The sequence below is a fragment of the Tachypleus tridentatus genome, chromosome 10, assembly GCF_004210375.1.
Source record: "Tachypleus tridentatus isolate NWPU-2018 chromosome 10, ASM421037v1, whole genome shotgun sequence".
Lineage (NCBI taxonomy): Eukaryota > Metazoa > Arthropoda > Merostomata > Xiphosura > Limulidae > Tachypleus > Tachypleus tridentatus.
This window is the reverse complement of record NC_134834.1, coordinates 188,342,118-188,460,590: the sequence shown is the minus strand read 5'-3', so window position 1 is coordinate 188,460,590 and position 118,473 is coordinate 188,342,118. Positions and strand designations below refer to the sequence as shown.

The window sequence follows — 118,473 nt, the reverse complement described above, 5'->3', positions numbered from 1 at the left end:
ATTTATTTTTACTTTAATTAACTTTACCCATCAAGTTCAAGCTTAGTCGATATGTTTGTTTGTTTGTTTTTTTGCATAAGGTCAAGGAATTTGACACTCCAGGGAAGGCAAGTGTTGTATACTTTTTTAAATTAAGGTATATGTGTTGATGTTGACCAGATGAAGTTTCGAGGTAGCGTGAGACACAGTTTTGATGAGTGGAACCTTTTTCAAAGTTTAGGATACAATTTGGACAGTTTAAAAAAAATGTAAAGTAGAACAAAGTTGATAATCAATTGATTAATTAGTTAGTTGACCAGTTTTTACGTTGAAGTTGGCTTGTCAGTATAGTTAAATTGCGAATACTGGGTCTGTGTTTAGATGAAGTAAGTTTGTTTGTTTGTTTGTTTTTGAATTTCGCACAAAGCTACTCGAGGGCTATCTGCGCTAGCCGTCCCTAATTTAGCAGTGTAAGGCTAGAGAGAAGGCAGCTAGTCATCACCACCCACTGCCAACTCTTGGGCTACTCTTTTATCAACGAATAGTGGGATTGACCGTCACATTATAACGCCCCCACGGCTGAAAGGGCGAGCATGTTTGGTGCGACCGGTATTCGAACCCGCGACCCTCAGATTACGAGTCGACGCATTAACACGGTTGGCCATGCCGGGCCAACTTGCTGAATTTGAAGAAATGAAATGCTTTTTTCATCATTGAGTTGTTGATGTTTATCAATTAAACACAAAGCTACACGATGGGCTATCTGTGCTCTGCCCACCACGGGTAATCGAAACCCAGTTTGTAGCGTTGTAAGTCCGTAGACATTCCGCTGAGCCACTGGGAGGGGCGTATTATGATAAGAGACAAAACTAAAAGCACAGTTTCCTATTCTTTGTTACAAACGAATTATCATTTCACTCATCTAACAGACGGCTACTCCAGTTAGTAACTGAATAATTCTAAACAACATGACCTACAATAGAAATTATTTGAAAAACATATAAGTTGAGGTTTTTGAATAATTCTGAAATTACAGCTGTATTTGTTACAATACTTCCTACACATATTCAATTCTGATTCGGTTATATTTTTCATGTACTAAATTGCATAATATTTAATTTTTAACAATAATATCCTCTTGTTACATATTCCAGAATTTAATAACTCATTTTTAGATACGGTAAAACTATACCTGCATGCTGCCACCTGCAAACTAAAGATCAATATATTATAATCTCAGTTTGAAAATAAATACTTGAAAATATTGTTGCAACCTATATTTTTACTGTTGTAATTTATTTGTTGGCTGGAGGGAGCCACGGGTCATTAAGATATTATTAATACAGGCGAAGTACACCTAGAAAATTCTTAAATATTTCACGTTCGAGTTTATCTAGCAGCTCTGAAGCTATATTATAAATATAAGCGTAGGAAGGAGATAGCTAATTAAGTTATAGTGTAAGTCAGTTAGGGTGTGTGCTCATAGTTTGTTTTCAGTCGTGGTGTACAAGAAGTTAGTGTAGATGGTGCTGTTTGTAAGCTTGTTTAATAATTACCTCGTTGTTCAAAAGTGTAGAAACAATTGGATTTTAAATTGTTTACTAGATATTTTAAAAGAAACATCCCCACAAAAGAACAACTTTACAACAATATATATTATTAAATAAACGGTAGTCTTATAATAGTTAATAATACTGTACAAGGTATTCTATAATATTTCTAAAGAATAACACAGTAAGCCAAAAACTTAATTTATACTTTTGATTTATGCATATACCGACATTAAAATATTGTAATTTTATAAATATAATATATCAGTGTTTTCAATAATGTAACATAAATGATTTTTTGGCGTTATGAAAATGGATAATTTCTGTATGTTCACTCTAGGAACTCTTATTTATTAAACAAAAGTACATATATGGTTATCGTTCTAATGCTTTTTTTAATATAGCATAAGGTCTTGGAACAACATGGGACCTATTGGTCCATCTCAACTATTCCATCCTCTAAACTAAACTAAAATAATTAAAAATAAAGCCAGCCGTTATCATAATTTACCTATTGAAACTTTTTCTTAGCATCACTTACATTTACTGCTTCTGCAACATCTGAAAGCAACCCGTTACAAAGGTCAACCACTCACTAAAAACAATTAAACTGTCTTCGCTGAAAATGACTCCTATCCAGCCAAAAAGTCATATTTGTGTCCCCTACTCCTACTGTTCTCACTGTTAGATATGAAACAAATTGATGCACCAACATTATAAATTCCCTTCACATGAATTTTAAACACCTTAAATAGATTCCCTCTAACTCTTCTTTTTTAAAGAGAAAATAATTTGAGAAATTTCAGCCTCTCCTTGTTTGACAACCCTTCCATCCGTCCATTCATCGTACATTCTTGAAAAGTCTTATAAAAATTTGGTAATTCATATTGGAGGAAGTGTGGGAACTTTCTATAATATTAGGATAAGAGAGTAAAAAGTGTGTGGTACATTTATATGCCACATTATCAATAGAAATGAAGTATTTAACAGATGTTGATTAATGTCATTACTTAAGCTAACAGAAACGCCGCCCTGCTAGGCACAATATTCATACTTCGTTGAAAAAACAGAAAAAGTGAACTTTTTCTAATAATGTTTTTTTTTTTTTTTTCTGGGGAAATGCTGCACGAGTTCGAATCGTTCTCTTTCGTCGCACGTAACTCATTGCATCAAAATAAGTCAGTGTACGGAGCTCAAAACTTTCTGAAGTTTTATAAATCGTGATTTTTATATAATAAAAATGCTATCTTTTATCGAAAAATAAATTATGAACTCCAGTTTCTCAGCACTACATTTAGAAATTACACCAATAAAGATATAATAAAACCCTGACGTACAGTTCTAGTGAAAGTTGTGTTTTTGTTGTGAGAAGAGTGCTTTTACTTAAAGTTGTGTTATAAAAATGATTGGTGTACGTACCACAGTTATTTTTCTAATCGTCTAAATCTTCAATACACAAAGTATGAAATTTTTGTGTATTATCGTTTATCGTGCCGCTCAATAGATGACGCTATATACCATAAACTTCAACTACCACTTCTGTGTGTTATTTAGCAGTAATATGTTTATCAACTATCGTATTATGAATAACAAGAAAACACCAAACAAACAAGTATCGTGCCTAGTGCTAAGCCTTATCGGAACTGTGACTTATCTTTATTTACAGAATTTTTAATGCATTGACATTTAGAAATCAGAGCAATATTTTTAACTTCAACTTTCTGGCAATTTAAAATTACAGTATGTAACATCATTCCTAAGCGGTGGATGTTCAGTCTTAAAATGTTAAAACCCGGGTCTCAATATCCTTCGATGGACAAAGTGCAGATAACTAATTGCTCTAAAAGAAATAAAAAACACTTTAGTTCTGTGCACAAATTCACAGTGGCTCTCTGATGTCGTAACTTGGGTCTAGAGGAGATATCATACCCAAAAATATATTGTTCAGTAATATTTAATTTCTGTACATAGTTGCAATTGCCCTTCGACTCGTAATCCGAGGGTGGCGGGTTCGAATCCCGGTCGCATCAAACATGCTCGCCCTTTCAGCTGTGGGGGCGTTATAATGCAATAGCTCTTGCGTAGCTTTGCGCGAAATTCAAAACAAACTAACAAACAAGCAATAGCCCTCTTGTGCCCTAACTTGGTTCCAGAGAAAATACATATCCATTTTAGCAGGTTTAAAAAATATAATTAAAATACATATCCATTTTAGCAGGTTTAAAAACATAATTAGATATTACTTTATCGAAACAAGTAGCGTACAAGCTGAAATAATTACAACTTTTAATGTTGTAACATTAACAACAAAATAAAAAACGAAATAGCTTAACATTTTTTCGCTGTTGTGATTTTTAGAAATATCGATGAAAGCGGTGAGAAAACACCTGTTAAATAAAATGTATTATTTATATAAACAAATTCTAAAGAACATGAATAATTATTATGACGTAATGGATTTGAATGATGGTTGGTCTATAGTTGTTGGATTTATCGAAAAGCTACACAACGGGCTGGCTATCTGTCCAACAAAACAAACAAACAAAAAAAACCTTTCTGTTAATAGCAGATGTATCACGAAAGAGGTAAAGAACCCCTAACGGGTGAAATTGCTATTATAACAATTTCTGTTTTATTTATAGACGAATTCATACCGCACAACATACATTAATCGCATTCTGATGTTTTAATGCTTTACTTGGAAACTGTGATCATTGTAATAAGCAGGTAAACAGCGATCTACAAACATAATGAAGTGATTTACTAACGGTGGAACATATTACATATTTCGATAAAACATTGGTTTGTTTCCTTTGAAGAGAGGCTAAGGTTCTATATCCTTATAAGTCGATTTTATTAAATTATTAGTATATTAGCATAATACGCTTCCGTATTTACGTACAAGTGATCATAGCATCGCTGTCCTAATGGAACTTTTATTTAGCGTTTATCATAAGCTTGTCAAACTGTTTCGAAAAAATAGCATGTATTTATATACATATATGTACATATAATTATTGTCATATTATACTTTGAAGTTTCTTGTTTTTCCTTACTAGAAACAAAATGTGTCGATATCTTTTGATTACTGTTTCTTTATTAATTAATATTTCTTAACCTTTTGATCTATTTTAATTAAATGAAATTTATTATATTAGAGAAGGCTATACGTAAAGAGAAACGCTTTGTTAAGTAATATGACGTTAAGACGTGTTTGGTTTTTAATTTGGCGCAAAGCTACACGAGGGCTATCTGCGCTAGTCGTCCCTAATTTAGCAGTGTAAGACTAGAGGGAAGGCAGCTAGTCATCACCACCCACCGCCAACTCTTAAGCTACTCTTTCACCAACGAATAGTGGGATTGACCGTCACATTATAACACCACACGGCTGAGAGGGCGAGCATGTTTGGTGCGACGGGGATTCGAATCCGCAACTCTCAGATTATGAGTCGCACGCCTTAACCCACCTGGCCATGCCGGGCCGTTAAGACTTATTAAAGTTTATAATTTGTTTTATTCTTATGACATCTCACATTAACACAATAACCAGTTATGTGAAGAAAGTAAAGTCGAGAACACTATATTGTCGCAATATTATAAAAAATTACCCATAACAATAATAGATTTAATTGCTGCAAGAACTGAGTGGCAAAAATGCTGGTTACTCGTGAGATAACACAGTTACATCCAGTTTCTGAGCTCGTACCAAAATAACTTCCAAGTTGTTGTGTTTTTTTTTCTTTCACTTCAATTTTGTTTGATGTTTCGCCATGATTTATAGATAAAATATCATGGTCAAACTTCAAAGAATAAACGCCATACAAGTAAATGTATATCTTATGATATCATTATACAGTAAATTAGTTTTAACCGAATTTGTAGACTTAGGCTTATAAATAACTGTGTATCAGAAAGTGTATTGTTTCTAATTGATAAGGTATGATATTTAAAAGTTGTAGCTCGTTACTTAATACAGGTCTGATAACGTTTAGGCCTAGCTTTAATTGTCTTTTATCTTTCTTTTTCTAAACCTTTTTTGACGGTTTTGTTACGCATGTGTTTGTGAAGTGTGATACAAAGATCGATCTCCTAGCAACCATAAGATTAAACAACAGCTATGCTCACTCAGCATGTAAAAAATAAAATAAAAAAGTAGAATAATATACGTATAGTGAACCAAACTTAACCCTTGTTGTGGCTGGAACGTAGGTTTCACCAGGATAGCTTGAAAATATGTAGGTACACTAAATTGCACATTGGCTTGCTTTTAATGTCATTATCGCATAATTAAGAAAATAAAAGTTGAAAAACCTACGAAAAATATTTGTTTTCCACTGTCTGGTTTCTTGTTCAACACAAAGCGAACAAAACACGAATTTTATTACCATAAGACTGCTGACTTACCTTTGAACTATTGTAGATGTGTTTTTTTTTTCTCTTTCTCTTACGTAAGGCTTGTTTTTGAATTTCGAGCAAAGCTACTCGAGGGCTATCTGCTCTAGCCGTCCCTAATTTAGCAGTGTAAGACTAGAGGGAAGGCAGCTAGTCATCACCACCCACCGCCAACTCTTAAGCTACTCTTTCACCAACGAATAGTGGGATTGACCGTAACATTATAACGCCCCCACGGCTGAAAGGACTAGCATGTTTGGTGCGACGGGGATTCGAATCCTCAACTCTCAGATTATGAGTCGCACACCTTAACCCACCTGGCCATGCCGGACCTATTCACACATAGAAGGTACAGATAAAACTGTATTGTAACTCAGAGACACCTTTTTGTAACTGGTTACCTCACCACAATGCTCCCCAGTGGCACAGCGGCATATTTGCGAATTCACACCGCCAAAAACTTAGTTTCGATACCTGTGGTGGGCATATAATATTCATATAATAGTTTCAATTAGTTCCCTTTTTTATGATAATTTGTTTTCTTGAATTTCGCGTAAAACTACACAAGGACTATCTGCGCTAGCCGTCTCTAATTTAGCAGAGTAAGACTAAAGGGAAGACACCTAGTCATCACCACCCACCGCCAACTCTTGGGCTACTCTTTTACCAACGAATAGTGGGATTGAACGTCACATTATAACGCCCCCACGGCTGAAAGAGTGAGCATGTTTGGTGCGATGGGGGATTCGAACCCGCGACCTTCAGATTGGGGGTCGACCGCCTTAACCACATGGCCATGCCGGGCCAACACTGAAACTAAGAGTATATATATTTATATGTATTATATATATTTGTATATATATATTCAGTCTGAGGTTAGTTATCGCATTATTTGTTAACAGAAATGGTAGAAAGCAGGCGCTATAATACAAGCTTTACACTTGTCTAGATTGCCCCTTTATTTCACAATGGGACAGCAGTAAGTCTTTGTGCGTTCAACGCTGACATCCGGGGTTCGCTATCAAACGTGACTTACTTATATACCATTAACGTACCGATGGGTCCACGTATTGAGCAATCATGTTAAGTTTTTACTTATTCTAAAGAAATGACCAATGAAATTGGACGAAAACTCTCATTTGCTATGTAAAGTACAAAGAGGACCGCGTTACTAATGAGTGGGATTGATAAAATATTGATGTTATTTTTCTATTTATTTTGGGAGTGACTGATACGTCATACGAACTACGGCGTAGACTCACGAACAATTCAGTGTTTAAAAAGCGATGTGGTCTACGAACCCTATCAGCAGCTCATGAACGGAAATCAAACACTTTGAATTCACAAAAACCAATATTTCTGTTCTCAAATAAACCGGTAACAAACCGTTGTTTCGACCTGGATATAATTACATATAGGTTACCTTAAGGTCGCGGTTAAAACGAGTCTTAACAGTTTCGTTGTACTGCTATCATAATGCTCTTAAACTTTTACATCTTTTCAGCTGTTTACCGGGCAACAATTATCTTTATGATAAGGTATTACTTCTGTTATGGCTTGCTGTCCTTGAAAAGTACTGTGACCGGGCGTCTAGGAATTTATAATAGTTCCCAGGGTATAGGTAGGTATAGATGATAGCTAATAATGGTACTTTTCCGCCAGCTCGTCATCACTACTGCCCTCTCAGTATTAAGGGGGAAAAGAAAAAGAAAGTTATACGTGTACATTAATTTACGCATGTCACCAGTGAAGTCTGCTTCATTTAAATACGATAACAATTTGATATGTTAATAGAAAAGCTTAAATTTAAATTTAAGTTCTAGAAGCCTACTTTTACTTTCTTTCTTCTGTTATCACGTTCTACACATGTAAATATATTTTATATACTGTTAAATGTAAACTTAAACTACAGCACCGAAATCGTCTGCTTTATTGTTGATTAACCCTAAAGCTATATACTGTTAAATGTAAACTTAAATTACAGCACCGAAATCGTCTGCTTTATTGTTGATTATCCCTAAAGTTATATACTGTTAAATGTAAACTTAAATTACAGCACCGAAATCGTCTGCTTTATTGTTGATTAACCCTAAAGTTATATACTGTTAAATGTAAACTTAAATTACAGCACCGAAATCGTCTGCTTTACTGTTGATTAATCCTAAAGTTGTTTTATTTTTTGGCTTTGTTTTTTCTCATACAACTTTGTATGATAATTTATGTTCTCATGCTACTACGGGATATACAGAGATAACATAAAAGACACATGTATCAAACCATCTGCCAAAAATAAGTAATTGTTGTAGCCAAGTGCGAAATTTTTGGTGAGTCTGGACCTATGATGGGTGGGCAAGAAATTTACAAAACCTGGATATATGTAACAAGAAACGTATAACAAAAGCACTGCATACGATATATTTGAACGCGGGAACTGTCTTGTAATCTCTTATTAGATGGACCTGGTGATAAGTGGGCGGGTCTCATTCAGGTCCACTTGTGCCTAAGGCACTGTTTTAGTTACAATGCACAAAGTGGTCGAAAAGATTAAATAACAAACAATATTGCTTATTCTATATACCAGTTTGATATACCTTGGGTGATACTAAAAGAAGGAAAATTACAAATTTCTTGTCATTAGTCAAAGTAACACAAAATTCCATCCCCCAAATCATTCAAAATTTAAATGAGAACATCACACTTTAACAACCAAAGCGTCTTTAATATTTTTATTGGGAGAATGTTTGAGTTTAATAAATCATAAATTTTAACAAGAGATATGGTTACTTAAGAATGAATTGAGGTAACAGATATCGTTTGTCAACAATGAATTGAGGTAACAGATACGGTTTGTCGACAATGAATTGAGGTAAGAGATACGGTTTGTCGACAATGAATTGACGTAATAGATATGATCTGTCAGCAATGAATTGAGACAACAGATATGGTTTTTAACAATGAATTGACGTAATAGATATGGTTTGTCAACAATCAATTGAGATAACAGATATGATTTGTCAACAATGAATTGAGATAACAGATATGGTTTGTCAACAATCAATTGAGGTAACAGATATGATTTGTCAATAATATATTGTTGCAATAAACGTTTTCTCCAATAATGACTTGTGTTAACAAGTATATTGGTTATTTTTTATATAATATTAACAAGGATATTTTTTGTTTTATTCATCGGACAAAACTTTCATAAGTTAGTGTTTAAAAATCTACAAATAACATTTATTTGTTATATAATTTTTTCATAATTAATTATTACATTTATCATATAGTCAGCTTCATGAAGAGGATCCTGGAAAATATTACGTTAGGTTTACTATATTTTCTGGCCCGGCATGGCCAGCTGGTTAGGGCGCTTGACTCATAATTTGAGGGTCGCGGGTTCGAATCCCCGTATCACCAAATATTCTTGCTCCTTCAGCCGTGGGGCGTTATAATGTTACGATCAAAATTCACTATGCGTTGGTAAAAGTGTAGCCCAAGAGTTGGCGATGGTTGGTGACGACTAGCTGCCTTCCCTCTAGTCTTACAGTGCTAAATTACGGACGGCTAGCGCAAATAGTCCTCGTGTAGGTTTACGCGAAATTCAAAGAAAACTGTATTTTCTATATTTGATTTTCTTGAAAGGCCGTGATGGATTTGGTGTAATCACTATTTCTTCTTATTAATTTTCTCCCAACAGAACGATAACGAAGTAAATTAGCTGTTATAACGCCTGGGTAGCAGGCAGCAAAGTTAAATTGTCTCGTCAATATACGCATATTCTCAAAATTCTCTGAAATGAAGCAGAAGAGACCCATCTAGTTAAAATTCTGCATGTCGGTTGACAGATTTCAGTAGTAACTTCTAACTACCTTCACCCACAGTTTCACCTATCTCGCACGCAGTATCTTTCAAGACCCTAGCGCGGCCTAGTGTTGACGTAATAGTCCAGCCTGTTCTTAGGTTGAGAGTAACAGCTCTAGGCGGCGGATGTTGCCGACAGGTTGCCTCTCCCTCTGGTAATTAGAAACTGTGTGTAAAGTGTGTTTTGGGTGGACAAAAAAGTTTATTTTTGAAAAGGCGTGTCTCGAAACGAAGTCGAACAAAAGCGTATTGGAAAAATAAGCCATAGGCTATATTCGCTTGGACCTTAAAACTTAAGGAAAACAAGCGTTGTAAAAACCCTGTTTGAAAATTAACTCTTAGGAAAAATAAGTGCTATATTAACCCATCTGAACTAAGATTTACAGCATCTCAACTATATGTAAGGCCTGGCATGGCTAGGTAGTTAAGGCACTCGACTTGTAATCCAATGGCCGTGGGTTCGAATTCCCGTCACACCAAACATGCTCGCCCTTTCAGTCATCATAATGTGACGGTCAATTCCACTATTCGTTGGTAAAAGAGTAGCTCAAGAGTTGGCGGTGGGTGGTGATGACTAGCTGCCTTCTCTCTAGTCTTACACTGCTAAATTACGGACGGCTAGCGCAGATAGCCCTCGAGTAGCTTTGCGCGAAATTCAAAACAAAACAAACCAAACGTTTATAAACAGTGTCGAAGAAATGCCTGTATTTAAAACATTTGCACGTTACGTACAAACGTAAATATGGGAACATTAAGTGAGAATAGTTTATATTACAGTACATATCCACAATATATATGATATACACCGTAACTCACGTATATATAGTCTGTACTGTAAAACGAATTTTATATGTCTGTCTGTCCATGACGAAAATATTTCAACTTTCACACTTCCGATCATCATGAAACTTTAAGGGGTATTGGTTATGCCCCTGAAGAGTGTTTTATTAATTTTATCAAGTTTGATATTTTTCTTTGAAACTTCTATGTTCCGGATATTCACAGCCTAGAGGAAAGGCAGTTAGTCAACAATGCCCACCGCCAACTTTTGAACTACTATAACTGAATAACTGAATTTACTCACTCAACTTCGTAGTGCACTCATTGCTCCAAATATCGAATTGCAATTACACAACGTGTACTATCGACTCTCAGATTCACCGTCCAACGAGCGAACCACTATGCCACTCCCGGCTTTCTCCTTACTTACTACCTTAGTGATATTTTACCGAAATATAGTCGCCAAGAAGTATTATTATCTCCAGAACACTTTCAGTAATACAAGTTGAATAAAGCAATGAATATATTTACTTTAATATTAAAGAACTGGCCTGTAGGGGGCGAATGTCTAAAAAATATCGAGGCTATATTCAGTAGAACTGAATGGTAAACTAAGTAAAAGCAAGACTTCCTGCCATTAGTATGAATTCATTTGTTTATGAGAGTGCTTTTCTTTCGGAATGAGTCGAACCTCTCACTTTGAAGTTGTAAATCAGTAAGCTTACCGCTGATAAACAAGGGTGGAAATCCCAATGAAACCAACTAAATAACTTACAAGCACGGTCAAGATATCTTTTCCAGAATAAAATAGTGAGGTAAAAATGACTATACTTTTATATTTTCGTATAAAACATGGTTTCTCAAGCGGTAAGTTGCGCCCCCTAAGGATTGCGAACGTTTACGTTGATGCTATAATAATAAGTTAGAAATATAAATTATAAATTTGCACTTTAATTTTTTTCAACCGCACTTTTAGGCAGAGAATCAATCAGGGGCAAATTTGCAATTTTGTTTTCGGGAGAGGGGGATAAAATTAAAAGAATACAAATTAGGACTTTATTTGTATTTTTCAACTGCACTTTTACGTGGTGAGTAAGTCTGGGCAAGGGTCAAGTTTATATTTTTTATGGGAGGAATTTATTTGTTTAGAATTAAGCGCAAAGCTGCACAATGGGTTATTTGTGATCTGCCCACCACAGGCATCGAAACTAAGTTTTTGGCGGTGTGAGTTCGCAGATATGCCGCTGTGCCACTGGGAAGCATTGTGGTGAGGTAACAAGTTAAAAAAAATTAAAGCATCTCTGAGTTACAAAACAGTTTTATCTGTAACTTCTATGTGTGAATAGATCCGGCATGGCCAAGTGTGTTAAGGCGTTCGACTCGTAATCCGAGAGTCGCGGGTTCTAATCCGGGTCGCGCCAAAAATGCTCCTTCTCTCAGCCATGTGGGCGTTATAATGTTACAGCCAATCCTACTATTCGTTGGTAAAAGAGTAGCCCAAGAGTTGGCGGTGGGTGGTGATGACTAGCTGCCTTCCCTCTAGTCTTACACTGTTAAATTAGGAACGGCTAGCGCAGGTAACTCTGTAAAATTAGTTTGTTTTTTCCATAAAGTTAAAAACGACAGTTATTAAAAATTCATTGTAAGATGAGTCGAACCATGATATTTCTTTTATTTACAGTTAGATTTACTTTTCTAATGCTAAGCTGCGTATTGGGACTGGACTGTTGGTGGTATCTAGACAGTAACTCTGTTTAGTGGCAGCGGACTGTTGGTGGTATCTGGACAGTAACGCTGTTTAGTGGCAGCGGACTGTTGGTGGTATCTGGACAGTAACGCTGTTTAGTGGCAGCGGACTGTTGGTGATATCTAGACAGTAACGCTGTTTAGTGGCAGCGGACTGTTGGTGATACCTAGGCAGTAACGCTGTTTAGTGGCAGCGGACTGTTGGTGATATCTGGACAGTAACGCTGTTTAGTGGCAGCGGACTGTTGGTGGTATCTAGACAGTAACGCTGTTTAGTGGCAGCGGACTGTTGGTGGTATCTAGACAGTAACGCTGTTTAATGATGAATAAACCATCTCTTTCAATTTCGGTTTATTTATCTAAAATAAAATGCATGTTTTATTGTTAAGCACAAATGAGCACAATTAATTTGTTCTGTGATCGTTAAGGGTAATGAAATCCGGTTTTTAGAGTTATAAACCTTCAAACATGTCGCTGAGCCACTGAGGGGTAATAATGTTGAGAAGAAATGCTCTGATAAAGACAGAAAGAAAAGTAGGTGGTTTAAAAAAAATTGTTGACCTTAAAATATATCCGACGAAGGCGAGTGAATTTTTCTCGTATAGTGCCTAAGTGGATCTTTATAATTGGTATTAGTTACACTGACCTTTGTTTACTGACCGGAATAAGTTCATACGAAGTCGTTTTATTATCAAAATACCTTCGTACATCCTTGATTTGCGATCGTTTGAAGTAATAAAAAATAAAATAGGCTCTAATGTTGCGTGAGATGAAACGAAGTTTGGTGGAAAGTCGCTAATTGTTTACAATTAAATCACATAATGTGGGGTTACTGGTCATTACGTGCTGCTTCCTAGTGGCAAAGGGGTATGTCTGCGGACTCACGCCGCTAGAAACCAGGTTTCGATACCCGTGGTGGGCAGAGAACAGATAGCTTACGTGTAGCTTTGTTCTTAATTCCAAATAAACAAACATTATATGGTATAATTTAAAAAAAAAATACAAAATTGTTGTTCATTGTTTTTATTTTTTTAAGAGAGGGACACGAGAATTTTATTGTTGGGTACATTTGGTAGCTAAGTTTTCTTCCTAACCTGTTCTATCAATTAGCTACCAACGAAGAGAGAGCATTTTGAATTGTTTGTTTGGTCTTGTATTCTACGTGTACGTATGACCTTGTCTAAAACAGGTATTCCAAACCAACTCTTGCCACGAAGCTGTTTTATTCACTTAGGTGATCTACTTTCAAAAATGCATACGTATTATAGATTGCACGTGCACAGTTGACTGGTCAACAACTGAAGTGGAACAGTCCAGCTACCTTCACTAACAAGCCCCTGCATCTCCTTCATATTCTTTCCTCCAAAACATTTGACTTTTTGATGTCTTTCGCGCGTTCAAAAACCACATTTGTTTCTCTTCTTGCAATATAGGCGTGATTTTGGAATACTGTACTTTACCATCTCGGAGTTTTAATACGTGAATGTTTGTTTCTTGTTTTATCAAATTTCGACTTTTTAGTATAGAAGCGCTGAACAGAGCTGCACGTGTAGTCACGATAGTCTCGAACTAAGCTTCGAATATTCAGTTTTCAAACCAGAATCTTCAACTATCTTCAGGGCATGGGACTTGACCTGGCTTTGTGATGGACCAGAATCGAGTATGCGTGTAATACCGTGCTAATATTGGAAAAGAAAAACGTATACTGAGTTTGTTTTACACTGATGAAGCTCAGACGCTTACTGAGTGAGAAGAAAAGAGCACGATAGAAGATTCCAATTAACAAACTTTGGTAGTGTGACACTAAAATATAAAAAGTCGACAACCGCGAAAAAAACAGGGTTGTTCAGTGTGGGATTTCGTGACACAGTTACTGTAAATTCAATGATGAAGTGTTGAAAACTGATTCGTGTTCGTTTTATTTTTCATTTTTAAAGAAGCTTCACATGTGAGTAAAATATAGCTTTATCAGGATCTCAGTTTGTACATCGAGTGACAGCGACACACATACCTGAGTCTGATCTTTATACGTCACCTTCAGAGAAAGTAAAGAGTGAGTTGCTTTCCTCTGTTTTTTAGTCACATATCATTTCCAGATGAACTTCGATCTTTAATTTACCTCATCTTAAAAACGTGATAACTTTAAACGTAAGCTTTAGTCTTGCAATTAATGTATAAATGGATAAGTTTATTGTTTAAAAGAAGAAATAGTTTGAGTAACATTGAAGTGTACTTAATATCAACTCACGTTACAGAATTAGAGATTTTTAATTCACGCAACAATGTAGTGTATTTAATATCAACTCACGTTACAGAATTAGAGATTTTTAATTCACGTAACAATGTAGTGTATTTGATATCAACTAATGTAATAGAATCAAATATTTTTAGTTCACGTAACAATGCAGTGTATTTAATATCAACTTATATTACAGAAATAGATTTTTTAGGTCACGTAACAATGGAATGTATTTAATGTCAACTCATGTTACACAATTAGAGATTTTTAGTTCACGTAACAATAGAATGTATTTAATGTCAACTTATATTACAGAAATAGAGATTTTTTAGTTCATGTAACAATGGAATGTATTTAATGTCAACTCATGTTACACAATTTGAGATTTTTAGTTCACGTAACAATGGAATGTATCTAATCTCAACTTGTATTACATAATTAGATATTTTCAGTTCACGTAACCATGGAGTTATTGATGTTTTTATTGTTTTTGATAACAGCTTATGTTACAGAATTAGAAATTTTCTTGTGACTCGGGTCTGTCACGGGCCTCAAGTCTGTGATGCTGCTCAGGGTAAAGATGTTATTTAAAAACGACCTTTCTGTTGCTGTTGTGTTATGTTTTAATTTTACCCTTTCTTTTCATGAGTTCTTACTTCAAATTGTGTGCTAAGTGCAATGACCTTTCTATGTAATTTAGCCAACTTTGCAGCTACTTTCCTGAGGTTACGTACTGATAATAAAATACGTATTTACTTTAATGAAATCACGTAATGTTGTTTTGTAGTTTTCCAGTTTCTGTAATTCTTGGTATTTGCTTTTGTTGTAAATAAATCCTCTTATAAAAAAAAAAAGTTGATAAACATGTAAAGGCACTTTGTACTATTATTTGATATTAACTGAGATATCTGACATACTATTAAAATAAAAAAAAACAACAACAGGGGTGAACATAAAAGGAAAGGTTGAGATAACTGACACTTAGTGGAAACCCCTAAAACTGAAATTAAAATTACTTTGATTAAACACACTGTGTGATGAGCAGAAATTCAACAAAGCCAAAGCACAACTAGCATTTTCATCATTAACTCTATCTTTACGGACTAGAAAACTTTTAAAACGCCTTAAAATTCCTATAAACTAAAAGTTCAAACACATTTTCCCTTGGAATTCGGAGAACCTTCTAACTTGCACTGATTTGTTTAACAGTTACGTATTGTGATTAATAACTTGGAACAGTGTTAGTCTTACTGATGTGTTTAACAGTTACGTATTGTGATTAATAACTTGGAACAGTGTTAGTCTTACTGATTTGTTTAACAGTTACGTAAAAGGTAGATGTGTATTAAGTGCCAAAATTAACATTTCAAGTAAAGAGTTTGGTCACGCCATCGTGTTATTTTTTGTAACAAATACTTTATAAGATATTTAAGTCTTGTTATAAATGTGGTTTATAAGATATTTAAGTTTTGTTATAAATGTGGTTTATAAAATATTTAAGTCTTGTTATAAATGTGGTTTATAAGATATTTAAGTCTTGTTATAAATGTGGTTTATAAGATATTTAAGTTTTGTTATAAATGTGGTTTATAAGATATTTAAGTTTTGTTATAAATGTGGCTTATAAAATATTTAAGTCTTGTTATAAATGTGGTTTATAAAATATTTAAGTCTTGTTATAAATGTGGCTTATAAGATATTTAAGTCTTGTTATAAATGTGGTTTATAAGATATTTAAGTCTTGTTATAAATGTGGTTTATAAGATATTTAAGTCTTGTTATAAATGTGGTTTATAAGATATTTAAGTTTTGTTATAAATGTGGTTTATAAGATATTTAAGTTTTGTTATAAATGTGGCTTATAAAATATTTAAGTCTTGTTATAAATGTGGTTTATAAAATATTTAAGTCTTGTTATAAATGTGGCTTATAAGATATTTAAGTCTTGTTATAAATGTGGTTTATAAGATATTTAAGTTTTGTTATAAATGTGGCTTGTAAAATATTTAAGTCTTGTTATAAATGTGGTTTATAAAATATTTAAGTCTTGTTATAAATGTGGCTTATAAGATATTTAAATCTTGTTATAAATGTGGTTTATAAAATATTTAAGTCTTGTTATAAATGTGGTTTATAAGATATTTAAGTCTTGTTATAAATGTAGTTTATAAGATATTTAAGTCTTGTTATAAATGTGGTTTATAAGATATTTAAGTTTTGTTATAAATGTGGTTTATAAGATATTTAAGTTTTGTTATAAATGTGGTTTATAAGATATTTAAGTCTTGTTATAAATGTGGTTTATAAAATATTTAAGTCTTGTTATAAATGTGGTTTATAAGATATTTAAGTCTTGTTATAAATGTGGTTTATAAGATATTTAAGTTTTGTTATAAATGTGGTTTATAAGATATTTAAGTTTTGTTATAAATGTGGCTTATAAAATATTTAAGTCTTGTTATAAATGTGGTTTTATAAAATATTTAAGTCTTGTTATAAATGTGGTTTATAAGATATTTAAATCTTGTTATAAATGTGGTTTTATAAAATATTTAAGTCTTGTTATAAATGTGGTTTATAAGATATTTAAGTCTTGTTATAAATGTAGTTTATAAGATATTTAAGTTTTGTTATAAATGTGGCTTATAAGATATTTAAGTCTTGTTATAAATGTGGTTTATAAGATATTTAAGTTTTGTTATAAATGTGGTTTATAAGATATTTAAGTCTTGTTATAAATGTGGTTTATAAAATATTTAAGTCTTGTTATAAATGTGGTTTATAAAATATTTAAGTCTTGTTATAAATGTGGCTTATAAGATATTTAAATCTTGTTATAAATGTGGTTTATAAAATATTTAAGTCTTGTTATAAATGTGGTTTATAAGATATTTAAGTCTTGTTATAAATGTAGTTTATAAGATATTTAAGTTTTGTTATAAATGTGGCTTATAAGATATTTAAGTCTTGTTATAAATGTGGTTTTATAAGATATTTAAGTTTTTGTTATAAATGTGGTTTATAAGATATTTAAGTCTTGTTATAAATGTGGTTTATAAGATATTTAAGTCTTGTTATAAATGTGGTTTATAAGATACTTAAGTTTTGTTATAAATGTGGTTTATAAAATATTTAAGTCTTGTTATAAATGTGGTTTATAAAATATTTAAGTCTTGTTATAAATGTGGCTTATAAGATATTTAAATCTTGTTATAAATGTGGTTTATAAAATATTTAAGTCTTGTTATAAATGTGGTTTATAAGATATTTAAGTCTTGTTATAAATGTAGTTTATAAGATATTTAAGTTTTGTTATAAATGTGGCTTATAAGATATTTAAGTCTTGTTATAAATGTGGTTTATAAGATATTTAAGTTTTGTTATAAATGTGGTTTATAAGATATTTAAGTCTTGTTATAAATGTGGTTTATAAGATATTTAAGTCTTGTTATAAATGTGGTTTATAAGATACTTAAGTTTTGTTATAAATGTGGTTTATAAGATATTTAAGTCTTGTTATAAATGTGGTTTATAAGATATTTAAGTTTTGTTATAAATGTGGTTTATAAGATATTTAAGTCTTGTTATAAATGTGGTTTATAAGATATTTAAGTCTTGTTATAAATGTGGTTTATAAGATATTTAAGTCTTGTTATAAATGTGGTTTATAAAATATTTAAGTCTTGTTATAAATGTGGTTTATAAGATATTTAAGTCTTGTTATAAATGTAGTTTATAAGATATTTAAGTTTTGTTATAAATGTGGCTTATAAGATATTTAAGTCTTGTTATAAATGTGGTTTATAAGATATTTAAGTTTTGTTATAAATGTGGTTTATAAGATATTTAAGTCTTGTTATAAATGTGGTTTATAAGATATTTAAGTCTTGTTATAAATGTGGTTTATAAGATACTTAAGTTTTGTTATAAATGTGGTTTATAAAATATTTAAGTCTTGTTATAAATGTGGCTTATAAGATATTTAAATCTTGTTATAAATGTGGTTTATAAAATATTTAAGTCTTGTTATAAATGTGGTTTATAAGATATTTAAGTCTTGTTATAAATGTAGTTTATAAGATATTTAAGTTTTGTTATAAATGTGGTTTATAAGATATTTAAGTCTTGTTATAAATGTGGTTTATAAGATATTTAAGTCTTGTTATAAATGTGGTTTATAAGATACTTAAGTTTTGTTATAAATGTGGTTTATAAGATATTTAAGTCTTGTTATAAATGTGGTTTATAAGATATTTAAGTTTTGTTATAAATGTGGTTTATAAGATATTTAAGTCTTGTTATAAATGTGGTTTATAAGATATTTAAGTCTTGTTATAAATGTGGTTTATAAGATACTTAAGTTTTGTTATAAATGTGGTTTATAAAATATTTAAGTCTTGTTATAAATGTGGCTTATAAGATATTTAAATCTTGTTATAAATGTGGTTTATAAAATATTTAAGTCTTGTTATAAATGTGGTTTATAAGATATTTAAGTCTTGTTATAAATGTAGTTTATAAGATATTTAAGTTTTGTTATAAATGTGGCTTATAAGATATTTAAGTCTTGTTATAAATGTGGTTTATAAGATATTTAAGTCTTGTTATAAATGTGGTTTATAAGATACTTAAGTTTTGTTATAAATGTGGTTTATAAGATATTTAAGTCTTGTTATAAATGTGGTTTATAAGATATTTAAGTTTTGTTATAAATGTGGTTTATAAGATATTTAAGTCTTGTTATAAATGTGGTTTATAAGATATTTAAGTCTTGTTATAAATGTGGTTTATAAGATATTTAAGTCTTGTTATAAATGTGGTTTATAAAATATTTAAGTCTTGTTATAAATGTGGTTTATAAGATATTTAAGTCTTGTTATAAATGTAGTTTATAAGATATTTAAGTTTTGTTATAAATGTGGCTTATAAGATATTTAAGTCTTGTTATAAATGTGGTTTATAAGATATTTAAGTTTTGTTATAAATGTGGTTTATAAGATATTTAAGTCTTGTTATAAATGTGGTTTATAAGATATTTAAGTCTTGTTATAAATGTGGTTTATAAGATACTTAAGTTTTGTTATAAATGTGGTTTATAAAATATTTAAGTCTTGTTATAAATGTGGTTTATATAATATTTAAGTCTTGTTATAAATGTGGCTTATAAGATATTTAAATCTTGTTATAAATGTGGTTTATAAAATATTTAAGTCTTGTTATAAATGTGGTTTATAAGATATTTAAGTCTTGTTATAAATGTAGTTTATAAGATATTTAAGTTTTGTTATAAATGTGGCTTATAAGATATTTAAGTCTTGTTATAAATGTGGTTTATAAGATATTTAAGTTTTGTTATAAATGTGGTTTATAAGATATTTAAGTCTTGTTATAAATGTGGTTTATAAGATATTTAAGTCTTGTTATAAATGTGGTTTATAAGATACTTAAGTTTTGTTATAAATGTGGTTTATAAGATATTTAAGTCTTGTTATAAATGTGGTTTATAAGATATTTAAGTTTTGTTATAAATGTGGTTTATAAGATATTTAAGTCTTGTTATAAATGTGGTTTATAAGATATTTAAGTCTTGTTATAAATGTGGTTTATAAGATATTTAAGTCTTGTTATAAATGTGGTTTATAAGACACTTTTATTTCCATTTTCTTAATAATAGTTTACAAGATATTAATTTGCTTTTTATCATAAAGACGTTTCTTATAAAACACTAATCTAACATTTGTCATATGTTTCTATAAGATACTATTATATCACTTTTGTCAAAATTATTTTTAAGTAAGCTTATTAATTGTTATTATAAATATGTTTTATGATATATTGTTGTTTTATTTTTGTTGTGAAGGTATCCATCGAATAGATTTACGAAAAGTTCAACAAACATTTTTGACACTTTATGATGGCCAGAGTGCATATAACATTGTGTAACTTTGCGCTAAGACAAACATTTTTGACACCTTGTAGTGGGTAGAGAGTAGATAACCTACTGTGTAACTTCGCGCTAAAAAGAAACATTTTTGACACCTTGTGACTGGCAGAGTGAAGGGAGACTCGCACCTCACGTAGCAAAGTATAGAATGGTCACAAAGAACGATTCACGTTAAAATGACCACATCTTAAAATTTATTTATCGTAGAATAGAGTAATCTGTACAGAAGCACATTAAGACTGTTACGTTTCATCAGGGCAAGTTTGGACAACGTTCGCAAAGTTTAAAACCAAACTCTCATTGTACAATTTATCAATCTTTAAGTCATTCTTGCCTATCTTACTAAGACTACCCTGTATGAAGCTACTGGAGGCACAATCATTCTTTGACAGTGTTCGTTGATTCTCGTGAAATCCTACACGTGGAGATGAATATTATTCTAGCAACGAACTTGGAAGTATTGAAGAAAAACACAACTAAAATCAATTCTAGTTTAGGAGAAAGACAGTTCAGGAATATTGTGTGATATGGTTCTGAGTCACGCTGCACCGTTTTCAAATTAACAGGAATACAATTTGAGATTCTCAGTAAACCGCTTATGGAATTTTGTTTTCCAATAGTTTTTAACACGAAATTATCCTACTTATGGTGTTTTGTGTTATTTATCACCCTCTACAATTCAGAGCCCAGTGTTAATATTGTTCTGTTAGTCATCACCCTCTACAATTCAGAGCCCAGTGTTAATATTGTTCTGTTAGTCATCACCCTCTACAATTCAGAGCCCAGTGTTAATATTGTTCTGTTAGTCATCACCCTCTACAATTCAGAGTCCAGTGTTAATATTGTTCTGTTTGTCATCACCTTCTACAATTCAGAGCCCAGTGTTAATACTGGTCTGTTAGTCATCACCCTCTACAATTCAGAGCCCAGTGTTAATATTGTTCTGTTAGTCATCACCTTCTACAATTCAGAGCCCAGTGTTAATATTGTTCTGTTAGTCATCACCCTCCACAATTCAGAGCCCAGTGTTAATACTGGTCTGTTAGTCATCACCTTCTACAATTCAGAGCCCAGTGTTAATATTGTTCTGTTAGTCATCACCTTCTACAATTCAGAGCCCAGTGTTAATATTGTTCTGTTAGTCATCACCTTCTACAATTCAGAGCCCAGTGTTAATATTGTTCTGTTAGTCATCACACTCTACAATTATAATGAATCATTGTGCTTACAGGCCCTGGACAGTGGTTGATACGGCTCTGAATATACAGCAATAACTGTAAGCAGTCAGTTCTGTCCTGGTAAGTAAGGAAGAAGAAACAACAAACAGTACGATATTGCTTTGAGCAATAACTGTAAGCAGTCAGTTCTGTCCTGGTAAGTAAGGAAGAAGAAACAACAAACAGTACGATATTGCTTTGAGCAATAACTGTAAGCAGTCAGTTCTGTCCTGGTAAGTAAGGAAGAAGAAAGAACAAACAGTACGATATTGCTTTGAACAATAACTGTAAGCAGTCAGTTCTGTCCTGGTAAGTAAGGAAGAAGAAACAACAAACAGTACGATATTGCTGTACAATTAGCTACAACAGAGTTTACCAACATTTCGTACATTGTAAGAGAAGAAAAACCTCACACAATTAGAATTTCTTTTAATGAGATGGCATTCCTGTCATGGTTTGTTTCAGCACAGTTAATTAATTAAAGAAGGAATTTTGTGTCATAAAACATAATACGCATATCATAGTTTAGTATGTTTAGGCCTGTAGTGGAGCCGTAGCGGGGGGGGGGAGCGGCTAATAATTAGAAATAGTGTTACAACAACATAGTGCAAACAATAATTAATATTGAAAGCGCATTAATGCTGAGTGGTGTATAACTTAAATGAATGTATTACAAAGAACACTTCTGTCAAACAATATGTGTTTGTGTTTCAGTAGATACGCCTTCTTTTTAATTTGTTTAAAATATCCTATTAAGTATTAAATAAATGTTAGAACTTTCAGCCAATCATAATTCAGCACAGCTTTTATCACAACAATGCTTTGATAATTGTATTCCTCGAAAAACTGGAATAAAAAGCCTTAACAGTCCTACGAAAAGTGGGGCCTAATAGGCCCCAGAGCAACTTAAAAGGTTATTAATATTAGGCTAATAATTTTGTATTTAAATGAAATTGCCATTTAAATCCATTAATGAATGGATTAACGAGATTCCCACTGTCCCTATCTACTATCTAGCGAAACCACAGCCAGGGGAACGGGCTTGGAGAAATCAGGACTAGAAACGTCTTTTCGTAGAAGTGTTAAGTCATGGTAGAGCTTTAACGTGTAGATTGCTATGAAATGTGACTTTAACTGTAAGAAATAATACTGATCATTGATTATTACAACAATATTAATTATTATCTATTAATTTTACTGACACCTTTATTCAAGGCGACTTACAAGGGGGCCTGGCATGGCCAAGTGTGTTAAGGTGTGCGACGTGTAATCTGAGGGTCGCGGGTTCGCATCCCCGTCGCGCCAAACATGCTCGCCCTTCCAGCCGTGGGGGCGACATAATGTGACGGTCAATCCCATTATTCGTTGGTAAAGAGTAGCCCAAGAGTTGACGGTGGGTGGTGATGACTAGCTGTCTTCCCTCTAGTCTTACACTGCTAAATTAGGGACGGCTAGCACAGATAACCCTCGAGTAGCTTTGTGCGAAATTCAAAAAACAAACAGACTTACAAGGGGTTTAAAACACTAAAATATAATATATACCACGTCAGACATCGTGATTAGTTTCACAGCTCCGGTACTTTGGTTAAACGATACTACTGAGCATATTACTTTACACACGTGTCCACATCTTTCTTTCCAGATGTGAAGCAAATACACCTTTCCAGCTATCTTCCGGTCCGTGAAATGTTTTCATCCCCTGGGGTACCGGAAGTCGAATTAAATCATGCATTAGTAGCGGGATTGTACGAATAAAAAACAAATAAATACAATAATGCCAGCCATGATGAATAATGATAACGTTATTCTACGACAAACTAAATAACATTTTTTGCATATTTCCAAATAATAAATAATCCTCATTCCAACAGTTACTACATTTAGTCGCTTGGTGTCTCCAATGATTCTACAATAATATATATATATAACTAAAGATATACTGTTTTCTTGTCTTTATGTATTTATTTTCTGGAGACTCACTAGAGCCCTAATATCCGTGGGAAGTTTATCCGTGATTGAAGTTCTATCATTTCGAATTATTTGTTTCATATCTTGCCACAAGAGCAGATGTACTCGGTGAGAAACGTTACGATATTCTTTGAAAAGGTAAAAGTACTTTGATAGTGATACTCTATTAGGAGGTTATTGTAAATCAACTTCTTGTTGCTTTAGATGTTTGCTGCCTTTAAAAATTAATCGTTTTTTTAAACAGTGAACTATGTATGATCAGCATCACGTGGTTGGGGTCGTTCATTTACACGCTATAAAATATTCTGTTTGCTTTTGAAACCAGTACTGTGTTGTTTGTAGGTTACACTTTTACCTTGTCTTTACAAACATTGCTTGCCAGATCTAACTTATCCTGATATTTGGATGGCTCTTTATGTGCGTAAGTCTCTAAAAGGTGACGTCACAAAACTTCCTGTTCCGTTCAACACAGCCACGTTGTACGTTAATCGTTTCCTACTACTAGTCAACAGTAATCCATATTAGTACAAGATTAGATAAAGCTCTAGATACTGCCATGTGGTTTAACCTTTCTTTTGACAAGAGATATACTGATCCGAAACTCTAGGATACTTAGTTCGATATATCTTTACTTATACACATCGCAGGTATGACTGACAGAATCAGGTGCTCACCCCCCCTCAAGTGCACAACGTAGGTCTGTAGATTTACAACGTTAGAAAGCGGGTTTCGATACCCATGGTGGGCAGAGCACAGATAGTCCAATGTGTATCTTTGTGATTAACTACAAACAGACAAACGATATATTTTAATTTATCAACTGAAACGAATATAAGCACTTGACACTTAATATGGCGGAGTAAACCATAGACGACTTGTTTGACATCTGCATTACGTCACTAGTGCTTTGCCCAGACCGTTGAACCGAATAATGTTATTTATATTGTCCACAGCAAGAAATACGGAATGTGTGTGTGTTCAACGGTATTACGTCTCGAACCCCGGACCTTTTGATTTGCAGCTCAAAACTATGACCGTTCGCACTCGGCTTACTGTTTTATTTGAAATTGCTCAATTCAGTTATATGTTAAAGACATGTGTTTTTGTTTGTTTTTGAATTTCGCACAAAGCTACTCGAGGGCTATCTGTGCTAGCCGTCCCTAATTTAGTAGTGTAAGACTAGAGGGAAGGCAGCTAGTCATCACCACCCACCGCCAACTCTTGGGCTACTCTTTTACCAACGAATAGTGGGATTGACCGTAACATTATAACGCCCCTACGGCTGAAAGGGCGAGCATGTTTGGCGCGACGGGGATGCGAACCCGCGACCCTCAGATTACGAGTCGCACGCCTTTACACGCTTGGCCATGCCGGGCCCGAAGACATGTGTATCAGTTAATTAGTATTTGTATAATTTAACGATTTTTTATCTATCAACCGTCACAAACAAGACATGTTATAAAATACTGTTTTAAAAAATGATTGAAGAATCTCATCTTCAATAGTTTTAATCATTACTGACGCAAGATTATTCGTGATGATCTATGAAATTCCTTTATAGTTCATATTAACAGTTTTTGACACATACATTGATAATGACATACACGCTACGTTGATTATACAAGATATGCAGGCAAAGAAGAGCATGTAATAGTGTGAGCTGATGTAAAAACGTAGTTTTTTTCAATGACAACAATTCCTGTTATCCATTTTCAAAACTGCATAAACCACTGCATAACGGAGAGAAAATATATCTAAATGCAAATTAATGGACAATGTTGGCTTTGACACGTGCATCTCTACTATATTATATCACTTCGAAGAAAAAAAAACAACGAAAGACATAACACGTGGGGTAATTTTTATTTTTCATGCTCTGATGTGAAGATTAGAAAAATCTAATTAAACCGTTAATTAGGTGGTGGACTGCCGTAACGTCATAGCGTTGTCGTGACGTATTTGTGACGTCATACATAGCACTGCCACACAAGTTTGTTTGCTTGTTTGTTTGTTTTTTGCATTTCGCGCAAAGCTACACGAGGGCTATCTGCGCTAGCCGTCCCTAATTTAGCAGTGTCAGACAAGAGGGAAGGCAGCTAGTCATCACCACTCACCGCCAACTCTTGGGCTAGTCTTTTAGCAACGAATAGTGGGATTGACCGTAACATTATACGCTCCCACTGCTGAAAGGGCGATCATGTTTGGTACGACCGGGATTCGAACCCGCGATCATCAGACTACGAGTCGAACGCCTTAACCAACCGGGCCATGCGGGGCCTTACCAAACAAATCGCTGTATTTAGCACGCTATTAAATTAAGTTTGAAGAGATTTAGTGAGGAAATCGTGATTACGTGTTTTTAAATGAGTAAAATAAATTGAATGCTGTTCTTCACAACTTATTTTAAATCTAAGTATTTAAAAAACAACGTGTCGCTTCTAAAAATTGTTTTCTAAGGGTCTAGGTTTTAACCTCGTATGTTTTACTACATGTTTTGGATGTTTCATTTCCAATTAAAAAGTCGTTCAAGTGTACTACGAGTTAACACATACACATGTTAGCAGAATATTTTAAGGAGTTCGTCAACCGTTATTAAATAATATCGCCAATGCGAGCTCTCATTCAAGATGACTTGTATTAACTTCGTACCGCGGCTTAAACTCTGTCTAAAGAAATTCATTGTGATGACAAACATTTTATTATTTGAACTTACATATAAATAGGCTTATGGTTATTCTAAATACAAGTTTATGTGAACATGAAAAAAAACACACACAAAGAGAGTAGATTTTATGACACAAAAATAGGGACTTTTATCAGCAGAACGAGTAGGCGGAAATAAAAAGTCAGTTGGCACGCTGCGAAGACAGAAAGTTACAACATTCGCGTCAGTTTCACTGCATTTACGTAGCCATATTCGCCTTTTGTGAATTAAATGGCAGATCTCGCGTTTATCTAACTTGCACGTTGAGACAATGAAATCATTTGTCACAGACAACTGGTTCTTCTGCTTTGTCTTATGGCCTCCACCACCAACCAATTGGCAGAGAATTTGGGCAACTTTGTTTTTTAAGTTTCATTCACTAAGTTTTATTTAAGACGAATTTAGAATATTTCGAATGTCTGAATGACGGTATAGTTTTTAATGGATTGGATTGATCTGAATTACGGTATAGTTTTTAATGGATTGGATTGATCTGAATTATTTGTAAAGCTACACGAGAGCTACGTCTCTAATATAGCAGTGAATGACTAGAGGAAAGGAAGCTAGTCATCATAACCCACCGCCAACTCTTGAGCCACTATTTTACCAACGAAAAGTGGGATTGACTGTAACGTTATACTCCCCCGCACGGCTGAAAGGACGAGCATATTTGGTGTGACGAGGAGTCGAACCCGCGATCCTCAGATTGCGAAACGTGCGTCCTAGCCAAGAGTTGGCGGTGGGTGGTGATGATTAGCTGCATTCCATCTGGTCTTACACTGCTAAAGTATGGACGGATAGCGCAGGTAGTTCTCGGTTAGCACTGGGCGAAATTAAAAAAATAAACAAACAGTCGAATGTTACGTCATTTCCGTTGTGTAACGTACTTGCGCAGACATAAAACGTCAAATGTTGAACTAAGTTTTACTGTGTGACGTACATCTGCAGATTCCAAATGGCATATATAACGTCATTTCTCTCGAGGAATCCGCTCGAGCAGACGCCATACGTGATATCTGTGCCAGGTCACATGAGAATGTTTCAGCTGTCCTAAATGTACTAACTGATTTTCTTTCAGATGATTTACTATGTTATAAATCGTATAATCATTTCGAGAACAAATCGTGCCATACAAACATAATTGTTGTAGTTGTCCTGAAAATCCATGGAAACACGTGTAAAACACAAAAATAGAAGGAAGAAACTGATATGAGTAATAGAGAGTTCTACATATAATTGTACAAACAAGTTTTTAACGATCTATTTGTTAATAACATTTCACCATTCCTTATATGTGTGCTACGATTTCAAGTTTCTTTTACTATTTTTTATTATTATTCTTGTATTTTAGTTTGAGGAATTAATGTTGTTGTTTTTTGTTATTTCTTACAAGTAAATGTAAAATAAGTTGTTCAAAAACGGACGTGGTTTGTAAGCTGAAAAATTAGAAATAACTAGAATGGAAAAAAAAATTACGTCCGGGACTCCAGGCAGGCCGTAATCGTGTTGGTCTGCGGATCGAGACGTTCCGAACTATAAGCTGTGGATGCGTTATTAAAGTAACAGTTAATTCCATTATTTGATTCAAACAATAGGACAAAGCCTCTATTACAGCTTATTAGAGAGGATCAAATATGAATTCTAGGGGTCTTTCACCTGGTCGTTTCACCACTTTGTGCCTAATTTACTGTTTACATTAAAAGTTCCAATGCCGAACATACCAGGAGTAGGTTTTCTACTCACTCTTACTACAAGCCAATTGACCAATAAAGACAGGGACGGCCTATCGTGAAATGAATCATGCATACGTCATGATTAATTTATTAACCGTTTGCTTTTTGACCTACGTTTCTTTTTGCCAATCCTAGACACCAGTTTTTATGTCAGCAGCGTAATCTGGTACGAAATTTTGGGTGGACCTATAATTAAGTAGGATGGGTAGGAGGTGTGTGTACATAATCTTGGACACCAGTTACATTGACCTAAAAATCAAAACTCTATGTATGACGTATACGCAGGCTGAAAGCATCATGAAAACTATGACTAAATGAGAGTGATTGCTAAGCAGAAGAACCATCACCCAGGTCCATCCGTGGCTACGTTATCAGTATCAATGAAATAAATAATTCTAAACATAACCTCATCAATAAATCATAACGTATTGGTTTAATACAATTAGCTGTTACATGACATGATCTGATTCTTTGGGAATAAATTAAGAAAAAACTATATTTCTCTCTAACTAATAATAAAACTTTTAATTTCACCCAACGTTTCGCCCTTGCGGTTTCGATGGAGCTTAAATTACAAGAATTATTTGATGAGTAAGTTGATGCTTGTCTCACGTTCTGACTGACGAAGTTGACTTGACGAAGTAAAATATTACCTTCTTTAAATGCTTTTAGCTCTTTCAGTTTTTCCGAAAGCAAAATGATCAACTATTATCTGCTTACGAATCAGTATCCAGATTGGTAAGTACGTTACGTCTATTATGAACTGAAACAATAAATTTTGTTAAAGTTTCATACATGACAGTTTTTATCAAGTGTGCATAAGCCTATTTTTTCCAACAGCGGAAAGATGGCATGGTTTTGAATTTCGCGCGAAGCAAAACGAGGGCTACCTGCTCTAGTCGTTTTTAATTTAGCAGTGAAAGACTACAGGGAAGGTTGGTAGTCATGACTACCCACCGTCAACTTTTGGGCTACTCCTTCACCAAAGAATAGTGGGATTGACCGTTACATTATAACGCCCTCACGGCTGAAAGGGCGAACATGTTTGGAGTGATGGGGATTCGAACCCGCGACCCCCGAGCCTCACAAAGATGAATAAAGTTATTTTATAAACAATGATTCTAGCCTCTTTATATGTACATGGCGTCAAGAAGGCTTAAAAACTGAAAAATTTTTCTAGAACTGTGGGATTTTGAAAGATATGACTTAATATGATTACTGATTACTGTGTCTGTTTAGTCCTACCAGCTTGATAATTCTTGATGAGAGACATGCAGAAATAGAGGGTGATCTAGCAAAGATATGGGCTTCCCAAATAACCCCATGCTGACGGATTCGGTCATTTTGCATGTGTAATTAATCCTATTTGTGTCTGTATATATAATGTATGTGCGTGTATTGCTATGCTTTATGTAGATATCACGTGCGTTTTCAACATGCCCCCAGTAACGACCAAATTTAAATTCCAGAGCACGACCGTGATATTGTGCGAATAAACCTCTTCGGAATCGGATATGGAAGATATAGCGTGATTGTTATGTTGTTACTTTCACTCTTGAGTTCTTAGAATTGTATGCTAAACCAAATGGGATATAAAAGTGTAATGTGCTGCAAAGTGCTGGAAGGCCTCTAGGTCGAGGCTTAAACACGTTAGAAGGTGGTGCAATTAGTTCAGCATGCTCCAGTGCCGAAAATGATCTTTACAATAATTTAATTTTAATTAACATATTGCGTTAGCCTTAGCAACTGAACCATGTCTTTCTAAGAGCTTGTATTCTCCAGTTGATTATCTTAAGTAAAGGCTCGGCATGGCCAGGTGGTTAGGGCGCTCGACTCGTAATCCGAGGGTCGCGTGGTTCGAATCGCACTCGCACCAAATATGCTCGTCCTTTCAGCCCTGGGGCGTCATAATGTGACTATCAATCCCACTATTCGTTGGTAAAACAGTATCCCAAGAGTTTGCGGTGGGCGGTGATGACTAGCTGCTTCTCTCTAGTGTTACACTCCTAAATTAGGGACTGCTAGCAGAGATAGCCCTCGTGTATATTTGCGCGAATTTCAGAAACAAACAAACAAACTCTTAAGTAAGGAATTTGTTTCAGAAGTTGTTTCGTTTATGTCTTGCTATACATAGAAACTGAATGAAACATCCACGAACCATGTGTTGTTTTGTAACAGTCAATATTATAAAGCGATCCTGTAAATGAATCTAATTAATAAACGTTTCTTGAGTTGTTTTAATTCAGACAATTTTCTAGTTTAAATAGCAGTTATATTTGTGTCAGTATTTGGTTTTGTTCGACATAAATAAAAATAATAAACAATGAGTACTATAGTAAACTACTGTACTGCGTAATTCAAAGCTTATATTCCAATGAACTGTAACTTCTTTCGTAAAATGGAACTACTTCCAGTAATTAAGTTGTTGGTGTAATATGACGTCAGCCAGTCGTCTACTGGTTCATATAACATAACAACGTTAGCCACTCATCTAATGGTTGGTATAGTATAAACAACGTTAACAATGTCAGCCAGTCATCTCGTGATTGATATAATATAACGTCAGCCAGTCATCTAGTGGTGGTATAATATCACGGCAGTCAGTTACCTAGTGGTGGTATAATATAACATCAGCTAGTCACCTAATGGTGGTATAATATGACGTCAGCCAGTCGTCTATTGGTAGTATAATATAACGTCAGCCAGTTGTCGAGTGATAGTATAATATAACGTCAGCCAGTCTTCTAGTGGTTGGTATAATATAACGTCAGCCAGTCTTCTAGTGGTTGGTATAATATAATGTCATATTAAGAATGTATATAATATAATTACAAGTGCAAATTTTGTGAATAAGAGGATGGACATTTTCCATTTTGATTGAGGAATGCAAAGTAAGTTAGATAATTTAGTTTGCATTCTTAGCTTTTTTTATATATTTGTAAAATTTGTCTGTAGTGGTACTACTATAGGCTGAGCGTAGTCATGTGGTTAGCGTGCTAGTCTGTGATTCGCTTCCTTTTAACATTGACAAAAAATCGCGTTCCGTACATTGTGGCCGTAGGTATATTATAAGACTGATGACCAAATCACACTCTTCGATTAAAAAAATGGCCCACGAGTTAGTGGTGAGTGATATTGACTAGCTGGCTTCCCTCTAATCTAACACTTGTAAATTAGGAACAGCTGGAATAGATAGCCCTCGAGAAGTTTTGCGCAAAATTCAGCAAACAAGTCCATTAGGTACAAGTACTTCGCCAAGATGTATACACGTTTAACAACAATGCAACAAAATACCAATAATATTTCTCTCTACCTTAGTTGAAATTACGTTAAAAGAGACATTCTGAGTGCTATCATCGTTTGTCTTTTTGAGACGAGGTTAATCAGTCGACATTTTGTTTAGAAAAATCATTCATGAGGAACCAGTGCAATTGCACGCATGCTCATGGGCACGTGAATTTGAAAAGTTTGCTCGGCTTTAGTAGGGAACACATTCCTAACGAAAGGAAGCTCGCGTGGTACTCAGACCTTTTGGAAAACGAACACCTGTTTGGCGCGTAGCAAACGAAGAGATGTAATCGCCACTAGAGGGCTTTATCCGGTGACACGTAAAACTGACAAAGTCCATAGTTCGTTTGACTCGTGATATGAAAAAAAACAACAAAAAACTTGACACTAATGCGTTATTAACAAATGCGGCTGACAACTTCATCTGGTAAGTAGGTGCTATAATTAGTTTGTTACGTCTGAGACAGCATAAAGTCGATGTGAATGACAACCTCACGCGCCTACGTCTCTCTTCCCTGCTATTTCAAACTCCGCTTCTGCACAAAGTATCAATGACAACGGTTTGTTCGTCGAGTGTATACGTACAATTTTTGCGTTCGAAGCACTCGCCTGTACAGTAGAGTCGTTTCTCCTAAGCGGTTTAAGCGTTCCTGTATTGTTTTAGTTTTTTAACTCTAAGGGAAAAAAACAACAGAGAGATTCGTGAAAGAAACTTTGATCAACTCGTTTGAATGAATGGGAACTCAAAAATTGAGTTTAAATCAAACAGTTATGGAAACAATAAATACTGGCTACTGAAACATAAGAAAGCGAATAGAATATCTCCAACTTAAAAACAGCAACAACAACAAATTTACTAGAACTACAAACAAACTCGCTATTTGCTTTACTACAAACACAAACAAAAGAACGACCACGATTCGTGTCGACCTACAGATGGTAAGTACAGTTTTACTTCATGAAAGCCAACGTTGTAATGAAGCTATAGTCTTCCATAATCTCATTTTGTTGTCAGTAAGACTTACTAGAAATATAACTAAATCTAACCAGATTTTTTCGTTATCTTATTCACTTTAAATATCTGATTATTTTAAAGTTTTACGACCTTTCAATCAAACGTTCTCTTGCACATTTTCGTTATCCGATTTTATAAATTCACGTTTAACTGTTTTTAAAATATACTTTGTTTCACACTATATATAGTTGACAAAATATACTTTGTTTCACACTATATAGTTGACAAAATATACTTTTACACACTATATATAGTTGACAAAATATACTTTTTTTCACACTATATATAGTTGACAAAATATACTTTTTTCACACTATATATAGTTGACAAAATATACTTTTTTCACACTATATATAGTTGACAAAATATACTTTTTTCACACTATATATAGTTGACAAAATATACTTTTTTACACACTATATATAGTTGACAAAATATACTTTTTTCACACTATATATAGTTGACAAAATATACTTTTACACACTATATATAGTTGACAAAATATACTTTTTCACACTATATATAGTTGACAAAATATACTTTTTACACACTATATATAGTTGACAAAATATACTTTTTTCACACTATATATAGTTGACAAAATATACTTTTTTACACACTATATATAGTTGACAAAATATAGTTGTTTTTTCTCATTGTCTTTCGTCGTCAATTCTCTTCCATACTTTGATTTCTAAATTTGTAGTTTTCAACTTACTTGAACTTGTAATTACAGTAATGGTGTAAGGTTAATCTATGGTTTTGTACCTAATAAGGAAAGAAATAAGTTTGTAATTATTTGATTAATAAGACAGCTATAATCATTTTGTAAAGATATATAATTTCACCCAAGTGCTCTAACTTCCTCTACTGAACAAGGGTTATTTAGTGATAGAATTTCCACTCAAAGATAATCAATTTTCCTAATAATTAGACTAGTTTTATCTTTTCTAACTACCCAATGAGAGAGATCAGAAATAAAAAGTGTCATATTTTTGTATGCCGTTCAACATCATTGTTGACAGTTGTTTCTCTCGTTTGAGTGAATGAATTTTTATACCCGACTTCACTACCATGAAGATGAATATTTATACCCTACTCCACCATCAGAAATAAGAATATTTATGCCCTACTTCACTACCATGAAGATGAATATTTATGCTCTACTTCACTACCATGAAGATGAATCTTTATACCCATAAAGATGAATACTTCACTATTAGAAATAAGAATATTTATACCCTACTTCATTACCATGAAGATGAATCTTTATACCCTACTTCACTACCATAAAGATGAAATACCCTACTTCACTATTAGAAATAAGAATATTTATGCTCTACTTCACTACCATGAAGATGAATATTTATGCTCTACTTCACTACCATGAAGATGAATCTTTATACCCTACTTCACTACCATAAAGATGAATCTTTATACCCTACTTCACTATTAGAAATAAGAATATTTATACCCTACTTCATTACCATGAAGATGAATATTTATACCCTACTTCATTACCATGAAGATGAATATTTATATCCTACTTCAGCATCAGAAATAAGAATATTTATGCCCTGCTTCACTACCATGAAGATGAATATTTATGCTCTACTTCACTACCATGAAGATGAATCTTTATACCCTACTTCACTACCATAAAGATGAATCTTTATACCCTACTTCACCGCCAGAAATAAGAATATTTATGCTCTACTTCACTACCATAAAGATGAATCTTTATATCCTACTTCACTACCATAAAGATGAATCTTTATACCCTACTTCACTATTAGAAATAAGATTTATATTACCATGAAGATGAATCTTTATATCCTACTTCACTACCATGAAGATGAATCTTTATACCCTACTTCACTACCATAAAGATACTTTATCACTTCACTACCATAAAGATGAATCTTTATACCCTACTTCACTACCATGAAGATGAATCTTTATATCCTACTTCACTACCATGAAGATGAATCTTTATACCCTACTTCACTACCATAAAGATGAATCTTTATACCCTACTTCACTACTATAAAGATGAATCATTATACCCTACTTCACTACCAGAAAGAGAAAAAGAAACAAACAAACAATATTTTAGCACGCCATATTGTATCTGATAAATTAGTACAGATCCCACGTGTTGTCAGTCGACACACCAAAACCACACCATTTTAACGCACCACACGGTGTATGATAATATAATACAATATATTACAGACAAGTGTTGTTGACAATAGTTTAAACTTGTAACCGAATTAATGGGAAAAAAAACTGTTGATAGTTTTCCATTTTTATAATCCAAATGTTGGAGAGAAATTTTGTGGATAATTGTTTATTTTTATAATCTAAATACTGGAAAAAACACTGTTGGTAGTTGTTTATTTTTATAATCTAAATCCTAGAGAAAACACTATTAGTAGTTATTCATGTTGATGATCCAAGTACTGGAGAGAAACCTTGTGATGTACGTTTAATTTTATATTTGAAATACAGACACTGAAATATTGTATTTATGAAAAGTAATTTGTTTTGGAAATTTAAATTAGAGAATAGAAAAGCTGTTTAATTTATTGTCTATATAAAGTTGGTGGATTTAATATCGTCCTATTAATTCTCAAGCCAAATATGTGAGGATAGGAAATTTGTAAGTTTGTGTCAAAAGGTGGCGTAATCTCACTTGGATTTCAACAAGTGATGTCTTTTGTCGTTGGCCCGGCATGGCCTAGCGCGTTAAGGCGTGCGCTTCGTAATCTGAGGGTCGCGAGTTCGCGCCCGAGTCGCGCCAAACATGCTCGCCCTCCCAGCCGTGGGGCGTTATAATGTGACGGTCAATCCCACTATTCGTTGGTAAAAGAGTAGCCCAAGAGTTGGCGGTGGGTGGTGATGACTAGCTGCCTTCCCTCTAGTCTTACACTGCTAAATTAGGGACGGCTAGCACAGATAGTCCTCGAGTAGCTTTGTGCGAAATTCCAAAACAAAAAAAAACTTTTGTCGTTCTAACAGTATAGAACAGCGTCACACAGTACAAGCTGCTGTCAAACGAATGATGTACAAAGTTGACACAAGAAGTGGTAGGTTTTGTTTACATGTATTCACTGATCGTTGCTATAAAAACGAAGATAATTTTAATAATTTACACACGAACGATATGAACAAGAGCTATGTGAAAACTAATTATTTTGTTACTGATTCAGAACTGGTGTTATTAGGTGAATGGGAAAGGAAACGACAGTTGGCAAGCATGAGTCATGATAATTAGGCTACAAGGAGGCGGAAAGATTTCGTGAACTTGAAATCGTCAAGATGTTTGTGAGTCTATAAGACAACTATTCTGGAGTAAACAGAAATGTCTTGAAAGTGATAGATAGGTCCTGAGCGTTTGATGTTTGATGAAGTATATGAAACGTATTTATGAAGACGAGGTTTTTGTCATTAATATAGAATTAAAATAGTTAGTTGGTAACTTTCTAGTTTACGCACATTTTATGTGGGGGGGGGGGGTGTTATTTGGGCATTTTAACACTTTAGAACACGAATTTTCTTCCGTGATCAGTAGGGAGGAAGTAGCACGTGCCCCAATAAACCTTGAAGGAATGAAAAAATAATTATAAGTCGACTGCATAAAAATATTATAGTAGCTAGTTACCCTTCTATGGGTCAGCTGTAAGTTTATAATGGTAGAATTTAGGGTTGCAATACTTTACAATTTGCTTGTTTAAAATTTCGCGCAAAGCTACATGAGGGCTATCTGCGCTAATCTTCTCTAATTTAGAAATGAAAGTCTAGATGGAAGAATTAGTCATCACCACCCGCCGCCAACTCTTGGGCTACTCTTTTACCAATGAGTAGTGTGATTGACCATACATTATGACGCTCACATAACTCAAAGGGCGATCATGTTTGGTGGGAAGGGGATTCAAACCTGCGCCCCTCAGATTGTCAGATAAGAGCACTAACCACTTGGTTGTATTCTGTTATAAAAATGCTTTCTCTTCCCTTCGGTGAACTCAGCAGATAACCTGATGTGACTTTGCAAAAAGAAAACACACACACACAAACACAGACGGGTATTAAAACTTTAATTAACATAAAGTACAGAACAACGTTTCGACTTTCTTAGGTCACCTTCAGGTTAACAAAGAGAGTTTGCGAGTCACGAATTCCATTGTAGAGTTTTGCGCTTATCAAAGTATGTGATTGTGTTCGTACAATATACTATAAAATATTCATAAGTTAAACATTCGCTTTCAGTTGTTACTTGTAGAAGACTTGAAATATCTAGCTGTTAATATGATTATTATAGAAGCATGTTTGTTGACTCCCCAAGGCTGGATTTTAATAATAGAATTTTGCTAAACAAATTAAAGTATAACAGTAAAGATTTTATTTCATTTTAGCTTAAACAGGCACAAAGGGGTATCTCAGCTGCACCAATCGCAGGGAATGTTTGTTTTTGAATTTCAGGCAAAGCTATACGAGGACTATCTGCGCTAACCGTCCCTAATTTAGCAGACTAGAAGGAAGGCAGCTAGTCATCACTCCCCCCCCACCAACTCTTGCGTTACTCTTTTACCAACGAATAGTGCGATTGACCGTCACATTATAATGCCCCTACGGCTGAAAGAGCGAGCATGTTTGATGCTTCGAGGATTCGAACCTTCGACCCTCAGATTACGAGTCGAGTGTCTTAACCACCTAGCCATGCGGGACGCGCAGGGATTGAATCTCAGTCTCCGTGTTATGAGCACCCCAGCTTACCGTTAAGTTACCAAAGAATCTCACTGCATTGCAACTTCGTTTCAGTACATTAATATATCTCCAACTTTCGCGACAAACATGCTCGCCCTTTCAGCCGTGGGTGCGTAATAAAGTTACGGTCAATCCCACTATTCGTTGGTGAAAGAGTAGCCCACGAGTAAGCGGGGAATGGTGATGATTAGCTGCCTTCCCTCTAATCTTACACTGCTAAATTAGGGACGGCTAGCGCAGATAGCCCTCGAGTAGCTTTGTGTGAAATTAAAACAAACAAACAATATCTCCAACCAGTGGTATTGAAGTTAAATATAGTAGCGCTAAATATTTGTTATTTAAAAATATACACGTGTTCGTAAAAAAATAAACCCTTTTTTCTCAATAATAAGAAAAAAAAAACATGTCAAACTTCCATTTTTAGTTAAAACTATTACCTAACAGGTACGTGTGCTAATGTTAAGTAGATTACAAATTATCTTCACTTTTACCTGTTCACATTAATCCTAAAAACAACTTAGTCCAGTATATGTTGTACAATTTGCACGTTGTATAAAAGAGCGCCTTCTATCGCAACTGGTAATTTATATTTTTAAACGAATAACTTGTGTATTTTTTGTTTGTACTTTACCTAATTTCCCACAGATATGTTTCCACCGTATCCAAAACTGCTATAGCGGTTTCCAACAAATTATTTATATTTATATTATTATTGTTTATTTAATAAATGTGATTTTTAGACTTTTTTGAATATCAATGAATGGTGGCTTTGGTAAGTTAAAGTCCAGTAAAACTGATGGTTTTATTAAAATAATTCAATCTGACATACAAGCTATACTGAGAAAAATAAAACGACACGTGCATGATATCAAGATAACGGGCTTGGCATGGCCTGGTGGTTTGGACGTTTGACTCGTAACCTGAAGGTTGCGGGTTCAAATTCGCATCCCACCGAACATGCTCGCCCTTTTAGCTAGCGCATGCGAGCGTTATAATATGACGGTAAATCCCACTATTCGTTGGTAAAAGCGTAGTCCAAGAGCTGGCAGTGGGTTGTGATTATTTAGCTTTCCATCTAGTTTTTCACTACTAAATTAGGGAAGGTTAGCGCAAATAGCTTCCGTGTAGCTGTGAGCAAAATTCAAGTCCAAAACGATTAATAGAATGTAATACCCATAGTTGCCTGGCATGGCTAAGCGCGAAAGGCGTGCGACTCGTAATCCGCGGGTCGCAGGTTCACCACCCACCGCCAACTCTTGGGCTACTCTTTTACCAACGAATAGTGGGATTGACCGTCACATTATAACGCCCCCACGGCTGTGAGGGCGAGCATGTTTGGCACGACTCAGGCGCGAACCCGCGACCCTCAGATTACGAAGCGCACGCCTTAACGCGCTAGGCCATGCCACGCCCCAAACAAAAGTAACGTTTGGTTTGTTTTCAACTTCGTGCAGTATCAGCGCACATGGTTTTAGTGCGGTGATCAGCCGTCGTCAAGGTTAAGTCAATCTGTTAAATAGCTTATTTAGCCATAGAAACAATATCAACCTGCTAAGTAGATTATGTAGCCATAGAAACAATATCAACCTGTTAAGTAGATTATGTAGCCATAGAAACAATATCAACCTTTTAAGTAGATTATGTAGCCATAGAAACAATATCAACCTGTTAAGTAGATTATGTAGCCATAGAAACAATATCAACCTTTTAAGTAGATTATGCAGCCAATAGAAACAATATCAACCTGTTAAGTAGATTATGTAGCCATAGAAACAATATCAACCTGTTAAGTAGATTATGTAGCCATAGAAACAATATCAACCTTTTAAGTAGATTATGTAGCCATAGAAACAATATCAACCTGTTAAGTAGATTATGTAGCCATAGAAACAATATCAACCTTTTAAGTAGATTATGCAGCCAAAGAAACAATATCAACCTGTTAAGTAGATTATGTAGCCATAGAAACAATATCAACCTGTTAAGTAGATTATGTAGCCATAGAAACAATATTTTGAGAGGGAAGCTTTAGTTTATAATCCCTGTATAAAGAACACGACAAACCAAATTATTTGAAAACTGTTTTTCTATAATTCAAGGCTATGTTAGGAACATACACACACACATATATATATAGTTTGCTAATATTTTAACTTCCATTTACTTTCAGTTCACCTAGTTAACAAGAAACGTAGAACAGTGTTTACTGCTGGCTAGATGTACACAGTGAACCGATAAGATAAATGTAATTACTAGAGATTACTCATAAGTTCCAGCTGTTACGTAAATTACTCCGGAAACCATAAATCTAGTAACTTTCTCAAGTATTAGATAATTAAGTTTGAGTGTGTGTGTGGTTTTCTTATAGCAAAGTCACACTGGGCTATTTGCTGTGTCCACTGAGGAGAAATTAACTCCTGAGTTTAGTGTAGCTGGCGTGTTATTTTAACAAAGAATGAAAGTATTCTGTGTTATGGTTTAAAAACAGTCTTTACGTCTTTTATAAATTTCGGAGTGAACCTGTTTTTTCTTTTTATTGTTATTTCTGAACTACGTCCGTAAACGTAAAGGTGAAACTTTTTACGCAACTAAACTCGGCTCTCATTGTCTATTATCCATCTGGCTTTCAGAAGCTAATCAGAGTTTACCTTCAGACAAAGTTAAGGGCATTTGGTTTTGGTGCGGTGATCAGCCGTGGTCAAGGTTAAGTCAATTCGTCGCGCTCTCACGTGGTATAATGACTTTCAACCTCGCTGGTGTCGCAGAAAAAAAAAAAAACAAGAACAAAAAAAACGTGTTCGGCACTCCTTACAGACTAACCTATAGGGTAATAATAATATGGCTGAGGGGAGGACAATAGGGTAGAATCTTCCCAGTAGGTTGGGCAAGATTTTATTTTAAAAATATTTTTTTTGGCATAATTTCAGTAAAAATGCCACCAGAGTGCTACGGTATTATACTTCTGTTTTGTTAGGCCTATGTCGTTTCTCTAATATTACTTGTACGAAGTTCCTGTGGGAAAGCAGTATATTTAAAGAGTTATGAAGTTAAAATTCGGGGCTCGTTTTCCCGCGGTGAACACAGCAAATAGCTGAATATAACTTTGCTCTTGAAAAACAAAGACATATTTTTAAAGAAAAAATTCCGCTATTTTGTGTTTTTTTTCTTCTGGATCCGTTTGGCACATGGTGGAAATGAGGGTAAGATATATAATTAGTTGTCTTTGTTATCTTTCTCTTTTAATAAGTTATCACAGAATAACGATTTTTCTTGTAAATGGAGGCTACTTGAAGGTTTGTACACTAAATAACTTTAAAAAATTTAAAATCAAAACTGTTAAGTTAATTGTTTTAAATAGACACCTCAGACTGCTCAAGTACAACTGTGAAATATAGCTGTTCCTAAGCCTAACCGTACGAACTAATAATGTTTGTCGTAAATATTTAATTTCTTATTTCCTATGTAAAAACAAGTGAAGCATTTTAAAAAGGGAACGTACCTTTCCATAACACTTTTACTTGGAGATTTGGAAAACGCACATAACCAAAACAAACAAAAGTAACGTTTGGCTTCTTTTGAACTTTGTGCAAAACTACACGAGGGCTATCTGAGCTAGCAATCCCTAATTTAGCAGCGTAAGACTAGAGGGAAGGCAACTAGTCAAACACCACCTGTCGACAACTCATTTACCAACGAATAGTGGGATTGACCATAACATTATAACATTCACAAGACCAAAAGAACAATCACATTTAGTGTGATAGGGATTCGAACTCGCGACCCGTAAGTTGCGAGTTGAGCGTCTCCTAACCAGCAGGCCACGAAAAATCAAAAGTTAGAAGGAAGTTTATAACACCTATATAAGGAACACGAAAAAACAAATAATTTTAAAAGTATTGTTTTTCTATAATTTAAGTTATGTTAGGAACACGCACGCACATTTTTATATTCATAAAAGAAAACTAATTTGTAATAAAACAATTTAAATTTCGGCCACTATGGGATAGAACCAGTAAAACATAAAAAAACAACAACTAATGTAGGACCTATCCTGCCTCTCCTCTCAGTATTAAGACGACATTTCGAACACACTGTTGAGCTCTTCTGCATGTAATAAAGTCTGAAAGTACAGATTAGGATCTCTCAAAAGTCGGTTGAAGAGAAAGAAGTCCACAAAAACAAAGTCAACCCGTTAAAGAGGCTGCGTAGTCCGTAAAAACAATATCAGTTTTGTAAGTAGGTTGTTTGTAATCCAAAAAATCTATCAGCCTGTGAGATAGATAGTGTAGCCATAGAAACAGTATCAACCTAATAAATAAATTATGTAGCCTCGGAAACAATATCAGCCTGTTGTCTTAAGTCTACGTACGAAACAGTATACAAATGTGCCTGATTTATTGTCTAAACTGGTTTGAAAGACAAACTGCCTCACCTCCCTCTAAATACAGATTATTATATTTTACGTCATCAAACCTTCAGGGCCCGGCATGGCAAGGTGGTTAAAGCTCCCGACTTGTAATCTGAGGAATGATGGTTCAAATCCCCGTCGCATCAAATATCCTCGCACTTTCAACCTTGGGAGCGTTATAATGTCACGATCAATCCAACTATTCGTTGGTAAAAGAGTAACCCAAGAGTTGGCGATGGGTGGTGATGACTAGTTGCCTTCCCTCTAGTCTTACACTGCTAAATGAGGAACAACAAGAGCAGATAGCCCTCTTGTATCTTTGCGCGAAATTCACAAACAAACAAACAATCCTTGAGGTAAAAACACAAAAATCGTACCATTTTACTGCTCACAACCTAACGTTTATTTCTTGAGTCTGAAGTGGTCTAATTAAACATCCTGGTACTTTTGTCCAAAACCAGTAACGTGGCTCCTTCAGGTCTGATCACGAAGAGTTAACTTTTCCAAAAGCTGTTTGACTTCTCACCACAGAATGACCCAATTTTTTTTTTCCTTGATTAGACATTCGTGAATAAATCAAACACTAACTTTACAGTTAATGTTCCGTTATCTCGTTTTATTAACTCTTCCGCAATCTAGGAATAAAGATGTTTACTTTTTTAAGGTTCGTGACATAAACACCCGAAAACTTCCTGTTCAACTAGTTTTACTGCCTTTTACTTGTCGCAAAAACTAACTTAAATTTACCTTTGTGTCAGATAAACAACATAGATCCTAAGTTTTGTAATACGTTATAAGATGGTTGAAAAGACACTTCATTATTTTCGCACGCACATTCCCTTCAAAGGTTTTGTGACCTGCCAGCTTCTGTCAGGTCTTTGATTTTTTTAAAGCAAAATTGCAGTAAGTGGCGTTGTGTTGTAATCTAGGTTTACGTACTAAAAGCATAACACTTGTGTTGTTATAACAGGTTCTTCTAATTTCCTTGAAGGAAAGGTGAGTCCCCCTCCCCTGTTTTCCTCACAAACAGTTGCTGTTCCAATTTTTGGGACACAGTAATTATTTCAACGAACCCAAATTTGGAGTTTTCGAACAATGGACACACCCAGATTTTGCGATTGATCTTTCAGGGACTGTGTGCAAGCCACAACAACATACTTCGGTGTTAGGGTGAGGTTTTGAACAGCTATCTGGAAGATCATAGCTGATGATGTACAAATGGATGATCACTGCTGTTCCCTACATCACATTTCTAGAGCAAGGCCACCTATGACAATTACCAACTTACCAGACAAAAGGCAGTGTTTTCATGCAAGACTGAGATATCGCTCATACAACCCGAGCCACAAAACAATGGTTTCGAGGTCAGGACACTACCGCCCTCTTGCGGCCAGGCCAATCAAATCATCTGAAAAAGGCGTTATAGTAACTTCAAACTGTTAACAAGTCTGAACTGTGTGTATAAAGTAATGGTGAGAGACTCACCAAGTTGAAATAACTTTATAAAGACTATATACTACTGACATTTCTTCTTTATATTTTTACCACCACAGTATCACGTGTTTTTTTTTTTGTTTTTTTTTAATGAAGTGGTTAATATATTGAGATAAAAGAACTGTTTTGGGCGGGTTTTATCACTAGCAGTATCGTAATTAATTAATTACTATAAATGAAATAAACTTAAACAGGAACTAAGAGATATCATGTGACGTAATGTTCTACATCAGTGTCGAAGGAACTTTTTCTAAAGACACCTGGAACATGGCTTCTTTCTGGACACCAACATGTGACGTAGTGGGATAAGAGCAAGCAGTAAATTATCAGTATTGTCACTCTTTCGAAATGTTTCTGAAGAAGTGAAAGCTGAGACCAGGCTGGATTCGAACGCGAGATTCTACATGGAAGACATATGATTCAGCGAGCTGAGTTGCAGTGTATCAGATTACATAACTCCAAATTTACATTTCATTGACAATTGAGTACAAAATATGACAGGGCTTTGCTGTATTTTTGTTTTTAATTTCACGCAAAGCTACTTGAGTGCTATCTGCGCTAGCCGTCCCTAATTTAGAAGTATAAGACTAGAGGGAAGGCAGCTAGTCATCACCACTCACCGCCAACTTTTGGGGTACTCTTTTATTAACGAATAGTGGGATTGACCATAACATTATAACGCCCCCACGGCTGAAAGGGCAAGTATGTTTGGTGTGACGGGGATCCGAACCCGCGACCCTCGGATTACGAGTCGAGTGTTTTAACCACCTGGCCATGCCGGGGCCTGACAGGGCTCTTGGACTATCTATCTATCTATCTCTGTATATAGACATATATTAGCGTATACATATTTTTATCCATTACTTTCTACATTATTATTTGAAAAAGCCAATTTTTAAGCATTTTTAGCTGTGTAACTTTTAAACGCGATACTTTGTCTCACATCTTTTGTCCAACTAATACCATTCACACCAGTTTTTAAAACAGAATGACATTTTTATTCTTGTACCTAGTTTGACAACATTCTTAAAATAGAATATATGATTGTTTTTAATTTACATTATTTCATACCATTCTCACCAATTCTTGAACTAGAATAATTTTTATTCTTGTACACTGTTTTCTTTCCGATGTTTTTTTTTTTTAATTATTGTGTCCTTTTTCAGTCTTTGTCACTGAATGCTGGATGGTCAGTTTTAAGTTGATTCGTCTTGCTGGTTAGGTTAATTTCGCTCTCTGTTGTTGACTCTGTTCAAGGTCGGCGAGAAAGGGAGATGCTCCAGGCACGTACTCAGGTAAAAGCTTGCAATTAAGCTAAACCGGACGTTATTGAGATAACAATCCAGTATTTATTACGACCGTTACCACCCGTTCGCGGCTCAGTAACCCTTCGATTTCGACGTTTAATTAACCATGGTATGCTAAACGTGCAACTCTCACTTTCACAACGACTCTTTTCATTAATTGTCAAATTCCCAGAGCAACCTAGATGCTCTCTAACTGCAAACAATGTGTAAGGAATCACTCGACCATTAACTGTTCCAACTATTAAATAACGCTCAATAGGCTAAAAAAAGTTTCGAAAAGTGACTTTTTTGGTTTCATTTTCTGTATAACAAAAAATAAATAAATCTATTGAAACTCCTGATAAGTAAACAAGTTGCTTGTTTAATATCCCGTAGCCAGCTACCGCCTGTAATAAAAACCGGTCTTTGAACAGCTGAAGTAAGTCTTACTAAACATAACGCATTTCTGCTTGTTTGTTTTTAAAGAAATAGTTCATAACACAGAATGTTGTTTTCCCAATATTGTAGTGTTATACTTACTGTCGTAGTAAACGAGTGTTCTGCACTATGTGTTTAACACCTTTGTAGACGTCAACTGTCATTGCATTTATTTTTTAAGATTGCGAAATAAATTTAATTCGGTAACGAAAAAATACACTACCGTATTTCTCTTCATCACTGATTAACTTACACTACCGTATTTCTATTCATCACTGATTAACTTACACTACCGTATTTCTCTTCATCACTGATTAACTTACACTACCGTATTTCTCTTCATAACTGATTAACTTACACTACCATATTTCTCTTCATCACTGATTAACTTACACTCGTATTTTTTATGTTGTGAGGCCTGCAGCAATTAAAATAAACTCTCTACTATTTATTTCAAATCTTTATTAATACGACCAGGTGGCTACAGTGCTTCATTCGCTATCTGAGGATCAAAGGTTCGAATCCCCGCCTCACCAAACGAACTCACTCTTTCAGCCGAGGGAGTTTAGTAATGTTATGGCCAATTCCCTTGTCAGTTAGTAAAATAGTTTTCCAAGAGTTGGCGGTGGGTGGTGACTACTAGCTGCCTTTTCACTGTTAAACTGGGGACGGCTATTGCAGATAGCCCTCGTGCAGCTTTGCGCGAAATTTAAAACAAACCTTTATTAGTACTTTCTCTGAGGCTCTTCCAATCGTATTGCCGCTTTACAATAAACGAAACATAGAACGATCGATTAACAAATACAAGCATTTCTTTTGTTTTGTTTGTGTTATTGTTTAGAACAGGCAGTCTAAGAATTCGTTTCCTACCGAGTTTGCGTAAATCAGAATACACTAGACTTTTGACAGGGTATAAAAAATGTATTTCAGAACAAATGGCAGTTAGGCATCATCTATTTGTTGTTAAACGCAAAGCTACGTAATGAACTATTTTTACTGTGATCCCCACAGGGATCGAAACCTGGATCTTAGTGTCATAAGTTTTCAGGCTTATCGCTCAACCACTAGTGGCCATTACGCTTCAAAAGTACATTTTGTGAAGCAGTTCAAAAGAATCACTTCATGAGCATATCTTTGTCCATGATCTTGAATCAAGCAGTGGTTAATACTCCCAATGATAAAAGAATCAAAAGTAATTTAAAAAAATCATGATGGGTCAACGAAACCATCACAAAATGTTTTATCCTAACTTCCATATTTTAAATTGAATTATTAAGATATACGTATCTGCTTTGAGTATTTTGCTAAACGACAAAATTTGTTCTTTGATGAAATATTTAAAAGACTGAAGAACATCCAGTTCGTACCAATTATTATACACATCAAACTCTCATTCTCATCTATAATGTGTCTCCTCTCACTTTGAAACCCTTGTTCCCACCTTCTTTTGTGTATATGGTGTTACTTTCACACCCTAATCACTTCTTCTATCGTCCACATCTCAGCCATCATGTTTTCACTTTCACATTGCAACTACCGCTCGCTATTGTGTGTCCATTCTCACCTTAATGCACCACCCCTCTTCTCTTCTCTTGTCTGCTTCCACCTTCGTATTCAGATTTTTCCTTGTTTTGTTTTCTGCTTTATCACTCGGTCTGCTTATCTGCTCTAATCTACTTTTTTTATCTCCCTCTTTATCTTTATACCTCTGCCTTTATACTCCAGTCTACTTCTCTTCTATCTGTCCCTACCGGTTGGCTTTATACTCCTTTCTATCTCTTTCTTCTTATCTTATCTGTTATCTTACTCCAATCCACTATCTCTTCTATTTGCTCCGGTCTATCCTTTTTATCCAGTCTCTTATTGCGTCTGTTCATTTTTGCGCTGCTCCGGTCTTCTCTTCTATCTTGTTCTGTCTCTATCGTCTTCTCTGATCTCAAGCTGCTCGTCTGTCTGTACTTTCTAATTCCACTTTGTCTTCCACTGCGGCCTTGTGCTCCAGTCTACTTTAAATCTGTCTGTACTTCTGCTCTATCTGTCTGTCTATCTATCTTTTTTACTCGGTTACCTAATCTTCTATCTGTCTTACTTTAATATATTCTGACTGCGGCGCTCGGTCTTTATTCGTCTTATCACATCTAGGCTTTATTCATCTATTCTTATTCTATCTACTTTTTATCACTCTGTCTTTTATGTCTTGTTCATCTTATCGGTCTGGCTCACGTCTATCGTCATTCATTTTATTCGGTCTTTATCTATTTTACACTGTCAATCCATGGCTATTTCATCTTAGTTTTGTTATCTCCATTTTATCGTCCTCTAATTCTGTTCATTTTATCGCATTCTTATCTGGCTGCTCGTCTATCTGTGCGCCTTATTTTATGCGGCTCAGTTTCATTCACTTTCATCTGTTCCTATTTTATACTGCTTGTTTGCTGTTACTTTTTCTATTTTAGTCTCCTACCTTACATCTTTTATTCTGTTCTTATTTTACACTCCTTTGCTCGTCTATCTTGTTTTGCGCTTTCTTTCTATCTGTCTTACTTTATGACTTTGTCTCCTAATTCTAGGCGTCTGTCTAATTTTATCTCCACTTATCTTTCTTAGACGCTGTTGTCTCTATCTTTACACTCTCATCTTTGCGCTCATTCATTTGCGCTTCTATATTTCTGTCATTTTGCCTGCTACGCACTCATCTGGCTATCTTCTCTCTATCTTTATTGCTCGTCTTCATTTATTTCTTTCTATGGTTCTTTATTGTTATCTATCTATTTATCTGTCTCTTGCAATCTTATCGGTTCTATCGTCTGTCTTTATTCTCATCTATTTTCAGTCTAGCTACTATTTATCTGTCCTTACTTCTTTATACATTCTTTACGTGGCCGGTCTGGCATCTTTCTGTCTGTTTATTTGTCTCTTATACTCAGTCTTTATCTGTTCCTTTTCGTAATAGGTCTGGCTCTTTGCCGCCTTCCGCTCCATTTCTTTATCTGTCTGTGCCTCAGCTGCTGCTCGTCCATCTATGTACTTTACTCTCGACATCGGATCTTGGCTTATCGTCTGTCTGTGCCTACGCGCTGCATTCTGGCTATTTTCGTCTATCTTGATTTTGCCTGCGGCTGTGCTCGGTTTTATATCTTGTTCTGCGGAGGGCATCCATTTTGACCAGTCTGGCGCCTTTTTTCTAATTTTACTCTTTCTCGGCATTCATGGTCTACACTAATCGTCTGTCTATGTATCGGTTCTAATTTGTCCTGCGGCTTATTTTCGCGTATCTGGTCGCTCTCGTCTGTCTCCATTTTCTGCGGCTGCTCTGTCTGTCTTTTATCTGTCATCTTCACTTTTACTGCGCTTATATCTGCATCTTAGCTGCTCGTGCTCTGGCTTTAGTTTTATTCTGCGCTTATCTTCTTGCGCTGCGGCAAGTCTTATATTTACTTTGCTTTTTTTATTCTGCGCTCTTTCGTTCGTCTTGGCTATTTTGTCCTGTCTTGCGCTTTATCTGGCTGCTCGTCTATCTATTGCCTGCTGTTGCCTCGCCAGTCTCGCAGATTACACCTATCTTTGCACTCTATTCGGTCGTTTTGCTCTTGCCTTTTTCGCTGCGCACTATTATTTATTGTTCCTTTTTAACATTTTCTCTGCTCGTCATCTGTCTTTTCTTCTATCTGCTATGTCTCGTTTGTCTTGGCTACTCGTCTTTACTTTTGCTGGCTCTTATTGTTATTCTCCGGCTATCTCATCTATCTTTCTATTATTTTTCTTCGCTATCTTATTTTTCTGTATTCTAATTTCATATTCCACTCTTACTTTCATTTCTTTTGCTTCTGCTTTTGCTATATTTCATTTTTTCTATTCTTTGCACTCCAGTTCTACTTTTCTTCTACATTTAGTTTTATTTTATTTATTTGTAATTCTACTTTTTTACCTTCATCTACTTCTTTTATTTATACTGCGTATTTGCACTTTTATTTATGATCTGCGCGTCATTTCTTTTATCTTTTGCTTGCCTGTTCTAATTTATTTCTTATTCGTCTGTCTTATTTGCTTTACGTTCCTCTTTTATGCTCGGTCTGGCTATCGTCTGTCTTGTTGCCTACGGCACGCATTCTGGCTTCGTCTGTCTTTGCCTGCCTGGCTTTCGTCTTAATTCCATTTCTGGCTGCTGTTTTACTCTTGTTACGCCTGCGGCTGCTACTTTCATCTTCTGTCTTAATTTTGCTTTTTCCGGTCTAGCTTATTTCTGTTTGTGCCTGCGGCTTTTATCGGTCTGGCTATCCTTATCTTTGCATCAGTCTAATGCTCGTCTGTCTGCCAGTCTATTTATCTTATCTGTCTTTTTCATCTGGCTGTCGTCTGTCTTTTGCGGTCACTCACATCTTTACTCTTATTTCCACTTATTTTTCGCTCAGTCTGTCTCTTACTTTATCGGCTACTTTTCTATCATAATTCTGGCTCTGTTTTTTTCGCTTTCGCCTGCGGCTAGTTTTTGCTTTTATCTAGTCTGGCTCGTCGTCTTCTTATTTTCATTTACACGTCTTTACGCATCATCTTATCTATCTGTCCTTATCATGGCTTTATTTATCTTGTACTCTACACTTTATATTCGGTTCTTACATGTCTTTACTTCAGTCTGGCTTTCTTTGTCATTTCTCCTTTATTCCTGATTGGCTATGGCTTTTCTCTAATTTGCATTTTATTTGTGCTCCGGTCTGGCTATATTCTGTCTGTCTTACTGTCCTTTTTACACTCCTTCGGCTATGTTTCCTACTACACTTTTATCTGTCTCCGGCATCTTTTACACTCCTTTTATTTTATATCTCCAATCTCTTCTATCTGCACCTACCCCTTCATCTTACTTTTTACACTCCCATCTACACTTCTTTTCTTTATTGCCCCTATCGTTACACTCCAATCCACTTCTCTTCTATCTGTTCTTACCTTCACACTCCAGCCTACTATTCATATATTTGTTCTTACTTTTACATTGTTACCTACTTTGTCTGGTCTTATTTTCATAATCCAAAGTGTTCCTCTTCTGTCGTGTGTCTGCTTTCATCTTAACGTCCTATAAACTGTAATGTTATTTTAATATGGTTATTTTTGATATATGCTCCCAAAATAAATTTTGTGAACTGAAAAAAAAAATCACCACTATACATGATAAAAATAGTTCTACGTCAGTGAGCTCCAATTAAGATAAAATTATATTTTTTTATGGTCGTGTATGACGTATTTACCAATCACAAATCAAGTTACACGCAGGAGTACACTCTACCAAACAACTAATAAAATGTTGCCACGTAGTTTGTGTGGATTTGTTAGTTTCTAGCAAAATTGTCCATAATATTTGTTGTACATATTTCCAGTGCGTCTTATTTTTGTGTAAAAACAAAAACGTGATCGACGAAACTTCTGACCTTTATCTGCTATAACACATAACGTGTTGACCTCATTCGCACCAAAGGAACAAATTATTTAAGATTTTCCTCATCCTGGCTAATTGCCACTACACAGAAACACGTTTCACGCTGTCTTTACGTCGTAACTGGAATACCCAGTAATTCAAAAATGTTTACTGAACTTCCTATCTGTCTGAATCTAATAAGGTTTGGTAACCATAGAAGCTTTTAAGTCTTGGGGGCTATTTGAAAACTAGTTTAGTGTCTACAGTAAACCACTAGGGGTACTGATACGCCTGTAGGAAACATTATTTCAAGTGGTATTCCTTGAACGTGCTATATATTGGGTCAAACCAATTACGGACGAGTGATCGCTCTGTTTGCAGGTTTGTCTGTTTTTTTTCTTATTATCTAAAACATCGTTTGGACACCAGACGTTCGACCTTAACTGAAACACTTAGCAGAAGGTAGAAGGAGCACGTGGCTTCTTAACGTCCTATAGAACACAAATGAAGTTCCCAGAAGAAAGAACATTTATGCTGAATTAACATAAAACACGAAGTATTTTAACAAACATTTTAACACTATTTGCTTCACCAGCTTGCTTGAAAGCCCACTTCCATCTCTCCTCGAACTTACATGAAGGAAAACTGAATTTTCTACACTCAGAAGTACACATTTGGTTGCTATTTATAAGCTTATGTTACTGTTATTTTTTTCAGGCCCGGCATGGCCAAGCGCGTAAGGCGTGCGACTCGTAATTCGCGGGTTCGCGCCCGCGTCGCGCTAAACATACTCGCCCTCCCAGCCGTGGGGGCGTTATAATATGACGGTCAATCCCACTATTCGTTGGTAAAAGAGTAGCCCAAGAGTTGGCGGTGGTTGGTGATGACTAGCTGCTTTCCCTCTAGTCTTACACTGCTAAATTAGGGACGGCTAGCACAGATAGCCCTCGAGTAGCTTTGTGCGAAATTCCAAAAACAAACAAACAAACGATACTGTTATTTTCACTGTTAGAAAAAACATTTAGGATCAATAAGTCTTGACAAAAATGAATAAAAACCCTATAATCCGAGCGCTTTCTAAAGGTAGGTTTTTCTTTCTCGGGGGTAAACTGAGAATGTGTGAGGTCCAACTTTCGAAAGCGCTTGTGTTATAGGGCTTTTATTAATTTATTTTACTGCTATGGTGACATAAAGCCCCCTCCCTCTCCCATAGTGCATTGCCATGGAAGTTTTAAATGTACCATTATAAAGAAACGGTGCTTCACTTTAAAAACTTTCCATAGTTTCAGGTAAGGATTTAAATATTAAATCTGTCTTCTTTTGTACCGAAGGCTCAAAATCTGGCACCGTGAAAGTTGTGTTTGATACCCATGGTGGGCAGAGCACAGGTAGCTCGTTGTGTAGTTTTGTACTTAACTACAAACAAAGAAAATTATAGGTCTAAGAGCAAAAAGTGCTGAACAAAGCAGTAGAACCTCACACCAAACTGAACTTATTGCACATGATGCGAGTAATTTGGTTTTAAAAGCCTGGTGGGTCAGCGGTAAACTTTCAAAATTACAAGACCGCCGATGTATATGGCACAAATATTTTACATATATGCGGACTTACAAAACTAGAAACTGGGTTTTGATACCCGTGGTGGGCAGAGCACAGATAGCCCATTGTGTAGCTTTGTGCTTAATAAAAAAAATAATTAACTAAGAGTGTATGTATGCTTTCATATGCAACACTGTTTACAGTGCTACATACCAGTAAGATTCTTTTTACATATCAAAACAAAGCAATTCATAATCATTCCCAAAACAAAGACAAAAATTTTCTAATAATTCCCTTTGCAAACCAAAACAATTCCTAATTACCAGGTCTGGAGGTTAGGGCGCTTGATTCGTACTCTACGAGTCGCAGGTTTGAATCCCATCATTGAGAATGCTTGTTTTTCTCAGCCGTGGGGTAGTTATAATATACAGTTAATCTTACTATTCGTTATTGATGGGTAGCCTAAGAGTTGGCGGTGGGTGATGTTAGGTAGTTGCCTTCCCTCCGGTCCATCACTTCGAAATTTGGGACGATTAGCGCATATAGCTTTCGAGTAGCCTGGTGAAATTCAACAAACAAATTCTAATTATTGAATAGTACCATTCAGCCTGAGGGGGGGGCGTAGCCCAGTGATTAATGCGCTCAATGTCAATCCGAGGGTTTATGGTTCAGAGCTAGTTGCCGCAAAAACGTGCTACGCAATTTGATGACACGAGCACGCTATAGTTGTGACGATCAAACCTCACTATTCGGTCCATATATAAGTTTAGATTTCAGAACGGCCATGCTCAGCTAGCACTTGTGTTGGTTTGTGCGCAAATTCCGAAACGAACAAACATTCAGTCACGCTGTAGTCCTTATTCTCTATTTATTTATTTATCTCAAATTATTAAAAACACGCAAATGTGTGGGAAACATGCAATAACGTTTTAAAGTAAGAACTGTCCATGAGATTAAATTGAACCGGATCTAATTTGCCTCAAAGGAATGTTTGTTTGTAAGGATCCAAGCCACTTGAAGGAACACAAACACACGCATGTGATTCGTCCAGAATCTTTCTAGTAACCCAGTGAAAGCAGATATTCGAGTTTTCTGTTTACAGAATGTTGATGGACGTTCACGTAATGCAACCAGACGTTAAGTTGCCGCTTTCACTCTCGGATTTTTAAACGGAAGAAAAAAGAATTCATGCGTTTCCAACATCCGGAATTTTAGGAGAGAAAGTCGATTCCCAGCGATGAACTCGTGAGAAAAAGGGCCTACTGACCTCTGTTATCCGCGTAACAAACTGTTTCTATCCAATTCGATAAATAAACAACTTGATAACTATGTAATGGAGCACACGGTTTTGTTGGATGTTTTTCTGGCTCTAAAGGACACCCATGACTGAGCTGTAACATATGATTTACAGTGGGAATTGTGGTTAAAGCGGAAATCAGCCCCACCACGACAGGAGTGGTTATACAAAATACAACAACACTGGAGAATAAGAAATAATCTGTCTATAGAACGATGTAGACATAAAAGCGGCAAATAATTCGCGAAAGAAATGAAAGAAAATGTAATAAGTAGAATTTAAATACTGAATTTTCATCCATCTCTCTCTCTCTTTTGGGCTTTACAAGTATAAATACGATGTTACTCGGTTTAATTAGTTCAATGTCCCAGCATAGCCAGGCGGTTAAGGTACTCGACTCGTAATCCGAGGGTGGCGGGTTCGACTCCCTGCCGCACTAGATATGATTTCTCTTTCAGCCGTCAGGGCGTTATAATGTGATGGTCAATCTCACGATTCGTCGGTAAAAGAGTAGCCCAAAAGTTGGCGGTGGGTGGTGATGATTAGCTGCCTTCCCTGGCTGTCTTACACTGCTAAATTAGGAACGATTAGCGCAGATAACCCTCGTGTAGCTTTGTAACTTAGTTAGTTTGTCTGTTTTTGAAATTCGCACAAAGATACGATTCGAGTGTCTTAGCCATGCGTTGCAGGTTCCAGTGAGAGGTTCGCGCCCGAGTCGCGCCAAACATGCTCGCCCTCCCAGTCGTGGGAGCGTTATAATGTGACGGTCAATCCCACTATTCGTTGGTAAAGAGTAGCCCAAGAGTTGGCGGTGGGTGGTGATGACTAGCTGCCTTCCCTCTAGTCTTACACTGCTAAATTAGGGACGGGTAGCATAGATAGCCCTCGAGTAGCTTTGTGCGAAATTCCAAAAAAAACAAACAAACAATAGTGAGAGAGAAATGGTTGCTGGAGAAACTTGGTTATTACATTCAACTTTAGAATACTGATTTGTCTGAAAGTTATTCTAATACTTATCGCCATTCCCGATTATCAAAATTTCATATTTTATTTTGAAAGGTGTGATATGAATATGAATAATTGGTAATAAGTGAAACAGTTCAATGCCTTTCAGATAGTAACTTAAATTAGTTCAGCGTGAAAAAGATATTCATGTTAATAATAAGAATTATCGCACTGTATATCCTACTATTCAATTACTTGGTGATTCACGTGTTTATTTATCTATCATACTAATTAAGATTGGCGTACAAGGCTATTTGTTTCGGAATTTCAGTTAAAACATTGTTTGTGAACACAGGCCTAACAAATTGTACCAAAATGAACGTAGCCTTTAGCAGACGCTATTGAATAAATAAATTAATTAATTATTGTTACATGGACTGTACTTAGCGTTACTATTTTATCAAAGAACTATCCCAACGATCGGATATTTCAACATATAATTATTTCGCTAGACAACGACGCAATTCACAAAGTCCGCGGGACAAAGGATGTTTTCATAACGAATAACGTGATTCTTTTGGACCATCCAGCGTGTTCGCCCGAACTGAACCCCATTGTAAATGTTTGGGGGTGGATGGCAAGGGAAGTCTATAGAAATGGACCTCAATTCCAAACAGTGAATGATCTTCGTGAAGCCATCTTCACCACTTAGAATAACATTCCAGCCAGCCTTCTGCAAACGCTTATATCGACCATGCCAAAGCGAATGTTTGCAGTTATTAGCAATGACGGTTGTGCAACTCACTAGTGAGACCTCTTTCTGGGCATTTTCTACCCTGTTTAGGACTTCTTTTTGGTATGGTCTTAAACTTTTGACCAGCTAGTATTTAGGCTAATTTCATAGTGTTCACATTTTCACTATTAAATGCTAAAAGTTTTTTTATTTTTATTTTCCCTTTTCTTATTTTCATCTTTCGAAGCTCTACTCAAATGAGCGGTTGAGTCTAACAACGCAAAATACATATTTTTTCTTTATGTCCATTGGCCTTAAGATTTTGGCCAGCAGTGTATATCATCTTGTCAGTTAAGAAATTACGTCACTCCTTTCACCTTTTCTTTAATGGAACTTCGTTCCTCGAAATAACCACTGCTCCTTCGCTTAAAACACACGTGTGTGAACAAGAAAAATACCTGAAATTTAACTTTATTATTTGTTACTGAAGGTTGGATGGAAATTTATGTACATTTGTCGGCTCCAACATTTGAAAGTCCTTAAAGAAAGCGTGTGTATGTTTTTCTCATAACAAAGCCACATCGGGCTATCTGTTGAGTACATCGAGGGGAATTGTATCCCTGATTTTAGCGTTGTAAATCCGTAGATTTACCCGCTGTACTAGCGAGGGACAAATGAAGGCGAAAACAATTATAATTTCTTCTAGATATAAAGCAACTGACTAACGATTAGTTTAATCATATATTAAAGATACGACTCGAAATTGTGAGTACGTTTAATCCACTCTCTGCGAATGCTTGTCCGAAGTTCTTAAATTTTTTTTAAATAAAGAAAGGTTCGTCAGGTGTAATGGTATGGATAGTAACAATAACGTTGTCTTCCGTCAGTGGACATCTTCTCTTCAAACGATAATTATTTTTAAACATCAAGCTTTAATTAAACTTAGAAGGCTACTTCTATTATAGATAGGAAGGAACGCTATTGATTTTTTGGGGTTAAAGGTCAAAGGTAAAAAGAAAACGTATTATAAAATAAATATTTAGAATCCGTGCGAAATCAAACAAACACTAACTACATGCGCTGTGTTTATTAACACATGACAATCAAAGTAAGTCTATTCTATTGATAATTCTATAGGTTTTCCCAAAGAAGTTGATTTGCACGTGTTAATTACTTCTCATAAAAATAAGTGAGTGGTTTATTGAAGTTATAAAATCTACTTTATGAGATACTCTCTACGTAAAGCATGCTGTTTTATGTTCTAGTATTTTATATATTTTACACAAATATAGAAAAACAATGCATTTTGAAGTTACAATGCTTTAATGTTACAATCATTTTTATTTTGTCTACTTCCTAATAATGCTTACGTACTGGTGCAGTTATTTGTTAGTTACATATATTGGCAATAGATGGCACGGCTTCATAATATCACTAATGTCTTTTTCGTTTTCCTTTGCTACATCATTCTTTGAATATTTACAATTTTCCATTTCATTGGTTCATATAGTATTAATTTTAATACTATCTCAGTATTCATCTGTTTTAGAAGTGACAAAGTTTTTAAAGTGTTCCTGATCAACAGACTAAACTTAAACAAGAAAAGTAATTAAATTCGAATTATTATTATTTTTTTTTGCTATTGTTTTGTGTTTGATGGAAAGGAAAATATATAGAATCTACAAAAGTATACATGTAATATATCACATCTGATAATGGCTGGACGTTGAAGGTAATGACGGTCGATCATTTATAACATTGTTTCTGAAGGAAACACTGGTACGCTAACGCCAACATTTGGGGCGTTACTGTGATAAACATTTACAGATATCTGACTGGTTTCGTTATAATAAAATGGTTTGATTAAATCGAGGTATCTTACACATACGACTAAGAATCTAGCTCCCCCTGGTACTATGTATATGAATTAAATTAATACAGTGTTATTTATACAAATTTAACAAAGGTAGAATTACAAATACATTAAAGCTAAAATGATTTCCCACAGTAATTGGAAAAATACAATCTAACAGATAAAAGAAAAATCGTAATATACGAATAAATACAGCATTACTATAGCACCCCCTATACTTTTATTTAATGTAATGTGAAATGAAACGGAAACTGTTAATGCCACAAAAATTAAATTTTATGAGAGTGGGGTTGTAGATGGTATAATATATTCCTCTAAAAGTTTATGTATTTCAAAGCCCGTTGGCTCCTGGCTACGTCTGTGGTACCTTGTAACTCTCTTTGATATACACGCCTGACATGATCAGGTATTTAAGGTACTCGACTCCTTACCTAAGGGTCTCCAGGTAGTTAAGGTACTCGACTCCTTACTTAAGGGTCGCGGGTTAGAATCCTTGTTAAACCAAACATACTCGCCCTTTCAGCCAGTTTTATCCAAACTTCTTGTTTCTAATATATTTATGTTTAGAAAACTTCTCTTATAAGGCATTCATTCTTTCAAACTGTTTCGTTCCCCGGGATTTTTATGTGATAACATTCATCCAGCTTACCCTCATTTCGTCTACTCTAGTGCAACCTTACACTAAAATAAATCTTTTTATATTTTTCTGTAAACTTGTTATGCTACCTTATTGTAAATGGAAAACTTTAAAGCAGTGTTATAATTACTCGAGAACAAGTTTTGTTTTTAATGTGATACATTTGGACATGTACATGAAGAAATATCGATTTTAAAAGTATTGTATTGTAAACAGTTGAAGTACAAAATTGCTTTGTTTCTAAAACTGTGTCAAGGTGATTTTTGTATCTTAGCAATATTTTATATTTGACAACCTGGTGACAGTTTATGTGGTTTGTGCTAAAACAATAAAAAATTACTTAGATAATTGCAACATGTCAATAGCGTTTACTTACCCACTCCTTTAGTTTGTTTTGATCTATGAAAGGTAAGAAAAACGTAAATATGAACTCTACCTTTTATCTCAGATATCAGTGCAAACTTTTTGTATTATTTTAATTGTCTTGTTAAATTGGTACGTTCCTAGAAAGTAACAAATTTATGATAATATATTACAGTAAAACTGAAGGATAAGAAAATTAGAGACACCTAAACATGGCACCGGAAATGCCTTTTTTACACCGTGCTCTGGTGGCAGCTAAAGAAGGGGACTTACAAAAGCTTCAAATCCTTCGAAAAAATCACGAGTTGGCGCCACATATTCAAGATGACTTTGGTGCAACGTGTGTTCATTTCGCTGCTCGTGGAGGTCATCTCAAAGCAGTGGAGTTTCTTGTGAAAAAGTGCGGTATGAGAGCAAACGCTCGGTCATTTGTTGGTGCTACGGCCGCACACGACGCGGCAGCTATGGGTAGACTAAATGTTCTTGCGTGGTTATTAAAAAATACAGACTGTACCTTGTGGGACCGGGACAAAGATGGCGCCACTGTGCTACACATCGCTGCAAGGTAAGTTGAGAACATATTTCGTAAATTATGTATTGGTGATCTTCTAAAACTGTTTAAACAAATAATTTCGAATACGAATAAACAATAGTTGTTTTTTTAGTAAACAATATTAATTGTATATTAAATGTTGTCATGGTTGATATTTTTTTTCTTAATGGGTACCTAATTTAAATTGAATTATTGCTTTAGGCTTAATAATTTGCGCGGGAAATTTCGTGAATGAATCAAAAATTAAACGCAAGAATGTTCTACAAATAGTTGCCCATTTTAAAATAATGTCGCTACCTACAAAGCACACGTTACGAAATTGGGTTGTTTGTGTGTGTGTGTGTGTGTGTGTGGAGGGGAGGGGGAGGGAAGGGCTGATATATCACTTTGTATCTCAGAACGGCTGGTATGGGTATTAACACTTCTATTTATAAGGAGAGAACAACGTTCCGACCTTCCTAGGTCATCTTCAGGTTAGGAAAGAGAGTTTGAATGTGACCGTTGACGGACACATGTCTTAGGGACGAGAGTATAAACGTGTAAGGGATTGTAGGGGGCGTTGCACGTGAATGTTTAGTTACACTGCACAACGAAGTTTTTGCTTCTTGAACACTGTTGGGTGTTCCTCATAGATTTTTGGCTGCTGATCGCGAAAATCACATCCAAATTTGCCCATCACGTACCGTTTCATCGAAATCTTCAGTTTCACCAGGACATTGCTACAATGGAGAAACGATATCAGGGCAAATGGAATCCGTCAATGCTTGCTGACTACTGTTGGACAGTGCAACGTGATGCACCGGACATTGAATACAAACGAAAATCAGGAGCAAAACACTTTTAATTATGTTTAACTTAATATCGTATTAGAAACATAAACACAATTAAATACGTTATTGCCGGTAAACAGTTAACTGTCTATTTCTCAGAGTTCCTACGTGATTAAACAAAACCGAAACTATATTTGTGCATAACCACCAGGTACCTGTCACAATCAGCAAAAACTTTTGAGGAAGCAAAACTTTTCAAAAAATTGTTGTGCAGTGTTATTAATTAGTATAGGTATAAATGTGTTCCTTTATATTGGTTTAATTTTGGTTTTAGTTGCTGTATAAGTAGGGCTTTTTTGATTTTGCGTGTGTTTATATTTGTTTCCCTACTGAATATCTTGGTGTTTTCTATGGTTATGTTGTGTTTGTTTGATTTGCAGTGTTCAGAAACGTGTGAAGGTGTTTTTTGTGTTCTTTGAATCTAGTTTCCATTTTTCTGCTTGTTTCTCCAATATAGAAGTTGTGGCAGTTGTTGCATTGTATTTTATAAATAATGTTGTTGTGTTTGTCAGTGTAGTTTTTACATAGCATGGACTTTAGTTTAGTACCTGGTTTTTGAATAAATTTGGTGTTTACTGGAATGTTGTGTTTTATTATAAGTTGTTTTTTTTCCAAATGTTGGTTATTTTCTCGCTGATGTCAGGAACATATGGTATGTAGCAGTATAAGGTTTTGTAGTTGTATCTTGGAATTTATTGTCGTTTGTCTGTTGTTTGTCTAGGTGTGTGCGTATAATTATTTCCTCGATATTTTGAGGAAATTTGTTGATGTTGATGAAGTGTTGTTTTATTTTGTTGGTTTCATCGTTAGTTTTATCAGGTGAACATAGTTTTGTGGCTGTGTTTATTTGGTTTCTTAATATGTTGAGTTTTTGTTTTGTTTCATGTGCTGAGTCCCAGGGAACGTATAATTCAGTATGGGTGATTTTCCTGTGGATTTCTGTTTTGAAGTATGTATCAGTTCTAGTGATCTCGAAATTAAGAAATACTAGTTGGTTAGTTTCTTCCTGTTCACAGATGTACATGTATAAAGTTAACGTGATTGAAAAAACTAAGTGTGTGTTCTGTAGATGTGAATCCAGCAATTGTATCATCAACATAACTGTACCAGTATCGTGGTGGGTGTAAGGCTGAATTGATCGCTTGTGATTCAATCTGTGTCAGAAAAATGTTGGCTACAACTGGTGACATGGGATATATCACTTTGTCAGCACAATAACAGCTAAGCCACTAACAACTAGACTAAAAGTTAATTAATAGCTCTTAAGAGTTCTATCCTAAAAACTCCTTCCTAAGCGTCCCTACGTGTCACCAATATGTACAATTACTAAAAAGTGGGCTACTCTCACATTTAATTACTGCTCTGGTTGCTTGTCATGTGTCCCTACGTGTCACCAATATGTACAATTACTAAAAAGTGGGTTACTCTCACATTTAATTACTGCTCTGGTTGCTTGTCATGTAAAAATCGAAAGTTTATTTTTATTTTCTTTATATATTTTTTTAGTTCGTTATTTTCCTTATATATATATTTTTAGGTTACTATTTCAAATTTATACAGTAATTCCTTTTCATTTATTTTGTCAAGCACAAAATAATTTCACATTGTTTTTACTGTTTTGTATGTGTTTTTATTTGTATATATTTTCTTGCACTGTCTTTTGATTTAATAAATTCAAAAAGAATTCCTTTCTGTGCTAAGAAAAATGTCCTAATTAACCAACATTTTCACTTAATTAGGGTAATTTGACTTTTTGTTAGCAACGTCTTCTGGAATATTTTAATTTCGTGTAATCATTCCTGTCGCTGTTTATTGACGAAAACAAAGAGTTTGACCTTTTTTTCTAAATTTCCAGAAAGCTATAAAGATGCCCAATTGTGTGTTTAGAATTAAAGCAACGAACTAGAACGCTGGCGTTTACTTTATCGTTTTGTTCGTATAGCCACATTCACTAGTTTTTGAGGACAGTGGAACCATGCGAATGTTAAAACTGATCTTTCACGAATTCATATTTCAAAGGATCTCACACGTTTGCTTATTTGAAATAAACTATGTATGAAAATTCGGTTTAATGTTTTTGCAGAAATCCTACACACATTCGTCAGATTTCGATGAATGTCATAAATTTGAATATCAAACAGTCTAAAACTGTCGTTTTTTCATAGTGAAAGATTATACAATGAACTATCTGCATTCTATCCACTACCTGGTATTTCAGCTTTACAAGTCCTTTAAATTTCCGATGACCCCATGGGTGACCACAACGAAGCTATGCTACATGGGAACTGAACTTTAATGAATATTTTGTTTTTCTTGGTTTCTTTTATATTATTATTTACGTGACGTTCATGCGTGATAAGCTTTACTAATGAAATTTAAGCTTTGAATCTGAATGTAGATGCTATTTCCCACTGACTGAATAAAGAGACCATTAAACTTTAGAACAGAGGTAGATCAATTTTGTGTTTTTCTGCTACAATAAGCACCGTTACTTTTGGTGAAGCAAATCTGTGAGATGTCCCAAGTTTAATGGGTCATCTTGTGTCTATGTAACCACCTACTTCTCTTTAACCCAAATTTCTACACTATTTGTTCACAATTTTCTCACCGTATAGAAGCGTATATGTGTGTTTTCTTATAGCAAAGCCTCATCGGGCTATCTGCTGAGCACCCCGAGGGGAATCGAACCCCTGATTTTAGCGTTATAAATCCGAAGTCATACCGATGCACTGGGGGGGGGGCTATATAGAAGCCAATTTGTACTCATCCAACTTCTACATTATTGTTTTACATATGCTCACTGGATGGAAGGTTTTTATTGTGTGGATTTTGAATTATTGTTTATAATATTTTCACTAGATGGCAGCAGTAACTAATCTCAACTGTGAAGTATTTGTTGTTTTGAAGTAAGCACAAAGCAACACAATGGGCTATCTGTGCTCTGCCAACCACGTGTATCGAAACCCGGTTTTTAGCGTTGTAAGTCCGCAGACATACCGCTGAGCCGCTGGGGGGCACTGTGAAGTATGAACAATAGTTCTCATTGTTTTCGAAGCGTTTTTTAAATATAGATATATTTAATTTTCCACACACCAAAATGATCAATAATATCTATTTCGTAATATTTCAAGAACCACTTATTAACAAGTTTTTTATTATTATTCTTGTCGTTCTGTTTAAAGCTTTATTAACTTTGCATTAAATAGGTCGCATGCTTGCATATCAACATAAAATAACCCAGTGAACAAAACACCGTTTGAATAAAGTGTGAAACCAGTGTTAACAAGTTTGACTACTGATGCGAAAATCTATCGGCTTGAAATTCTAAAAACCAAAATATGTTTTAACTGTTACCGATTTGTGCAACACGTAAATCCGACAGTTTCTCTGTCTCTTCTTTCTAGTTACGGTTTAAACGAGAAATTCTACCACGTAATAAATGTATTGATAGTATTGAAAATGGTTTCTGGCCCAGTTTTGAAAAATCATTAGTGATCGCGTGTGACATGTTTCGTTTTGAATCAAAACGAAAATACAAACAAACGTAAGGCCTACATAAAACTGAAATTATTTTAAAGGCTTAGTAGACTTTTGAATTAGATATGAATCAACAAGGACGATCAGCAAATTGAAAACCAGGACCATTAGCTGCATGTTTAGGATAGATCTAAACATAGACAGTGGTAGAACGAAAGAAATAACCTATTACCGCTTACGGTAATTGGATGAAATCAAACGGTTCCTACAGACAATAGATATGAATTAAAACGCAATCACACTTGAACGCTAAAGAGAAAAGCAGCTTAATAACAATTTATATAAATGTCATTTAACATTTTTGACGATTCGAGGAACCTCCATCCCCAGTGGCTCGCCGGAAAACTGAAGACTTCTAGCGATAAACACGAGGTTTCTGTACCTGGGCACAGCACAGATAGCCCATTGTATAAATATGTATATTTTAATTCATAAAAACAAATGATTGAAAGTTCGATTTTTGTTAGCATTGCCTAGGTACTTTGTGAATATAAGGAGATCCAGATATGGCATGTTACAAATACGGGTATGAACGTAACGTGCTAACTGCTAGCTTTGCCGGTTGACACGTATGTATAAACAAACCCTGAAATTGTTTACTGAGGTTTTTGATATACAGACAGTTAATACCGGATATATGATTCTTTACTGACAAGGTTTCTTGTCATTCCGATGTCTCACTTATTGGAAGAACGCGCCGATTTAATCTGTGTTGCACTCGTGGGTGGATGTCGTCCATCCATTATTTTTCAGTAAGTGCCATTTTTCTCACTCCTGTCTGTACTGTTATCTGTCATAAAACACTAGTTTTGGACAGTTTGAGTTTTGTTATTCTTATCTTCGTGTTGGGTAAACCTTAGACTATCCATTCACTGTTTTCGGTAGGAATCTAACCTGGGAATACAACAAAACTAGGTATAGTTTGTTCAGAATCATCGGCGAAGGCATCGATTGAAAATTTCTTTGCAGCTGTTGAATGTAATTTGTGTATCCATCGCTTGTTACCTAAACTACATCTTGTGAAAACTACTGTCTTGACATCAACGTTAAGAATCATGATTCTAATCGGAATTGTTCTGATCTTACTGTTGAAGAAATACGAAGTAAGAGAGTATGTACTAGATTGTGGGACGCACAGGCTTCACTTGCCTGGCTTGACCTTTTGCTCATTTTCGGCCTGTTACTTTCCATCCTCGAATTGACACTGATTTATCTGCTCTTTCAGTTAGTTTAACCTCCACGTCCTCTGACCTACATTGAACTTTGCTCGTTGAAGTACCTTTAGCTCTAATTACCTTTACTCTTCCTTTGTTTGTTCTCAGTCCACCCTTTGACCTGTCTGCCCTATTGATTCATCTTCACACTTTAATTCTAATTGCCTCAGTTGTCCATTTAAATACTCAAATTAACATGTTTTCCTTATTAGTTTATTGTCTGTGTTATAACTCACATAGGCGTGGCATGGCCTAGCGCGTTAAGGCGTGCACTTCGTAATCTGAGGGTCGCGGGTTCGCGCCCGAGTCGCGCCAAAACATGCTCGCCCTCCCAGCCGTGGGGGTGTTAGAATGTGACGGTCAATCCCACTTTTCGTTGGTAAAAGAGTAGCCCAAGAGTTGGCGGTGGGTGGTGATGACTAGCTGCCTTCCCTCTAGTCTTACACTGCTAAATTAGGGACGGCTAGCACAGATAGCCCTCGAGTAGCTTTGTGCGAAATTCCAAACCAAACCTATAACTCACATTCATGTGTGTGTGTTTTTAGTTACTTCTACTATCATCTCTCACCTTCCTATGTGCTCTAACACTCGCATCCGGCTAGAAAGTGTACGGTGCTGGTCTAAAGTATCCACACAATACGTTATAGTAGTTGCCAACTCAATAGGGTCGCGATAGCGCGTGAATGTCGTCACACTGTGCATTTTGTGAATCTTTGTAAAATACCTGAAAGCGGTTTTAGACGAAGTTTCAATTCCCAGACTTACATTAGTCATTGTCGATCCGGGCACTGTCATCTGTTTCGTAATTAAAATAAACAGTGGATTAATCTCTGGAACTTGTAGTCTCATTAAAAGGGATCTGATTGGTTCATCAAGGGAGATAGTTTTATTGTGATTGTCGTGGTGACAATAGAAACGAAACTGAAGGATAATGTTAAAAAAACACGTCATACTGAGAGAAGCTAATACGTGATAAAACAGAACTGCCGTGTTGCCACTCGCAGAAATTGTGCATTTCCTTAAACAAAGCAACAAAAAATCTAAGGAACTTGATTTTAATTGAAGTGAGGGAGGCCTTCTTTCTAGCACCCTAAGGTAAGCTGTTTGATTTTAATTGAAGTGAGGGAGGCCTTCTTTCTAGCACCCTAAGGTAAGCTGTTTGATTTTAATTGAAGTGAGGGAGGCCTTCTTTCTAGCACCCCAAGGTAAGCTGTTTGATTTTAATTGAAGTGAGGGAGGCCTTTTTTCTAACACCCCAAGGTAAGCTGTTTGATTTTAATTGAAGTGAGGGAGGCCTTCTTTCTAGCACCCCAAGGTAAGCTGTTTTGTGTACATTGTATAACTAAGATGTACATAAAACTTGTTCATAAATTATGTTAATCATGTTAAAGTTTAGGTTGATTGAGACTTCAGTACACCTGTAAAAATGACTTCATATTTTCGTATCGTTTAGATCCGAGTTTCAAGCTGCTTATACTATATTTTTACTCTGCTTAGATAAGCGTGCCATGTTGCTCGAAGCAGTGTTTCACGCCGTTTAGCCTATAATATTGCCTTGTTTAGATCAGTGTTCTATGTTGCTCTATTTGTTTGTTCAACGATTTAGATTAATTCTGATCTTTGTATGACGAATCATCTTGAATCACTGAGAACTCGGGTTTCGATTTGTATTTCTTGTTACTTCATTTCATATCATTGTCTTACTAGTTACTTATTACTTGGTTCATTGTAACTCGGGTTTCGATTTGTATTTCTTGTTACTTCATTTCATATCATTGTCTTACTAGTTACTTATTGCTTGGTTCATTGTAACTCGGGTTTCGATTTGTATTTCTTGTTACTTCATTTCATATCATTGTCTTACTAGTTACTTATTACTTGGTTCATTGTAACTTGGGTTTCGATTTGTATTTCTTGTCACTTCATTTCATATCATTGTCTTACTAGTTACTTATTACTTGGTTCATTGTAACTCGGGTTTCGATTTGTATTTCTTGTTACTTCATTTCATATCATTGTCTTACTAGGTACTTATTGCTTGGTTCATTGTAACTCGGGTTTCGATTTGTATTTCTTGTTACTTCATTTCATATCGTTGTCTTATTAGTTACTTATTACTTGGTTCATTGTAACTCGGGTCTTGATTTGTATTTCTTGTTACTTCATTTCATATCATTGTCTTACTAGTTACTTATTACTTGGTCATTGTTTGATAGCTTAGATAATAGCATTCAAAACAGGAAAAATAAATATATCTCTGACTAAAACCAACAAATTAGTTGTGGTTATTAAAAGAAAGTCACCTAAAACGGGACACAGTCTCCAAGGCTGCTTTATAAAAAATATAAAAAGTTAAATCTATTGTTTATATATTATTTTTTAATTGTTTTTAGCAACCACTTTTAGAGCATTATACAGCTGTTCAGTTTAAATCAGTGTATTACATGTGAGCATTATTGTATAGTTCCTCAGTTGAAATCATTGTTTCACTAGACAACATTATTGTATAGTTCCTCGGTTTAAGTCAGAGTTTCACTAGACACCATTATTGTGCAGTTCCTCAGTTTAAGTCAGACAACTAGACAAAACATTTTTCTTCGATAACGAAGCTTACGTTACTGCATGATTATTCAACTATTAGTATACTGTAGTTTCTTAATCAGATGTTTTATCTTCATTTTTTTATATTAATTATAATTCTGTCAACTGAAAAAGGAAATATACAAGTAAGAAAACAATCTCCATGAAAGAAGCCTCGCAGTTGTTCATTATGGGTTTCGATACCCGTGATGTGCAGAGCACAGATAACACTTTGTGTAGATTTGTGCTTAATTACAAAGAACAACATTTAAAACAAAGGACGTCACATGGAAGAAGGGTTAAACAAGTCGAGAAAGAAAACGTAATTAAGGATTATTTAAAGTTCTACACTCTTTGTTATAAAAAAAAGGCCCGGCATGGCCAGGTGAGTTAAGGCGTTCGACTCGTAATCTGAGAGTCGCGGGTTCGAATCCCCGTCACACCAAACATTCTCTCCCTATCAACCGTGGGGACGTTATAATGTAACGGTCAATCCCACTATTCGTTGGCAAAAGAGAAAGAGTAGCCCAAGAGTTGGCGGTGGGTGGTAATGACTAGCTGCCTTCCCTCTAGTCTTACACTGTTAAATTAGGGACGGCTAGCACAGATAGTCCTTGTGTACTTTTACGCGAAATTCAAGAAAACAAACTATCATAAAAAAAGGGAACTAATTGAAACTATTCTATGAATATTATATCAATAATTAGGTATTTGTGTTTTTGGTCAGTTGAACTAAGTTACGGTTGGTGTAGATAGGATACTCTTACCATGGTAAAATGTGATGGAAAGTGTACATCAGAATTATGTGGTACGTGGTTATTGGTTGTAAGTAAACTGCTGCACAATGGGCTATCTGTGTCATGCCCACAAGGGTTTTTAACGTTTGAAGCTTTGAGACTGAGCTACATTTTTTTTTGGTCTTTGAAGCTTCATGTCTGAGAATCACTTACAAAAATTATCTATGCAGCCTCACTCCCTGTTTCCCATAGCAAGGGGCTCTTAGTCAATTTTCTTGGTTTAATACTTCATCTGTTTGCAAGATGAAATATTTGTCCATTCTAATATCCGAGGTTTGATACTTTCTTAAGGTCACACTGTTTAGGCCTACTTCGCCAGACGTTGGACGTCGGAGTTCACAGACTTTTCATGCACACGTTAGAAACCCATTAATGTTTTGTGGTTTTTACGAAACTAAAATGTTTTGTTAAATTATTTAGTAAAAGCGGAAGTAATTTTGTTGACTCAGGTGGAAAGAATTTGTAATCGAAATTCCAAAAGACCAAAAACGAACGTTTACGTTTGGGATAAATCCAATACCGTTATCAATTGACAAAAACAAAAATTAAATAGTAGATGGCGTATCTATCAACTGATTTTAGGTAGTATTAAAAAACAAGACGTATTCGTCTCTTCACATTTCAAGTCTTATGACCATAATGGTATGTGTATTCGTGCGCGAGTGTTTGCTTTTAGGGAAAAGCCAGAACGGGCATTGGCTGTGATGTTAATGCAAATAATGTAGTTTTACAAAAGAAGTGTTTGGTAAAACGTGGACTATATTTTTTACTTATTCTGTTCTCTTTTTAAGGTCACTAGTTCCAACTGCAACACCATTCAGCATAAGTAAAACTTCAATCGGCCTCTGAGGTGTGACGAAACACATGTTAAACAAAGCTATCATTTGTTTTAAAAATAATTTGTCTTTATAACAAGAGGTTATATAATTCTTCAAAGCTGTCTTCATGCACCCACTTTCCAGAAAAGTAAAATATTTGCACCCACCTTTTATCTTTTCAGGAAATATCATCCCCCTCCTTTTATCCTATTCTAACGTTTCGGTCTTTTTTACTGCAGATGGCAACTTATTCCATAAGGTAACCATCCTCTTATTGAAAAAATGAAACTGTCTCAACTGGAACCTAATCTGTCTTCTTAAATTTTGATGTGCCCTCTAATCTTATATTTAGAACACACAGCACAAATAAATTGGAAGACTAGAAGCTTTCTCATATCTTGTTTTTAAAGTAGAATAAACCTAACAGTTGTAGGCAGTAATTGTACTTCTTATGTTTAGAATACTGACTGTAGTCCGAGGGCTGGGTTATCTTGGGTTCGAATCAGGGCCGAGAGAGACGAACAAACCATTGGATTTGTTTTTTTTATTTTGAATTTCACGCAAAGTTACTCAAGGGCTATCTGCGCTAGCCGTTCCTAATTATCAGTGTAAGACTAGAGGTAAGGCAGCCAGTCATCACCAACCACCGCCAACTCTTGGACTACTCTTTTACTAACGAATAGTGGGATTGACCGTCACATTATAACGCCCCCACGGCTGCAAAGGCGAGCATGTTTGATGCGACTGGCAATCTAACCCTCGACCGTCAGATTACGAGTCGAACTCCTTAATCCACCTGAAAACCATTGGATAGCTTTACGACATTTCTTATTTTACGCGTATTCTTACTCTAAGCAACAACTAAATATACAGTTATGAATTACGCGGCTTTACAGCCGTAATTCTATTTTAGAAATATGTATTTCAAACAATTCTTTAAGATACAGTATAATATTTTCAAGTGACGTGAGACATATCAGATGTTTTCTGCGAGCGAAACACGTCGCTAGATTACAAATATTAAGCACAGGTGTGTGTTGTAAGCTTTAATGGTGTCGTAATACTCTCGACACAAGGTTACATTCCACCACCACCGCTATATATTCCGTCTTTACGTCGCTACAATTCACTGGATTCTATTGGAGTGTTTCAGAATGAATAATAGTGAATATCCTTTGTGAAGTAACCTGTACACCACAGTAAAACATTACAACCGCTCGTGTGTGTACGCTTATTGTAAAAGAACAAAGAGACTGTGAAACCACCAGGTGGCCGACTTAAAAAACAAACAAACATTCTTTGGTCTTGGAAGCAAGTCGATGTCGTTCCTCTTTGTTTAATAACCGTTTATCAACGACAGGTTGTGTTTAGCTGTGCAATAATTGCACATGTATCGAACATCTATGAACATCAGTCATATTGCCAAAGAGAAAATAGAAACACTAGGAACACTGAAAACCACTACGGGAAGGTATGTGAGGGAGACTTTTTTATTATTAAATAAATAAACTTGGCTAGAAAGAAGTTTGTTTGTTTTTTTCCACTGCGATGAACTTTGTCCGTTAGGCCATTCGCTTCTGTTGTTATTATATTATATACGTTAAATAGGGAAATCGTAGAAGAAAGTAGAGTGCATTTTAAATTAGTTTCGACAGATGTTATGTTTGTGGATTGAAAAGGAAACTCGTATTGTTTAGATTCGGTGTAATAACTTTATTCAGTTATGTATCTTGTGGAACACTATTGTTTAGATTCGGTGTAATAACTTTATTCAGTTATGTATCTTGTGGAACACTACTGTTTAGATTCGGTGTAATAACTTTATTCAGTTATGTATCTTGTGGAACACTACTGTTTAGATTCGGTGTAATAACTTTATTCAGTTATGTATCTTGTGGAACACTACTGTTTAGATTCGGTGTAATAACTTTATTCAGTTATGTATCTTGTGGAACAGAACTGTTTAGATTCGGTGTAATAACTTTATTCAGTTATGTATCTTGTGGAATAGAACTGTTAAGATTCGGTGTAATAACTTTATTCAGTTACGTATCTTGTGGAACAGAACTGTTTAGATTCGGTGTAATAACTTTATTCAGTTATGTATCTTGTGGAACACTACTGTTTAGATTCAATGTAATAACTTTATTCAGTTATGTATCTTGTGGAACAGAACTGTTTAGATTCGGTGTAATAACTTTATTCAGTTATGTATCTTGTGGAACAGAACTGTTTAGATTCGGTGTAATAACTTTATTCAGTTATGTATCTTGTGGAACAGAACTGTTTAGATTCGGTGTAATAACTTTATTCAGTTATGTATCTTGTGGAACAGAACTGTTTAGATTCGGTGTAATAACTTTATTCAGTTATGTATCTTGTGGAACAGAACTGTTTAGATTCAATGTAATAACTTTATTCAGTTATGTATCTTGTGGAACAGAACTGTTTAGATTCGGTGTAATAACTTTATTCAGTTATGTATCTTGTAGAACACTACTGTTTAGATTCAATGTAATAACTTTATTCAGTTATGTATCTTGTGGAATAGAACTATTTAGATTCAATGTAATAACTTTATTCAGTTATGTATCTTGTAGAACACTACTGTTTAGATTCAATGTAATAACTTTATTCAGTTATGTATCTTGTGGAACAGTATTGTTTAGATTCGGTGTAATAACTTTATTCAGTTATGTATCTTGTAGAACACTACTGTTTAGATTCAATGTAATAACTTTATTCAGTTATGTATCTTGTGGAATAGAACTGTTTAGATTCAATGTAATAACTTTATTCAGTTATGCATCTTGTAGAACACTACTGTTTAGATTCGGTGTAATAACTTTATTCAGTTATGTATCTTGTGGAACACTACTGTTTAGATTCGGTGTAATAACTTTATTCAGTTATGTATCTTGTGGAACAGAACTGTTTAGATTCGGTGTAATAACTTTATTCAGTTATGTATCTTGTGGAACAGAACTGTTTAGATTCGGTGTAATAACTTTATTCAGTTATGTATCTTGTGGAACAGAACTGTTTAGATTCGGTGTAATAACTTTATTCAGTTATGTATCTTGTGGAACAGAACTGTTTAGATTCGGTGTAATAACTTTATTCAGTTATGTATCTTGTGGAACAGAACTGTTTAGATTCGGTGTAATAACTTTATTCAGTTATGTATCTTGTGGAACAGAACTGTTTAGATTCAATGTAATAACTTTATTCAGTTATGTATCTTGTGGAACAGAACTGTTTAGATTCGGTGTAATAACTTTATTCAGTTATGTATCTTGTAGAACACTACTGTTTAGATTCAATGTAATAACTTTATTCAGTTATGTATCTTGTAGAACACTACTGTTTAGATTCAATGTAATAACTTTATTCAGTTATGTATCTTGTGGAATAGAACTGTTTAGATTCAATGTAATAACTTTATTCAGTTATGTATCTTGTAGAACACTACTGTTTAGATTCAATGTAATAACTTTATTCAGTTATGTATCTTGTGGAATAGAACTGTTTAGATTCAATGTAATAACTTTATTCAGTTATGTATCTTGTAGAACACTACTGTTTAGATTCAATGTAATAACCTTATTCAGTTATGTATCTTGTGGAACAGAACTGTTAAGATTCGGTGTAATAACTTTATTCAGTTATGTATCTTGTAGAACACTACTGTTTAGATTCAATGTAATAACTTTATTCAGTTATGTATCTTGTGGAATAGAACTGTTTAGATTCAATGTAATAACTTTATTCAGTTATGTATCTTGTAGAACACTACTGTTTAGATTCAATGTAATAACCTTATTCAGTTATGTATCTTGTGGAACAGAACTGTTAAGATTCGGTGTAATAACTTTATTCAGTTATGTATCTTGTAGAACACTACTGTTTAGATTCGGTGTAATAACTTTATTCAGTTATGTATCTTGTAGAACAGTATTGTTTAAATTCTGTGTAATAACTTCGTAAGGTTTATGTCTCTTCTAAAACAATGTTGTTTAGATTTATGTAATAACTTCGTGAAGTTATGTTTCTTCTAAAACAATGTTGTTTAGATTTATGTAATAACTTCGTGAAGTTATGTTTCTTCTAAAACAATGTTGTTTAGATTTGTGTAATAACTTAGTGAGGTTATGTTTCTTCTAAAACAATGTTGTTTAGGTTTGTGTAATAACTTAGTGAGGTTATGTTTCTTCTAAAACAATGTTGTTTAGATTTGTGTAATAACTTAGTGAGGTTATGTTTCTTCTAAAACAATGTTGTTTAGGTTTGTGTAATAACTTCGTGAGGTTATGTTTCTTCTAAAACAATGTTGTTTATATTTGTGTAATAACTTCGTGAGGTTATGTTTCTTCTAAAACAATGTTCTTTAGATTTGTGTAATAACTTCGTGAAGTTATGTTTCTTCTAAAACAATGTTGTTTGGATTTGTGTGATAACTTCGTGAGGTTATGTTTTTTCTAAAACAATGTGGTTTAGATTCGGTTTAGTAGTTACATTATATAGTTTGGTCTAAGGAAAGATACTGTTTGTGGTGCTTCATTTCGAGTGTTATCTTACTTTGCTGATTAGGCCTCATAGAATTTTTTAAAGTAACTATATGAAACATTATAAAATTCACCTTTATTTCCAAGTGAATGTATTCTTGGTGAGAAACAGTTGATGGAATTAAAGCACTTGGTGTGTTGTTTTAAGAAAATACTTTCAACATCTCGTCTTTAAAATAACAATTATATTTCAAGTTAACGACCACTTCAATGGCTAATGTTAAAAACAAGAAAAAAACGATTTTCATAGAAGTTACGAATTCTTTTAAAATGGCTGACATTGAGTGAAAAAAAACAAACTATTTAACGATACCTAAGGAAAGCTGTTATTGTTTGAATGTACTTTTAAAGTTTATTATTCCAAGTCAATAAAAAAGTGAAACAGTTGTTGGGCTGTACTAACCTTTTCTCTTAAGGGTGCTTGTTCAGTTTAGGTTTCGAAAACCAGTGGTGTAACAGTTTACATTCAAAACAAAAACCTTCACACGATTTAGCCGGTTTAAATATAGCTGATTTTTTTCAAGTTACACACACTTTAAACATACTGGTGTTGTAACGTAAAGCAGGTTAGAGCTCGCTACACTTTAAAACATATTGGTGTTGTAACATAAAGCAGGTTAGAGCTTGCTACACTTTAAAACATATTGGTGTTGTAACGTAAAGCAGGTTAGAGCTTGCTACACTTTAAAACATATTGGTGTTGTAACATAAAGCAGGTTAGAGCTTGCTACACTTTAAACATACTGGTGTTGTAACATAAAGCAGGTTAGAGCTTGCTACACTTTAAAACATACTGGTGTTGTAACATAAAGCAGGTTAGAGCTTGCTACACTTTAAAACATATTGGTGTTGTAACGTAAAGCAGGTTAGAGCTCGTTACACTTTAAACATACTGGTGTTGTAACGTAAAAGCAGGTTAGAGCTCGCTACACTTTAAACATACTGGTGTTGTAACGTAAAGCAGGTTAGAGCTCGTTACACTTTAAACATACTGGTGTTGTAACATAAAGCAGGTTAGAGCTCGCTACACTTTAAACATACTAGTGTTGTAACGTAAAGCAGGTTAGAGCTCGTTACACTTTAAACATACTGGTGTTGTAACATAAAGCAGGTTAGAGCTCGCTACACTTTAAACATACTGGTGTTGTAACATAAAGCAGGTTAGAGCTCGCTACACTTTAAACATACTGGTGTTGTAACATAAAGCAGGTTAGAGCTCGCTACACTTTAAACATACTGGTGTTGTAACATAAAGCAGGTTAGAGCTCGCTACACTTTAAATATACTGGTGTTGTAACATAAAGCAGGTTAGAGCTCGCTACACTTTAAACATACTGGTGTTGTAACATAAAACAGGTTAGAGCTCGCTACACTTTAAACATACTGGTGTTGTAACATAAAAGCAGGTTAGAGCTCGCTACACTTTAAACATACTGGTGTTGTAACATAAAGCAGGTTAGAGCTCGCTACACTTTAAACATACTAGTGTTGTAACATAAAGCAGGTTAGAGCTCGCTACACTTTAAACATACTTGTGTTGTAACATAAAAGCAGGTTAGAGCTCGCTACACTTTAAACATACTGGTGTTGTAAGGTAAAGCAGGTTAGAGCTCGCTACACTTTAAACATACTAGTGTTGTAACATAAAGCAGGTTAGAGCTCGCTACACTTTAAACATACTGGTGTTGTAACGTAAAGCAGGTTAGAGCTCGCTACACTTTAAACATACTGGTGTTGTAACATAAAGCAGGTTAGAGCTCGCTACACTTTAAACATACTGGTGTTGTAACATAAAGCAGGTTAGAGCTCGCTACACTTTAAACATACTGGTGTTGTAATGTAAAGCAGGTTAGAGCTCGCTACACTTTAAACATACTGGTGTTGTAACATAAAGCAGGTTAGAGCTCGCTACACTTTAAACATACTGGTGTTGTAACATAAAGCAGGTTAGAGCTCGCTACACTTTAAAACATATTGGTGTTGTAACGTAAAGCAGGTTAGAGCTCGTTACACTTTAAACATACTGGTGTTGTAACGTAAAGCAGGTTAGAGCTCGCTACACTTTAAACATACTGGTGTTGTAACGTAAAGCAGGTTAGAGCTCGTTACACTTTAAACATACTGGTGTTGTAACATAAAGCAGGTTAGAGCTCGCTACACTTTAAACATACTAGTGTTGTAACGTAAAAGCAGGTTAGAGCTCGTTACACTTTAAACATACTGGTGTTGTAACATAAAGCAGGTTAGAGCTCGCTACACTTTAAACATACTGGTGTTGTAACATAAAGCAGGTTAGAGCTCGTTACACTTTAAATATACTGGTGTTGTAACATAAAGCAGGTTAGAGCTCGCTACACTTTAAACATACTGGTGTTGTAACGTAAAGCAGGTTAGAGCTCGTTACACTTTAAACATACTGGTGTTGTAACATAAAGCAGGTTAGAGCTCGCTACACTTTAAACATACTAGTGTTGTAACGTAAAGCAGGTTAGAGCTCGTTACACTTTAAACATACTGGTGTTGTAACATAAAGCAGGTTAGAGCTCCTTACACTTTAAACATACTGGTGTTGTAACATAAAGCAGGTTAGAGCTCGTTACACTTTAAATATACTGGTGTTGTAACATAAAGCAGGTTAGAGCTCGCTACACTTTAAACATACTGGTGTTGTAACATAAAGCAGGTTAGAGCTCGCTACACTTTAAACATACTGGTGTTGTAACATAAAGCAGGTTAGAGCTCGCTACACTTTAAATATACTGGTGTTGTAACATAAAGCAGGTTAGAGCTCGCTACACTTTAAACATACTGGTGTTGTAACATAAAGCAGGTTAGAGCTCGCTACACTTTAAACATACTGGTGTTGTAACATAAAGCAGGTTAGAGCTCGCTACACTTTAAACATACTAGTGTTGTAACATAAAGCAGGTTAGAGCTCGCTACACTTTAAACATACTTGTGTTGTAACATAAAGCAGGTTAGAGCTCGCTACACTTTAAACATACTGGTGTTGTAAGGTAAAGCAGGTTAGAGCTCGCTACACTTTAAACATACTAGTGTTGTAACATAAAGCAGGTTAGAGCTCGCTACACTTTAAACATACTGGTGTTGTAACGTAAAGCAGGTTAGAGCTCGCTACACTTTAAACATACTGGTGTTGTAACATAAAGCAGGTTAGAGCTCGCTACACTTTAAACATACTGGTGTTGTAACATAAAGCAGGTTAGAGCTCGCTACACTTTAAACATACTGGTGTTGTAATGTAAAGCAGGTTAGAGCTCGCTACACTTTAAACATACTGGTGTTGTAACATAAAAGCAGGTTAGAGCTCGCTACACTTTAAACATACTGGTGTTGTAACATAAAGCAGGTTAGAGCTCGCTACACTTTAAACATACTGGTGTTGTAACGTAAAGCAGGTTAGAGCTCGCTACACTTTAAACATACTGGTGTTGTAACATAAAGCAGGTTAGAGCTCGCTACACTTTAAACATACTGGTGTTGTAACGTAAAGCAGGTTAGAGCTCGCTACACTTTAAACATACTGGTGTTGTAACATAAAGCAGGAAAGAGATTGCTACACTAAATGCTTGAAGATAAAATATTTTTTCCTTGTGTTCAGTAATATTTAACTCGCACAGTAATCCTTATGCAGCGCAGTGTAGTAAGTCTTGAAATTACGTATATTTAAAATCACTCCAATGTAAACGAACAAACAAAGCAAAGAGTGAGAGCAAACACTATTTTGTTTCGTCCATGGTGTACAGGTGATAAAGTTCTCCCTGTTAACCTTTTCGCTATGTGATAATGACGCTGAAATAATGCTAAGAATACTTTTATATCTTGTGTTTGCCATTCACAACCTGGTGGCCTCTCGTACTCTAGTGAGTGTTTGTAGAACTGGTCAGTAAGTGAGAAACGTAAATAAATGAAGAATGCGAGTTATTTAAGTTGTCTAAGAAACCATTTTCTGTAGTTCCTGATTTCATCAAGAAAATAATGATGGCTTTGTTTTTTATTTGCACATTTTCTGTAGCTTTGATAGGATGTAAGAGTAGATAAACTTGTTGTTAAAGCACTAAGTTTCAGCACACAAATATTGTAAATTGTAGCGAATACCACAGGTCAAGTTAGTTTGGTTTGCTTTGAATTTCGCGCAAAGCTATACGAGGGCTATCTACTCTAGCCGTCCCTCATATAGCAGTGTAAGACTAGAGGGAAGGCAGCTAGTCATCAACACCCACCGCCAACTCTTGAGCTACTCTTTTACCAACGAATAGTGGGATTGACCGTCACATTACAACGCCCCCACGGCTGAAAGGGCGAGCATGTTTGATGAGACGGGGATTCGAACCCGCGACCCTTAGATTACGAGTCGAACGCCTTAATCCACCTGGCCATGGCGGGCCCTGCCAAGTTAGAATAATATAATCTGTATAAATTAACGTTAATGTGTGTGTGTGTGTATCTATTCATTTGTATGTTTCCACATTTTTTTATTTACCAATCACCACCAAACTTGACACAGGTCATAAGGGGGATTTGGACCTCCATCCTATTTTCATTTTGATAGAATTCTTAAACCAAATACGTCTTACTTTCAGTGTTATTACTTTCATTTAGTTTTACTGCACGTTTAATGTTTATTTTGATAACATAAAGAAAAATATAAGCAGTTTCCCATCCTTTGTTACAAACGAGTTTTTATTTAACCAGTCAAACGGGTGGCTGTTCAAGTTAGTATTGTCATAAAGGTAAATCATTTCAGTAATAAGTCCGGCTTTCTAAAGAAAAATTATCACAGACGTCATTAGAGAATACCAAGCATCATCTGTCACGTGCATCGACCAGCTCATAGTTGCCCCTCGGTGGGCTCAGCTGATTACCTGATGTAGCTTTGCTATAAGAAAAACATACACACACTCTCCAGGTTGATGTTTGTAAGGCTTCAGAATGTATATGGTTTGTATATTTGTCTTAATATTTCTCTGTTTAGATAATGTACTTGTTTTCACTACAACCTACACTACATGGAATTTTTGATTTGTTTTCAGTTTCGCGCAAAGCTACTCGAGGGCTATCCGCGCTAGCCGTCCCTAATTTAGCAATGTAAGACTAGAGAGAAGGCAGCTAGTCATCACCACCCACCGTCAACGCTTGGGCTACTCTTTTACCAACGAAAAGTGGGATTGACCGTAACAATATAACGCCCCCACGGCTGGGAGGGCGAGCATGTTTGGTGCGACGGGGATTCGAATTCGCGACCCTCAGATTACGAATCGAGTGTCTTAACCATCTGACCATGCCGGGCACGCTACATGTGAACCCTTAGTATTCTGTTGTGTATTTGGTTTGGTAACTGGTGCGTATTTGTGTTTGTTATGGTAAGTAGTGTGTGTATATGTTTGTTACAGTAATTAGGTGTGTATGTTGTCCTCATGGTAACTAGGTGTGTTTCTTACGGTTACATGAATGTTCACGGTCTATCCAGTTCCGTAATTTTACAGTTGGATATCACATATACTGAGAGACATGTACAAGTAACCAACCAATAATAAAATAGTATTTTTTATTAATTTTATTACAATAACTTATACATAATTATTGCTGTTATTTCGAAGCTGTTTTTTATAAATCACAAATCATAACTTCTTTACCGTCCGAACACTCTTAAAATATTTATAGACGTCATCTCTTAATCGTGTTTTGGTCGGATGTGACCTAGTGGTTGGTGAATCGGGCTGTGTATCGCAGGGGCCGGATTTCGCACTTTTAGCTATGATCTGGTTATTTAGAACATGTGAACATGAAATACTGAACCCTTCACATACAAAATTTCATGTGCATTCCCTTAGCCATGCTGCAAGAACAAATGTTAGTGCACAAGCAATATATTATATTACAGGCACGAGTTAGTATTTGAAAAGAAGTCATGTGATGCCTAGCTATTCCAAGATGTCAGTTCAAACATCTAGATGGGAGCTGTTTGAGAAACAGTTATATTTTACCATAATTATCAGTGAATGAATAATTAGATATAATGTTATTTGCTTGTTTGTTTTTCACTATTTTTAGTAAGAAAATAAAAAATAGAAATCTGTATTCTGCACATCATGGAGGATTGAACCTCGTATTTTAGCGTTGTAAATCCGTAAATCTATCACTTAGTCACCGGGAGACACAGTCTATGAAGAAGACATTTTTATTAACTTAGTGAATGTCGACTGTGAATAACTCAACATGTCCTTATTTCAAGTTTTATCGTGCACCTGTCTTTTACCTCCGACCCTCAATCTGAGGGTCGCGGGTTCGAATTCTCGTCGCACCAAACATGCTCTCCCTTTCACCCGTGGGGGCGTTATAACGTGACGGTCAATCCAATTATTCGAAGGTAAAAGAATAGCCTAAGAGTTGGCGGTGAGTGGTGATGACTAGCTGCTTTCCCTCTAGTCTTACACTGCTAAATTAGGGACGGCTAACGCAGATAGACCTCGTGTAGCTTTGCGCGAAATTCAAAAAACAAACAATCCTTTACCTTCGTACTTTATATATTTCCACTTCATGTTCCTCCCCGGTGTGTAAGCAACAACTTTCTATACTTACAGAACTAAAAATCCGGGATTCAATTCCCGTAGGTGCACAGAACGCAGTTAGGTCATTATGTAGCTTTAAGCTTAACAAGAGGGAATCCTCAACAGCCGCAGCTCTTGGCAGTAAATTAATCTTTAAGACCTTGGTGTAATTAGTTCTCAGATTAGCGAAGAGATGGTGGAGCTATGAGGTAAAAGTTTGTACATATAAAAAACAAACAAACTGAGCCATTCTATGAGCCGCTATACCGTGGCTAACCTTCCCTCGTATCCATTTCTTGATAGTCGTCCAAATAGGACGTGCTTTGCATTTCTGTCACACATTCTTATTGTTGCTCTAATTTCAGTTTCTTCAATCATCATTTTTCTCAAGAAAACAGCTGTTGATTTCAAGGCGTGGCTGGAAGCTTTAAGTCTTTGTAAACTTCAAATCATTGTGTTTTATTTCTATTAACAATACTAGGGAATATGCCCATTTCTCTTGGGTAAGATGTTTCCTTTTCATAAATATAAGCTTGATTTATGTATGGAAAGAGATGTGACATATAATCGACCAACTTTAATTTATATGGATTGGCGCTGTACTGTCCAAGTGTGAAGAATTCGCCATGATGAACCATTAATATGCATGTCGCCCTCAGCGCTATGATCATATGTGATGATACGCCATTGTATTAGCGTTTTTATAAAGTGCCAGTAACTATGTGCGTATCACCAAAGATAAATTTACGCAAGTATATATAATACGATTCATCGCTAGATTTTTTTTTTTTTTTTTTTAATTTCGCACTAGCCGTTACTAATTTTGTAGTGTAAGACTAGAGGGAAGGCAACTAGTCATCACCAACTACCGCCAACTCTTGGGCTACTTTTTTACCAATGAATAGTGGGATTGACCGCCACATTATAACGCCCCCACACGGCTGAAAGGGCAAGCATGTTTCGTGTGACGGGGGTTCGAACCTGTGACCCTCAGACCGCCCGGCCATGCCGGGCCTCATCGTTAGAAAAAAGAACTTATTTCAGTGATAATTACACTAAAATTGTCACTACCGTTAACACTTCCTAGTTTTATTGTAGTTTTAACAAACAAACAAAGTTCAAGCGAAACATTATAAACGTGTGCATTTCCGGATTATTTATGCAGTCTTACTTCCTGTTAGGTTAACGTTATGAGTCAGGAGTAAAAATATGTTTCAGTTGTGAAACTAGTACATATTTTCCTGTCGTAGAAACCGAGCTTATAATGATTTAGAGATAAAAAAACCCAAAACAGCGAAACATGATGGATTGCCTCACACTTCTTTGAATGATACAGATAATAACAGGATTTCAAAATTAAATATTATCACACTTATTGATTCTCCATATTTTATAAATCATACTAAACCTATCAGAGAGATAACATCACTGTCGATAACACAAAAAACTACAACAAAAACGATCTTAAATTTTTTGTTTTGTATGAGTTTTGCGCAAAGATTCGCAATGGTCTATCTGGGTATGGCTGTTCCTTTTTATAAATTGATAGAGCAGAGGGGGCCTGCAGCTAATCGACAACATCACCGCCAATTTCTGAACTAGTTTTTTTCTGTTCCAGTAGTAGAAACTAACCGTAATTCTTCTCCAGAGGATGGGGACGTTATAATGCTACGAGCAATCCCATTATTTGTTGGTAAAAAGTAGCCTAAGCGTTTGTCGTGAATGGTGTTCATTCACTGTCTTCTCTCAAGCTAACATTGCTAAACTAGGGGCGGCTAGGTCGATAGTTCTCGTGAAGCTTTGTGCAAAATTCTAAAGAATCCAAAATGTCATTCTTATATTGAACCCATGGCCCACTACGGTAGCGAGCTACAAAGAACCTTCGAATTCACCCGAGAACGCAAAATTAATAGGCCGCGCCTGGCTCTCCAGATGAAGACAAATGTTATTGTCTGTAAGACTAATAATTTCTACGTCGTCTTATGTGCATGTGGCTAAACGGTCAGGTCAGAGATCCCCCTCTCAAGGATTAGGTTTAGCCATCCACAATTTTGAAACAGCAACCAGAAGGAAGGCAACCATCTAGGAATTCTCATCAGCACTAGGGTTTTCTTCGATTCATTGAACTGAATTACGGAATGGGCTGTCACTTCTGTACATTTCGCCCACAACCGAAAATGTGGAGCGTATTCAGGAGCAATACATTACGAACCTCGGACTCTCAAAAACGCGCCCGACACGTTAAACGCCGGGCCACGTCACGCCCACTTTGACAAAGGAATCCGCTTGGTAGTCGATTAAGTTATTTGTGCTCATGCGTGTTTCTCAGTCATGTAAAAAGTAAGGTTTCTAAGCAAACTAGAAATACCAAAAAAAGTTACTTTGGGATCCAATTAGCAATTAACAATTAATGTCACGTAAAATAATTTAATTTCGATATCCTTGTGCGGAAAACCTGTATGAACCAAAGTAGTTGGTGTTCGTGTCAGTTGCCACAAAAATCCCGTGAGAGGAAAACGTAATAATGTTATTAAGAATTCTGTAGTGTTATGTAAGTGTCATCTTGACCTTAACAGAGTGTTCAGGACTGATATGTGAACAAGTTCTTTGCTCCTTCAAAGCAATGACAGGGGAATGGTTTTCAAGTACTCGAACAAAAGAACGTTAATAACATTGATTTGAGATTCCTTTCAACCACGCTAATGAATTCCATGTTGCCACATTTTTTCTTGTTCCACCCCTTTTTATTTGCTCACATCAACTCCACCACATTCTTATTAGTGCACTTTCTCCGAAGCAATGAACCTTGGTTCTACAGGTAGGTGAGTTTCAAGGCTAAAGAAGGCGGTTAGCGACCGTTAGAGGTCACACCTGGTATCACAGTAAATAAAATCCCAAGTTACTGTCTGTTAGAGTGTCGTAAAGTTGTATAAATGTGTTATTACTAATAAACATCTGGATCATAGTAAATAAAATTACAAGTTACTGTCTGTTAGAGTGTCGTAAAGTTGTATAAATGTGTTATTACTAATAAACACCTGGATCATAGTAAATAAAATTACAAGTTACTGTTTGTTATAGTGTCGTAAAGTTGTATAAATGTGTTATTACTAATAAACATCTGGATCATAGTAAATAAAATTACAAGTTACTGTCTGTTAGAGTGTCGTAAAGTTGTATAAATGTGTTATTACTAATAAACACCTGGATCATAGTAAATAAAATTACAAGTTACTGTTTGTTATAGTGTCGTAAAGTTGTATAAATGTGTTATTACTAATAAACACCTGGATCATAGTAAATAAAATTACAAGTTACTGTCTGTTAGAGTGTCGTAAAGTTGTATAAATGTGTTATTACTAATAAACACCTGGATCATAGTAAATAAAATTACAAGTTACTGTCTGTTAGAGTGTCGTAAAGTTGTATAAATGTGTTATTACTAATAAACACCTGGATCGTAAAGTTGTATAGTAAATAAAATTACAAGTTACTGTCTGTTAGAGTGTCGTAAAGTTGTATAAATGTGTTATTACTAATAAACACCTGGATCATAGTAAATAAAATTACAAGTTACTGTTTGTTATAGTGTCGTAAAGTTGTATAAATGTGTTATTACTAATAAACACCTGGATCATAGTAAATAAAATTACAAGTTACTGTCTGTTAGAGTGTCGTAAAGTTGTATAAATGTGTTATTACTAATAAACACCTGGATCATAGTAAATAAAATTACAAGTTACTGTTTGTTAGAGTGTCGTAAAGTTGTATAAATGTGTTATTACTAATAAACACCTGGATCGTAGTAAATAAAATTACAAGTTACTGTCTGTTAGAGTGTCGTAAAGTTGTATAAATATGTTATTGCTAATAAACACCTGGATCATAGTAAATAAAATTATAAGTTACTGTCTGTTAGAGTGTCGTAAAGTTGTATAAATATGTTATTACTAATAAACACCTGGATCATAGTAAATAAAATTATAAGTTACTGTCTGTTAGAGTGAGTTTTCTTTGTTTCCTCGTTTTTCTTTTTTGCTAATTTTATACGATTTTATTTTTTACTGTTTACTCAAATATAATAATGTTTTAGCGTGTTTTAGTGATTGGCATGCCTGGATTACATGGCAATTCAAGGATTCGTGATTCTTTTGCCACGAAGACGCTCTTCGCACATTGTAGTCGTGTGTGTACTGCAGGAGTGACCCAATACAAAGTATTCAGACTAGAATAGCCCAATGGTTGGCTTTGAGTGCGCATGACTAGGCGTCTCTTCTGTAGTTATCAGTTGAGAATTAGGGACCGGTAATGCAGATTGTCACCACAAAACTTGGCGCGAACTTCTCAAATAAGCAAACTAACCTTTCAGCGTAAGTACATGGAGCCAACTGTACCATGGAAGAAAACCTTCCAAACTTAGGAGTAGCCAATGTTAACAACAGTATATTTCTATTAAACAGAAACAATCACCTATAGAGACACTCGTAACTAAGGAAACATAACACGCACAACATCCAGTTTACACTTCATCACTTTCTTCACATACAATCGTATAATACTTGCATTAAAACATATCTTACAGTTATACGTACATACTAGGAAAACTAGAGCTAAGTGACATTTTAGACAAATCAATTTTTGCACTACGTTCTCCTGGACTGTTATAGCCCGCATCTATTGTGTAAGCAGGTCTAGCACTACGTTCTTCTCGGTTGTTGTTGTCACACCTATTCTGTAAGCAGGTGTGGTACTACGTTCTCCTGAGTTGTTGTTGTCGCACTTGTTGTGTAAACCGGTCTATTACTACGTTCTTTTGGGTTGTTATAGTTACACCTATTTTGTAAGCAAGTCTAGTACTACGTTCTTCTCGGTTGTTGTTGTCACACCTATTCTGTAAGCAGGTGTAATACCACGTTCTCCTGAGTTGTTGTTGTCGCATTTGTTGTGTAAACCGGTCTATTACTACGTTCTTTTGCGTTGTTATAGTCACACCTATTTTGTAAGCAAGTCTAGTACTACGTTCTTTTGAGTTGTTGTTGTCACACCTGTTCTGTAAACCGGTCTATTACTACGTTCTTCTGGGTTGTTGTAGTCACACTTATTGTGTAAGTCAGTCTGGTACTAGGTTCAAATTTTAGAAGTGTGTTCTTTCTCACTGGCGTCTGGTGACAGATCTTTTGTTCTCTAACTGTTCTTTTGTCTCCTGCTCATTTGTTGTTTGGTTTAGAATTAGTTATTATTAAGTTTTTTATTTTCTCCTAGATACGGCCGTCGAAGCGTTGTCAAGTGGCTGCTCCGTGAGGCCAAGATGCCGGTTCTGGAGAAAACCAGCACTGGTGCTTTAGCTCTGCACTACGCAGCGGCGAAAGGATGTCTGGACTGCGTGAAGCTGTTACTGGAGTCTTGCCCCAAGCTCAGGTAAGTCATTAGCTATAGTCTAATTAGTTAATTAGATTCCTTCTTATTTCATTGGTTAATTTATTCCAAAACAAAGTTCTTTCGAGTAATATGATTACAACTCTCACCAAAATTTTCCTTTTCGCAGCTAGGTTTAAAGTTGGATGATTGTTGCTTCTGAACCAGTTTCAATTATGCATTACTCAAATATGGGGACTAATCTCACCACTAGATAAACTGCACTACACTCTACAGGAAGAAGACATTTCCGAACTGGATGGTGAGGGGGGGAAAGTATTGCACTTAACATTTTCTGTTAACTCGACCTTCATGCATATGACACAGGCTTTTCTTTAAATTTCAAAATCAGCGCATTTTTTCTTTGATGCTGAATTTTCCTCCATGCTAAGTTTGACAACTTTCTGTGCTCAAACTGTTTGTATTTATGTATCAGCGAACCAGTATTGATATTTTAACTCTGAACTACTTTCTGTGCGCACGTGCACTAAATGACCATATCAGAGACCCCTAGGATTGAAGTACAACTTTCCCTTATTTTGAGGTACTGACAAAAAGGGAAGACAGTCAGTCAACATCATTCCGTCTCTACAAGTCCTCCCTTATTTTGAAATACTGACAAAAGGGGAAGAAAGTCAGTTAACATCACCCTGTCTCTACAAGTCTTCCCTCATTTTGAGATACAGACAAAAAGGAAAGACAGTCAGTCAACTACCAAGACTTTATCTCACTTTCAACCAAGTAACAGAACTGTGAAGACGTAGGCAAAAATATATAAAGAGAGGTGTTTCTTTTGGAATTTGAGTTCTGAAGTAGTGAAACATTAATTGTAATATATGTTTCATAGTGCAACAGAGAATGTAACCACACCCCCTCCCTGTCTACGTGCATGAAGAGAGGACTATATTAACTAGAGAAACAAAATCACACAGCCCCGAACACTTTCTCTGGGGCGAACTGCTGTCCTGGGAATTATATAGATATGTACATACTTTTAGTCTTATATTATGTTACAGGTGTTTTCAGTTATTTTTAGGTCCGGCATGGCTAGGTGGTTAAGACACTGGACTCGTAATCCGAGGGTGGCGGGTTCGAATGCCTGTCCTATCAAACACGCTCGCCCTTTCAGCTGTGGGGGCGTTATAATATGACGATCAATCCCACTATTCGTTAGTAAAAAAGTAGACCAAGAATTGGCGGTGGGTGTTGATGGCTAGTTGTCTTCCCTCTAGTCTTACACTACTAAATTAGGAACGGATAGCCCTTGTGTAGCTTTGTGCGAAATTCAAAACAAACCAAAATCATCTGCTCGTGGCTTAGCGGTAAGTTTGAAGGCCTGTATCACTGGAAATTTGGTTTCTGATTTTTTTTTACTGAGATACTAGCAGGTTCTTTTCGATACACCGCTCGATGAGGACTGAAATTATGGGAAACCTAAATTTGGGCTAAAAAGTCTAACACTCGTGATTTTTTGTGCATCATGAGAAGTAAATAGTAAAAAGCTTTAAAGTGTTGTGTTAACTAAATCTCCACTGTTCAAGGTGCTTTCTGCTGGAACGTCCTCTTAGGGTTTGGTGCATTTCCTTGCGATCTCTATTATGAACTACTATTCGATATAACAACGACAGTTTTGCTGTCGGCTTTACTTAGATTGAGCACCATCAGATGGCGCTGGTTGTTTTCCTGCGTCTATAGCTGAAGGCTATATTTTATGCATATTGTTGAGATATAAAACTTTATGTAATGTGTTTTTTTTATATCTACCGTACGTTCTAAGCGTGACAGAAAGGTATGTCAGCATTTATCAACTTATTGTAATTTGCTTTGTTAATTTAACGACACATCTTGAAGCTTTGTTTCAAATATATGGAAATCATAAGGTGAAATTGAAAGAACTGGTGCCTAATTTGTGCTACCAACGAATTACCTCATGATGGACTCAAGTATGTGTTAAAAATTATATCTGTCGGTTTTCAATGAAATGTAGGTATTTCCGAATGTAGGTAGGTACCGAAAGAGAGCGCAATCTGTCTAAAGAGTCATGTTTTGTGTAAGTTACTGTTTTAACGTCAAATTATTAACGGAGATCTTTGTAAGTCATAGCAACTTTTATACTGAATATACATAAAATACATTGTCCTACTCCCTGTCATGCCAAACAAGGCAGGTGAAAGTCAATAGACCATTAGCCTACGTAAGGCCTCCCTGCTTTTAACCAGTAACCAGGCATCCTGTTGCTTCCATACTAGGTCCGGCATGGCCAGGTGACTCAAGGCGTTCGACTCATAATCTGAGGCTCGCGAGCTCGAATCCTCGTTGTACCAAAAATGCTTGCCCTTTCAGCCGTAGGGCGTTATAATGTGACGGTCAATCCCCTTATTCGTTGGTAAAAGAGTAGCCCAAGAGTTGGCCGTGGGTGGTGATGATTAGCTGCCTTCCCTCTCGTCTTACACTGCTAAATTAGGGACGGCTAGCGCAGATAGCCTTCGTATAGCTTTGCGCGAATTAAAAAATCACACAAAAAACAAGCTTCCGTACTCTAGATTATCTGTTCAACATCCCAGGATAAGTGGCACTATCTGACACAGCTTACGAGTCTGAGTGGTGTTGGTCATTGATCCGATATTCTAGAGATTCATCCGCCCTAACACTACACCTTACTATAATCCAGGTGGTTGAACACTGTGACAGGTCTCACCAAGAGATTAGTTCATGTCTCAGAATCGATGTCTTGTACCTGTACTAAAGTTAACTGCAACTAACCCTAACATTGCATCAAGTGTTATTTTCGTACGTGTTCGCCCTCTCAGCCATAGAGGCGTTAGAAAGTTAGGGTCAATCCCACTATTCGTTGGTAAAAGAGTAGTCCAAGAGTTGGCAGTGGGTGATGATGACTAGCTGTCTTCCCTCTGGTCTTACACTGTTAAATTAGGGACGGCTAGCGCAGATAGCCCTCGTGTAGCTTTGAGCAAAAGTCAAAACAAACAAACAGACTCACCCAATTTCACGTTATGATAGGTGTCAAAGGATCAGTGAAAGCAGATACTGTCTTGGGATGCTTTCATAATTTTATTAGATTCTATACATTCAATACTGTAACTATGAAGAGTTCACTGTCACTGGCCTTAACTTCTTACCACATGGTGACCTAAAGACTGGTATAACCATGGCAGCTCAATATTCGTAATACACATTACGACAACTTACAGTGGAACAATCACTACCGCAAGTTACAAGCCATTCTGTTAGCTTACCTGAAATCACCCACACAAATTCGAACATGTGAATGAGAGGGAACAGAGCACGTGACGTTGACTTGTCTGACAACACTCAGACATCTCTAGCAATAGGATACTTCACTGCCAGACACGCTACCTGTAATGTAGGGGGAAACCCGAGTGCCAATAGTTTAAATCCTGCTATCCACGGTGTAGTCACCAACTGCTGAATTCGAGTGAACTGACAGGAATTACTGAGTGACAAAATAACGGATATTTTTGCATTGGCCTCGTGCTTATTAATTCCCTCTTTAGTATCATGTCAACCTGGCACTGGGGCATAATATCTGCAGTCATTATCTCGTGTGTGAGAAAACTGGAGTCAAAGCTTATGACTTACTCACTCTGTCCTAACCGTATATACGTTCAGACTGTTCTCCAAACAGTATAGACAGTTCCTGAGACAATATATGGCCACGCCCATCACATTACTTTTCACAACGAAACATTTGTAACTTAACAATATAGGATACAACCATATCAAACATATGTTTGATATCAAACCATATGTCTTATTTATTACAATCATGTACCGCGTTATGAGTCAATTTAGTTAGTCAGCTAGCTAGTTCAGTGTTGTTGGTTTTTGTTTCCATAGTAGTGTCAGTTATCATTCATGACGTAACAATGTTGATTGAATAGCGTTATTCATAATTGATGTCACAACAGTGTTGATACAATAGTATTATGCATAATTCATAATGGATCATGTTGACACGTGATTTTGTAATGTTTCCCACATTTATCAGTGATCCACATTCCAAGGTTTGATACACGTGCACACATATTTTTTGATTTATGCTAGTATTAAATCTCGACATGTATTTTTGAAGCTTTGTTTGTTAAACTACCGACGACAAATCTTATTAGGTGAGACCAGCAAACTGTATCCTGGTGGAGATAAAGTTATTAATTCAGATACTCTGATGTAATGAGGCCTAAAATTTAGATGTTGGGGCCGGGTGTTCGGCCCGGCATGGCCAGGTGGGTTAAGGCGTTCGACTCGTAATCCGAGGTTCGCGGGTTCGAACCACGTTATATCAAACATGCTCGCCCTTTCAGCCCTGGGAGTGTTACAATGTTACGGTCAATCCTACTATTCGTTGGTAAAAGAGTAGCCCAATAGTTTGCGGTGGGTGGTGATGACTAGCTGCCTTCTCTCTAGTCTTACACTGCTAAATTAGGGACGGTTAGCGCAGATAGCCCTCGTGTAGCTTTGTGCGAAATTCAAAACAAAATCAAAATCAGACTCCTGACGTTCATAATTATCATTTCAGTCCTCTTTAGAAATCTTTAACAGTTATTTCTTACATTAGAGGCATAGAAAAAAACCCAACAACCTCAGATCTATATTATGTAAACCACAAAGCACTACTAGGTGGTGCTTCGTTCAGTATCACAACTCGTCCGTTTCGTTACACCAACAACTTACAACGCGGCTAGTCTATCGCACGCACACAGTAATATTAACAACCCCAAGTTTAACGTCATCGCGAATTTCGTGTGATATAGTGCATGACTTTGTTCGTGGTTCTTCGACAGGTCGTTCACTTTAACCATAATGTTTACATATCTTATCCTAAGGCAGCTATTTTTCCACATTGAACTGTAATTTAATTTTCAAAAAAAATAGATCAAGAAAACAGTTTGATGGGTTATGAAAAATATAATCGTCCAATATTAGCAATTTTGTTGTACTGCTTTCCAACGTTTAGTGATTTCTATATTGCTGAAAATAGGCTGAATTTATACTTGTATAATTAATCTATAAAGAGAGTTTGGTGACACATTCTCGTTACAAAAAAGCACACGTGTAACAACAACAACTTTAAATTTGGTCTTGTATGAAGTTACAATAACAAATGTATATACGCGCATACACAAGTGCGCGCACCTTATTTTTATTTATTCTTTTGGTTTGTTTTAAATTTCGCGCTAAGCTAGCCATCCCTCATTTAGCAGTGTAAGACTAGAGGGAAGGCAGCTTAGTCATCACCACCCACCACCAACTCTTTGGCTACTCTTTTACCAACTAATAGTGGGATTGACTGACACTTTATAACACCCCACGGCTGAAAGGGGGAGAATTTTTGATGTGACGGGGATTTGAATCTGCGACTCTCAGATTACGTTATTTTTATTTTCTTCACGAAAAGTTCAAATTAAGTTGTCACCGACTGCATGCAATAGGTTGAAGGCCAAGCTAGAAATAGTAGGCCTTATAATCTGCATTTTGGTAAGAATTCTTTAATATATCTTAAGACTTTATAACAGTGTTAAATTTGAACTTCGAAAAAGAAACCAGAGAGTGGACCGAGGGCTCATGGCTCACAGCCCATTTGTGTAAAAACGCGTCCCCCACTTTGATTTTACATGTGCGCTATAAAAGTGACAGTCATACATCACGATTTCGTCAGACAACAGCATTAAATGATTTGGCGACGGATGCGGTTGATCAGCTGAATTTCCTCTAGTCTATAATTTCACAATTAAGGATGATTATGCCCAGATAATCATTTTATAAATTTGCGCGAACATTTTGTCAAAAATAAACAAATGAATAATTTAGACACTTTTAACGCTTACTCATTTATTAATTCTTGTTGGTTTTAACCTTACGTAAGTTTTTGTTGTTATCAAGCAAATGTTTATATCAAGATAATCTTCACCGGTTGTGAATACTAATGGGTGAATGGATTTCTTGAGAAAAAGATATATAAATATCGTCCACCTGTTACTTTACATTTGGGGCGTGGCTGGGCCAGGGCGTTAAGGCACTCAACTCCGGGTTCGAATCTCCGTCATACCAAATATGCTCGCCCTTTCAGCCGTGGGGACGTTATAAAGTGAAGATCAATCCCACTATTCGATGGTAAAAGATTAACCCAAGAGTTGGCGGTGGGTGGTGATGACTAGCTGCCTTCCCTCTAGTCTTACACTGCTAAATTAGGGACGACTAGCGCAGATAGCCATCGTGTAGCTTTGTGCGAAATTAAAAAACAAACAAACTAAACAAAGTATAATAATTCTGTAAAGTGCACTGACTGGGGTTTTCTATAAACTAATTGTCAAAATGAACATTAGTTGTTTGAATGTCACACTGAATATTATCACATATAATAATTTAGAAATATTTTAAGTGTCTTTAATTTCAAAAAGTGCCCTTATACACGTCATGTCTTCAATAGTGTGGTTTCCACCTGTTCTGGATAATATAGTCAATCAAACACTTGTTACACAATCAGGGGTAAGCTTCGCCACAAACATCATGCAGTACTAGGAAATAATTTTGGAGGCGGTACCCGCACACAGTTTTTGTAACAACTTATAAGTATGAAATATATAGAAAAATCTTGCAAAGCTGTACATTAACAGAAAATTTTAATAGTTCCTTCACGAGCCAGAAGGTGGACATTTTTGTTGAAAAAAACCCAAACAAAATACTATCTAATCTTGCGTTTCTTAATTTTAACTGAATTTTTTTTTATATTTTTGGGTAGAAAGAATGCATTTTCTGCTCATTTTTAGCATTTGGGCTGCGGAAAGTGACATGACTTAAATTAGTCAACACATCACAAGTTTAACAGCCAAGTCTCCAAATAATACTCAGTGATATTCAGGAACCGTTTAGAAGCACTTTGTTTGATATTGTACAGCAAACCGAGTACAATATCATGCTTGTAACTGCTTTCATAGTGTTCCTGTCTACTCATCCCACTGCTGACTATCGTGATGCTTCGAACTTCCCTCACCAAACAGCAGATGAAATCGTTCGTATCTCAGTTGAAAGTTAAACACAACAATGTGATAACAGAAGCGTAAAAGATTAACAGTTGCTTAATTAATGATGATAAGAATGTGGCTTTATTGATATATACTGCGTTTACTATCAGTGGGTAGGCCTTAGTACTATATAGCATGGATATTGATATACACTGAGTTTACTATCAGTGGGAAGGCCTTAGTACTATATAGTATGGATATTGACATATACTGAGTTTACTATCAGTGGGTAGGCCTTAGTACTATATAGTATGGATATTGATATATCTTGAGCTTACTATCAGTAGGTAGGCCTTAATAATATATAGCATGGATATTGATATATCCTGAGCTTACTATCAGTAGGTAGGCTTTAATAATATATAGCATGGATATTGGTATATACTCTGTTTACTATCAGTAGGTAGGCCTTAGTACTATATAGTATAGATATTGATATATACTGAGTTTACTATCGGTGGGTAGGCCTTAGTACTATATAGTATGGATATTGATATATACTGAGTTTACTATCGGTGGGTAGGCCTTAGTACTATATAGTATGGATATTGATATATCTTGAGCTTACTATCAGTAGGTAGGCCTTAATAATATATAGCATGGATATTGATATATCCTGAGTTTACTATCAGTGGGTAGGCCTTAGTACTATATAGTATGGATATTGATATATATTGGGTTTACTATCAGTAGGTAGGCTTTAATAATATATAGCATGGATATTGATATATCCTGAGCTTACTATCAGTAGGTAGGCTTTAATAATATATAGCATGGATATTGGTATATACTCTGTTTACTATCAGTAGGTAGGCCTTAGTACTATATAGTATGGATATTGATATATATTGGGTTTACTATCAGTGGGTAGGCCTTAGTACTATATAGTATGGATATTGATGTATACTGAGTTTATTATCAGTGGGTAGGCCTTAATACTATATAGTATGGATATTGATGTATACTGAGTTTATTATCAGTCGGTAGGCCTTAATACTATATAGTATGGATATTGATATATCTTGAGCTTACTATCAGTAGGTAGGCTTTAATAATATATAGCATGGATATTGATATATCCTGAGCTTACTATCAGTAGGTAGGCTTTAATAATATATAGCATGGATATTGGTATATACTCTGTTTACTATCAGTAGGTAGGCCTTAGTACTATATAGTATAGATATTGATATATACTGAGTTTACTATCAGTGGGTAGGCCTTAGTACTGTATAGCATGGATATTGATACATACAGAGTTTACTGTCAGTGGGTAGGCCTTACTACTGTATAGCATGGATATTGATATATACTGAGTTTACTATCAGTGGGTAGGCCTTAGTACTATATAGTATGGATATTGATATATATTGGGTTTACTATTAGTGGGTAGGCCTTAGTACTATATAGTATGGATATTGATGTATACTGAGTTTATTATCAGTGGGTAGGCCTTAATACTATATAGTATGGATATTGATGTATACTGAGTTTATTATCAGTCGGTAAGCCTTAATACTATATAGTATGGATATTGATATATCTTGAGCTTACTATCAGTAGGTAGGCTTTAATAATATATAGCATGGATATTGATATATCCTGAGCTTACTATCAGTAGGTAGGCTTTAATAATATATAGCATGGATATTGGTATATACTCTGTTTACTATCAGTAGGTAGGCCTTAGTACTATATAGTATGGATATTGATATATACTGAGTTTACTATCGGTGGGTAGGCCTTAGTACTATATAGTATGGATATTGATATATACTGAGTTTACTATCGGTGGGTAGGCCTTAGTACTATATAGTATGGATATTGATATATACTGAGTTTACTATCAGTGGGTAGGCCTTAATACTATATAGCATGTAGACTTGACAATGCTGTATTTCACTCACAAACTTATCAATTAAGAAAACAAAATTTGCCTTGAAAAAAATACGTCAAAGCTACAAGATTGTTTCCGGATTGAACTTTTAATATTTAATGAACTGTAGTGTAGGGACTCCCCTTGGTTCCTAAGGGACATGTTAAAAATCATGGAACGGTAGTAGGGGTGGGGACTAGGGGTATATATTAGCATGGCCAGTCAGCAGGCCTTTTGAGTACTGCAGTCAAGATTATTGTGAAATAAGCAGCCAGCCGATATTTTATAGAGAACTCAATTCACAGAAGAAGAATTGTCTCAAAGCAATCACGTCTTTTCAGTTCTCGAAGAGAGAATTGCCGCATATTGGAAAATAGTATTGGCGATTTCATCATCTATTGACTAATGTATAAACTGGTTTTCAAGTAAACGAGATACAGTTGTAATAATTACTCACACACACACGCTCACGTACACACAAATAAACATAGGGGGCGAGTTAGCTGAGGATTTCAGAGCTGGCGAATCGGGTTTAAATCCATACGCTACATCATAATGTTCCACTTACTTTAAACTGTCGATGCGTTATAAGAGCGACAGTGAATCCCTTAGCGTCTATGGCGGATGGTAGATTGCTGTTGGTTGGTAGACTTCCCTCTGATGAATGGCTCAAAACTAGATACGAACAGCAAACAGCCTTAACAGCTTTGCCATAGATACAAATATAGTATATAATGTACAAGTTTTAAGTATTTTTTCTTACGTAGTAAAAACGACATGATATTATACAATGATATTTTATTTATTTTACTGGCGATTGTTATGAAATAAGATTGGGTTCTGCGATTGTTGTTTATCACTGTATAAATTATATTGTGTTCCCACAACACTACATGTTATTTTGTATTGCAAGCCTTGTTTACGAAGCGTCAACATGGTAGAGAAAAGAACAGTTTGCTTTATTGCCTTATAATACTGTCACGTTTTTATTTAAATAGCGCCAATGCACAGATGGAGAATAATGTGACCCCTGTCTATCTGGCGGCCCAAGAAGGACACTTGGATGTTCTCAAGTATTTGGTGACGGCCGCTGGTGGCTCGCTTTCCCTGCGAGCAGTAGATGGAATGTCTCCAATCCACGCTGCTGCCCAGATGGGAGCACTGAAATGCGTGAAGTGGATGGTATTTATGTTTTCAGCATCAGTTTGTTGGTTGAGAAAGAATTATTTGTTGTTGTTGTTGTTAATGCAGATCTTTAGAGTATTGTAATACTTTTATTTTACTGACAACTGCAATTTATTTTATCGCTTTATTAATAATATTGTATTTGTACAATATTATATATCGTATAAAACTGAAAATTCTAGAGAATGTTATACATCAAAACAGGTTGTACTTGTAATAACAGAAGATGTTATAGTTTATATTGATAGATACAGCATTCGTGTTCAGTTTGTAATGGATTTGTTTATTTTGTTTTTGAATTTCGCGCAAAGCTACTCGAGGGCTATCTGCGCTAGCCATCCCTAATTTAGCAGTGTAAGACCAGAGGAAGGCAGCTAGTGATTACCACTCACCGCCAACTCTTGGGCTACATTTTTACAGACGAACAGTGGGATTGACCGTCATATATAACGCCCCACGGCTGAAAGAGCGAGCATTTTTGGTATGACGGGGATTCGAACTCGCGACCCTCGGATTACGATTCAAGCGCCTTTAACCACCAGGCCATGTCGGGCCGAAGCATTTTTTATTGAGTAGAATGCAGTATTTATGTAAAGCTTTTAATTTTACAAAAAGGGAAAAAGCGAAATTGTGGTTAAAACAGTGAAATTTTAATGATCAATGTTGTTGTTCAATGATACTGAAAGTTTTAATTAATAGTAGCTCAGGTATTATTAGAGGGTAGGACAATAAAACATGTCAAATGGACAGTTTCCATCACCTTAGTGATTAGGGTTTATTTGAAAGTTTCACCAATACCGATACAGCTTGGTTCGCTTCAGAAATACCCCGCCAATACAGCAGTAAGTTTTCGGATTTACAACGCCAAAATCAGGGGTTCGATTCTCTTCGGTGGACTCAGCAGATAGCTCCATGTGGCTTTGCTATAAAAAACACACACGCTTCAGGAATAATTACGTATTCCATTACCATTCTCTGTTGACTAGAGTATCCGAAGTTCGACCTTACAAGATGGCCGATTGTTGCGATGAGATCATGCTGGATTAAAGGGGAAAAATGTGTTTAACTGCTCCGAATTGAAGCTCCCCCCAATCGACTAAGAGAAAATAAAAATCCTTCAAAAAATGGTGGGACAGTAGGGAGTTTAAGTACTTACAACTCTAAAATTTGTAGCTCGATTCCCCGCAGTGAACACAGCTGATAGAAACTGGATATCCCCTTGATTAACATACTGGCGGCCCGGCATGGCCAGTTGGTTAAGGCACTTGACTCGTAATCCGAGTGTCGCAGGTTCGAATCCCCGTCACACCAAACATGCTCGCCCTTTCAGCCGTGAGGGCGTTATAAAGTTACTTCAATCCCACTGTTTGGTGGTAAAAGAGTAGCCCAAGAGTTGGCGGTAGATGGTGATGACCAGCTGCGTTCTCTCTAGTCTTACACTGCAAAGTTAGAGACGGCTAGCGCAGATAGCCCTCGTGTAGCTTTGCGGGAAATTAAAAAAACAAACAATTATAGAAATCTTTTGTAATCCTTCCTTAACATGATTTTTACAACTTGTTTGTTTGTAATCCTTCCTTAACATGCTTTTTACAACTTGTTTGTTTGTAATCCTTCCTTAACATGATTTTTACAACTTGTTACTTCATTATAAACTCAGACATGAAAATATTTGTTGTTACTTTATATTTATTATAAATATCAGAATTTGTATTTTGTATATTATCTACCCATCGCTTGTGTTTTGTATATTTTTGAAATTGTCGTTAGAAATGGCATTGAATTGTATTTATTTCAGTTCTGAAAGCTTCTCTTAAAATGTGCCCCAGGTATTCAAGTCCATAGTCTGCCCCTGGATACAGTATAGGAAGTATCGCCAAAAATATCTTTAGCGTCATGTGTACCAAACTGTTGATTCAGCGCTATATTCAAAACAAGCCCTTTTTTTTAAGTCGTAACACAATTGGCTATCACGGCTGCAATCAGAGCTTAATAATTATCTTTTACATCAAAGGTCCACATGGGTTGCTTCAGCTATTTTAGAACATAATTTGATAAGATGAATTATAATATTCTACTGTGTTATCACAATACAGTCTGTGCTAATTCCACTTTAAAAATCGTAATTATACCTTTTTATTGCTAGATTTACAAGCACAATTTAGATCGATATTTTCGACTAACTTTATCTTACTTTTACTAGCTTCTTTAGCAATCTCCCGTCATGGCTAAAGGGACAACCACTCAGTCTAATTAACTTTTGCTTAAATTGTTTTTTCTCTTGTTCTACGTATTTGTAACACGCAGCAGAAAAACCTAGAAATATCTAACCCTTTATGGACAACAATATTACACACACAACGAGAAAAACGTAAACCTCGTGCAGCAATTAATTTGCATACACAACTTACGACTCGTACCGAGTTACGTAAATAACTTGTTGCAACTACCGCTTTTAAATAATTAATTTTTAAGACAGTTTTTACAAAAACCAAATAAAATAAATAATAACTAACACTTGCAAATCACTTGAAGACAACTGTTATAGTTTGAATGAGATTAAGTTGGTGGAGTGTAGTTCTTCATCAGTTTTATTTAACAACGAATCAGGATTAAGGTAAGAGCTCTTTCTTGTGGATCACATAATAGATGTCCATGGCTCACATTACATCCCTGCATACCAGATACGGACATTTTGTTACCGCCTTATTGTTACCAGGACAAATTGTGACTGTTACATTATTTTACTGATATGGTAGTTTTTGCTATGAATATTAATTTTGTAACAAGTAGTTTTTAAATAGAAAATAATTGGTAACAATTATTAAAAAAAAAGAAACCAAGAAGATAAACTGATCGTAAATTGTACAATTATTTGAGGACAATTCAAAAATTACATAACGTTATGGGGTTGAGAGGGTGCCTAAACCTGTATTGCGATTTGTTACAGGGGGTAGAGGTTATCACGAGCAGAATTACATAAATCACAGTGAAAACGATTTAGGTTTTCAAAAATATTTATTGTAATTTAATATTCTTTCATTTGAATTCAAAACACCATTAATAACGATAGAGGGGGTAGGTGGTGCTCTTTCGTGCTTGAATTAGTTAGTGATGAAACAAGTAACAAAGTTCTCTAGTCACAAAAGACGATTGTAACGAAACATTTTTAATAATGTGACGATAACTTGGATTTCGTAACAAAAAGTTAATACCACAAGTTGTCAACAAAGAAATGTCCCAGACTCCAGCTTGCTCTATGTAATCCGCAAAGAAATGTCCCAGACTCCAGCTTGCTCTATGTAAACCACAAAGAAATGTCCCAGACTCCAGCTTGCTCTGTGTAATCCACAAAGAAATGTTCCAGACTCCAGCTTGCTCTGTGAAATCCACAAAGAAATGTTCCAGACTCCAGCTTGCTCTGTGAAAACCACAAAGAAATGTCCCAGACTCTAGCTTGCTATATGTAATTCCCAAAGAAATGTCCCAGACTCCAGCTTGCTCTGTGTAATCCACAAAGAAATGTCCCAGACTCCAGCTTGCTATATGTAATTCCCAAAGAAATGTCCCAGACTCCAGCTTGCTCTATGTAATCCCCAAAGAAATGTCCCAGACTCCAGCTTGCTCTATGTAATCCCCAAAGAAATGTCCCAGACTCCAGCTTGCTCTGTGTAATCCACAAAGAAATGTCGCAGACTCCAGCTTGCTCTATGTAATCCCCAAAGAAATGTCCCAGACTCCAGCTTGCTCTGTGTAATCCACAAAGAAATGTCCCAGACTCCAGCTTGCTCTATGTAAACCACGCAGTCATAGCACCAATATTTGACAAAAAGCCTATTTTTTTTATAAAGTAACTCCATCTAGAAACTCATCTGTCATGCTTACGATATTGACCGAGTTCCACGACTAGAAAGAAAAACTCATGAAAATATTAACATTTCAAATTCCTTGCCTGCGAGATTGGTTTTATATTTATAGTCTAATTTTTAGATATATCAATTGTCACGATTTGATGTTATAAATGCATCGTTTTTTCACCTATAGATAGACGAACAGGGAGCTGATCCTAACATGCAAGACAAAGATGGTGCAACACCAGTTCATTTTGCTGCCAGTAGAGGGCACGTCGAGACACTGCGTTGGCTGTTGAGGCACGGAGGAAGAATTTTATTAGATAATTTCGGAAAAAGTCCACTGAATGACGCGGCAGAAAATGAACAAATGGAGGTATGGCGAGCTTTTAAGGGATTTACTTTATGTTTACCTTAATCACATTTTATACAAATTCCAGATAATTCCTACATACAGTACTTTTCAATGTGGTCTCACTCTAAGCGGCCCGGCATGGCCAAGCGTGTTAAGGCGTGCGACTCGTAATCTGAGGATCGTGGGTTCGAATCCCCGTCGCACCAAACATGCTCGCCCTTTCAGTCGTGGGGGCGTTATAATGTGACGGTCAATCCCACTATTTGTTGGTAAAAGAGTAGCCCAAGAGTTGGCGGTGGGTGGTGATGACTAGCTGCTTTCCCTCTAGTCTTACAGTGCTAAATTAGGGACGGCTAGCGTAGATAGCCCTCGAGTAGCTTTGTGCGAAATTCAAAAACAAACAAAACTCACTCTAAAATTATCTCTTTGCAAGTAGTCGGTATTTTTACATATTCTATGATGATTTTAGAAATGTCTAGCAAGACTTATAAAACAAATGTCTTTTAGTCAAATAGTGGCAAACGACACCTATAGTAGCATGATAGTCTAAAACGACATTGTAGCTAATTTCTATTCGCATACCTTTAGCTAAAAAAATAATCAAAATGTGTACGCATTTTGATGTACTCCAGCATTATTGAAGGTGTCCAATTATGACCCCTTCGAATTTTTAGACATAGTTTTCTGAACTACAGCATTTTGTCAGTTATACGGACCCCGTAACAACTTATGAGTCGCAAAAAATCAAACACAAATTACGTCAGCTGATGAATCAATGCATTTTAATCAATTGGTCAATAGTTAATGGTAATAATGTATATATAATCTTACAAATTACCGTTTAGGTTTTCTATGCTTTACATAAAAATGAGTGATTTTAACTTATTTTGTTTCGTCAATTCTTTAGACTGGGTGTCGTAATAGACAAAACATATTTAGTATTAAACACGTACTTGCTATAATATTATTTATAAAGTTTAATAAATGTGTTTTGCAAGGAAGCTTTCAGCGGGCAGTCGCGTGGTCCACAAATCATTCACTATAAATACATTAGGGCGCGGTACGTTACGTAACTATTTTGCCCGGCATGGGTAGGCGGGTTAAGGCACTTGACTCGTAACCCGAGGGTCATGGATTCGAATCCACGTCACACCAAACATGCTCGCCCTTTCGGCCGTGGGGTCGTTATAATGTTACGATCAGTCCTACTGTTCGTTGGTAAAAGAGCAGACCAAGTGTTAGCGGTGGGTAGTGATGACTACCTGCTCTCTCTCTAGTCTTACATTGCTAAATTAGGGACGGCTAGTGTAGATATACATCGTGTAGCTTTGCGCGAAATAAAAAACAAACAAACAAACGTAGCTGTTTTCCAGTTTAAAAACGAGAGCAACAAATTGTTTGATTATAAATAGGGACCGTTTGTATAAGATTTATAATAAAAAAACACGAATCGCTTTCTACAGGTACACACACTTAAGTTAACAAATTAGGACTAAAGCTAAAACACGTGGACTAATAATGACTTTAATTATATAATTATCTTTGGATGGCATCCTATCCAGATAGAAGAGAAGAGCCTTCTTCATACTAAAGAAAAAGAACGCATAAATTATGTGTACATGTCCAGTATATTCGACTGATAGGTTTTGGGTAGGGTATTTAATATAATCAGTTTACGCGTCCGACAATTTTAAAAATGCACAATATTTTATTGTATAATTGTTGCAAGCAGTATAAAACTAAAAGAGCTATACGTTTCTGTGGAGCATATTACATCGAAACGTACGTATAGTTTTCCAGTTGTTTTTTATTGCTTTGACCTTTGCACAATAATTTATTGTGCATTTTAAAAACCGTTGGAATTGTCAACTGATTTTACTAAATGTGCACATGCATTAGTTACAAGAAATAACTGAATAGATTAATAGATATTCATATTCCGCTCTTTACCCCTCTTCTGAGAACTAATCAAACTATGACAGTAGAGTTAAATACAAGAAATAAAATATTCATCGTAAGAAAATTTTTTTAAATTTATGTTTCATGATTTATAAAATAATTATAAAAACATAAAATAGATTTTTCATTAAATTATTTCTCTTATTGTTTCGTAAAAACCCAACTTCAACTTTTTCTAGTGTCTTGCTCTTCTGGTAGCACACGCTTCTGATCCTAGACACCAGACGGCGATACCATCTTTGGCCACTCCCCCAGATGGAATATCTCTCATACCTATAAACCGTTACTGCAACTCCTGCCGTCTACAACCTCATCGTGGCCCGCCATCTTCCGGCCACATAAGAAGGGTAAATATGTGTAAGCAAATTAGGAAAAAAAAAGGCTATAGTTTATAATTTTCTAAGTATCATGTCATATAAAACAAATTTGTAATTATTATAAAATATTTTTCATAAAAAATGTGACAGAAAATTTCGGTTTCAACGGTATAATGCAGTATTTTAATACGTATGTATTAGTACGATGAGGTTAGAGAAGGACCGAATACCAACGTTCAGGTGTATATATAAACTGTATGATGTTATATTGAATATACATTGAAGAACCAATTAAGACGCTGCAGGCAAATATAAACACTTGGCTATTACTGTTGGCCAAGCGTGTTAAGGCGTGCGACTCGTAATCTGAGGGTCGCGGGTTCGCATCCCCGTCGCGCCAAACATGCTCGCTCTTTCAACCGTGGGGGCGTTATAATGTGACGGTCAATCCCACTATTCGTTGGTAAAAGAGTAACCCAAGAGTTGGCGGTGGGTGGTGATGACTAGCTGCCTTCCCTCTAGTCTTACATTGCTAAATTATGGACGGCTAGCACAGATAGCCCTCGAGTAGCTTTGTGCGAAATTCAAAAACAAAAACAACAAGTTATTGCTATATTTAAAGTGCTGTAAAGAATCAACCAAAAGGTTTATATATAAAGTACGTGCTGTTGCTATATTTAGTTACAAAAAACGTTTTGATTTTGCAAATGTATTTTCATTTCAAAATCTGGATATCTACCGTAGAGTTAACTCGCGTCGTATGGATTACGTATTGCCGTAGTTCGTCACGCTCAGAATCAAAAACCAAAACTTCTGAGACAGGTTCGAACCCGTGCGATACGAACAACATTCGTCGTACTTTAAGCTGTAAGTGCGTTATAAGTGTGGGTGGTTGGGTTCTGTTCATTTGTTTAAAATTAGGAATGGCAGCACGTGAAATCCTTAATGGCATTTGTTAATTACAATACGAGGGCTGTTCAAAAAAATACGCGGACTGACGTCATAAAATAAAATGTACTTTATTTAGAAGTTACAGGTCTGGGTCTCCTTCAAAGTACTCTCCTCCCCAACGCACACACTTATCCCAACGGTGTTTCCACTTGTTGAAACAGTCCTGGTACGCTTCTTTTGTAATGTCCTCCAGCTCCTTCGTCGCATTTGCCTTAATCTCGGGAATCGTCTCAAATCTTCCTTTCAAGGGTCTTTTGAGTTTGGGGAACAAGAAAAAATCGTAAGGAGCAAGGTCAGGTGAGTAGGGAGGGTGGAGAAGAACAGTGATCGAGTGTTTGGCCAAACACTCACGAGTTCTGAGGGCTGAATTTCGCAGCAACGCAGTGCATCTTCAATTTTTCGGTCAAAATCTCGTAACAAGATCCAACTGATATCCCACACTCTTCAGCAAGCTCCCTGACAGTCAGACGTCGATTTGCCCGCACCAGAGTGTTGATTTTGTTGACGTGTGGGTCGTCAGTTGACGTGGAAGGACATCCAGGACGCTCATCATCTTCAATGGACTGTCGACCATCCTTAAAACGTTCATGCCACTTGAAACATGCCGTATGCTTCATAGCAACATCACCGTAAGCCGTGTTAAGCATAGCAAAAATTTCAGTCGCAAATTTTCCAAGTTTAACACAAACTTTCACAGCAAGTCGTTGCTCCTTCAGGTCATTCATTCTGAAATCCGCCAAACGAAAAAAATCGCACTTCACTTAAAAAACGCGTAGCTAATACACAAATGAAGATATCTGCAATCGGGAAATGTGTGCGAACCTAGCGACACCAAGCGGATTCCCCTGGAACCAACTGGAGCCGCGCAATTCAAACAGTCCGCGTATTTTTTTGAACAGACCTCGTACATATGAATATCCAATCTTCAAATTGAAAACAGTTTGTGTTTTTTGAATGTATCGTAATATTCATCTGTTTTATTGGTAGGACTCTGATGGCTGCTCTTGTCGATCTACAACATCAGAGGATACAACCTCTTGGTCAGATGATTATCCATCAGACGTCACTGGTAGTAGCCACCATTCCCTGGGAGGGGCAACGTCGCAAAGGTACGGGGACCATCACCCCTTGACCCCTACAAGCAGTTGGCATTTTTACGGCTCACCCACTAAGGATAATCACAAGCATCATCATATTTACCGTCACGGACACGACCATTGTCATCACCAATGTCCTCATCACAGTCACGCTACGTACGTCAACCTAAGAAATCAAGAAATGAACAATGGTCATCAGAGAAAGGCCAGCGATGAAAGTTCCCGTTGCTCTCGTATGGAAAGTTATAAAGAACCCTTTCCACTAAGACCACTTGCAGCTAACCAAGAACCTTTCTACCTGCACGAACCGCACATGACGCCTGATGATCGAGTGAAAAAGTTATTCGAAATGCCACCTGATGACAAACAGCACGAATCCAGAACGGACACTTCGATTCCAAATCCAAAATCGTCAAGTACAATTACTACCAAAGTTGGTACGTGCTTTTATACTGTTGTTGTTATATTTTCAATTTGTGAAAGCTCATGTGGGTTTGTTTGTTTTTCCCATCGAATTCTCTTCTTACAATTTGTTTTTATTGGAACTTTTAGAGGATTTGAAATCTGGTCTTAAGATTCGTGAAGTATGCAAACACAGTATACGTTTTATAAAACCTAGATTTTGATTGCAAAACTAAGTATTTTTTAACAAACAACACAACACTTTCAGTATTTTCCACAATTATTTTACACACAAAACCTTTTGATTTAACGAGTTACAAATATTCATAAAACGATTAATGATTTTGCTAAATCGATTTTACTAATGTCTGAAAATATAGATTTTTCCCCTGAAGTACCATTACGAACTGGTTCTGTTTCTCGAAATAACGTAAAAATTGAAACACTATAAAAAAATTATTAAAATATTTAATTGTCGACTCAGTTAGTTATCCTTACGATTCGATTTGAAGTTAAATGAACATTCGTTTGCATTCAGGTTTGTATACAGCAATGTCTGATATTTGTTTCGTTTCGTTTAATATTAAATTAGTTTTTTGTTTTTTTTTCTGTTTCAATGGTCATGTATGGGATAAAATTATTAATTAAACGGAAGTTAACAGAAATCTTCATTCAGCACAATGAGACATTTTTCTGGCCCGCGTTCGTCCATTTAAAACAACAAACAAACAACTGATTCTGAGAGTTGTGTTTTTCACTGTGTAATTCAACTGTCATAACTGCTGTTAATAATCTGTGTAACTGTGGTTAGAAATATTTTTACTTTGTCTTAATTACTGCAGATGTCCACCAGTCAACTTCCGATGATGGAATGAGCATATCGGACGTTAGTGACCCAACTCCAGATTACGATGACCCCGTACCTCGTTCACAACGTAGTGACGAACAAAGAGCACGTAATGGCTCTCTTGATAAACCACCTACGACGGAAGCACAATCATTAACGTCTTCTGAGGCTTGCAGCACGAGCACTGATGAGGGGATCTACCACGAGGTTGAAGAGGAAGGTCCAGAAGAGGATGGTAGTCCCCCCGATTCCTCGCCAGAACAGAGCGAAACAAATAATAGGTCGAAGTCTTTTGAAGAGAATTCTGTAAGAGGAGCAAATTCTGAAAATGGATTACCGCTCGTGCCTCCATTGTCAGAAAACGAAAATAATAAGGAATCTTCTGATGGTATTTCAGGTACTGAGAAAGGATTTGCTTTATCGAGGGAGAATCTGCAATTAAACACATCTGAAGACGAAAGAAAAAAAGTTGATAGCTCACAGGAACAAATCGAACCAAGACCAGAAGAAGCAAAAAACGTTTCAGCTAATCTGCAAAATGGAAACGACTCACTTACTAGGAAAGACCTCGTGGAAGAAGCAACAGAGATGCTTTCCATTTCAACTCCTCCTGCCTCTTCTGCTCCACCACCACCACCACCACCACCACCGCTTCCCCCGCCCTTTCTTTCACCTGTTTTGGGATACAACAGAAAGAGGGAAGAAACTCCAAATAGTCAAACCAACTCGCCGAAAAGTTTCATTAGATCCAAATCAAATTTTATCCCCGGCAATGAACCAATCACAAGTTCTAACGGTCCAAAGTCAGTGCATCCTAAGAGTGAAGAAGTCAACATCAGCAAAGATAACACGCACCTTTCTGAATTGGCAGAACAAGGAAGCCAGAAACAAAAACCTTCTCAAAATGGACAATCTGGGTTCATCCCGCCACAGTTTGAATCAATGGCAAGTTCTGATACTAACATAAAGCCTTCAGAGTATCTGAAGAAACTGGCACAGAAAGAGACTCCATCTTTTCCCATTCCAAAACTTGGCCAAGTTTCTAAAGACGTTATTACTGGAACCGACAAGAACACCACTAAAAAGGACGTGGAGAGTAAACTGGCGACCATTAATAGTCTTCCAACGTCATTACTGCTGCAAAAATCTGATTTTACTTCAGTAAACAGCCCACAAAAGACTGACTCTAAGGATGTCTCTAGAAGCTCAGAGAACAGTGACACTTCAGTCATTGAAACAACTCCTATCATGAGCAGTGGGACAAAATCTAGTGAAACGACGCCAAAAGCGCCACCTAGTGGAACACTTCCCGCACCTCTTTTTCGACCAAATTTCAGTGTTACCAGGGAAGCCCTTCAGTCTGTCAGTCTGAAGAAGACTGAAATATCAACAAGTACTGGTTAGTTAACCTAATTTATACCATTGATAACAGTCAACGATACAGGGTGGTCCAAAATTATATTTCCTACTTTAACATTTAATAATTAGATAACTAAGGACATACAGTCATGTATCTAGATAGTTTTTATTGTAATGTTTGTTTGTTTTTTATGTTGTTGTTTTCACTCCAGTAACTAATATTATTCCTTACAACGGCAACCCTGCAAGAAAAGACCCAATGTGTCGTTTGGCCTAACATAGATCAAGTCAGTGAGTGTAGTACAACATAACTGCAGACATCGGTAGAGGAAAGAAGTATGAGGTATGTTAAGGATACCGTGTATCACATGCTTATGGCAAACACTACCGAGCTAAAGACCAGGATAACAAATGTCATTACAGTAGGCATGTTGCAGTGAACATGGACTAAAATCGAATATTGGTTAGGCCAGCTAAGAGTCAGTAATGGAGTACAAGTAGAACTCTGCTGACTTGTCAATAAAACATTGTTTACGTTTGCTACAAGATGTTGAAAACTGCAAGGTTGTATTTCCGGAGCTAGTTAATCATCAAATCTTAGTGGGAAAGATAATTTTGGATCTCCCTGTATATCGTACACAAATCATCTGATGAAAGGATTTTAACTTACCTTTGAACGATCTTTAATTAATTTTTCATTCTTCAAGAAAGACATGACGTTATCGAAGTGCCCCCCCCTCAGTGGCTCAGTGATATGTCTGCGGACTTACAACACTAAAAACAGGGTTTCGATACCCGTGGTGGGCAGACTACAGATAGCCCATTGTGTAGCTTTGTCCTTAATTCAAGACAACAATAACAATTTAACGGAGTGAACGTCTTATCTTTCAGTTTTCATTACTTTTTTATTTTATACGTTCACTGAAGTAATATATTATGTTCACTTGGTATAATTATAAAATAATAAAAGTGAAAAAAACTACTGTAGGAATTAATAATAATGAGCTGAGTGAAATTCTGTTTGTTAAATATTTCAACTCAACACACACGACAGTTGAATACGTGGTGCAAAAGATTCCCCGACATAACTCTAGCTAATCCTACAAACAAATGTTAGTTTTACAATAATACAGAGAGTGACGTACGACATAACTCTAGCTAATTGGCCACATTAATGTTAGTTTTACAATAATACAGAGAGTGACGTACAATATAACTCTAGGTAATTGGCCACACCAGTGTTAGTTTTACAATAATACAGATGGTGAAGTACGACATAACTCTAGGTAATTGGCCACACCAGTGTTAGTTTTACAATAATACAGAGAGTGAAGTACAACATAACTCCAGCTAATTGGCCACACCAGTGTTAGTTTTACAATAATACAGAGAGTGAAGTACAACATAACTCTAGCTAATTGGCCACACCAGTGTTAGTTTTACAATAATACAGAGAGTGAAGTACAACATAACTCTAGCTAATTGGCCACACCAGTGTTAGTTTTACAATAATACAGATGGTGAAGTACGACATAACTCTAGGTAATTGGCCACACCAGTGTTAGTTTTACAATAACACAGATGGTGAAGTACGACATAACTCTAGGTAATTGGCCACACCAGTGTTAGTTTGACAATAATACAGAGAGTGAAATGCGATAGAATACAACGTTTTTGTCAGTAAGACCAGTGTTTTATGACACCAAGTCATATGATCAGATTAGTTTTGAGTTTATCGGAGTGCCAAGAATGAATCAAGCAATGAATGAAATTGTAATATTAGAGGTGAAGTAGCCAATTTAGAATCTAAAACACGATCTTTTCGAAGTACAATTAAACAAAATACAGGAAGCTGATAAGTCCAACCTTTGAAATATTTCTAAATCTTATAAAGATTCTTCGAAATAAAAAATTATAATTTTTTTTCAAATAGATTATCTAACAACCTTCTTTTTTTATTTCAACTTCAAAAAACAAAAAAGAACGAACCGTACTCCTGAGGAAGAACGAGTCCCTCACAGACAAGAAGAATGATTTGATTGCTGAACTAAAACAATCGAAGGATGTACAGGGTGTGAAGAAGATGAGAGAGGAACGCCAAAGAATGGAAGAGGAAGAAGTACATTGTTTTAAAATAAATATTATATGAATTTTAAAATACAGACCAGTTTCAAAATAACTCAAAATGCCGAGTCATTTAAAACTTGCTTTTCATATAGACGTTTATTATTTATTTTGTCAATTTTTTTGTGTAATTCAAAAATAAATGTTGTAAAAGGATCCTGGCTCGGCATGGCCAGGTGGTTAAGACGTTTGACTCGTAATCTGAGTGTCGCGGGTTCGAATCCCCGTCGCACCAAACATGCTCGCCCTTTCAGCCGTGGGGGCGTTATAATGTTCCGGTCAATACCACTATTCATTGGTAAAAGAGTAGCCCAAGAGTTGACGGTGGGTGTTGATGACTAGCTGCATTCCCTCTAGTCTTACACTGCTGAATTAGGGACGGCTAGCGCAGATAGCCCTCGTGTAGCTTTGGCTTTGCGCGAAATTAAAAAATAACAAGAAAAACAAAAAAGGATCTCTCTCCGTCTAAATGATTTGATTTGAGATAACGAAGGAAATTTATTTTTTTATTTTTTTTTTACAAGTGTAGCTTTGGTTAATTGGTAAAATAGTGCTTACTGTTGACTTATCTTCTCCCCTTTCCCTGGCTGATCGATCCCAGAATCTTAGCGTTATTGGCTCTCAAGATAAGGGCTGATCCGCCACATCAAGGCTATCTGCTGAGTTCCTCTCGGTGGACTCAACAGATAGCCCAATGTGGCTTTGCTATAAAAAAACACACACACACCCGTGGCGGATCAGGCGTTATCTTTATAGCTTATAACGTTAAAGTTCGGGGCTCGATCTCTGCAATGGGTAAAATGTGCAGCTTTATATTCAACAATAGTAAATAAGAGAAGTACTTACCTCATCTGGGTGTTTGTTTTGTAACATGAATTAATCTAAGAGAGTGAGTGATTGTGGTTATACAAGTATCGACGAGTGATTGTGGTTATACAAGTATCGATGAGTGATTGTGGTTATACAAGTATCGATGAGTGATTGTTGTTATACAACAGTCGATAATAGTATCGACTATTATCACCGTTGAATGCCATTTTGTGTTTTTTCCATCTTTTTTTTTTACTTCAGATGAAAAAGAAAACAGCAGAAATTACGCAGCAGTTTACACCGGAACACTTCCTGGACAAAGTTCCGGAAAAGGATGCTGGCGGATTCCCTATTCCGCCATGGAAAAGACAAATGTTGGCAAAGAAGGCTGCCGAAAGTGCTAAGAAAGAAGCAGAAGAGCAGAGGCTGGTAAGGGAACGCCGGTTTCAAGTATTCTGTATACGGGTATAATTCCTGTAATAATAACAAAAATTGCAGATGAAAATCTCGTAGGCCTTCCTCTCGACATAAATTATTGATAACAATTTTGATTACCAAGTTTGTTACTGGTTGAAGTTTTAGGTTCAATCAGTATTTAAATTACTGTCTTAGTAATTATAAATTACGAATGTCATTTTACCTGCATTATTTTCAGGTCAAGCACTTATTCATTTAAACTATTAGGCCTAAGTTTTAGGCTTAGTGGTTAATATGCCAGGCCGCGGACCTGAAGGTGCGATGTTTGAGCTGCAATATGCCACTGAACACTTTTCACGCTTTCAGCTGCACGTGGATGCATTATAACTTTGCCAGTCAGTCTCTCTGTTTTGTTAAGATTAACTGCATAGGCGGCGGGCGTTCCTGACTAACTATATTTGTATTATAAGTTTCAAATGAAAAAGAGCTATGTCCAAACCTTAGGAGGTATTTTAACTCGCCATTTATTTCACGTATCGCATAAAGTGCCGTTCCGGGATGAAAACATCAACTAACTTTTAAAATACATTATTTTCCGGTTTTACCTTCGGTTTTAGTTTGTGTATTTCTATGTGACATTTGTACGTAACGTGAAAAGCAGAGTAAAGCCGACTTTGAAAAATTCGAGCTTAAGAACACCCAAACACCTTCGGTCTGAAATTGCCTTAATGGGACTCGAACATTGGATCGACAGTCTGTCATGTTAACTACCGGCAAAGAAAAAAGAGTAACGTGTTCGGAAAACCTGAAAACATACTAATATTTTGTTTTCTGTTTTCTCTAGAAAGAAATAGAAGAAAAAAAGTTGAATGCGATTCCTGTTTGGAAGCGCCATCTATTAGAAAAGGCTGGACTAAAATCATCGGAAACCTCCATAGTGTAAGTGTTCATCATTAGAAAATTATTTGATTAAAAATCTCGCAGCTCTTTTTAAGTTAGAAAATAAAATAAAAATCGAAGCATAAAAAATTTGATTTATTTACTTAATGTCGCGCTCCCTGCTGGTACAGCGGTAAGTCTACGGATTTACAACGCTAAAATCAGGGGGTTCGATTCCCCTCGGTGGGCTCAGCAGATAGCCCGATGTGGTTTTGCTATAAGAAAACACACACACACACACACATACTTAATGTCGTTTTAAGCAATAGCCTTTCGTTGGCAATAATTATTAGAATGTTCTAAAGAAAAGCCTGTAAAAACCTGTAAATAATGGTTCGTGTTTTCTAGACTATAAATTCTTAAACGCCACCTATAAAAGCAATAATAGTTTTAGTTGTGTATTCTTGTATTAATTCTGTTTCATTACGTTCATTACCTACTTTCATTCTGTACTGTAGCTTTAAACCTCACAGTTTATTAGTAGGCAAACAAAACCAGGTTGCGGATATTCGAATTTTCGTCTGCCTTTTTATTATTACTTTAAATTTACCCAAATCATTTATGTCTGGAATTATTGATGGCGCTGATAAAAACTAAGCTTTTGATTTCACTGACTATTCCATTTTTACTATTTTCTAAAAAAAAAGGTTTCATCAAAATAAAAGAAAATATTTAATAAACTTGTGACTTTTGAATGATAAATATTTAGATTATTCCCTGCTTGTATCTAAATGTTCACGCTTCAAGTCACGTGACAATTGTGAAAACTTTTAAGCCTGAGTTAGAGTTTTTAAAAGTAGATTTTATTTCGAAAATATCTCTTCCAGAAAAACACTTGAACCAACATCTGTGTGTAATCATATGCCACATTTGCTGTTTTTTTGTTCTTTATTATCAGTTCGTCTTCTAAGCCTACATCAAGCAGCCTTATGGTCACGGATAGTACTGGTGCAAGCTTCGACAGACAACCTGGTGAGAATGATTCAACAACGTTTGTAAGTACAGTCACTGACGAAGACGAAAAACAGCAAAATCCCTGGCTGCAGCAGTTAAGAAAAACTAAAACAGGTTACCGTTAAAAAGCTTGTGTCAGTAGAGAATAAAACAAACATCACCTGAAGATTCTGTGATAAACAATGTACATGATCCCTAAATTTGTGCACTAGCGAATGTGACTGTATTCACAGAACGTTTGATACTCTCGTTCTAAGATCTTTTACTCTACGTTAGAAACGTGAGTCGTTGTTTTTTTTATGGACTGAACAGTGAAGAATACGAAAAAAGTAAGAAAAAACATTTTTAGATTTTATTTTGCAGAAAACCTTAAATTGTTTTTAATACCATTCAAAATTGAGTCTAGCGTGACCTTCTGGTCAGCGTGCCAGACTATGGATCTACATGTCCATCGTACTTTAGGCCCGTGAGTACGTTATAAAGTGACGGTGAAATTCCACTAGTTGATTAAACAAGAACAGTCGAAGAACTGGCGGTAGGCGCTGTTGACTAGTTGCCTTCTATTTAGTCTTATCAGTTTAAGATAAAGAACGGCTGAGCCAACACTATTATTAGAAAACAAACTAACTGTGGAAAATTAATAATACTTATTTTAGCGCTGCACAACACATCCAAACTTGGAAAAAAAAAAAACCAAAAACATTAGATAATGTTGGATAACATATTACAATAAAAGTAACCGGTGTTAAAGGGAACCTAGTACTGAAGTGTTTTTTTTTTCTCTTCTTTTATCTATAATATAAAAAAACCAATCTAAACAAGGAGTTTTCTGTCTATCTTTAGGAATTTTGTAACTTGTTCTGGGTTGCACAGAAAAGCAACATTTCAACTCTGTTTATGTTTTTAAAATCCTCTTTCCAGGGGCTTCACGATAACTGACCACTGGTCACAGTTTTATTCAAAGTTGCTCGATCCTGTTTTTATTGTTTTACTTTATACTAACTTTTATTTAAAAAACAACAACAAAAAATACCAACTTTATAGTTGTTTTTAAACAACCAAACCACGTGAACGTAATCCTGTCAGGTTTTTGTTCATAACTGGCTGAAAGTTAAATGTTATTCGTTGTGTTATGTGCATTTACAACAATATGGTTTTTAAAAGTGTCGCCTAACCTACGTTAGGGTAACAACTTAGGGTCTCCCACTGGTACAGCGGTAAGACTATGGATTTACAACGCTAAAATCAGGGGTTCGATATTCCTCGGTGGACTCATCAGATAACCCGATGTGGCTTTGCTATTAGAAAACAAACAAACAACATGGGAATGGCTAACTGGCTTTCTATAAGAATGTGAGAGAGACGCCACAGTGTAGTTTAAATAAACTATTTTATGAAGCTCAGCGAAACCAGTTGGGGTTCCAACCTCTAAAAGAACAATTAAATGTTACAATGCATTCTGCATTGTATTAACGTAAAGGAGTTATATCATTTTAAAAGTGGTTCTTTCTGTCAATACTGCCAGTTGTCTTCTTACAACAGTGTTCAGATGGAAGTGGTCATAGGTGAAGTCTTCTGATGAACATGTAATACTGACGTAAGTGACATTAAAAGTTATTAAACATGGCTACCAACTAGTTGAAACTTCTTATATTATGTTAAGAAATATTGTAATTTATTATTACTTTACCAAAATAAATAACACGCATGGAATTCGGTTTAATATTCAACTCATCGTCTGTATTACAGTGCAAATGTTAGTTGTGTAGTGTAATGTGTGTGTTCTATATGTATATATAATCTGAGTATTTTGTTTACTGGTTTACATTTTGTTTTACATTCCGTTTTGCAGCTTTTCATTTACATATTATCAGGTCGAAAGTTTTTCTAATTCTAGAATAAAAATGTCTTATTCATATAAGAGGCCCTACATTGCCAGGTGGTTAGGAAGCTCGACTCGTAATCCGAGGGTTGCGGGTTTAAATCTTCGTCCCATCAAACATGTTCGCCCTTTCATCCGTAGGGGCATATAAGAGTGATGGTCAATCTCACTATTCGTTGGTAAAAGAGTAGCTCAAGAGTAGACGATGGGTGGTGATGACTACCTGTCTTCCCTTTAGTCTTACACTGCAAAATTAGGGACGGCCAGCGCAGATAGCCCTTGTGTAGCGTTGCGCGAAATTCAAAAAACGAAACAAACAAACAGTATAAGCCCTCGTATTCTTTCTTTGGTTTTTTATCACTTAGATATACCATTTAGCATAATTACTTGACACACATATATAATATACACGGGAGAAATCTTAACTTCTTTTCTCTGAAGCTGTAAAAGTTTGGAAAGATTCCGAAAAGTTTCCATCACTTGTTCTTAAAGCCAAACTGTAATCATAATTAATGATTTTTTTTATCTTTAAAATGTTATGGCTTTAGGGAAATATACACTAAGTTTTATATGAGTCACGTATACAATGAAAAAATAGTATCTTGATAGAGCATTGGGGCTATTTTAATAGAGAATAGATCTCCTATCGCTCCTACACTAGTAGAATAAGGAGTATTATGTTCCTTTGATTTTTGTTTATTAACAGTGTTCTATTAATATCTTCTTTTTTTTTGGGCGGGGATCAGTTACAATGATAGTGAAACATTGATAGTTAAAAAGTGGCCTAGAACAAATTATTTTGGGCACGGCATGGCCAAGCGTGTTAAGGCGTTCGACTCCTAGTCGTACCAAACATGCTCGCCCTTTAAGCCGTGGGGGTGTTATGATGTGACGGTCAATCCCACTATTCATTGGTAAAAGAGTAGCCCAAGAGTTGGCGGTGAGTGGTGATGACTAGCTGCCTTCCCTCTAGTCTTACACTGCTAAATTAGGGACGGCTAGCGCAGATAGCCCTCGTGTAGCTTTGTGCGAAATTCAAACACAAACCAAACAAATTATTTTCTAAACTTTTCTTATCTAATAAATCGTGCTCGTTTTATTTAGAATAACCATCTATTTTAAGACGAAAAATTTTGCCATAAGTTAGAGAAAACCATTTCTTTCGCGCTCCTGCGTGCAAAAATTAATTTAAAACTAACCAATAACACTATGTAACACAAATTTTGTTCCTGGATAGTATGCGTTATTTCTTGATTGCTTATGTTGTAAAAATACAGAAAATGGCCATTATTCCCTTCAAACTTTGCTTTTGTGACCTGGATAATGAAATTTAGAAATTAACCTATTTTCTATGTAAAAACGGGCAAATTTGCATTTACAGAAGGTCTGAATAAAACAACATATGAATCGAGATTTACATGTATTTATACTAAAGTTATACAAAAATGTTTAGAAGTTAGTAGTTTTTCGAGATTTTCGACTGTAATGTATATCACTTTCACGTATCAGCCCCCAAATATAGTCTCCCATCATGTTTTCGTTATACGTTCACAGGTCACAAAAGCAAAGTTTGAAGAGAAAAATAGGTGTTTTCTATTTATTTTAGACATAAGCAACTGGGAAATAACACTTTCTGCCCAGGAACAAGAAGAAGTAAAAATTGTATTACATGGTGTTATTATTCCGAATTGTGATATTTACAGTCATCATACTATCACTACATGAAATGACGAAAGATGGCGCTTGTAATTTTCCAGGAATCTTCAAGCATTTTCTTTTCAAAAATTGATTTATTTTGGTTCGTTTTGAAAAGAAACAATATTTTATCAGACACTAATAAAATTTCAAGTAGCATTTTAAATATGCGTGTGGGTGTATATGCATATACACACACAGACACAGATATATTTTCATATTTGATGATAATCTTTAACGTGTGTTTAATGTGTTTTTTTTTTGTCTGTGGCTTGAATTGAAAATGTAATTTTTTTTTTGAAGGGTATGAACACTATTTAAGAACGGACAACAATAAATGGTTTTACAAATTTTATCTTTTCCGCCTTCGTTATTTCTATGGTCTATACGTGAAACTTGTAACTTTGGTAACGCCACCTTGAATGTGCAAAAAAAAAAACAATGTGAAAAATATGAAGAATAATTAATAATTCGTGGAGCATTGTCGTAACTTCGCGAAAATTGAAGGATGACACGCAAAAGAAAGAAGAGAAAGATTTTTATCTCAGAGTGTCGTTCAGCTGTTAACCATGATGGATTCCTACACGTCCTCAGTAGTCGGAGCATAAGAAGTAGTGCACAGAGACAATTTTTCTACATAACGAAAATGGAGAAGATAGCTACTGTTATCGCTTGACAGAAGCAAGGTTATATTTGCATATCATCCTTCAATATTTGCGATCCGATAATGACGCGCTAATTACGAATCACTTAATCCAAACAACGAGTAACATAAACGTTATTCAAAACTTAGTTAAAATATATCTTTATTGATTTAAAACGATAATATTCGTTACAGTTGATTTATTGAGATAAATAATTAAGCTATGGAAGTTGAAGAAATGAAAGCAACTGTGTATACCTCGGTAGCTGCACTTCGAAAAATAGACATATTTGGTGTTCAAGATAATATCATGATTTATTTCTTACGTAACTTGAGAAAAAAATTAAAACAGAAAAAAATTAAAACAGTATTCTAATTTTATTCATTGTAAGCTATTCGTATAGAACATCACACTATACCCATGTAATCACATTACCCGGACGTTTAATTAGTACAATACTGATCACGTAAAAGTGACAATAAACACTACTCTGGTTACGTTAATTTAATTTATACTTGATTTGGTGGAAAAGCCAGATGAATAAAAACTTCAACATGAGTTGTGTAACGAGAAATGTAAAACGGATTGATTCATTCAGTACTCAAATATTTTTAACCCAATCAACAAGCAATGCGGTATTTATTAAGATATAAGTTACGTATTCTTTTCGCACCAGTCTCCTGTATTTACGGCCTGGCATGGCCAAGCGCGTAAGGCGTGCGACTCGTAATCCGAGGGTCGCGGGTTCGCGCCCGCGTCGCGTCAAACATGCTCGCTCACCCAGCCGTGGGGGCGTTATAATGTTACGATCAATCCCACTTTTCGTTGGCAAAAGAGTAGCCCAAGAGTTGGTAGTGATGACTAGCTGCCTTCCCTCTAGTCTTACACTGCTAAATTAGGGACAGATAGCCCTCGAATAGCTTTGTGCGAAATTCCAAAAACCCATCCTTTGTTTACTTACATTTTATCTCTTCAATAAGAAAAAAAATACTAAGTGCTACGTTTTCGCTGCTTTTTTAAATATAAAATAGGTAAAAAAGTTGCTATTTTTTAATGTTATAGTAGAGCGTTTATGTCTGTGGCAATACCTAAGATTTGGACAGAATTTTAGTTTTGCATAGAGCTACGTTCTAACGTGGCTGGAGTCACTAAGTGCCTCCAGATAAGATAACCAGGTGACAAAATAAATAGAAACTTTAAAAAATTATTATATTATTTAAACTAAGAGGTTAAAAACCCCTAATTATAAGTGAACATGAAACTTTCAAATAATTTAATTTTCAGAGAGAATTTCATAATATATTATTTTACATAATGTTAATCTTTTGTTATTATTTTTAATCAATGAAAAATACAGTTTTAATGAGTAATAGAACAACTTTATTCAAATATATAATAATCTGTTTACCACTACTATATTTTTTTCAAGTTTTCATATTCCACCATGCGAGTTCAACACCATCATGTGGACTGTGACTGTACTCTAATATCTTGATACTATACAGGTCTAATTTGGCCTAGTGGTTAGCGCATTCAACTTGAACCCTGACTGGGTTGTATCCCGGAATATATTCGCCTTTTCAATCATGCTTTCAGTTGTAAAATAGTTTTTCCCTTAATAATAATGACTAGCTGTCTTCCCTTTAGTTTGGTCCTTTTAAATTATGGACGGTTAGCTCAGATATACCTCGATTAGGTTTGTGCAAAATTCAATAAAACAAACAAATGTATTTAATATAAATTTTCAGCTAAATGAATTGAAATTGCTGTTGACTTCATCATTATGGCGTCAAAAAATTTCAAACGCTTGTACCTCAACATTGTTATTATTTGATTTTCTAATACTACATTTCGGCATCCTGTATGAAATGATGAGGCGTGGCCTAACTTATAATGATCGAACTGTGAATCCAAGGGTTCTGTCAGAAAAATAGCCCAAGAGTTCGTAGCGAATGCTTGGTTCAAAATTAAGAACAGTTACGTTCAGATGACAAGCATAATTCTGAAACAAACAAACATAATCTAAAGAAGACCATGTAAGACAATATATGCTTAATATTAACTATAATTTTATAATTATCTTGCAACGTTTCATCTTTGTAAATTTGCTAATATTTATATCATAGTGTGTTTTAATAGTCTTAATTATTACAGCTTGATTTAAAATTTTATTTCTTTGAAATTAAGTTCCTTCAGCACAATTCAACTGCACTACTAAAAGTTACCGAGAATAATTTCTAAAAGTGAGATTTGATTGTCTTATTTTTTGGTAATCTGCCATTTTCATTGCTAATTTAGCGTATGGGTTAATGTATTATTTCATTATTACCTGCTTATTAATATTTTATATCACTTTGTAATTCACACTTCGAATTCCTTCATCACTACAGTAAACCTATTTTAAATGTACAGTGGTACCTCGGTTCTCGAACTTAATCCGTTCCAGAAGGCTGTTCGAAAACCGAATCAATTATTCCCATAAAAAATACTGTAAATTAAATTAATCCGTTACAGACCTCCAAAAATTACGCATTATAAGGCATTTTAAGTAAAAATCTTGCTTATTTACACCTGTATAATAATACTTACATGCATAAAGTCAACCAAAAAACTATAAACACGATAAAAAAAACAATAAATGAAAATTTAACTGCACTTCACCTGTGCTGAGGAGAGCTGATGGCGTAAGTGAAAGGTGTTGAGGAACGTGGAGAGAAGGAGGGTTATTATTGTTTGGAAGGGGAGTTACCTTCCATAAAAATGTCAGGTAACTCTCCTTCTGGGGTACTTTCTCTTTTCTATCACTTTGCACTGCTACAACCTGCTTGAGACTCACTGGATCTATTTCTCACTAAAAACTTGTCAAATGAGGTTTCTTTTTATTGCTTGCATTTTAAAATGTTTCATGGCATTGTCATTGAAAATGTTTGTGTTCCTATTTTCCACACATTTCCTTGATTAGTGAACTAGAAACATCCTCTCTTCCCTCCTCCTCATCTGAAGACACTTCCTCAGTTGCCTTCTGTTGCTGCTCCTTCTGAAGGTCTTGGAGTTCTTCTGTGGTGAGCTCAGTGTTGTGGTCTTCCACCGACTCCTCCACATCATCACCACTCACATTCAAGCCCATACACTTGTCTAGTGAGACAATATCCTTGACAACAGGCTCAGCCTCAAAGCCTTCAAAGTCTCTATCTGCTACTGAGTCTGGCCACAATTTCTTCCAGGCTAAATTCATGGCCCTCTTTGGCATTTTCTTCCAAAAGAGGC

The 118,473-nt window shown here is 35.6% G+C and overlaps 1 protein-coding gene across 5 annotated transcripts; it reads left to right on the top strand.

The window, feature by feature from the left end:
• The first annotated feature begins 14,184 nt into the window (after positions 1-14,184).
• Positions 14,185-114,917, top strand: LOC143227800 (uncharacterized). 5 transcript variants are annotated; one of them, XM_076459044.1, is made up of 12 exons: positions 14,185-14,361; positions 57,779-58,168; positions 84,332-84,487; positions 94,420-94,603; positions 98,648-98,830; positions 100,948-101,115; positions 103,024-103,570; positions 104,378-105,781; positions 107,724-107,860; positions 108,937-109,104; positions 109,937-110,031; positions 110,930-114,917. In XM_076459044.1, exons 2-12 carry the CDS (start codon positions 57,816-57,818, stop codon positions 111,108-111,110), a joined length of 3,576 nt encoding a protein of 1,191 aa, XP_076315159.1. In that variant the 5' UTR covers positions 14,185-14,361; positions 57,779-57,815; the 3' UTR covers positions 111,111-114,917. The 5 variants fall into 5 exon arrangements, with proteins under 5 accessions (XP_076315159.1, XP_076315158.1, XP_076315155.1 ...); XM_076459043.1 differs by lacking the exon at positions 14,185-14,361 and adding an exon at positions 31,272-31,828; XM_076459040.1 differs by lacking the exon at positions 14,185-14,361 and adding an exon at positions 31,272-32,340.
• The last annotated feature ends 3,556 nt before the right edge of the window (positions 114,918-118,473 follow it).

Excerpts from the sequence above, each read along its gene's own strand:
- LOC143227800 (XM_076459044.1), top strand. The coding sequence starts at position 57,816 with ATGGCACCGGAAATGCCTTTTTTACACCGTGCTCTGGTGGCAGCTAAA. Across the intron at positions 105,782-107,723 it reads TGAAATATCAACAAGTACTG|AACGAACCGTACTCCTGAGG; the intron begins GTTAGTTAACCT and ends AAAACAAAAAAG. Across the intron at positions 110,032-110,929 it reads TCATCGGAAACCTCCATAGT|TTCGTCTTCTAAGCCTACAT; the intron begins GTAAGTGTTCAT and ends CTTTATTATCAG.